This window comes from Globicephala melas, chromosome 12 (genome assembly GCF_963455315.2).
Source record: "Globicephala melas chromosome 12, mGloMel1.2, whole genome shotgun sequence".
NCBI classification, from domain to species: Eukaryota; Metazoa; Chordata; class Mammalia; order Artiodactyla; family Delphinidae; genus Globicephala; species Globicephala melas.
The window spans coordinates 81,966,291-82,069,961 of NC_083325.1; the positions used below are offsets into that span (position 1 = coordinate 81,966,291).

A 103,671-nucleotide genomic window follows, 5' to 3' on the forward strand; every position below is an offset into this window, starting at 1 on the left:
CTCTGCCCCTCAGGAGTCTGAAGGGTTTCACAAAACGCTAGTAGGATGGATGAATCAAGAATAATGTCAGAGGATTTCGCCTCTGCTCTCAGATAAATGTGCTGTCACCCCCTGTCCCCAGAGGAGGGGCTGATGAATGATCACTCTGTCCAGAGAACATCTGCTCTGTCCTTTTAGGCAGCATTCCTCTCGGGGAGACACAGGAGGGGACGGCGATACGGCCACCTTGAAGCCTCCAGATCAGTGGCCCCTGCCCTGCCCTCTGCAAGGAGCTCCTATGGAGATCCTCATGTCTCAAAGGGCTTCCAGCAGAGCAAGGGCCCAGATGGTGCCGGAGAAAACCTCACAGGGGCTGAGATACAAAGGAAGAGGGATAGAGAGGGAGAGGTTGCCTCGTTCATATCTATGTCATTTAAGATAAAGAAGCAACCTATTATCTTCTTGGAAAGTCCCAGGCTTGGAGATGATATGGTCTTCATTCAGTCATTTTTTTCCCTACTTGCCACATTTTCTTCTCATTATCCTTAGACTCTTGAGCTCTTTGAGAGCATGGTCTGTATCCGACTCAATCTCTTGTTACCTCAGCACTGGCCATAATACCAGGCACATTGTACTCTTCAGAGAATACCTAATGGAGGACTGAGTGAGCGAGTGGATTGGTGTATGGGTCAGTGAATGGAAGGATAAATAAGTGGATGGATGGATGGATGGATGGGCAGTTGAATGGATGGCTGTGTGGGTAGGTAGATGGGTACATGGGCGGATGGGTGGATGGGCAGATGGATGGATGTGTGGATAGGTCAGTGAATGGATGGATAAATAAGTGGATGGGTGGATGGATGGATGGATAGATAGACGATGGATGGATGGATGGATGGGTGGACGTGTGAGTGGATGGATGGATGGGTGGGTGGATAAATGGTTGAATGGATGGATGGATGATGGAGAGGCAGATGGATGAACAGGTGAGTGGGTGGGTAGATAGGTGGCTGGCTGGCTGGCTGGATGGGATGAATGGATCGATGGATGGTAGATGGATGGATGGATGGATGGACGGATGGATGGATTGGTAGATGTATGGATGATGAACAAATGGATGGATGGATGGATGGTTGGATGGATGGCTGAGTGGGTAGATGGACAGATTCAACAAGCAGCTTTTAAGTACCTACTCTGTGCCAAGCACAGTGCTAGGCACTGGACTCATAGAGATGGATGGCACCTGCTCTCAACTTCAAAGGAACTCACAACCCAATAGGGCAAAATGCCATATTACTAAATCAATACATGTTAAGTGCTATCACAAAGGGAAGGAGCAATGGTCTCAGCATAGTGATCGGTTGTACAGACTGAGTCTTGAAAGATACACTAGTGTCTTTTGGTCACTGTATTCGGCCCCTGATTTCCCAAAACTTCAGTGGCTTCCTTTGGCAAAACTGAAATCTCCACGAAGAGTTCATTCCGGTTCTTCCCCTCTAACGAGCTCCGTGCAATCAATCAATACCCCTTCCCTTTTCCTTGACAAGTATTTCTGTGGGCCAACCCCCTCCTGGAAAAAGCAGTTAAACAGCACATACATCTGAAGACACAACGCTGACATTTGATAATAGAAATACGGCCGTGGTATGTGAGCAAAGAGGTGGACACCCACGGGACGGGTGTAAGATTTGGAGTCAGAGTCTCCAGCTGGTGAATTATAAGCTCAACAAAGCAGTAGGTAACTTGGGAAAAGAACTTCTTTTCTCTAATTCTCAGGCTTCCCTAATACAAAATAGGTTAACATGGTAACAGCCACACAGTAGGACTGATGAAAGGATTACATGCGACCTGTAGTAGACAAGCCTGGCCCGGTAGGCAGCACACGCACATGTGGCTCTCAGTGTCCACTGCTTATCACCTGCGTCCTGGGATTTGGAGACACCATTCATTTCCCGTCGTCTTTGGTCACATAGATCCAACCCTACACCATCTGGCTCAGGCCCCCGATCAGAAATATTCCTTCCTCCACCCATCCCCACTGACCCGACTGAACCTTCCAGAGTTATTCTCACTCCTGTTCTGTCAGGGTTAGAAGGAGACGTGTCTTCCCCGCTCTAGTCTATGAGCTCCTAAGCATGGAGACCAGAACCCATCCGGCTCTTCAGCCCCCGAGCACAGTTCAGTACCTGACACAGGCTACTAATCAGAAAATACTGGCTGAATGAAACCACAAATGTGCCGCTGCCACCAGTCCTGCCGTAGCCCACATGAGTGCAGCGGGACATACCAAGCCAGAATGCCCGCCAACACGTCACACTCAGTACCAAGAAGAGCCAGGCCTGGGAAGTTACTTCAGATACACCGCTTTATTTCATAAAAGCTAAATAAGTGTGAAGTACTACAGAGAAGCCACTGTTCCTATTTTGGTAAAGCAAGACCAAGAACCCTCAATGAATTGGAATTCTTGGGAAATAGGATGTTCCTATTCATTTAGGTTTCTGGTGAATCCGAACAAAACTCCAACCCAGGGCTACAGAAGTTCAGAAAAGGGAGAAAATTCTATCAGCCACGGGGACCAGGCAAGTGGACCAGACCTGAAGGAAGTGGGCCTTGAAGGGTGACTAAGAGGTTCCCTAGGAACCCAGGTCTGTGCTAGGGACTCAGATAGTCCAATTTGTGGCAGAGATCCTGAATGTTGCTCCCGGAAAATTTAGTCCCAATGGCCAAGCTACCTAAAACTTCCTTCCCTGAGAAGGCCATCCTTCAATTCTGGGACTGAAATCCCTCAAAGGTGACATAGAGGCCCTTACTCTTCTCACACCGGGACCAAGTTAAAGAGACCCAGCACTCTGTCAGGGAGACAAGCTGTGGGTCCCTAATCGAACCCAAGGACGGGGGAAAAAATAGCCTTCCTTGGGAAATTACACAGAAAAAAATATACCTGAAACTAACACTACACTGTAAATCAAATATACTCCAATAAAAATTTAATCCTATATATGAAGCTGTAAATTGCAACCATATAACTTAGCAAAACTTTAGGATATAAGAAATCAAAGAAAAATGACACAAGCATATTTTTTTAAAAAAGATTTGATGAATCTGCAGAGCTTTCTGGAACCATAGCCTGCCTACCTACACAGTCTCATTTATGAAAAACAAACAGGAAAACAATCAGGTCCAATTAAGCCTATTATTTTTAAACTTTTCCTTTCCGCTCAAGAACAGAGAAGTCCTGACTTTATCAAAAAGTCCGTTCCCAGGCAGATGGGGTGATGAAAGGACCCACAGCCATCTTCCCACAGTCCCTGGGTTCCTTTACCCAAGCTGCCCCAGCAACTGAAGGAGGGTCATTTCGACCCGATTATCTTTGTGTATAAAACTTAAATCATATTCGCTCAAGTAAAGCATAAAACTAGCTAAACTGTGCAAACTGTCTGGGGAGTTGCTCGGAAGAAGCATTTCTTTCATTCTGTTCTCGAGAGGACCCTTCAGATCCAACGGCGGGTCACTGATCACATAAGGAAAGAGGTTCAGGGGTAGATACATTGCTCCTATGACAGCTGATGGGACAAACAACCCGACCCAGGTTATTGACTCTCACCTCACTGTGCCTCCCGTCAAAACTAGGGGCTCTTCTATTGGGTTGGCCAAAAAGATCATTCCGGTTTTTCCTCTACTTTCCCCAGTATTTATTTTGGGAAAGAACAAAGAATCGTTTTTTCCATATGCCTATTTACGTATGCCCCCACCGTGATCTCCACGGAGAGGAAAAAGATAAATATCTCCCTCCAGGAACACAAATAAGCATGCCCTGGATAAAGAAGATGCGACGCCTCCCTTCCACCCACCTCACCTCCCCCCTCCTCCCCCCTCCCCCCAGCACACAATGGAATTCTCAACACCACCCCCCAAGAAAAAAGGATTATGCTAAGAGAAATAAGTCTGACAGAAAGACAGACTCCCATATGATATCACTTCTATGTGGAATCTAAAAAATGACAGCAACGTAGTGAATATATACACAACAGAGGACAAGCTAGTGGACTGCCAGCATCTTGCAGAAAAACCTGAACGAACTTTTTGGCCAACCCAATACAATCCTGGGGCCTAGAAGCTCAAGACTAATTTTGTTCTAAAGCCTTAGGAACCCAGCAAATCTCCCCGTGCCCTGGTGTCGCCAAGAAAATCCTGGCAGGAGTCACGTCTGTTTAATGCATCGCTAAATGCCCAGGGCTTAGCCCATAGTAAGCACTCAATAAATATTTGTTGAGTGAATCAATTTGTATTTATAGGGAGAGTTGCTTCTTTCATTTTTTTAAAAAAATTCCACTTCAGCCCCATAAAAAATGATAGTTTCTTTTTTCGAGTTCTACTTATCTGAAGGATGGTTCTAAGAAATGAGCTCTTCCACAGGAGCCAGGAGTCGACGGAGTGCCTCGGTTGGGTTGGGGCGTGGCCTAAAAGCCTTGTAACGTGGACAGAATGTTATTCAAAATGGAGGTCGCAAAGCAAAGGTCGGTCAGCCACCCGAGGTGGAAAAAACAGTGGGTAGAAAAAATATCAAAAATACGAAAGTTTGGGGACTTCCCTGGTAATCTAGTTGCTAAGACTCCGCGCTCCCAAGGCAGGGGGTGCCCGGGTTCGATCCCTGGTCGGGGAATTGGATCCCGCATACGTGCCGCAACTAAAAGATCCCGCGTGCCCCAGCTAAGACCCAGCGCAGCCAAAAAAAATACAAAAGTTTCATTCTGATCCATAGAAATGTAGCATTTGTGTCCCTCCCAAAACTTCTAAAAATGAAAATAAAAGAATTTAAAGACGCTGTTGCTAGAGATGGCAGAGGCAAAGAGCCCTTTTTCAAATGAAGGTACTGAATGCCAGTAAACCCTTCACTTGAAAAAGGGTCCACCTTAAAAAAAAAAAAAAAAGGGTCCACCTTATGTCATATAAAGTTCACCTCAATTTAGAAGAAAAAAAAAAAGCCTTTACACTTCTGACCCTGTTTTCACGTACAACTCCATCGCCTTGTGCCATGGAAATTCCACCAGCTGCAGGCTAGAAATTCCCTGGTGACAGAGAGCGAGGGAGGCTGAAGCAAGATTGTTCTTCTAGGAACACAGGTGCCAAAGTGACGGGCAGGGAGAAAAGCCTCACTGACGGTAACAGAGGCCACGTCTATGGAGGTCCTCACTACGGACCAGTGCTGGGCCACTACCTGAGGTGTATTAGCTCATTTGATCTCCACAACAATCCTAAGAGAAGCGACTATGGTTGTTACCCCAGCTTGGAGCTGAGAATACTTATCTAAGTGACTTGGGGCATCTACGAGGAGAGTCTGCTTCAGGACAGGTGTGGGCTCGCTGTTTAACTAGGAATGGGTCCTGTTCCCAAGAAGCTCAGGAAGCAGAGGAGACAATGGACACGGGGGAGGAAGCACCACAGGGGAGAGTATTAGGTGCACAGGTAAGACTGAGGAGATGCTCACCTGTGTGACCCCCAGCCGCCCCTCCGCCACCCAAGTCGCCTAGAGATTTTGTCTGATCCCTCCTCAGAAAGGCATCCAGGTTCTCCCGAGATCTAGCTGCTCTTGCCATTTCCACTCCACACCCAATGTGCCCCTCTTTTAGCTGGCCTTGCCCTGAATTCACCCTCCTGTCTTTCCCTATCTTTCCCCTGCACCTGGAACACCATCCCCCCACCTGTTCTCATTCCCTCCCTGATTTTCTGGGTTGGAGTCCCAGTTCCACCTTTACTGGCTAGGTCATCTTGGGGAGAACTTCACTTCCATGAGCCTCAGCTCAGATGGGGATGATGGGGTAACGTTAAAAAAGCTTTGACCCCTGGAAAAATGTTTGATGGGAAGAGAGGGTGATCTGCTGCTGCCCCTTCATTGAAATCTCGCTCCCAAGGCCATCCACCAGGGAGAAGCTTTGCTCTCAGAGAGACTGCTGTGGGGAGGTGAGCCCCATACCTGGGCCGTTGGCCAGAGGAGGGCAATTTGAGCACCAGAAAGAATAATTACTTCTCAGAACTGAGCCCACTGAAAATGCTAAAAAGCCAATACCTTCATAACAATAGTAAAATAATACTCATTGGTCGGCTTTGGAGGACGCTAGGGAAACAACTCATTATCCAGAAAACCGGTAGTTGAAGAGCTAAGCACTCCTGCTGCCTTTCCTGTGTGAGCTGTATTTCAGGGTAGCCAAGCAGCTGATGATGAAGAGTCCTTTATAAAAGAATTCCAGCAAATAAATGAAGAAGGAATTCCAAAGTAGCGTATCATCATTTTGCAGTCCCTCATGAACTGGCAGGGACTGTCACTTGTGGCTAAATCCAACGCTCAAAGGCTGATGGGGAATTTATAAATGGGTAGATCAGGCTGGCAATCCCTGAACCCACTGGCCAATCGTAACGTCAGAAAGGGGGACGCTCAGACGCGACGTGCCTCCCAGCGAGACGCGACGTCAGGTACACACCATCACTCGGACACCTCCGGCCAAACGCTGAACCTGAATCTGATCGAGCATCTATATCAAACCACCCATTTACTGATTATACAGGGACAAAGTTACATACTAGACAGCAGCCCAGTGATGCAATCAGCAAAATCCAGAAAGAAGGGAAATGCAAAAAAAGGTCAGTGACCTGCTGCTTTCAACAAATAAATGGCAAGGAAAAAGGAAAAACTGTTATCAACCAAGAGTCCTAAGAGACTTATCAATAAAACGCAACACATGGACCTCATCTGGATCCTGATTCCAACAAACAAATCAACTGCAAGAGCAGGTCAATGAAACATCAGGGGAAACTGAGTACTAACCGGATATTCGGGATAATAGGGAACTACTGTTAATTTTTTATTTCAGTGGGATAACGGTTTCTTGAAAACAGAATACCTTTTGAGATAACACACAAAAATATTTTTGGGTGAAACAGTTTATCTGGGATTTGCGTAAAAATAATCCAGCAGGGAAAAGAAAACTGTTAGTAGGATTGACAAAACAAAACTGTCCATGTGTTGCTAATTTTTTAAGGTGGGAAATGCATACAATTGTCCCTTGGTATGCAGAGGGGATTGGTTCCAGGACCCCTGTCAGATACCAAAATCCACAGATGCTCAGGTCCCTCATATAAAATGGCATAATATGTGCATGTAACCTACGCACACCTCCCAAATACTTTAAGTCATCTCTGGATTACTTACAGTCCTAATACGATGTAAGTACTATGCAAATAGCTGCCGGAGCAACTATGCAAACAGCTGCCGGAGCAGCAAAAGCTAGCTTTGCATTTTGGAGCTTTCTGGAATTTTTTCCCCAAATATTTTCAGTCCACGCTTGGTTGAATCCTAGGAATGTGGAATCTGAGGATACGGAGGCCAGACTGTATGTAGGGGTTCATTATAATATTCTTGTTTCTTTTGTGTATGTTTAAAATTTTCCAGGGCTTCCCTGGTGGCGCAGTGGTTGAGAATCCGCCTGCTAATGCAGGGGACACGGGTTCGAGCCCTGGTCCAGGAAGATCTCACATGCCGTGGAGCAGCTGGGCCCGTGAGCCATGGCTGCTGAGCCTGCGCGTCCGGAGCCTGTGCTCTGCAACGGGAGAGGCCACGACAGTGAGAGGCCCGCGCACCACGATGAAGAGTGGCCCCCGCTCGCCGCAACTAGAGAAAGCCCTCGCACAGAAATGAAGACCCAACACAGCCAAAAATAAAAATAAATAAATTAAAAGAAGGCTCAACATTAAAAAAAAAAAATTCCATAATAAAAGGTGGAAAAGGAGAAAAAGCAGATTTGGCCCTGAAACTTTGGACTTAAGGGAAATGGTCATTTCTGGCAAATCAAAGGGAAAGGGAAAAAGTTTGGATTTGCCTTTCAGGCAGAGAGTCTCTGGGTACAGAAGACAGCCTCAAAGGACATTTTGGGTGGGCAACAGTTAGCAGAAAGATTGACCTGGCAAATGATGGTGTAAAATGGTGTAGATCTAGAAAAGAAATGGGCTTCAACACGTTGAAGCCAAATCTCTATAGTTTATGTTGGCTTTGAAAGGATGTTTTGTTATTTTGTTTTGTTTTCTTCCATTCTAAATACGGGTTTAGTCTACACTGTCCTGGAAAATGACTGTTTGTTCCTGGAAGGATTGTGTGTTCTTGTTCAGGCGCACAAAAGTGGGAGTGGCCATCAAAGATGTTAGGGAGGATGGGAAAACAAGTCTTCCCCAGGCAAGGTGAAGGACAGAGGGGAGACCAGCTCAGAAAGCCTCTTCTGCTGAAGAGCCCGTGGGGTGCTGCTGTTTGCTGGAAAACAAAGACTCTGGGAAACATTCCCATGCAGGGAGTGGGGAGGGGCAGCTGGGGGCAAGGCCAACAACCCTGGTTGTAGGGAGTGGGGTTTTCCCTCCCAAAGGAAAGAGAAATTCCGACCGCCAAGAATCTCTGGAGAAGGAAGATCTAGGGGTGGAAGGTGGACTAGGAGAGCAGGCCTGGGACTTGGGACAATAGGGACAGTGAGGCAGCCTGGGGTAGCCTGCTTGTGGTCATTCTCTCTCTTTATCCCTCTCTCTCCCTCTCTCTCCTCCCCCCTCCACTTGCTGGAGAAGAGGGCAAACCTTCACCACTGGAGAAATGGCCTAGAAGCCGTCCAGGGGTCTCTGAAAACATCTCTCATACATGGTTTTGTGTTTTCCAGACTACAGTGCCCTCCTGGGATAATTTCTTCAATACGTTATTGGAAAGCAATACAGCCCTGGTTTAGATGACTTAATGAAAAGAATTAAAGGGCCAGAGTCCCCACTTAGAAGAATTTCAGAAAGGAGAAAATAGCCTTTTTCCTGCCCACTCCAAGGCCAGCATGATGACGGCGGCAACAAGTCAACAGTTCCGGGGTCTCAGGACCCCGGCCTCAAGTGGAGGCAGCCAAAGGACAGGCTCGGTGTGGACCACTGCTGATGTGGGGCTCGACCCAGCCCTCAGAGAGGGGAGGGACTTGGAGAAGCAGGGCCCCTGCCTGTAGAGCTGGGAGCTCCATGCCCGGGGACTCCTGGATCAGAAATCATGATGCCCATTTCACAGAACAGCAAGTTCTGGGCAACTTCTTTAAAATAGTAAAACACGGTATGTATACTCACCATCATTGTTTCTTAATATCAAATGTAAGGCACCTGATCTAGAACAGAGGAGACAGTCACTTTTGCTGCTATTACTATGGTTTTGTTGTTACTATGGACTCATCAAGAGGAAATGTCGATGCTTGTTATATCACCTACTCAGCAAAACTGGTATAGTATATTTTTAATTTCTTGATTCAATGAATTATTAATTATTGTGTAATTTTGTATCAAAATCAGTATATCTAATTCACACAAGACATATAAAGTGACAAAAATACTTTGCATTTAAGACAATGGCTGGGGGGGATAAATTGGGAGTTTGGGATTAACAGATACACACTACTATATGTAAAATAGATAAGTGACAAGAATCTACTGTATAGCACAGGGAACTGTATTCAATACATTGTAATAATCTATAATGGAAAAGAATGTGAAAAAGAATAGATATATACGTGTGTGTGTGTGTGTGTGTGTGTATATATATATATATATATAACAGGACCACTTTGCTGTATAAACATTGTTAACCAATTATACTTCAAAAATAAACAACAGGGACTTCCCTGGTGGAGCAGTGGTTAAGAATCCGCCTGCCAATGCAGGCGACACGGGTTCGATCCCTGGTCCGGGAAGATCCCATGTGCCGCAGAGCAACTAAGCCTGTGAGTCACAACTACCGAGCCCAAGTGCTGCAAGTACTGAAGCCCACGTGCCTAGAGCCCGTGCTCTGCCACAAGAGAAGCCACCGCGATGAGAAGCCCGCTCACCGCAACGAAGAGCAGCCCCTGCTCGCCACAACTAGAGAAAGCCCACGCACGGCAGTGAAGACCCAACGCAGCCAAAAATAATAAATAAATAACAAAAATAAATAAAAATAAAAAGACTACTGTCTACTGGGGGTGACTCTCTGATCCTTAAAGCTCTGAAAACCAAAGTGTTACATCCCCAGCACATTCCACCACAACGCACGGCCGTGTGTCTGGAATATTGGAACAGTCCACACGCATGCAAAGGATGCAGAGTCAGGAGCCCTGGATTCAGACCGGCTGCACATACTCTGTGTCCTCGAGCCAGTGACTTAACCTCTCCAGGTTTCCCTTACCTCTCCTGGAAAATAGGGCTGATAAAGGCCTGTCTCAAGTTTTTTGTTAGGAATAGAAACAGCGATCGGGAGGTGCTCAGAGCCATGCCTGGCTCACATCGGGAACCAAACACCAGGAGCTGGGAGTGGCAGCGGCAGCAGCAGGGCTAGTCTTCCCCTCCTTGTTCTACCTGCTCTGTCTCAGGACGGACACCTGCTCTGAGATGACACCTTCATCATCTCCAAGTCCAGTCGCCTCCTTTGTATGGAAAATGAGACCACAGAGGACTTCAGCACCGTTAACATTGGCTGTAAACTAAACTGAAGATATTCAGTTAACACGTAATTTTTTTTAAAAAATTGGGCCTCCACCAGGAATGTCCTTTCCCCTTCACATAACCCAAGAGTACATCTCTTTAAAGTATTAACTCAGGTGACCTTTCTCTGCGAAGCTCTTTGAGACATGTTCACCCAAAAGGGCTCCTTCTTACCCCTGCATCTGCACATTACCCTTTATGGTACTTTGCCCCCTTCTCCTACCAGCCAAGCTGCAAGCCCCAGGCCACATTCTTTCTTTCCTCCCAGCACATGTCACAGCATCTAAGCATAACGAACTTTTAATAAATGAATAAAGGAAAGAGAGGGAGAACTATACGATTATTTCTATCTGTTTACTTTGGGGAAAGCCACCACCAATTCCTAATTAATTGCAAAGGCATCTGGTCTACTGGAAAAATAATAAATACACCACACAACGCCCTAACGTCCTCCATTGGCCACAGTAGGTTTCTCATAACCTAATTAACAAAACACCACAGATCTGGGGAGGATGTGCAAAAAGGCCTGCCATCAATCATGGGAAGAGAAGCTTAGATTCATGGGCCGGAGGGGCCGTCATCATTGGCCTTACTGATGAGAAAGTGTGGCTGGTTCCCCTTAGGCCATTAACACAGGCTCAGTCCCCAGGGAAGCCATCTGCACACAGCCCGGCAGTTCCCTCCCTGGCTCAGCCGCTTGTTCACCACCTGCTTACACAGCCGGCTCCCTTCCAAAGGATAGGAAATCCCAGCATCTTCACTCAAGCAAAGACTGAGGGAAGAATGCATCATGGTTAGAAACAACGCTCCCAGGCCACGGGGGATGGTATCGCTGAACGGGACCGACATTACCTCGTCCCATCTCCTAGTTTTCCAGGTGAGGAAATCCCATCCAAAGAGCCTCCCTGGGAAGCCCAAGGAAGTCAGTGACTAAATCTTGCCTAAGGCCTGATTCCCATCCCGGCCACTTTAGGGAAACAAACATATAAGAACATCCACAGCACACATGTTCATGTTATACTTTCAGAAAATAGTTTCTTCCATGTATATGATGTACATGGCACATGTTCATATATACAAGGACATTTCTAAATTTCTTTTTAAACACACCACAGCCATCCCAGGCTCGTGGAGAAAGGAGGGCCCTTATGTGTGGGCAAATACGCCTCTCCTACTTGACCTTTTCAGGATTAAATGAATTTAATCTACCAAGTGACCCCAAAGGTGAGGGCACAGATGTATATCTTCTAATTATCCATCCATCTTGAGATGTCTGTGCCCAGAGATCAAGGCCCTGAAACTCACCAGGGAACAGGATTCAGGAAGTGAATGATGTGAACCCCTGTTCCATTCGCCTCTGCTCATGGGAGGGGGAGCCAGACTGCCCTCTTTCAGAGACTCTACAGATGTCCCCCCACCTCCCCCTACCCATCACACACACACACACGCATACACACACACACGCACACACACAACAGAGGGAAGGAAGAAGACAGGGAGGAAAGAGGCTCCCTCTCTTGTCGAACTGAATGGAAAATCAGAAAATCTGAATCTAGTTGCAGCATCTATGAACGTCAGACCCTCTGATTTGGTCCTTTGACTCATCACAGAAGCTGAAGCCAGGAGACCTGGAGTTGAGGAAAGCAAAGGAAGAAGCAGGTGCTGGCTTCTCTCCAGCTGTGTGTATAACACAACAGACGCTTGCCAGGTGCTTTGGGTCCCAGGTGTGCTGAGCTGGGAAGTGCAGAGTAAATCCTTCCTCCCCTGCCATCAAAGACCTAGGGCTCACTTGTGTTGATGCGGTTACACTTAATGCTACCTTTCCCCCAAATCATCGGGTGGACAATGAGCTTCAAACAGAGTAGAAAAGAGAGATCAGTGAATATCTGCAAACATAGGGGAAGTTTCTTGGAAGCCCGGGACTCTGCTGGACTTTCACACGGGGAGGGTGTGGACAAGCAAGAGGGCATCACCCCGTCAACGGTCCTCAGTGCCTCAAATTCTCGCGACGTTACAGGGCTTGCAATAGAGGAAAGACACGGTGGAAATACCCATCATGGCTACTGTCTGAAAAAGCTCACCGCTGAGTCCCAACCCCTGTGGCTAAGTCTCCACTGGAGGTCCCCTGGAAGACCACCTGGAGGCCAGCTCAGAAAACTGAAGGCTAGACGCCCCCCCAGCCCCTCCAGCTCCATCTGCTGTCACATTCAAAGGCCTCAAAGAAAGCTTCATGGGGAACGTCAAGTTTCCAGAGGCATCTCGCAAAGGACACAGAGTCGGGGACAGCCCACTGACTCGGCCACGGCTCCCCAGGCCCGCCCCAGCCCCTGAAGCCCCGGCAGCAGCTTCCCATCGCTCCATGGTTAAGCTCGCTCATCTTTAACAAACGCCCAAAGGTTTTCTGGGCAGGTCCCCACCTGCCCCCCAGGCTGCACACCTCTGCCCCCCAGACATCCACCCCACTGCCTCCATCGCAGGCACGGGCCGCGGGGGCTGAGCCCTGCGATGTTTGCACTGCTTCCTGGGTCAGGACAGACCTCCTCCAGACCCACCACCACACCCCCTGGTCCTGCAGTTATTGCCAAGTCCTCTTCAGATCAAGTTCCAATCTAGGTCACGTTTCTTTGCTCTCTGCTCTCTGGAACTTTCTTCCTATCTGAGTGCATCCCTCCTCATTCATTCAGGGATCGTGTGATAAAGTCTGTCTCCCCCAGCTCAGCTGAACAGCCATACACACAGGAGCCATGGGCGGGGAGGGGTTGGCTCACCAGTCTGTCCCCGGTGCCTGGCACACGGCGGGCGTTCAATAAATAATCGTTGTAGCAATAAGCAAACGTGGCAGCTTTGATGCCAGCCTGTTACTTCTTCGTCACAGAACTACAAGTAAATTGCTCTGTCTCTCTGCCCCCTTGCAGCACCCCTGAGTGTCTGCCAACACTAAACATCATCATCTCCCCCAATTTCATAGTTATTAGTAGCACATGTTACTACTGCTTTCCTCCCAATGTCTGTTTACAGGTGAGTTCAGCCACTTTCATCATGTGTTATGATTCATCGATTTGTTACTATTGGATTTCCTCAAGGACAAAATCAATATTCTGGTGCCGTGTCTATTATTGATCGTGATCTTGGTGAATGTGTGCCTTTCTCTAAACTCATTATATATAATACAGAGATTTGGAAACGTTTTTGTTACATCACTGCAAAAAGAATACTGTATCAAAATTAAAAGTTGGAAAGAAATATTGTCATTCCACTAAAGTATATCAAGATCTAAAGAGAATTTTAAGATAATAAGTAGCAGCTGCTGCTGCACTAACACGTTCTGGCTGGCTCATGAGTCTGTTTCTACCACATCAGGAATTACTAAGGTTAGGAAGTAGCCCTTTTTTTTTTTTTTTTTTTTAATTATTTTTTCCCCACAGAAGTATCTCACGAGAATTTCTGAGGAAATCAATAAAACAGTAAATGACATCGTCCAACAGCCTTAGAACTACAAGGGTGTCGGCGCTGGGAGGTCATCTCTGACCTCGGGCATGTGTGAAACCTCTATCCAAGCTGGGGGCTGAGATGAGGCCCCTACCACCACAAGGTGGTCCCTTAACCCTCTGGAAAGCTCTTGTATCAGTCAGCGCCACTGCCCCTCCTTTTCCAGCTCTGTCTATGAAGCCTGCGCGCCCCCCGCCCCAGAAACTGACCAAGCTAGTGGCACCAACACAGCCTTGAGGCTGCATAGACTTCAGTTTGAATCCCAGTTGACCCCTTCAAGCTGCATGACCCTGTCCTTGGGGCTTTCTCAGCCTCTAGTCCTCAACTCTGAAGACAATAAAACTTACCTCTGTGGGCTTGCTGGAGCATTAAATCATGCAGCCCTTCTCTAAGCCCTACAGAACCCCCTATAAGCCTTCACTCTGTGAAGTGCTACAGATGAAACGATACATAAAGTAGATGGAGATACAGATGAAGTACCTGATACAATGTTTGTGGCCAGTAAATATGTTCATCCTATTTGTTATTATTGCCTTTATTCAGATTCACTAATAAAGGAGCAAACAGCTGAACTGAGGGAGGCGCCAAGTTGTACTGGTTCTGTAAACTTACAAGGAAATCCAGGCTCTAATGAGTAAAAAAAAAAAAAAAAAAAAATCAGTTCCGCCCAAACATAAATAGAAAGGGAACCCTAAGAGTATGATTCCTGGGAATTCCCTGGCAGTCCAAGGGTTAGAACTCTGCACTCTCACTGCCGAGGGCCCGGGTTTGACCCCTGGTCGGGGACCTAAAATCCCACAAGCCACACAGCATGGCCAAAAAAAAAAATTATGATTCCTGAAAACAAAATAAAGCAAACCTAACAAGAAGCATCTCAAAATTACCTTTTCCTTTGGTAAAGGTATAAGATAAAATAGTATCTAAAACACCTTCCCTTAGTAATGAACTGGGTTACAGTAATTCAGGAAACCTGTCTAAAATTCTTCACATCCCATCACGGAAAGAATCCCATAGTGGAAACAAGATGCCGTCCTCTCAGTCACATTCTTTTGCCTCTCAGCTCCCACCACCACCGTGGCAATATACTCAAAAGAGCTTGGGACCTATGTGAATAACTGCAAAGTCTTAGGGCACACCACTGAATTAAAGGGGTTGAACATGTTCATTGGCCAGGAGGCTGCAGCACTCAGCTGGAGTCCCATGGGTGCCCGAGTGATGGAGCCTGGTTTCCTGCCTTCAAAATCTGGGCAATCCACGCAGGGAAGGTGCAGGCGAACAGGCGATGACATGCAGTGTGGTCAGGACAAAGAGCCTGGCACAGCGCTTGACCGAGGACTCTAAGATGGGACCAAAAACCTGAGCCCGGCGTCACGGCCAAGTCACATCATAGATGAAAATGTGGAGTAAAATGGTATCTCATGATCTGTTACGTTTACATCGCAGGCTAACACCGAAATCAAACTACTTTGCCAGGACTCTCTACACTTTCTCTCTTAATGTTGCTTAGCCAAAAGTTGGCCTAGGAAAATGCACCGGGGACCGATCTGCTGTTCCCCTTGTGAGCCTTTCCCCCACAGAGGTGCCCATGTGTTCAGAAGTCTGACCAGAATCCACTCCCTGCTGTAAAGATGTCAAGCATCCACTATTTGTTCAGCACAACTGAGCCAGTCTCAGTGGTTCCCTTATCCCAAGCGGCCAGAACCATTTGAACTAGCAAAGTAACAAGCTATTACTTGAACATACCTTTACAAAGTTCCTACAGTAAACGAAAGCAGGTAATTGTATACACAATGTTTTAGTTGCTACAATAAGAATTGTTTGCTAAGCAGAAAAGGTAACAATACCATCTTAATATTTTTAAGCCACAATTCTAAAATGTAAAGAAATTATGTAAAAATGATATATGATAGAACTCTGCAGATATCAAAATTTGTGCAGTAGAATGTTTGCAGCAATGACATGGTTGACGAGTCCTAGCACACCTACAGGGAAACTACGTACAGGAGGATAGCATTTTTTTGTAAAATTTCTATTGTATGTGAACATGAAAAAGACAAGAACTTCCTAAAAGGCAAACAATGGTTATTTCTAGGTGGAGGAATTATAGTTTGGGGTTTTGTATTTTTCTGTGTTTTATAACTTTTCTGCAATTAACACACATAACGTAAAGAAATGTAAAGAAAATGCTTTTTAAGCTTTTAATTAGGTAAGTCAACAAATTTTTTCTCAGAACAAAACAGAGAGACAGAGGTACATGGCTAATGCAAATACTACTGATCCGCTCTTACGTGGAATTAATAGTGGGACGGAAGGCAGGGGCTCTGCTCTCCAGGGCTCCCTGTGGGGAGACCCCTTCCACAGTCAGGGCAAAGGATAGGGCCAGATAACAGTGTTTAGACATGTCTTTGATGTCCGCAGCCATGATCCTGGACAGCTGAGCAGCGGAAACAAAAGATCATTCTGGCAGCACTGGTCCCACCGGCTTTGGTACCCCACCTTTGGGTGAAGTTGCATTTGCCAGTGCTGACCTGTGCCCTCACCCACACAGGCCACATCTGCGGCACGCTCCGCAGTGCCAAAACCTCTCTCCAGATGCAGCCAATGAGAGAACAATTTCTTTTTTTCTTTTCTTTTTTTTCCAAACCAGCTTTGTGTCTTGATGGTCCAGCTGGTGAAAGAAATGAGAAAAAAAAAAAAAATCTTCCTTTCAAAATTAATAATTTTGTGTTCACAGGGATTATCTCAGGGTATGGGGATTACAGATAAGTTTTGCTGAACTGTGCTATCTAGTTTTTTCTCTAGTGAACACCTGTGTGTAATAGAAAACATTTAAAAATAATCACAAATTTTTCAGTGCAAACCCACACTCCCAAGATGGCACTGGAGTCCTGCGTGTTCTAGATACAAGTTTTGAAACCGCCAGCTGCTGGAGGCTGCACTGGGGGTCGGGGTTGGGGAAACCTCACAGGAGCTGACAGCTGAGATCACCAGGGATCAGGCAGGGCTGCAGATGACGGGTGAGACGAAGTGGGAACCTAACCCGGTCATGCCCGTGCCTTCCACAAGGTCAAGTCCACCAGCAGGTCAGCGTGCCCCAGGCCGACCCAGAACACCCGGTGTCACCACCCCTGCCTGGAAGAGGAAGTGGCCCAGCTGCCCAGCAGCAGCAAAACTCCGGAGAAGCTCAGCCTCCCATCCAGAGTCCCCGGGGCCCTGACTCTCACTCCTCCACAGCTGCCATCAAGTCCTGACCCCCAGGGTCCCTCAGCTGAAATGCCCTTGTGGATGGCCTGACTATAATTAGCTACACGAGCAACTCAAATTTATTGTACAAACCGTAGGCGCTTATGTGGCCCAGTCTATCTGCCTCGATAAGAAAAAGGCAAATATATCAGTTCTTAAAATCTTAGAAGAAATCATTGCAAATGCAGCTCGATGGAGGAGAAAGAGCTTTTTCAACAAACGGTGCTGGAACAATTGGATACCCGTAGGCAAAGAAATGAATCTTAACCTAAACCTTTGCACCTTATACAAAAATCAACTCAAAATGGATCACAGACTTACATGTAAAACGAAACTATAAAACTTCTAGGAAAAAAAAAACAACCAAGAAGAGTCAAAAATCTTCATGATCTAGGGCTAGGCAAAACGTTTTTAGATTTGACACCAAAAGCACAATCCTTAAAAATTGATAAGTTGACACACTGGATTTCACCAAAATTTAAAAGTTTTGCTCTGCAAAAGACCCTGTTAAGAAAAGACAAGACAAACTACAGAATGGAAGAAGATATTTGCGAACCACATATCCAACAAAAGACTAGCACCTGTAATACTTTTTTAACTCTTAAACTCAACAGTTAAAAAAAATCCAATTAGAAAATGGGCAAGAGACATAAAAGAGACATTTTGCCAAAGAGGATAAACAGAAAGCACGTAAGTCAGGAAAAGATGTTCAGCTTCATTAGCCCAATAGGAAGATACAAATTAAACCCACCGTGAGATATCACTATACATCCATCAGAATGTCTAAAAGAGAAAATAGTGACAATACCAAATGTTGTCAAGAATGCAGAGAAACCGGATCTTCATGCATTGCTGGTAGGAGTGTAAAATGGTACAGATACTCTGGAAAACTGTTTTGCAGGTTCTTATAAAATTAGACATTCAACTACCGTAAGATCCAGCCATTGCACTCCTGGATATTTATACTATAGGAATTAAAACTTATGTTTACACAAAACCCTGTACACAAATGTCAGCACCAGCTTTATTCATAATAGTCAAAAACCAGAAACAATTTTGATATTCTTCAACACGTTAATGGTTACACTGTGGCCCAGCCACAGCTTGGAATACAGCTCAACAATAAAAAGGAGTAAGTTATTTTTTTGAATTTATTTTATTCAAGAATGGTTAATTTACAATGTTAATTTCTGCTGTACAGCAAAGTGATTTAGTTATACATATATATACATTCTTTTTCATATTCTTTTCCATTATGGTTTATCACAGGATATTGAATATAGTTCCCTGTGTTATATAGTAGGACACCTTGTTGTTTATCCATTCTATATATAATAATTTGCATCAACTAATCCCAAACTCCCAGTCCATCCCTCCCCCACCCCCCCTTCCCCTTGGCAATCACAAGTCTGTTCTCTATGTCTGTGAGTCTGTTTCATAGATAGATTCATTTGTGTCATATTTTAGATTCCACATATAAGTAATATCACATGGTATTTGTCTTTCTCTTTCTGACTTACTTCACTTAGTATGATAACCTCTAGGTCCATCCATGCATGTTGATGCAAATGGCATTATTTCATGCTTTTTTATGGCTGAGTAGTATTCCATTGTATATAAGTACCACATCTTCTTTATCCATTCATCTGCTGACAGGCATTTAGGTTGTTCCCATGTTTTGGCTAATGTGAATAGCACTGCTGTGAACATAGAGGTGCATGTATCTTTTTGAATTGTAGCTTTGTCCAGGTATATGCCCAGAAGTGGGATTGCTGGCTCACACGGCAGCTCTATTTTTAGCTTTTCTGAGGACCCTCCATACTGTTTTCCATAGTGATTGCACCAATTTAAAAGAAATGAATTATTAATACTCAAAAGAACTTAGATGAATCTCCAGGGAATTATGCTGGGGCGGGGTGTGGGGAGGGACAATCTCAGGAGATCACATTCTATATAATTCTCTTTATATAACATCCTTGAATCAACAAAATTATAGAACTAGAGGACAGAGCAGTGATTGCCAGGGGGCAGGGATAGGGGATGGCAGGAGTGAAAGGGAAGCAGCCATGTCTCCGCAAAAACAGCATGAGGGATGGTTGTGGTGATGGAACAATTCTGTATCTTGACTGTATCAGTGTTGTGATATCGTACTATAGAGTTTCAAGATGTTACCCTTGGGAGAAACTGAGTAGAAGGCACATGAGAGCTCTGTATTATTTCTTACAACTGCATGTGAATCTATAAATACCTCAAAATTAAAATGTTAATTAAAAATAAATAATCTCTCTCAGCATTTTTCAAAAGATAGTCTTGCTAGCAAGTTGCCATAACACTGCTACCTGAGCAGGAGAAAAAGCTCTTGTCCAGACCACCTGCTTTGTTAGTAAGACATTCGAGTGTGGCCACAGGCTGGAGAAGACGCACTGCTGCTTCTTACCATTGTCTCCACGTGAGAAATCTCTCTGGGAATTTGCAGGCTTTATCCAGTGTTAATGGGGATTAGAAGGGCACGTCCAAGGGCCCCGTCTGATTCTATTCATTTTCACCCGTGTAAATGAACCCAAATCCGTATAAAATCCCAACAAGGCACTTTTGTGCCCTACCATGATGATCCAATCATTTAAAGAAGACCCCATTGGCGACCCGAATCCCAGTCTGAGAGTTAAGAGCAGCGCAGTGGCCAGGGCTGGGTCTCAACAGAGCAAAGAGCAGGAGGTTGAGAAACCGGATTCCTGACAACGGTCGCAGCGGTAATTCCACCACAGGAGGAGTGAAAGGAGAGGGAAGCAGCACCCGGCATAAGGACAGACAGAGCTCTGCAGTCAGACACCAGGAGGCTTGAAATCCAGCTGGTTTTCCTCACCTGTAAAATGGGAGGTGAGGAAAACATCACAAGTCTCCTGCTAAAGTTAGATGAGAGGGTACACAGAGCACCTAACACAGGTTCACAGAGGTGCTCACAGAGGCCCGTGCCCTTCCTGCCCCCACTTGTCCAAAGTCCACAGCAGCAAAAATGCTGCTTACTCGGGAAAAAGCCCCTTACCCCAAGATTCAGGAGGCTTAGCGCCCAGGCTCCGGGCCCAGACTGCTTGTGTCCATGTTGTGTCTCTGCCACCTCTTGGCGTGTGGCCTTGGACAAGCTCCTTAACGTCTCTATGCCTCGGCTCCGCATCTGTAAAACGAGGGTGCCGATAACAGCACCCACCTCGTAAGGCTGTTGTGAGGACTGAGTTACATTGTGAAATGCTTGGAAAAGTGCATGACCACAATTTTTTTAATGTGTCCTTTCAGGTAATATTCTGGTTAGAAGAAATAAGAAAATATCCTTTTTGGCCGAGCCGCATGGCTTGTAGGATCTTAGTTCCCCATCAGGAATTGAACCCGGGCCCTCGGCAGTGAAAGCGCCAAGTCCTAAGCACTGGACCGCCAGGGAACTCCCAGGACCATTTCTTTAGTGTGTGAAAAACATTTATGCGGTATGATGAAAGTATTAGGTTAAACCATTCGAAATGGCCATTATACTATTTCGTTCTACAAAAATAGCAATCTCCTATGGTTCTTCCCAGCAGGTAAACCTCTGGGCGTCAGTTTACACAGCTGTAGAATGTGTATCACAGACTCTACATCCTGAGGCTGTGCCGAGGCTCAGGGACGATGTAAAATGCTGGCACGACGTAGGAGCTTCACACACCACGGCAGCCAGTTGTGCAAAACTACCAACTGCTTCCCAGTTACGACGCTCAAAGAACACCACTCACAGGCAGCAGCGCTAAAGAAAAATAAGTGAGATGAGCAGACGATGGTACAGGCCCAGTTCTCCATCAAATGGATCCGTGTCACATGGGGGGAGCCTAGAGGTCACAGGATGACCCGGCATCATCACCGTAGGAACTGAGCAAGAGGTGTGGACAGCGGTGGGAAGTGAGCACCCCTGTGTTAAGACCCAGAGACAGGATGTGGGTGATAATATCATCATCGTCATCACGATGACGAGGAAGGGGAAGGAGTGGTGGAAGATGGGGAGGAGGAGTAATAGTAGCAGGAGAAGGAGAGGGAGGGGAAGGCGTTTGGGCTCTTTCTATGTAGAAGGCAATATTCTAACACCTGACATGTAACACGCTGAATTCTTGCCACTGCTCTACAAGGTGTTTATTATCACTGACCCCATTTTATAGATGAAGAAACAGACCTAGAGAAGATTAGGTCACTTGCCCAAGTATAGCCGAGTCCACATGTGACCCTGGGTCTGCATGACTCCAGATACCAGCTCTTAAGTACACGCTCATTAGCTTAACCACTCAGGCCACTGCCATGTAAACAGATGCAGGATCATCATCATCTAAAGGCAAGTCTGACTAAGGAAGCTGTGTCAGGACTCCAGCTTTCTAGACCAAAGAGCCCTTCCAATGACCGCTTGCCAGGGCAGTGACAGAGCAGCTCCACAGAGCAGTGCTTCTTACCCTGCAGCACGCATAAGACTCCCTTGGAGGGCTTTTGAAATGCAGATTCATCAAAGATTCTAATTCATAAGGTCTGGTGGGACCCAAGCATCCTGAAGGTATCTTACAACGCTAAAGTCTTCGCAGTCTGTGTGGTAAGAAGTCGGGGGAAGTGGCTTGGTGTTGGCGTGCCCTCAGGCCACACCCCACACACATACACAAGCGCATCTCATCAGCCTGGCTCTGTCCAGGCCTCACTCCCACTTTGCAGTCAGATAGAAATGGACTTTCCACCACTTGTTCCCCATGTAAACTTGAGCAAGTCCACTGGCTTTTCCACACCTCCATGTCCTCATGTCTACAATGGGTCCAACCCTCCACCTCACTGAGTAAGGATTAGTGATATGGCCCATGTAAGATAACCGAGCTTAGGTCAAAGTCTACCTGCTCCTTTCTCCTCTCATCTGCTGTCAATCAGATTCACTTCCTCTCTGTCCACAAACACACCGGCCCAAATACTACTTTTTCTAAACTTGTATCATGTCTGTAGCCATTAGTAAGGATAGCAGCAATACTTCATATGTCTATAGTTTACAAACTACCCCTTGAAGGCAAGGTCCGCACTGCCCCTGGGTGTCCCTTGCCACGCCTAAGGCAATACGATGTACAATGACACAGTGAGCATTTAATATGGAGTTATTGATCAAGCACACTGACTGAATTTGCTCTCAAACTAACATTTTGGGAAGACAATTTAAACTTCAGAGATGTGAGCTCATAGTAGTTCTGGTTTTCTGTTCAACCAAGAATCTCTCTCCTCTACTCGCGTCTACGAGATGCTGTGAACAGCCATGAATGAACAGAAGAAAGATTGTAATTAGAAGATGAAAGTAAAATCAAGCCAGCATCCTGGATACAGTCAGGCAAAGGTATCTCTCTTAGAGCTACAGAAATCATAATGCGTAATTCTCTAGACAAAACCAACAAATATCTTAGCAAAAGAGAGGGCCAAATGAAGATTTTCTTTTAGGCTAACACCCCATAAAAGCCTGTGAAAAAATGCAGGTTCTCAGAAAGAAACAGGGAAGATGATAGAAAGGATAAAGGCAGAATGTTTATCCTGAGATATGGCTGTTACTCTGACCAGCCCTGGGGTCAGGGCTAAGAGAAGGGAGACTGAATGACAGACAAATGAAAAGTACAAGTAGAAATTAATTTGAAACAGATGACAGTTTGGACAGGTGACAGAATGGACAGAGACTTTTTGCGTGGGGCTAAGATTTGGCTTCACAGTTGTATAGCTTTGTGGTCAGACAGATGTGCCTTCACATGTGGTACAGCATCTCACCTCTACATGACCTGGATCAAGTTCCTGAACTTCTCTGGACTTTGGTTTTCCCACATATAAAATGGAAATGATAATAGCTACACCTCATAGGTGCTATCAGTCCAACTCAGAACCTGGCCAGAACAGCCATGAAATGTTAGTTCCCATTGCCTTTACTCCACTTAAAATCATAAGAGAGGAGGAACTGGGTTTTACTTCCATGTATCTAACTGAATAACTGCAAAGTTATATTCCTATCACAACTGAAAAAATTTACACTACTAAAATGAAAACTCTGTGAAACTCTTACAATGTGAAAATACAACCAAACTCAGTGGAGCCCATAATGAAGGTCACTAACTTTGCAGGACCCTGTTATTTAAATGTCTTCGAGTAGTTAAATGGTATTTAATTTTTAAATCTTACTAGATGCGCCAGAATTAGCTACTCAAAGCTGTTCCCAGGTTTCCTCTTTGGGCTTCCATTTTCTTATTTCTAACCCCTGACTCACAGGCTCACCCTTGGGCAGCAAAACTGAAAAAGCAATGCAATAGAATGGCCACCTGCAGAATCACCTTCAGAGTGAATGTGGGTGAAGAGAAAGGCACAGACATGCACACAGATCATCCCTCACTACCTAGGAGATAGAGTTTGAGGATCAGGTCCCACTTTTGCGATTGACCAGTTCTGTGACAGCTTCTCAATCTAAAACATGGGAATGATGGATTCCAAAGAGCAAGGAAGCCCTAGTAAATCCAAGGTCCAGATGGGTCTCGTGATATATTACTCCTAAATTGAGTCACATTCAAGTCTAGCAGAAGACAAGAATGTCAGCAGGAAGCAGAGGCACAGGAAATGAACAGAATCGTTTGTCAAGCCAGAAGCAGAGAGGGCCAAACGGAATCCTTTGTAAAGGGTGGTCTATACGTGTGCCTTCAACATCAAAATAAACCAGGACATTTAAGAAATGTGTGAATAATGGTGGTAGATCTTATTAGCATGGCAGAGAATTCATCTGATGGCTCAAATCCAGAAGAACTTGCCCTCTGAAGGACTTAGCAATTTTTGCGTGCTGTTTCCAGTCCAGAACTGTCTACCAACAACCCACAAACACCTACAGGTAAGTACCCTGTCATGTGTTGCCCTGGGGTTGCACAGGGGTATACACACTCAGTCTCCCTGCCAGGTACAAAAAAGATTACCGACAATAATGGTGTCACCTATGTGTGCTCCAGCCTCACACACTTCAGAAGAAGAGTCTCGTTCCTCCTCTAAACCCCCCAAACCAGTGCTGGGAGCCCCTGTGTGCTCTTGCAAACCAACCCTAAAACTGCAGGCTCCAAAACTGAGAATGCTCACCTAAGGGGGCAATCTTTGGAGTGTGCCATAGACTGAAGACTTGTGTCCCCCCAAAATTCGTATGTTGAAGCCCTAACTCCCAGTGTGTTGTAAGTGAGGTCATAAGGGTGGGGCCCTGATCAACAGAGTTAATGTCCTTATTAGAAGAGACAGTAGAAGGCTCCGTCTCTCTTTCTCTTTCTCTCTCTCTCTCTCTCTCTCTCCCCCTCTCTCCACACTCCTATGGGAGGAGGTGAGGAATGGCCATGTGAGGATACAGCAAGAATGTGGCCACCTGCAAGCCAGGAAGAGAGCTTTTCACCAGAAACCAAATCAACCAGAAACTTGATCTTGAATTTCTAGCCTCCAGAATTGTGAGAAATAAATTTCTGCTGCTTAAGCTGCTTGGTCTATGGTATTTTGTTATGACAGCCCAAGCTAATACAGGGCAGTGCAAGAAGGCAATATTGGATCTTTCTTATTATGCATCTTACTTTAAAAATCATAAATACTTTAAGCCTTGGTAATGGATCGACCCTGGCACTCCCCACCCCCAATGCATGTGTCACATAGGGTAGGAAAGGTATCAGGAGGAAAGAGTGGGCATCTCACAGCTCAGAGGGGTTAGCAGGAATGCCCACACCTGTCTGCTTGGTCGCCATGGATTGTAACATATTACAGCTTATAGATGGCCAGATTGTGATCTTAGGTAACAGAATCTTTACCACATTTTCTATGAAAATGAAAATCACTTACAGCACAGAGGTTCACTGCCGATCTTACCGCTAGAATGTAAGTTCCAGGAGGGCAGGAATTGCCTGATTTGTTCACTGCTGTATCTCCAGCACTTAGACAAGTACTTGGCACATGGTACATACTCAATAGATAGGTATGTATTAAATAAATGATGCTAAAACTCGTGTTACCTTTACAGACCATGATGTCTGCAGATGTTTAAATTTTGGAAACAACTTTCTAACCTCGTTTTTAATTTTTACAAATGAAGGTATCAATGAGCTTTTATTTTGTTAAAATACAAAATTTCAAAATTTACCAATAAGCTCATGTCAGGGAACAGATATTTAGGCGATTCTCATAAAATACTTTTTACGTGGTAGATGCCCAAGGATTGCGGTGGCTCTAATAATTATTATTATTTGGCTAACTCTTATGCCTGAAAGCACTGGAATGCAAGGTAGTTACCAACCAATGAAATAGTCGTATTAGCACGAGCTCCTTGTTTTACTCTTTTCTTGTATTGCCTTCCATACTTCTCCCCAGAGGCCAAGATATTGCTAAGCACATAATAGATACTTTTATGTGACAAATATAAAACTAACTGAACTTTTGGCTCAAATTCTCCTACACTGTAGTCAAGACCTCAAAATAGAACCCTTAATTGTTCTCTAATTGTTTCTACCAGTATTAGGCTTGGCTCTGTCCAGAGTTCTGTAAGTTCCCTAAAGAACAAAGCTCATTCATTCCTCAAATATTTACTAAACACATACTATTGACCAGCCATTGTCCTGGGTGCCGGGGCAGGACGGTGAGCAAAGCAGACTTGACCCTTCACAGCACTTACCATGTGCCACGGGGGAGATAAGACATCAAACAAATAAATATGTAATGACAAATGTGGTGTGTCCCATGAAGTGGTTCTCGACCTTTTCTTTTTTTTGTTTTTAATGAAAATTGCCTACATATACTTCAGTTCAGAAACATTTTATCTAATCATTTCTTTCCCAAATCTTTTTGAGTCAAGAACTGTAACTATCAATCAGAGTTCCTGATCAACAAAAGATCTCACAGTCACTCCACCATTGGTCTCATTCTGCACAAAGGGAAGAACCTGACATTGTACTGACTTATCGAACTCGATGATGGGTAAATGCACAATTTCCGGTAGGATTTCCTTTTTTTTTTAAATTTATTTATTTTTTGGCTGTGTCGGGTCTTATTTGCGGCACGCGGGATCTTCATTGCAGCGTGAGGGCTTCTCTCTAGCTGTGGCGTGTGGGTTTTCTCTCTCTAGTTGTGGCACGCAGGCTCCAGGACGCACGGGATCTACAGTTTGCAGCGCGTGAGCTCAGTACTTGTGGCATGCGGGCTTAGTTGCCCTGCCACACATAGGATCTTAGTTCCCTGACCAGGGATCGAACCGTTGTCCCCTGAATTGTAAGGGGGATTCTTTACCACTGGACCACCAGGGAAGTCCCCTGTTCGTTTTTTTTTTTAAAGAGCTTATAGACCTCTTGTCTACTTTCACAGATTAGTGGTTCTCAAGCTTGACTGTTCATCAGAATCACCTGGAGGGCTTATTAAACCACAAATTATTGGCAAATATACCCCTTCCCAGAGCTTCTGAGTAGGGCTGGGTATGGGGCCTGAGAATCTGCATTCTGTGCAAGGTCCCTGGTGCTGCCGAAGCTGCTGGCCCAGCAACGACAATTTGAGAACTACCACACTAGACTACAAGGCAGACCTGAGCTGGAACAAAGTACAAGTTGGAAGGAAGCTCATGGATTACCTAGGCCCAGCTCCTCAGGTGACAGATAGGTGAGCCAGAGAGCCAACCTGCTCAAGGTCAAAGCAGAACGAGGTAGGCAGGTCACTGGCATGTCTGTTACACAGCTTCCCAGCAAGCCCACCTTCCTGAAAACATGCCCTTTTCGGTGGATTCGGAGGTAAACTCATCATCAAAAATCCAAGGGTATGAAATGCTGTAATGTCTTGGATTTACTTCAGGGTAATCCAGGAGGGTTGCAGGGCGGGGAGGGAGGAGGAAGAAGAGGCAAAATTGATCAAGTGTTCACAGTTGTTGAACTGGATGAGATCACACAGAAGCTCAGTATATGACCTTTCCACTTTTGTAGACGTTTGAAGTTTTCCACTATGAAAGGGTAATGGGAGTCAGTTGGATCAAGATTTGTCATTGCACATCTCTGAGAGGACCTGGGTTCCCACACAGCCCCTGAAATATACTCCCCCCTGCCCACCAAAGGAATATTTTGAACATCTGTGACATGCCAAGTCTTGGCTGGCCACTAGAGGGAGTCAAACAAAATTAAGGCACAAATTGCTGTCCTCAAGAAGCCCATAATTTGGTGGTGTAAAGAAAATGCAAATTATTGTGTTACAGAGACAAATAAATGGCATAAAAGATAATGAAGAAGGGGCTACGAGACTGAGAGGGCTAAGGCAAGGCTGCATCTTTTCCCACTGTATATCCTTGAAGTAAAACTTGTTGTGCCGTTTTCTAAGGGTGGTCAAGTTTCAGAAATGTGTATTACCATCAATCAGTGATGTTTTATCAAAGTGAAAAGAACATCAAAAGCACAAATAAAAGGAAAAGGCCAAGAGTCTGCTAGGGTAATAGTTAAATTATAATTTATCCACACAAGAGAACACAAAATTGTAATTTAAAATGACAATATCGCTTTGCGGTTCCAACACGGAGGAGGTGACGGTGGAGATTCTCGGCTCCAACGGGGCTTTCGACAAGGGATTTATCAAAGACGTTCATGAAGGCTCCCTCACAGTTGTTGTTTTTTTTTTTAAGACGTTGGGGGTAGGAGTTTATTAATTATTTTTTTGCTGTGTTGGGTCTTCGTTTCTGTGCGAGGGCTTTCTCTAGTTGCGGAGAGCGGGGGCCACTCTTCATCGCAGTGCGTGGGCCTCTCACTATTGCGGCCTCTCTTGTTGCGGAGCACAGGCTCCAGACGCGCAGGCTCAGTAGTTGTGGCTCACGGGCCTAGTTGCCCCGCGGCATGTGGGATCCTCCCGGATCAGGACTCGAACCCGTGTCCTCTGCATTAGCGTGCAGATTGTCAACCACTGCGCCACCAGGGAAGCCCTCACAGTTGTTTTCGAGAACAACTGGCAACCGGAACGCCAGGTTCCATTTAATGAAGTTAGATTACCACAACCACCTGATATAAAAAAAAGAAATTATTGAGGTTTCCCTGGTGGCGCAGTGGTTGAGAGTCCACCTGCCGATGCAGGGGACACGGGTTCGTGCCCCGGTCCGGGAAGATCCCACATGCCACGGAGCGGCTGGGCCCGTGAGCCATGGCCGCTGAGCCTGCGTGTCCGGAGCCTGTGCTCCGCACCGGGAGAGGCCACAACAGTGAGAGGCCCGCGTCCGCAAAAAAAATAATAAATAAATAAATTAGTGAAGGAGATGAAGTACAGGTGTATTCAAGAGCAAATGATCAAGAACCATGCGGATGGTGGTTGGCTAAACTTCGAATGATGAAAGGAGAATTTTATGGCATTGAATATGCTGCTTGTGATGCCACTTACAATGAAATGGTCCCATTGGAATGACTTCGGCCTGTCAATCAAAATAAAACTGCCAAAAAAAATACCTTCTTTAAATGCACAGTGGATGTTCCTGAGGATTTGAGAGAGACGTGTGCTAGTGAAAATGCACATAAAGGTTTTAAGAAAGCAGCAGGAGCAGGCAGAATTTTTTACCATCCAGAAACCACACAGCTAATGATACTGTCTGCCAGTGAAGCAACCGTGAAGAGGGTAAACATTCTGAGTGACGTGCATTTGCGAGGTATTCGTACGAAGTTGATGCTTATGTCCAGAAATGAAGAGGCCACTAAGCATTTAGAATGCACAAAACAACTTGCAGCAGCTTTTCATGCGGAATTTGTTGTGAGAGGACGTTGGATGGGCCTGCCAACAGGAACACACAGCAGTAACATACAGCAAGCTAGAAAGGTTCCTGGAGTTACAGCTATTGAGCTAGATGAAGATACTGGAACATTTAAAATCTATGGAGAGAGTGCTGATGCTGTAAAAAGGGCTAGAGGTGTTTTGGAATTTGTGGAAGATTTTATTCAGGTTCCTAGGAATCTTGTTGCAGCGTCAAGGATGGAGTTGCTCCTTGAGCTTCACTGTGCTAACATGAAGGTTGCTTTTATGTGCTGCTGCTACGGCTGCTCAGAGAAGACATACATCATGTGACTTCCCAGTCCTACTCCTCTGCGTTTTTCTTTTTACCTGTTCAGTTGCTGCTGCTTTTAAATTTAGGGTTACTGGGCAAGGAGGTTTGAAAATCCTCTAATAGTGTCTGCTGTATTGACCGGCTTATTGTTGCCATTGTTCCCTTATTTATTCCCCTCCCTCCTTATTTATTCTTCACTGGGAACTGTTCTCTCAAGCATGCAATAGAAGAAACTTACATTTTAACCTCTTTCAACCAAAATTAATTTATTGTGGAAATAGATTGCTGATACAGTATAAAATTTTAATTAACTGAGGATTTGGACTTAACAAATATGATGTTGCTGTTAACTTAGGATACATCTATTCCATATAGCGACAGTTACCTGAACATCTACTTCTGTTACCAGGTAACACGACCCAGTATTGCTTTGTTACTTTATGGGCGTATGTTAGCTTTATAGCAAGTGAGTTCCTAAGGGGAAGAGCATCTTCATGTCCTCCTTTTACTTTCTCCTCTAATTACTGGACGCTCAATAACTGCTATTTGACAGACTCACAAGTTAAGTGTGGACAAGGTAAATAATTTGAATTTTATGTCATTTTACAGTAGTTCATATCTAGGAAGACAGCAAACCATATACATGTTGTATGTAGTTGTACAGTTCTGCAGTACTTTAAAAACTTACAGGTGTAAAATGTAATACTTGTTAAATGTCAACTTTTTATTTCAGTGAAGAGAATATTCATTTTAAAAGAATCTTCAAGTCACAGGTGTCTTTTGAACAAATAGGAACTTGAAAATAAAAGCCAAATTGATGACTTTGTTAGTTGTTTGAATAATAATATATGTAACATGTCATAAATGTAAACAAATTGATGCGATTAATGCCAAAATAAAAGTTTTCTTTTTGCCTTCAAAAAAAAAACAACAAAATAATAAGTATATTCATAATACAACTTTTATATTTAAAAGATACAAAATGACATATATTTTATATATATATAATTTTGGCCAATGTTTAGAAGCATATAGAACTTAATTTTAAGACCAGAACATGCCAAAGTATTAACAGTAATTATATCTGGATCATAGATTTCCAGTTTTCCTTCTTTTTTTTTTTTTAACTCTTCTGCAGGTTTTTAAGTTTTATGTCACAGATATAACTTCTACAACAGTCTTCCTCATTCTGTGTTTTTGTTTTTAAGGGCAATTAGCTTTAAAGTACTATAATTTATCTGTATATTCAGAAACTGAACCAAAAAGACAAGCGTGCCCATTAAGCAGTGTACAAACTGCAGAGATTAACTGGAATCCTTTGAAGGGATTAGAGGTCTACGGACCCTCTGCAATGGCCAGATCAGAGCTCCATGAGCTGCCCTCGGCCAGCCCCAATGGTCAGTTACTCCCACAAAAGCCCTAGAGGCTTCCTAGGGGAAACAGAACAGAACCGCTGAAGCATGCTGGACAGGGAAATGTCGACTATTAAAAGCAAGCTCCCTTTACCCACTTAATGCATGAAGGGTCCATATCACAGCCTTTGTTTAAATGTCCTGGTTCCGCTCATTTCTGAGCACTGTGCTTGGGCATGGCACGGGGTGCAGGGGGTCTGCCTCTCTAAGTTATAGTCTATCTTCTTTTCATTCTGAATGAACCTTTTATTCGCTCTCCTTTGAGATTGCCTCTGAACACTCTGGAATCACTAAGTAATTCAAATGTTGAATCCACAAACTAGACGCGATTTTCTTAAAATGGGGTTTTCTGATGTCAAATAAAATGGCAGTAGTAGCGTGAACATCTGTAATGCCACAGGAGCTCAGTCACTTGCTTTCTAAATGAACCAACTTTACACTAAGCATAGAAATCTTTAGACAGGCTCTACATTATAAACTCTCCTATTAAAAATTACAAGACAAAAATACAGATATTAAAGTGTAGCTTCAAATTACCCACCCACTAAAAGATTACACGTATTGGTGCAAGTGGCTACTTTCACTGATTAAAAACATCTTAAACCACAAATAAGCCATTTGTTAATCAATAACAAGAAAGGCTAGGATGGAATTTCAACTTCAACCTGAACTTACTTCTTATTCTTTAAAGAATACTTGTTCCAGAAAACACTAATTCTAAAAGATACATGCACCCAATGTTCATAGCAGCATTAGTTACAATAGCCAAGACATGGAAGCAACCTAAGTGTCCATCCACAGATGAACAGATAAAGAAGATGTGGTGTACACACACACACACACACACACACAATGGAGTACTACTCATCCGTAAAAAAGAATGAAATTTTGCCATTTGCAGTAACATGGATGGACTTGGAGGGTGTTATGCTAAGTGAAATAAGTCAGACAGAGAAAGACAAATACTGTATGATATCAGTTATATGTGGACTCTAAAAAAAATACAACAAACTAGTGAACATAACAAACAAGAAGCAGACTCACAGATATAGAGAACAAACTAGTGGTTACCAGTGGGGAGAGTCGTGGGGGAAGGGGCACAATAGGGGTAGGGGATTAAGAGATACAAACTATTAGGTATAAAATAAGCTACAAGGATATATTGTACAACTCAGGGAATATACCCAATATTTTATAATAACTATAAATGAAGTATAACCTTTAAAAATTATGAATCAACACATTGTACACCTGTAACTTATATAATATTGTACATCAACTATACTTAAATTAAAAAAAAAAAATTGCTCCAGAATGAACAGCAGACCACCTCATCCACTGCTGTGGGGATGGAAAATGTCACAGATCACAATGCAAACTTTAAATGAACCAGATTTCAGTATGAACAGACTTGTAGAAACATCTCCTCACCTGTGTTTCATTTCATTGTTTCACATTTTTAATCTGATTTTTGTTTCCTAGAAACAAACTTTCCTGAGCAAACCCAAAAACAATACTCTCGAAGCAATGGATTGCATATAAGGAATTCTTCAAATCTGCCCCTAGATTTAAGACATTCTAAGACAGGGGTAGGAGTCTAATTGGCCTTTAAAACTTCCAGGAGTGTTTTCCTACAAAGTGCTGCAAACCCCGTGACATTAAAACAACGCTTTAGGTAAGATGAAGTTAGAACCGTCCCAGACCTCCACCTTTCCCCATGTCTAACACGCAGTGTTAACTGGAAAAATTAAAATGCTCTCGCTAGGAATAAAAGTTTTTATCAAGTTAAAATGCACATATTGTTTAAAAGAGACACTAAAAAAATCTTCCAAGTCCTGAGTAACACTTACCTCTATAATAAAACTTTCTTAAAGAAAAGCTTCAGTATACAGATTAAGTAGTTCCTCTTTTTTTTTTTTTGCTGGTCTTCATGACCAGGGATCAAAAGAGGCTTGACAGCAAAATGGCCCAACAGCCTTCTCCATGAATGGCCATCATCGCCTCCACCCCGCCTGGCGCCCTGGCGGCCACACACACACACACACACACACACACACACACACACGCACCTTCTTGGACTTCAGGGAAGCAGCCTTTGTTCCCAAGACCCAAAACTGGGATCCAGCTACTAAGCCTCCTCCTCCCCCGAACCAGCCTTCCCAAGGGGCGGAGCCCCTCAGAGACAGTCCCAGGGCGGTTCTGGAAAGAAGCCCCATTTTCTCCCGTGTTCCAAGTGCTGGGGAGTTGGGGCCGCCACCACCGGCTCCAGCTTCTCTAAACACACAGACATGGACACGCATGCACGCACGCGTGCACACCCTCAAAACAGTGATTATTACCATCATTGTCATTTTTATTAGCTCTCACCTACGGAGCGCTCACCATGTGCCAAGCGCTCAGCGCGCGCTCTAAGTCCATCTAAATCCAACTCTGCCGGCCCCTCTTTTTCTCTCTCTTTCACACTCACACACACACACTCCCATGCGCGCACGCACACGAGGCAGCGGTACCCACACCCCCACGCGCCCTCGAGGCTGAACCCCGACACTTCCGTAGCCTCCCGGCGGGTCCCGACCAAAAAAGTACCCACGTCCGCCCGTGCGCTCCCCGGGCCGCGCTTCCCCGCGCGCTGCGCTGCGAGGCGTTCCCCCGGCGCGCCGGGCGGCCGCTCCTACCTCGGCCCTTTGTCCTCGCGCCGCCGCGGCCCCGCTCCGGTGCGCTCGCCGCCGTCGGAGGGCCGGCCCAGCCGCCCGCGCGCTCACTCCCCCAGCTCCCGGGCTCGGCCGGCCGGGGGGCGCGCGGCAAAGCCCGGATCTGAGGAGCGCGGAGCGCGGCCCGCGCCCGGGACTGACCCCTGACCCCGGCCGCCCCCTGGAGTCCGCTTCTCCGGGTCTTCCGGCCGACCGCGGAGAAGGTCCGGCGGTGGGCTCGGCCGACCCGGGACCCCGCTGAGGAAGGGTCGCGGCGAGGGCGGCGCCGGGGCCGGACCGGGCGGCGTCGGGCGAGGGGAGGAGGCTCGAGGGCCAGAGCCGAGCCCCGCGCCCGCCCGCCGGCCTGGGTTTTCGCTCCGCGTGCCCGGTCCCCTCTCCCTGCCCCTGCGCCCCCCCTCGCCACAGTCCGACCTCCTCACTCGAAGGGCGTGGCACCGGCCTCGGGGCGCCGCCTGCTCTCGGGAAACGTCGCTGTCTTCTCTGATCTCACCGAGGGATTCCTCCGCCAGCTTCCCCGTCCCACCCCCTGGCACACCTCCCCACCTTCCCGCAGGGCCACGCGGGGAGCCCCTCCAACCAACGGAGACTCAGCGGGGAAGGGAGTCTGGACAGACGTTGGAAGAACCCTCGGAGAACAGAGGTCATTTTGTCGCTTGGGACGCAGACGCCCAGAGGGGACAAGGCAGGTCTGAGAGGCAGCAGGAGCGCAGCCCAGGCTTCCCAAAGGCTCCACGCCAAGGGCCCCGGAACGCCCACCCCTGGACGCACGGGCTGAGCCCTGTGGAGGGCCGCGTCGGCGGGGCGCCCTTCTCCGGCCCCCAGCGGACCGGCTCAAGCAAGAGGGTGATGGGGGGACCCGGGTCCCCAGCAGCTGGGGTCTGCCAGTGTCCCACCAGGGAGCCTGTCTGAGGCCAACAGAGGAGAAAGATTCTGGAACGGTGGGCACCTGCGGGGGGAACCCAGCCAACTCTCCCTGGCCCCAGTGTCGGGAAGAATCCTTGAGGAACGGGAACGAACCAAAGAATCTCCGATAAATCTTTGCAGATCTCGCAGGAGGCTGGTGCACAGGTAGACCGAGCAAGCAATGAGCACAGGGCAGGAGTATTTCTTTCTTTTTTTTTAAGCAAGAGAGGAGCCCCTGTGATTTCAGGAACCTGCGAGGCGCAGAGCTGGAATCGGGCGACCAGCCCGGCGCCCTCACCGCCACTCACCCCCGTGACTCGCCTTGTGGCCTTGGGCCAGTCTGACAGTGTCCTTGAGGATGGGGGAGACAGTCACAGTTCAGTGAGCTGCGCGGTTAAATGAGGAAATGAGGGAATGAGGGTCTGGCCCCCAACAAGTGCCCGCACACAACAGGTCCTGGGTAAAAACGTTGCCTGAATCAATCTCCGTAGATTTCCTGTACTCTGATTGGCAGTACCATCATTTTCCTTTTCTTATAATGAAATATTTCAAACACACACAAGAGAAAGTAACTTCACGAGCCCCTCTCTGTGTGCCCAAGAACCAGCCAATCCTAACCTCTTGCCATACTTACTTCAGATATTCATGTAGGAAATAAATATCGCGATACAGTTAAAGCCCCCGGAAAGCCCTCCCTGATCCCAATTCTTCCCCCACCACCGCCCACCCAACCCCCAGTACTTTCCTAAAACATCCCATCAAGTTTTCATACTATTACTACATATGCATGTGTTCATGTTACTACGTATGCCTGAGTTGAACTATAGCATGTTTTCCAATATTACCACTTTCTGTGTGTTATCATATTCTGCGTTTTGTTCTGTAACCCAGTCATTTGTTTTATGTTGTTTTGCTCAATATGATGTTTGTAAGAGCCATCTCGTCATACATATAGCCCTAGGTTATTCATTTTAACTGCTAAATAGTATTCCATCGTACGAATGGCACAACTTGTACAGACATTCTTCTGTTGATGGACCTTTGAGTTGATCTGTTTTTCATGATTAGAAACAAGACTGCAGTGAACATTCTTGACTGAATTTGTGTTTCTAGGGAATACACAGTTTTTCAACCACTCCAGTAAATACACGTACAGAATAGCTGTGTTGAATTCACGTTTACCAATACGTTGGTTCTATGGTTTAGATTCCTTACTGCAATTGCTAGACCAATAATCACTGTACTTACTTTTTTTTTCCCTTACATTTTGACAGCTTACACTTTATCAAGCAAATAAAATCCTACAGAACAGGGTCAGCAAACTTCTTCTTAAAGGTTTAAAAGAAATATTTTAGGCTTTGCCAGCCAAGAGGCAAAACCACACTATTCGATTATAAAAGTACTTATATAACCATTTAAAGTATAAATGTATAACCATTTATATTAAAGTATAAATATTTTTTAAAATATGAAAACCATTCTTACCTCATGGGCCATAAAAAAGGATACCCCCCTCCAAAAAAAAAAAAAAAAACTAAATAGCTGAACAGATTTGGCCCATGCGCCATAGTTAGCCTGCCTAACCCCCATTATATGAAAGTTATTCCAAAAATTAATTCCTTTCCTTGAAACCCAACATTAAAAAGGAAGTCACTTTTAATAAAGACAAAAATATAATTTGATTCACCAGAAGAATCAAAGTGAATACGTGGTTCCTGCTAGGGAAAAATTCTTAGGAAGCTGTCCCGTGCCTTAGCTCATTGATACAGTGACACTGGGGAAACCATTTAATCCCATTTTTTAATCTATGATAAATTTTAGAAATGCACAGACTCCTATCAATTAAGGATTAATAAAACAAGAAATGAAATTCAGTGAAAAAGTTGTGTATTACTTTCCTGCTGGATGAATCATCTCTCTGCTCCCAGTTCATTGATTTAAACACCAGCACGCAAATACGAATGATTAGCTTTTTTCTTCCTGAACCGAACCTGACCCACTCATTTTATGTCTTTACTGAACTTGAACCAAAACTTGAAAAAGTAATTTCAAGATATTTTCTTAAATGAGGGGAATCAAGCTAGTTTAAAATGTTGTTGACAAACATGGGACTGAACTAAAAAACTGTGGTGGCCAACCTCAGACCTACAAAGGAGCTGTCAATCTCTAAGTTCATTCAGTAAGCAGGGTTCGCAGAGGCCACGGGGTCAGGAAGGCAATTAGACACGGCTTCTGGGCACATTTGCTTCTTTGACCAGCATTATCCTAAAGAATCGCACGCATGTACTTCTCCTCACATGCTTACACACACACATTCTTCTCTCCCCACACACACATCCTCACACATACGTCCCCCCCTTACACGTCTAGGCATGTGCTGCGCACACGTATTCCTTACACACATATCTGCCTCCTTAAATGCACACACACTTCAAACATACATGTGACTCTTCTTCACATACATACACGTTTCCTTCTCACACGTTTCTCTCCACCACCAAACACCGAATGTCTCTCTCTCTCTCTCTCTCTCTCACATACACACACACACACACTCACACACACACCTTGTCACGCAAACATTTCTCCCCTTGGTACATAGATTCTGCTTACACCCATATTTCTCTTTCTTGTAAATCCAACTCTTTTCATACCTTTTTCTTTGTAACATACACACATTTTCACATGACTACACCCAGACACAAACTCATCCTCTCACACACTTTCAGTTTTATGTATATTTGTTTAGCTCATCACACATACCAGTAGATACGCCATCTCCTTCCTTTGTGCCTGAGCAAAACAGCTTCCTCTTTTCACATCCACCACAGCGCCCAATTAAAATGCGGTAGAGTGGAATGGGCTGCAGCCTTTAAAAGCTGCCATTTGTGCGTGTCAAGCAGCGTAGAGTCATTTGTTATCAGCGTACCGCTTGTTTCTATGTGAAGACAATTTCTGAATGGCTTAAGGGTACTTCAAGTTTATTCACTTATAATAAATATCTCTAAACTATAACCCGGTTTCTGTTATTAGCTATCATTTTCTGTGGAGGAAATGTTTCTCTAGCCTAGTAAGTGCTTAAACCCAGCTTACTTAAATTCTCCCAGAATGTGAGTGGGTAGGCATATTGGTTTGCTCAGGCTGCCATAACAAAGGACCGCAGGCTGGTGGGCTTAAACAACAGAAAGGTATCATCCACAGTTCTGGAGGCTAGAAGCCCCAGATCAAGGCGTCAAGGGGTTGGTTCCTTCTGAAGGCTGCAAGGGAAGGATCTGTCTGTCCCAGGCCTTTCTCTTCGACTTGCATGCCTGTCTTCTCCCTGTCTCTTCACATCCTCTTCCCTCTCTGTGTGTCAGTGTCCAAAATTTCCTTTCTTATAAAGACACCAGTCATATTGGATTAGGGCCCATCTCAGCGACCTCATTTTAGTTTGATTGCCTCTGTTAAGACCCTCTCCCCAAATAAGGTCACATTCTGAGGTGCTGGGGGTTGGAACTTCAATGTTTGAATGTGGAAGGAGGCAGGGATGGGGAACACAAATCAACCCCTAACTGTAGGACTTGACTTGTTTCTACAGGTGGTTCAGACCAGAGATACTAAACGTCACCTGGATCACTAATACATCTGAGGACTAGATGTGCCACATCCTCTTTTGAAACCTTAAATTCAACTCCAATTGCATTCCACTCTACTTCATTCCACCTGCATATCACCAGGAATATTGACCACCCCAGATTCAGCGGCCCTACTCAATGCGCTCCCTAAGGTGAGACTGCTCCACCTGGTGGAGAGTCAAGGTGCTACACTTCAGCAAACGGTAAGTCGGCTTACAACCCGGCTGCCAGCATCGCATTGCCTGGGTATCAAATATTAGATAAACAAAGGAAAGAGTGAGAGGGGCAAAACAAATTTGGTGCAACTGAGGTATTTCCTGGGGGTAGTGCGTGGAAGGTGAACATTTAAGTAGGACACATGTAACAAGCAGTAACACATTAGCAAACAAACTAAATTGTGCTTGTATAGAATTCAAGTGGAATAAAATGTAGCAGTTCAAATTTAAAGGCCAAGTGAAAATTGATTTATCATATTTTTCCCACCTTGCTAAAGGGGAGGTAAATTGATTCAACTTCTTTAAAGGATAATTTGACAATATCTATTAAAGTCACCTCTGGCCTCATAATTCACTGCTAGCCACTTATTTTTTAGATATACACATACCTGGGTGAAAGGTAGGCTGAATGAGATTGTTCTATGTTTGGTGTTGTTTATGGTTGCAAAATATTGGAAATAACCCAAGTGTCCAGAGTTGGAGAGGGCATGGGTGATTTATGGTACATACACACCATGCAACACTGTGTAGACATGAAAAAGAGTGAGAAAAACTTTTATTGCACTGTTAGGGAACAATCTGCAAGATATTTTGCTAGGTTAAAAAAAAATCGAGAAATAGTATGATTATTCGTGTGCAAACAAGGCTTGGGGAAATAACATAGAGCACTATTTGTGCATAAAATATCTCTGCAACAATCCATATAAAACCCGTGCAATGTGAGCTTCAGAGAGGACTTTAGACTTCGCTGCTGAGAGACAGGCGTGGGAGGGACATTTTTCACTGTTTACTCTGGTACCTTTTGAATTTTGAGCCATATAAATGAGCCTCTTCAAAAAATTAACAGTTTTCTTGTTTAATTTTCATTGTCCAAAATTTCTCAGAGGTCTAATGATATTTTTGTACTGTTGGTATCAGAAGTCTGAAACCAACGTGGTTATCCTCCAATATTTGGCAACTTTCTTTTCTTTTAGGGGAAGGTATTATCATTTATCTTTTTCATTATAAAAATGATGTGTAACTACCTAACAAAGAAAACAAAAGGTTTCAAGTTTGCTGATTGTGAGTCTTCTTTCCACACAATTAATACAAATGGATTTTATAATAGCACAATTAATAACACAATAACACAATTAATAAAATGGATTTTCTTTTCCCAAAATGAAACTAACGTAAACCTACAATATTTAAGAAATACTAAGAACGTTAGTATCATTCATCATAAAATTCAGTCGGAGGAAAAATAAAAGTTGCTAAACTTAATAATCTGATAATGTTAAATAAAACAAAATCCAGCGTTAAGGTATGCTTCAAAGATTTAAGACAAACTATTACCTCTATAATTTCGGTTGTCATGTTTTGCTTTAGAATTTACATCTTGAAGTCAACATAGTAAAGAGTTTAGTTTTTTTTCAAATGCTATTTATTTATAATGTAATGTGTCTATGGATGGTGAAAGGTTACTGGGGGCATCAGTCCAGGTTGTGGGGCTCATCAGACAACACGTGGGAAGGAGGCTGGGGCGCTAGCCTCATCTGGGGGTTCAGAGAAGCCTTTCTGGGGGGTGGGGAGAATGTGCAAACTAAAGGTGAGGCACTTGCTAGGGGAGGCGTCAAAGGGTTAACGTTCTAGCAAAGAAAACAAGATGTGAGAAGACTCAGCAGTGGGGGGAAAGCTTTTGAGGAATTGAATGAAGATTAATGTGACTGAGAGAAAGTGATGCATCCAATGGCTCTGATAAGGTGGTGGGGGCCCCTGAGTGCCCAGGACCCAGCCCCTGCCCTCCCTCCAAGAGTGTGATGCGGGAGACAGCTAGGCAGGCAAGTGACCAGTGCCCAGGGGAAACCACTAACCTCGAGCATAATACAGACAAAGTACACTGACAGCTTTTAAGCAGAGGAGTGATGAGATCAGACCCACGCTTTAGAAAGATTTCTCCTGCAATGAAAGGTCAACAGCCACCCCCCAAAAGGCAGTTGTTTAATTTGACAGTGATAGTATAGAGTCCCTTGGAAATGGCAGGACAGGCGAATGAATTAGGAAGCAGTTAAAATAGTCCAGGAACAATGACAATGAGGGCAGTCGTGGGGCAGTGGGAATCAGGAGGAGGGAAAGGCTGAAACCCTTTGGGGGGCTGCAACTGACAAGCCCCTGTGCCCATCCTCCCTCCCCTTTGTGGCTTCCTCATTGGAGTTCACCCAGGCGTACAGCAATAGCTCATCTTTCCCACAGCTCTTTTTTGACAGGCTTTCATGGGGATTTGCCCTTGTGGGTGTATTTAACTGCAGGCTTACTTTTTTGTTTCCTTTTCTGAAGCAGGAGGCAAATACTGTTGCTAAGTGGAGAGACTGAATCCGTGCATCTGGACCAATGACAACTTTCGTGGGCTAGCATCTTCTTGGGAGCTCTCTGGAAAGCTTGTCAAACTCTGAACAAAACCTCAGAACAAAGAGTCAGCCGCCCGGCTTTGTTCCATTTGATGTCGTTTTAGAACCATTTTTAGTCACTGGGGTAGGGAGCTTTAAGACTTGGTTAGAAACAGCCCCTGTGAAGCTAGGAAGTTTGTGTTACCACTGAAGATGGATTCAATGCACCAGGGACTTGACGTCCATTGTCTCTAATACAGCAGAATTGGAGGTATGTTTACCCTCAGTTTACAAACAGAGAAACTGAGGATCCTAAGGGTTAAGATGCTTGCCAGTGAGGCTAACAAGGGTGGATGCAGGACTCGCTCCAGTCCAGGTTTGTCTGTTCCTTCCTCCGTGCCACCTCTCCTCTTTCTGCATCCTTCCATCTCTACGACACTCCTTTCCCGCCAAGTGTTTGTCCTCGTGCCTCATCACCTTCCTGAAAAGGGTACTGACCTAGAAAGTAAAAGACAAGAATTTGGATTGCAGCTCTGCTAGAAACCATCTTTTTATTATTATTATCAATGAAAACTGTTTAAATTCTATAGTGCTTTACAATTTTCAAAAGTTTCACACACATGATTTCCTATAGTCCCATAATAACCCTTTTTTTAATCTTCTACCCCTATACTGCCTCCCCTCTCCCCACTGGTGGCCACTAGTTTGTTCTCCGTATCTGAGTCTGCTTCTTGTTTGTTATATTCACTAGTTTGCTGTATTTTTTAGATTCCACATATAACTGATATCATACAGTATTTGTCTTTCTTTCTGACTTACTTCACTTAGTATGATAATCTCGAGGTCCATCTATGTTGCTGCAAATGGCAATATTTCATTATTTTTATGGCTGAGTAGTATTCCATTGTGCATGTGTGTGTGTATATATATATATACATGTACATATCCACAGCACCTTCTTTATCTATTCATCTGTTGATGGACACTTAGGTTGCTTCCATACCTCAGCAACTGTAAATAAAACTGCTCTGAACATTGGGGTGCTTGTACCTTTTTGAATTAGTGTTGTCATTTTTTTCAGATGTACACCCAGGGGTGGAATCGCTGGGTCATATTTACTGAGTGCCTGGTATATCTACCAAATCTCCACTTCTACCGTCTCCCCTGACTCTCAGCAGATGACCTTGGCTTCAGCAGAGCATGAACTCCTTCAACTTCCTGCTAAAAATACCTTATAAGGTTGTCTGCTTCTGTCCTTACACTTTGCTCCCATCACTGTGGAGGTGGAGCCCTCCCCTTGTTTCCAGTTTCCTGGAGCTCTGTGTGGAATCCCTGACAGCATTCTCAGGGTTATCCCCTTTCTCTGTTGCATCTTCAAGCTTTCCCTTTCTACTAGCTCCTTCTCATCAACATGAAAACCTTAGGTCTCTGCTATCTTAAAAAAGTAAAGGGGGGGGTGGAGAGGAAGGAAACAAAGTAGGAAAGAAAGAATAAAAGAGAAAAGAGAAGAAATGAAGGGAGGGAGGAGGGAGGAAGAAGGAAGGAAGGAAGGGAGGGAGGAAAGGAGGGAGGGAGGAAGAAGGAAGGAAGGAAGGGAGGAAGGAAGGGAGGAAGGAAGGGAGGAAGGAAGGAAGGGAGGGAGGGAGGGAGGGAGGGAGGGAGGGAGGGAAGAAAGACAGAAAACATCCCTTCTTTTAACCTCTAAGGCACCCATAGCTTAGATTCACTTTCTATTTCCCTAGCTGCTCCCTCTTAATTACCTTTGCTGTTGGTTAGTTTGAAAACAAAAGCAAAACTGCTCATTGTAAACAATGTGACAGTATCTGCCGGCCCTTTCACACTGGTTGCCCTCTGGCCCTGCCCCATCCTGCCCTCACTCCTGCCCTTGTCAAATCTCACCTGTGCCTGGACTTCAAGTACCCAAAGCGCCACCTCGGGTCCAAGTCTTCCCTCAAACTTCATCAACCCCCAAGCTCTGTTCCTTCTACATCTATCTTCCAGCTCTTGAATCTGTCCTTTGCTCTCCACTTTCACTGGCACTGCCCAGTTCTGCCATCATCAGCTGTCCTTTCAGTGACCGACAGCCTCCTAACCATTCTCCTTGCCTCCCATTCGGCCTCTCCTGTCGTTGAAGATCTGAGAACGCCTATGCCGGCGTGAGAGGTAGATGCAGAAAGCTGTAACGCCTAGCAAATCGTAGGTTAGAGTGGCGACCATTGGATTTGCCCCAAGCCCTCAATCCCATTAGAAAAGTTAACTTGGCTTCAATATAGCTGGTTTATCATCCCTTGGAGAGGGGATGAGGATTGGTCTCCTCACCTGGAAAGGAAGGGGTTGGGCTAGACCAGTGCGTGGCAGAGTACACCCAAGTCCTCGGAGTTTCTGATTCTGTAGGGTTTGGGGTAGACCCAGAAAGTTTGCATTCCTAACAAGCTCGCTGGTGATGGCAATGCTGAGGTCCACAGACCACACGTAGAATCTCACCAGACTAGGTGATACCATATTTTTGTATCTTCACCCGTGCTATCCAATATGGTAGCCACTAGTTCCCTGGCTATTAAAATTCAAGTTAAATTAAAATAAATGAAAGTTCAGTTCCTTGCTAGACACACTTCAAGTGCTCAACAGCTACACGTGGCTAGTGGCTACCATATTGGACAGTGTAAAACATTTCCATTATTCCCTATTGGACGTGGCCATTTCCTCACAGATTTCTGGGGAAGAAATTTTACAATAGAAGGAAGGCAAAATACCCCTTGACAAATAAGGCCTCTCAGCATTCCTCCAGCGCACCTGGGCCTTCGGCCTATATCTCAGCCCCAATTTTAAAGTCTCAAAGCCCACACCCTATTTTGCCCTAGCACCATTTTGCCCCAAGAAAAACACACAAAAACAGGACTGGAAATGGAAATACTAGAATTTCTGTGCTGGGAACTGTGTCTGTGCACCACAGTAGGACTTGATGGACAAAGCTAAGGATTTGGTGGCTGAAGTCCTGCATCTGAGCCACCTGAGGAGGTGGCCTTGAGCAAGTCACTTAACTTCTCTGAGCCTCTGTATCCTCATCTGTAAAGTATTCTAGAAATGTCTACCTCACAGGAAGATGTGTGAAAAAGCACCTGTGATTTACACCAAGTCCAGTTATTTTTTTTTCTTCTTTCTCTGCGCTTCCATAGCATGTTATACACCTTCTAAGTTAGTACTTACGCATTCTGGTTCCGTGGGGGCCACTGGAGCACAAGGTAAGGACCCCTCAGACTTAGTTCTCTCCTCAGCACGTACTCCTGCCAGGCACAGACTCAAAAAATGCGTGAATGATTAAGTCTCAGGGTAAAAAGCCAAATCACAGGTACTGTAAGTGTCTGGAGGGCAGGGTCACGGGCCTGACTCTCTATAGCTGTGTTCATGCTCGGTCTGCAGCCTGCAGCGCCCGCCAACACCACCCCTGCCCCCGGACTCACCCACCTTCACTCCCCCAACCCCACCTCTGGCTCTAGAAAATCTAGTCACCCTTCAAGAATCTTCCCAACGATCCACAATACTAAATCAATCAGCTGTGAGGTCAAATCCTGCCTCTGCCCCTGCCTAGCCAGGACCTCGGATAATTTTTGTAAATCTTGCTAATATTTATTTTCCTGATCTGTAGATTGGGCAGAAAAATACCTATCTTTCAGTTTTGATATAAGATTTACATAAGAAAATGTGTACAGAACATTTAGCAGAATGTTAAACAGACCTCAAATGCTGGGTTATGTCTTTTTTAAAAAAAAAAAACCCAGCCATTTCTGGTCTCCAGAGCTTGCTTTCTCAGGGGACTGTGGTTGGTAAAGGTGTCACTTAACCACTCTGGGAAATTCTCCATTCTGCAACATAATCCAATCTTTTAGAGACTTCTCCTAGATTATCCTTTATTTCAAGTCATTCGTTTAGCAAACACTTATGGGGCACTTAACTATTTGTCAGGAACTGTGCTAGATGCTGGAGATCACAGATTAAAGAATGCCTCTGACCTCAAGAAATTTCTAGTCTAGTGGGAACCCACCTTCCACCTTATGCTGGGTAGAAGCTCTTGGTCTACAGCTCAGTAGCTGCCCTCCACCCTGCACTTATCACATGGTATTACCTTTTTATATCAAACACACACTACTCCCAGTTCTAAGTAGGCTACATTCATTAATTCATTTAATCCTCACAACAATCTTATGAGGTAAGTAGCCATTAGTCCCATTTAACAGATGAGGAAACTGAGGTACAGAGCGATTAAGCAGCTTGCTTCAGGTCTTGTAAACTTCTAAGTAGGGGGAGCCAGGATCTGAAAACACACCATCTGGCTTCAGCTTTATTTTTTATTTTATTTTATTTTATTTATTCGGCATTTAAACTCCCCCTTTTATTACCTGCTTAGCGGATTTTTGGCACATGTAACTTTTGTTGTTGAAACACTCTCTTTTCTTTAACTTAAGTTTAGTTGATTTACGATGTTGTGTTAATTACTGCTGTACAGCAAAGTGGCTCCAGCTTTAAATGTTCCTTTACTTATCTGTCCCCTCCACCGGAATCTGAGATTGTGCCAAATTCAAACGAATATCTCCTCTGCGCACCACGATTTCTGACACCTAGGGAGTCAATAGTTTATTCCTCAAATGACAAGAAGGAAGAAAAGGGAAAGGAGGAAAGATGCATGTAAGTAAACAATTCCACGACGGTTTGGTTACCAACATTTACTAAGCATCAACACTGGGCAAGTGCCTGAGACGTGCGGAGGGAGCTCAAGAGTAAATTAACATCCCTGCGAGCTCAGAACTTTCAGTTATTAGTACCTTTAGTGTCGAGAATTCCGAGGCGACCACTGTGTTGTCCCGGCTGCCTCTTTCCTCTCGCCCCGTTCCCTTCGTCTGGAATTCCTGCTCCATGTCTTCCTTTTCCTTCGCCATCCTTTCCGCGGACTCCGCTCTCCGGGACTTCTCGGGCTCCGGCCTTCGAGAGCGGGTCTGTGTTTGGGAGCGCTCCGGCCGCGCCGGGCATGCGCACTGGGGGCGGCGCACTGCGCATGCGGGAAGATGGCGGGCCTGGCGTCCTGAGAGCCGTGGGTCACCCTGCTCTCCTCCCGCCCGCGTTCCAGCTCCCGGGGTCGTGGGGCAGCTGCGCGCCCGTCCGAGGGCCGGCCTAGCCAGGCGGCGCCTCCGGGCAGGCCAGGAGTCCAGTTCGTGCTTGGCCCCCGGGACCCGGCGGGTCGGGGGCGGTGCCCGACCCGAGCGGGAGAAGGCGGGAGAGCTCGCGGGGTGCGAGGCGAGAGGCGGCCGGCTGGGCAGCATGAGTCAGCAGCGGCCGGCGCGGAAGCTGCCCAGCCTGCTCGTGGACCCGGCGGAGGAGACGGTGCGGCGCCGCTGCCGAGACCCCATCAACGTGGAGGGCCTGCTGGTAAGTGTGTCCCAGCGACGGGGCCGGGGCGCGGGGTGGGGGGTGTCCCAGGCCCGCGGGGAGGCCGGACTGGCCGTCGTCTCGGTCGTGCGCTCCTCGAGGTGGCCCGGGACTGCTCCTCGGTCCCCCCAGCTCTCGCACTGCCCTTCGCGTCCAGTGAAGCAGACAGGTCTTTCGCTTGAGCTCTCGCCGTCTTGTTTGCGTCTGCTCGCAAACGTGTTGTCAGCCTCCTGGACTTTTCCGTCGGCTCCAGAGTAGTGTTGGAGAAAATTGCCCAGCTTTGCCCGAGACAGTTATGCTTTTGCGTCTCCACTGGACTCAGTGGGTCTCTGCAAGCTCTCTCTCGTGTGTTCTTCTCTGCAGCCTCTTCTGCCATTCTCCTTCTTCAGGGCAGCCACTTAAAACCGTGTCCACACCTCACACTTCCCGTTCCGCGGCTTCCCATTCAGCAAATTATCTTTGGTCCTCTTTGACAGAGAAAGTGGGAGATTGACTTCCCTGCCGGAGGTCAGTTTTCTCTTGTTCTGGACTAGATACGATATATTCTCCTGGAGTCTCAGGACCCTCGATGAACACATCGTTTTCCATTCCCTCTGTATTTTCGACTTCTCTGCTGGTTTCTTCCCATTCTTAGTAAATAAACATTTCCTGAGGTCCGTTTGCCCAGACGCCAGGAGGACTCAGTGCTCAAAAATAGTTGATGAGCATCATCTCTTTTAATTCCGCACAGCAGTCCTCAGGGTTTATTTTTCTTGTTGTGCAGTTGCCAAAATAGACGTGGAGCTGTTAAGTGGTTTGCCTGTCGTTAGTGAGTAGACAGGCCTGGGTTTAACCTCGCAGTGTCTGACTCCAGGTGGTAAATTCTCGACTACTTAAAATGCATCCTAAATCCGTTTCCATTGTGAAAGATCCCTCCCTTAAATTCCGTATGCCCTTCCTCCTACTGTATCTCTTCCCCTTCACAGCCATGCTTTCTGAAAAAGTTGTCAGCACTCCTGGGTCTGCTTGCTCACCTGTCATTACCACCTGCTGGGGGACCTCTGCCCTAAGCACAGCTCTGAGACGTTCTAACCAAGGTCGCCAGTCGCGTCCAGCAGATGTCTCACTCCGTACCTTCTGTAGTTTGCACATGATCGACCGCTCACTCATGTTGGACACTCGCCCTTGAACGGCCCGCCGGACACGTACTCTCAGCGCTCCATCTGCTTATATGGCCTCTCCTGTCCTCTTTTGTAAACTCCTCTTCCTTTTCCCATTCCTTCCGTGTCGGTGTTATTCAGATCTTCTGCCTTCTCCACGGTTTCTTCCTGCGGGGTGTCATTCACCACTCTCGTGACTTCTGTTACTATTGGTATCGGTGGTCTTAATCTTTGAGAGCTTGATAAAAGCTCCAAACTCCTACTATGGAAAAACCACTTTATTCTGCATTTAATGTCAGAAGATACACATATATCCCTTGAAGTTGTACGTAGTCTTATTCACTCTGGTAGTTTCAGTTACCATGTCATGACTTCCGAATCTATAAATCTGGCTCAGAGCTTTGCAACTGTCTGCTAGACATTTCTACTTAGATGTCAAACTCACGTATCTAAAGTGGAATTCATTATCTTCTTGCCTAAGCAAGCAGCAACTCGCTGTCTCCTATCGCAGTAAATGGTACCACACCCACCGTACTGCCCAAGCTAGTATCCTAGGCATCATCCTTTCCTTTTCCAAACGGACCCCCTCCATTCTATCTAGTTAAAATTAATCACCAGTACTTGCCACTTCTAGCCATCATCTATATTTTGGATTGTAATCTTCTTAACCAGTTTTCCTGCCTCTCATCTTGCCCTTGATTTTTCTATATATTCTCCACATAGTAACTAACCATGATGGTCTTTTTAAAACATATTTCCGATCACGTCACTTGACTTAAAGAATCTGTCATGGTTCCCTAGTGCTCTCAGGATAGAGGAGAAACTTCTTTATGTAATCAGACCCCTGGATTTATCTTTCCTGAACTGCTTATAGTTGCTAAATTTTCCATATCTCCATATTCTCTTGGACCCCTGTGTATCTGCACTCCCCCTTTTAAAAAAACCTTTAAAGCACACTTTTCCTTGTCACCTCCCATGGTTCTTCAGGTCTAGGTTTATAGGTCACTTGTCGGCAGCCTTCCTGACTTCCCAAGACTCGGTTAAGCGCTCCTTTTGTGTTCCCAGAGCGCCCTGTGCCGCCTCCTCTCTGCACTGTGTGGCTCTTCGGTCCCTGAGCGCAGCGACTCTGTTCATTTCATTGTTACATCCCCAGCACATTTGGTGCTTCTTGCAAAAATATTTGGTAAATAGCTTTTGGATGAATGAAATAGGTACTCCGTAAATGTTTGAATGTATGAGTGTTTATTTTCCTGGCTGTAAAATGCTGATTTAAACACCTATCTCAGCATTTTTTAATTGGCTAATGACTGGCAGTATTTAGTAAACTGTGTATTATTAAACACTGCAAAAAATAGTTATGTGTACGGCTGAGTGTTTGATGTTCCCTGGGCAAATGGCTTGAAAACTGGAATTCTGTGAAGGCAGAACATGGTACTGATTAAAGATGGAACTTAGTCTGCACATTGAAAAACGAGGGAAATTTGAGTGTGTGACAAGAATGCAGTCACCGTGGGAAAAGGTATATGTCCAGAGAGCTCTTAAAGGGATATTACTCCCCCAAACAGGCAATTGGTACAAAGAAGGATCTGTGTAGAGAAATTTTTAACCAATTTAGAGGCAGTGTTTAAGATTTTAGTCCCTAAAACTCGCCTTTTATTCTATTCTTTCTCCTTTGAGGTCACAAGTTGAAAAGTGTAGGTTTTTAGTTGTGGGACTTGGAGCGCTAGTGGAGTAACTGGGAACGTGCTGCCTTGCCCATCAGGAGCTGCTGGTGCCTAGAGAGCTGTGTGCGCTGGAAGCAGCCTCAGTGGTTTCAGTTTGCGGGCTCTGCCTCTTCCCGGCTAAGATACAGACAGGCTAAGAGGCTTGAACAAGTGAGAGAGAGACAGAAGCAGTTTGAGGATTGAACAGGAAAATTTCCTAGGACGTCCAGTCTTGAGGTTTGGCTGTTACTGGGCTGTCCCTTGGCACGTTTTGGGGAAATACCTGAGCGTAGCCCCAGTGTGACTTCCTTAAAGGAACAGAAGTGTTGGCATGCCTCCGCAGGGGTGGGTTGTCAGAACTAAAAGCAGCAGCATCTCTGCTGGCACCTGGGCAGGTTAGTGCCATAGAGGTCTGAGGGAGCATTCCTCTGAGGACGGCCATCCTAAAGATGCTGAGAAGGTCAAACGTAAGTGTCCTGTGCAGGAGCCACTGTGAAAGGCTCCCATTGGCCTAATCTGGGACAGTGTGAGCCTCAAAGTAACAGATTTTGTACTCACAGAATAAGGTAAGAATTCAGGCTCCTTGGATGTAGTTCTTTAAGTACAGCTCCTCAGGTACAGTTTCTCCAGATCTTTAGGCCTGTGAAACTAAAAAGACAAGTTATCTGACCCCTGCCCCCCCAACACACACCCAGCATACATCGTACACTGGTGGGACAGACATGGGATAACTGCTGTAGACAGTCCTGTCCATAAAGGAGAAAAAGAGGGGTCACGGAGGAGCATCTGGTCTGGAGCAGTTCTGAAATGCCACCTGGGAAATGTGGGACGTTTTTTGATTAGGTCTCAAGGTCTGGGAACAATTCTCCATGTTCCCACCTCTCCCTCTGGGCTCCTGGTTCCACCATCTGAGCCTGTCTTTCTTTTTTCATGAAAGGTCATATCTCTTCAGTATTTGTAGCTGAGTACTTTTTTCAGCCTGCTTCCTGTCAGCATAATTTGGGGGTGTCCAGGGGCCTCTTTTCACTTTGAACTGTCTTTATCCCTTTTAGACCAAGCTGGCAGTGATTTTGCCAATGTAATTCTCTCAAAAACTATGTGGATGTCCTGTGACTCTTGTGGTTCACTCAGTAGACAAGCGTCCCACCCACAGATTTCTTTGAAATACACTCTTCTGTACCTTGGGCTCCTGCTGGGGTGGCCGACGGACAGTGCCCTGCAGCTTCCTAGAGGCCCCGTCCTTAGGGTGAGAGGATCTGTGAGGTTCATCCTTAGTCTCCTTCAGGGGCCTTTTGTGTGACTGAATGGCACTCTGAAATACCATCTTTGATCTCTGAGGACTTCACCAAGAATGGTTCAGTCTCGGGCTTCCCTGGTGGCGCAGTGGTTGAGAGTCCGCCTGCCGATGCAGGGGACACGGGTTCGTGCCCCGGTCCGGGAAGATCCCACATGCTGCGGAGTGGCTGGGCCCGTGAGCCACGGCCGCTGAGCCTGCGCGTCCGGAGCCTGTGCTCTGCAGCGGGAGAGGCCACAACAGTGAGAGGCCCGCTTACCGCAGGAAAAAAAAAAAAATTGTTCAGTCTCACCTTCCCCTTTACATTCGGTTTTTCTGGTGGTGCCTTTGATTTGGTCTTTCTCAGAAGTCTTCTCTTAATTTTTAGCTTCTTGAGAGGCTGAGAATTTTTTAAAGCTACCAAGTCATAGCTTCTTTTTCTTTTAACAGTCCTTTCCTCTCTCTGTCTCTCTCTGTCTCTGTCTGTCTCTCCCTCCCTCTCTCCCTTCCCCCCTACCCAATCCCCATTAACACTGTGTGGAAATCTCCTCGGTTAGGTTACCCGGTTCATTACCATCTGCTTTCCATGGATCTGCAGTTGACAGTGTTGCTAAGTGCTCTGTCTTAGCATAACGGGGATCCCCCTTCTTGAAGTTTCTAACAAGTTCCCCTTCCTTTTGAACCCTTACTGGCAAAGTCCAGATTTCTACTGACAAACTTTTTCAAGACTGCTTAGTCTCGAACAGATTTCTTGGTAGTTATACTCTGGTTGTCTAAGAGAATGTCCTTGAGATACACACTGAATTATTTAGGGGTCTGCAGTTTACCCTCAGATGATTCAGAAAAAATAAATTATGTGTGTATAGAAAAAAAAGATAAAGCAAATGTAGTAAAACGTTAGCATTTGAAGGATTTGGGTGAAGGGTATATGGCAATTCTTGGTACTATTTCTGTACCTTTTCTGAAGGCTGAGATTGTTTCAAAACAAAAGGAAAACGGATATCCCTGAAAGGTGCTCAGACGATCAGTCTCTTGTTGGGAAGGGCTCGGTCGTGCCTCACCTTGACCGGGAGCTCTCTGCTCACCTTCTCTCCAGTTTCCTCGTCCCTGCAGGGGTGTCGAGCCTCGCCATTCTCCTCCAGGGCAGGGTGCCCTGCTCTGTTCTGAGGGACCAAGTGCAGGGGTGGCATTTCATTTACATTTTTTTTTAATAGCTCACTAACTTCTGTGTGAGAAAACCTGTATTCTGATTTTAAAGCCATTTAAAAAGAAGAACTCCTATCTAGTCCCATTTCCTCCCAGGAAAGCTCCTAGCTTACCTGTTGGGTGTGGTTCAACAAAGTTAGAGTAATTGGGAAGGCTTGCCAGGATTGTCAGATTGAGTCTCTCCAGATGATAAATTTGTATTAGAAAACAGAAACTGAGGCTTCATAGTCTCGCAGTGGTCCTTATTGATGGTGTACCAAAGAGGGAGTCTTCACCCTGTGTCCCTGTGTCTGTAAATACTCATTGTTGTTTGTCAGTTGAAGTCATCCAGACAAGGTCCTATTTCACTCTTCCGTTCATTAGTTTAACAAATATTTACCAAGTGCCTGAATGTGCCAGGCACTGTTCTGGTTCAAAAAGGAAAACAATAACCATAGTCTCTTCTGCTTTCATAGGATTTTTACAGTTTACAAAATTTGTCATTTCATCTTCACAGTAGCTTGGAAAGTGGGTTATATCCCTACACTGTGTTACAGATAAGGGTGGGATCTCCCAGCATCTAAGAAGTTCTGGTAGTCCTGACCCGATCTTAAGCCAAGAACTATTTTGAGTATAAATGAGATGAATGTGTCATCACTGTGGGCACTTTGGAAATCTCCAGGATTGTGGGTCTGTAGGATTTATACAATCTTTATTTGGGATGTCTGCCCCTGAGGGGCCATGATGCTATTGTGATTCCTCCCAAATAAAGAGAGAGCGCTTTTGTATTCAAAGGGAAAAAAACGAATGGGTGCTGTTAGTGTCTGTTTTCCCACAGATCTCAACAGAGCCAGTATGTGGTTTAGAGCAAAGAATGTAGGGGAAAGCAAGTCATACTTTCTCATGTTACTGACTGAGGTATTATCCCTGTGCCAAGCTGTGAATAGCGGCATTCTAGATAAGGAGACCAGAGGGAGGGGGTACAGAGCAGGAAAGGTGCCCTTGTAGAATGTGTAGAGAGCAGATAGGGAGCCAGCCTGTTTGGAAACCGTTGCGTACCGTGTGCAGGACTCGCCCTGCTGCTCTAAGCTAAGAACAGAAGCCTGTTCGCAGCAAGGCACCTGCTCTGTAGCCCTGTCTGTGCATTCTCAGGATTTGTTCAGACGCTATAGTGATTGAAGTAGTGTGCTGCAGACACGCAAGCAGCAGATCGTGGACTGAATAGAAAACTCATAGACAGACCATAATATTTACAACAACTTAGGGTATTTGTTGATGTGTGTTTCAAATTAGTGTGATGAGGATGGATTTTTTTTCACTTAAGAATCTTGCATCAGTAGTTCAACTCCATCTCATACTGTTTTAGCAGAAGGGTTGAAAGTAAAAATAGCAGTGACAGTTGGTCCTGTTGGTCTGATGTTTGCCTTGAATAGGACTGCCCTTCAGTGTGGCACTGTTGGATACTGTCTTCACAAGTCACTGTTAGCACTGTGCTGAGAGCTAGCGGGGCAGAGTCCCTGCCCCAAGACGGGCTCTCCCGACTGGTTTTGCACCCAGCAGATTTGCGTGTAACAGCTAAGTTAATGTTACAGTGGAATTCTGTTCCAGGGGAATTATTCCATATCGAGTTAGCTTGCTGACAGATGCTGTCACCTTGTCATAGATGGTAAGGGAATCATTGTGCTGAGGATCGTAACACTACCAGCAAAGAGCTTCTTAGCTGCTCACCTCACCTTCAGGTTTCCGCACCTTCAGTCTTTTTGCCGCATTGCCACCACACTTAGATTTCTAAACCATGAGCTGGACGACATCGTATCTTGTTCAGAAATCTGTGGTGATTCAGCACTGGTTACAGCAGAAAGTCCAAACTGTAGCATGACTTTCATGGTCTTCTGTGTCGAGCGTGGTGCTAGCATTCCCGTCCAGCCTTAGTATCAAGTTGGTTTTGCACTGGCCACCCAGGTGGCTTCTCAAAAGGTGCCAGGTGATTTATATTTCCATACCTTTGTTCATTTCACTTCCTGCCCCAGGAATTCTGTCTTTTTCCTCCCTCCTCAACCTCCCATAGGTTCCGTCAAATTCTGGCTTGTCTTCCAAGGCTCAGCTAGGGGTCCCCTTGCCTGTGAATCCTTGTGATCCCCTCGCTGGGTGCATCCAGAGCGCTGTTGTTTCCCTTCTTAGGGCACCTTATGAAATTCACTTATCCCAGTTTTGCTGCGGCCCACTTGGGGGCCAGTTTTTTTCACTTACACAGGAGCTAAACCTGCTCACAGCTTGTCTGGAGACACATGGCATCATTATACATACTTTGTTGTAAGCAAGAGGCCAATATTCTGTTTATTAACCTTAGCTTAGGTTTTATTTATTTTTTTGCAAAAGCAATTTTTAAATATATTGCAAACATTGCTACAAGTTTATATAAACTTTCATAGCCTCCACATAGCTGGTAAAATGGTGAGCATTGATGGTGGAGCTACTGCTGATTTCCTGGTCATCTCAGGAATTTAAAAGAATTTTTTTATGAATCTTAATACCAAAGTCTCTAGTTATGTAGCATGCATTATTTTCCATGATTAGAAATGCTGTTTTTATATTAATTATCATGGGAATGCATGGCTGCCTGTGAAAGTTTGTGAGCACTTTTCTTGGAGCCATTCTCACTTAATTAGCGAGGAGTGAGCATTTGTCACTTTGGACGTCTCTTAGATCTCTACTGCGCTTTCCAGAGTCAGGGACAGTGTCCTGATCCTCTCTATTGCTTTTTATCCTCACTACCTGATACAGTTGATAGGTGAATGTCTATTTAGTAATAAAGTCTCATACTCCCCACTCCCCCCTGCACCATTCCTCCCCCACCGCCGTCTCTTTAACTACTACTTCCATACTTATGGAGGCCTATGCAGTTTCAGAAATTCAAGTCGATGAACATTGTCAGATGTGATTACAGTTAGAGTAGATATAGTTTAGAAGGAAGACTGGTTTTCTCACACCAAAATTATTACCCCAGGGTGAAAAAAAAGACTTTTATATTATCCAGAAAAATGTTGTTCATTTGCATTGCTTCTGCTTTTTTTTTTTTTTACCCTTTTTGGCCCCTTTAATCTGTAAACAAGGCCCCTTATGCAGGCACGTTAGTTCATATAAAGAAGATTAACCACTGTGCCGCTATTAATAAGAGATGGGCAATAATTATTAACAATTCTGCTTTTATTTTTTGCTATTCATTTGCTTGTATTTAAATTACTAAGTTTAAATTTCTGTATCTTCTTTTTTCCAGCCATCAAAAATAAGGATTAATTTAGAAGATAATGTACAATATGTGTCCATGAGAAGTAAGTTGATTCGATTCCTGAATCAGTTTTAGGTTTTGTAGTTTGAACTTCATATGATTTAAGTGATTTATTTTAAATGCACACGAGTTGATGAGTAACTTAAAATGCATTGTTTGTACACTGAAATGTAAAAGCTTGGAATTTCAGCGAAAATTCCTGAGGTTGTGGGCTGTTAACGTGCACCAATGCCAGTTTATTCTCCATTGCTTTGGAAATGTCATTTTTAAAACAGAATGGTCTCTGTCGGGGTATTTTCCCAGAGTTCTGTGAGAGCAGTTGTCACCGCAAGCAGAACTGAAGGCAGTTTGGCAGCAAGCGTGTGGACAGTCTTTGGCCTTCCTGGTTTCCTTTGATTCCCTGTGCCCTTCCCATCTACTTCTGCCGTGGATCAGTGTTCAGAGTCAGTCAGGTAGTTCCCTGTCTTTCTGAAAATTGTTATGACAAATGGCCCCGCCCCCGTTTCTTCTTAATTTGGTGCTAATCTCGGTGGGTAGGTGGTGCATAGGTGCCCACGAGGAACCGTAACCTCAACCTTCATTTCTCCCCGGCCCTGCCACAGTCCCACCCGTATCTGGCCCCCAGGTTTGGCCAGTTTTACTCTGGAAGCGTTTCCTTCGTCTGCCGCATACCACCAGCTTACACTCATGTCTCACATTTACGGAGCTTGTACAGCGCCTGGCCTGTATTAAGCTCTTTGCATGGATTATCACAACAACCTTTCAAAACTCAGGTTTGGATGATTATTCCCATTTGAGTCAACTGATGCCCAGAGATTAAGTAACTTGCTCAGTCAGGATTCAACCCCATGCTCAGACTTGAGCCCACAGTCTTACCCACGGGTCAGGCTGCTGCTTCTCGGGCAGGAAGCAGTGGCCTGGCCATCTAAGTCAGTCACCGGCTCCAGGCTCTTCCACCCCCTCGCCTCTTCCGTTCTACTGCCCGTGTGATCTTTTAATACAGCAATTAGATGATGGTATCACTCAACCTAAACTTCTGCAGTGATGCTCTGTTACATATGGAGAAAACCCTGACTCCTCATTTATTTCTATTAAATTCTATTAAGAAACAAGGCAGAGAACGGACAGACAGATGCACAAGGCCCTTGATGGCCATTTCCCGCTCCACTTGGCAGCCTCATCTCCCAGTACTCTGCACCCTCCCCCCATCGCAAACGCTGTACAGCTGTGGAGTCCCTACAAACGCCATGTTCTCACACGGGGCTCTGCTGTTTCCTGCGCCTCACTCACCCCCGTCGCCCTCCACCTTCCTGTCCATCTTTCTATGCTCTGTTCCCAGCACACGCCCATTAGGAGGCCTCCCCTGTTTCCCACTCCAGTTAAGGTTTTATTTCATCTTATGTAACTTTGAATCCCTCTGGCACACTCATCTCAGGGTTTTGGGTAGAGTTCCTGCTAGACTGTGGAACATGGAACGCCTTTGTTTTGGAGACCATTTTAATCATGTTTATATCCCTTCAGCAGCTGTCACGTTATAGGTGTTCAATTAATATCTGTTCTTTATAAAATGACTGGCATGATAGGAATATACTTATCCTGAACTTATAAGACCATGTCTTGTTAGTAATTTAGTATCATTACAGTTGACCCTTGACTGACAGGGTTTGAACTCTGCAGGTTCACTTAGATGAGAATATTTTTCAGTAGTAAAGACTGCAGTACTAAATGGTCTGGTTGATTGAATCCGCAGATACGGAGGGCCACGATAAATTATACGCAGGTTAACTCCTGCGTTGTTCGAGGGTCAAATGTAAATGTTTTTAAAGCCAGAGTTTCTCATTTGTAATCTTCCAAGATATGTTGTAGAATTGTGACTATCTTCTGCTTCCATTTTTTTAAAAGTTTAATTCCTCTTTAATCCTGTTCAATCTTAAGTATAGGAGTAGTCTCCACATGGAAGACATTTACATTATAAAATATGTACTTTTTTTTCTTGCAGTAACCACCAGTGGTCTTTAAACTGAATATGACATTGTAGAGGTTCTGGATAAGGGCATTTTTGATTGAAGATAGGATGACTGTTTCTTTTGAAGCATACTGTGGTGTGCCATGAAGTAGAAAAAAAGAGTAATCATATACTCCACACCAGAAGGACAACTAAATTATTCATGAAAGTTATTTCCTCTGTACACTAAACCATAAGAACTTTTTTCCTAGTATCAAATTGGGAAAGATGAAAAGAATGATAATATTCAGTTTCCCCCTTCATTTAGTTAAGTTAATACAGGGTAGTGAATATTTTAAAAAATAGTTATGTCACTTTTCCTCAAGGTATAATATCACAATCATCCTAATCGGAAGACTAACTTGAGCTCTTCCTGACCTTCATCAGACAGGGTAACACTATGACGTGTATAGGAACATTTTAAACGTTTTTTATTTTAAAGCCAAGTCTCTAACTTTGCTTTATAAAGAATTTCCTAACTTGAAGACCAAATGAGAAATTTAATTTTAAAACTCATTTCTAATCCTGTTTCAGATAGTGGTGTGGATGCAAGTGCAGACTTAGCACTTCGTGTCTGATATGGTGCCGTGATGCCTTTTAAATTCACGTATTCAGTGGAAACTGGTTGCGTATTTCAAATACTCCTTTAAGTCTAAAGCCTTTGTTTACCTGCAATAGGCTAATACATTTTTGTCCAGTTTGAGAAATCGATTTCCTAAACATTAGCTCTGATTTGGTCAGTGTGTAGAATATCTGTAGGTGTCTGTGCTTACTGACCAAGAATAAATAAGTGGGTTTTTAATGAGTTGAGAAGGAAATGCTGTTTTAAACTTTATGAATTGTGTTTGTTTTGTTTCCCAGAAGCTCTAAAAGTGAAGAGACCTCGTTTTGATGTATCACTGGTTTATTTAACTCGAAAATTTATGGATCTTGTCCGATCTGCTCCTGGGGGTATTCTTGACTTAAACAAGGTTGCAACAAAACTAGGTGTACGAAAACGAAGAGTGTATGACATCACCAATGTTCTGGATGGAATTGATCTGGTTGAAAAGAAATCTAAGAACCATATTCGATGGATGTGAGTTGTTTTCAAACTTTTCTTCTTCTTCTTTTTTTCCCCTTCTTATTACGTGACAACACTGTGCTTAAAACAAACTAGTTACTAGCAATGTCTTTTTCCTACTTGGTACCAATTAAAAGCCATAGACATAGAATATCATTCCAATATTATGGAAAAGTTAAATGGAGTCATGATTAGTTTTAAGAATTTCACTTTTCAAGATAAGGGGACATCTGATTTGCATAGGAATTTAAAAAAAATATTTCTTCAGTTCTAATTGATTATTGACATCAGGGGGAAAGCAGTTAAGGCTGTAAAACGGTGGTTCTTCCACTGTCGTGTCATAAACACTTAGATGCCTCCCTCCCCAGGGGCTGTAATTCAGTTCTGGGAGAAGACAGATACCTACCTTCTCAACAACTACCCCCAAGTGATTATGGTGCATATCATACTTCGAAACACAATGCCCTGAATGTAAAACAAAAAATCAGGAGACTTAATATCTAAAAGTCAATAGCTAAAGACTTAACATATGATTAGGAGGGATCTCATGGAAAGAAGACTTTATGGTATAAATGTAGGGGTGTGTGTGTGTGTGTGTGTGTCCACGCATGCACATGTGCAGGGAACGCGCACAGGAAGAAGGCTGTTATACTCACAATAGGCAAGTATTTTGGATCAGTAATAAACAGTTCCAGCATATAAGTACGTAAAGACCTTTCAGGCAAGTGAAAAATCTACCAACAAAGATCATTAAATGATTCTAAGTAATTAACTTAGCTATTAGAGGAAAGGGATTCATAAAGGACGTTATTTTTTCAATATTATGGAAATGCAAATTGGATTCTAATTTGACCATGTTTGCTAAATGACATTAACATTTTAGGGGTTAATATCAGATTGTGTTCTGAATCACTAATTAGAATCAGATTTGAGAACTAGCAAGTGAAAGAAAGGTAAAGTGGTAACAGCCTTTTCACTTTTTATTTTCTATAAAAATTGAAGAAAAGAATGAATATTGGTTGTTGCTCAGGTCGTGTCATATTGGGGTAAACAGTAATAAAGAAAATATATCTTTAAAAAATGATCATTATATTCAGATAGAACTGGATAGAATACGCACAGTGGGGAAAAAATAAAGACTTATAGAATTTTAGCAGGGGAACTATCATTTGGCCAATATATCTTATTTTTCATATGTAAGAACTAAAGGTTTAAAAGATCATAACTTGTCAAAAGTCACGTGAGAAGTAGAGCTGGGCTGAAACTGGGTGTTACTGACTCAGTTCAGTGCTCATTAAACTTCATTAAGCTTTCCCTACTACTACTAATTTCCACAGGGTTATGATGTTGGTTTTGTTTTTAAAGTCTCTGTGTAAGGGAATAGAAATGGGGACAAAAACCGGGAGAAATAATGGTTGTCTAGAATAATGGGAGGGAAGGACTGGAGTTCAGTGCCTGGTTTGTGTCACTGTGGGAGACACCTGGTGTAAGCGTTTGGAGAAGCTCCAGTAACGTAACTTGTATTTTTTTGTAAAATCTCCTAGATGTTATTGATGGTGATCTTTTTCTTTTAAAGAGGGTCTGATCTGAGCAATTTTGGAGCAGTGCCCCAACAGAAGAAGCTGCAGGAAGAACTTTCTGATTTATCGGCGATGGAGGATGCTCTGGATGAGTTAATTAAGGATTGTGCTCAGCAGCTGTTCAAGTTAACAGACGACAAAGAAAATGAAAGATATCCTTTAACTCTGTGCCTTTAAAAAAATTCTCCTTCCAAAGCAGATTACTTTATATGGTAGGGTCAGCTTGGGGATTAATTAATATATTTAAGATACAAAATAAGACCTTTAGAAGTGAGTGAATTGCCATAGAAATGGTACTTAAACTGCCATTCTAGTCCACAAAGCATAACACGCAGCTGAATGTCGTACTGCTCCTAAGTTCAATGTCTCTGGGACCAGAGGGGGAGATTTGTCTTTGGTACTGATCTCCTCCCGGGTCTCCTAGACTGTTTGGCTGCCCTGTTCCCCACACGGAACGGGTGAACACCTTTTGAGGTGTCGCTGATTCTGAGCTGTTCCGTGCTTCAAGTTTACTTAGACTCTACCCCAGTCAAAACTCCCGTTTCCACAATACAGTTATTAGAAGGAAGGTAAATGCTATTACTACACTCAATCAAAAGATGTGTGGAATAAGGGAAAAAAAAAAGGAATGCTGGGGAAACCCAGTAAATCATGTAACTGGTAAAAATTTCAGGCAACACAATAAAAGGAGATGGGAAAAATTCAGGTAGCGAGATGGAAAATAATTTTGGATGAGGGAAATCCCATGAGTACATCCTAGTCCTGAAAAACTGGTTCTCTAAGTTGTGTCTCCTACTTACCGATTCTTTCCACCTTACATTTTAGGACATTCTCATCAAAACTCTGAATATTTTTTCCCAAAGGTTCTCACAGTAAGATCTCGCAATGCATAGGGAAGGGCGGGGGGAGGTTTGATACCTTCGTGGGTTGTATTTGTTTTAGAGGTCCAGACTTCATTAATATTTTTCTCCAGAAAGTGTCGTCATCACAATAGTATAGTTTAAAGGGATTCTTCAAGTTATAAATATTGTAAAACACTTAATAAAATCTTAAGGATTGTTTATGAAATAATAAGAACTATATATGAAATAATTTTTTCCTGACTGCTTTCCTTAATTGTGAGTTTGTATCCCATAAAAACTAATGATATTCTAAGATTACACTTGGATTCATGTATTATAAGAGATAAATGATCTCCCCACTCTGCTTAGAGACCCTTGACTGATTTTCACACTAGCATATGTGACGTATCAAGATATTCATAGCATTCAAGCCTTCCATGAACAGATTGTAATTGCAGTTAAGGCTCCGGCAGAAACCAGGTTGGATGTTCCAGCGCCCAGAGAAGTAGGTAGCCTTGCATTTTTAAGGTCTTAAAGGGAGGCAGGCCAGTTGCTTAGGCTGTGCTTTATTGCAGTCCCAGCCTTATCACCAGTGTGTGCGTGGTAGCTGCATACCTGATATAGCTTGAGGCACTTTACACATTCTGAGCTGTTTTGCGTAACACAACAAACGCGGTAGCCATGATTATTATCCTTTTAAAGATGAGGAATCTGAAGCACAGAAAGATGAGTTACTTCCTCACCATCCACAGTAAGTGACAGAACCACAGTTCACACCCAGGTAGTTTGGGTTCACAGTCTGTTCTTTTTTTTTTCCCCCGCAGTCTGTTCTTAACCGTTGTGCTCTCATGCCTCTTAGAGGACTCCCCGGGGACTGCCTCAGTGTTACGGTTCACTGTCAGCGGGGGCTCTAGGGAATTAACTCACTAACCAAATTCATAAAAGACTGTGAATAAAAGAGAACACTAAATTACACATTTAAAATGAAAAGTAAAATTGCTTTGTAAATGAAAAGACTGTCCGCTGTCAGCTGCTTGTAGGAAAGTTTGTACTGAAAGATACTTGTCATCAGAAGGTTGCGTGGTAAGGGTGGAATCAGAACGAAGGAGTGTGACCATTCTTAGGACAGATCCAGTGCTTACAGCCTGATAGAACTGTTACTGCTGAAGTCATCACTTCACTGCGATAGGGACTTAACTCCCTCATCGTGAAGAAATCCTCGCCACCCACCTTTCCTTTTATCCCCAGAAGGCCACTGTCCATGTGAGACCCCAGTTGCTACTTGACAGTGTGTTACAGACAGACTAAGGAACAGCTCTCGTTGATTCCAGTCACACTCACGTTGTGACTTCTTGCTGGCGCTTCCTAGTTGTGTTATTTCGATTTAGATACATTCCGAGTCTCCTAAGTAACATTTATCTTTAATATGAATCATTTCACATGTTCGCATTCACACATCATCACTAATCTTTCAATACGTCCTTCCTTGGGGGCACAATAGTCCATTCTGCAGTGGCTGACGGGTTTTTGGTTCTTTCCCTGTGCTGTGAACTGCTTCAGGCTGTAATTGTCAAATCTTGCTGAGCCTTCGATCGTGCCCAAGATGTCTCTTAGATCCCGTTCAAAAGCTGAGGAGCGTGGGCCCTCTTGCCAGCCATTCTCAGCAATGAGGAAAGACAGTGGGACCGATAGACACAGAGTCCGACTCCAGGGAGATCTGGGGATCTAGTCCTGGTGGAGATGGACTGGCCTGTGGGTCAAATCCAGCCTGCTGGCTTTTTGTAGAGAATTGTTTTGGGACACAGCCACGTGCCCGTTCGTTTAGATTTGTCTCTGACTGCTTTCACTCTAGAATGGCAGTTGTGTGGTTGTGAGAAGGATGGCATGGCCCACAAAGTCAACAGTATTACCTCGCGCTGCACAGAGACGTGGGCAGCCCCTGGCTGAGTGGACTATGAGGTCCTCAGCTGCCGCTTCTGGGCAGCTTAGTGGTTTCCCTATTGCTCAGAAGTATCTGTCGAATTGCACAACGTGTACCGTTCAAACAAGACCTGGCCTGCGCGTCTAGGAGCTGAGCAGATGTTCTTCAGCGCACCTGCCTGCTGCCGGGAAGCTGTGGAAGGTGGCCCTTGAGGTTGGGAGCCCCTCTGCTGTGAGATCACAGGGTGGTGTAGAGCAGGGGCACCTGGTACCAAGCCCAGGCCTAACCACAGGAGAGGGGAGAAAATAGCCTTGACTGTTGAACCCACTCGCATCAAAACAACAGAGAATCATCTATAACCGGGACTGTTCCTTACGAGTTTAGCATAATTCTCAGTAGAAGTACCCAATTTCCTGATATCTTTTGGGTTTTAATGTTTTAAATTACAAGAGGTATATTTTGTCTTGATCTCATCCTCTTTTTCAAGTGGATGGAAGAATGGTCCTTTCATTTAGCTCAGTACCTCTTCAGGGGTCTGACATCTTAACACAGCCGTATCATTTGAGTCTGCGGGGTGTTTTAGATTTCTTTGTCGTCAAAATACTGATCTTTGAGTCTCAAGTACAGACTCCTTAAAGGGGTCATGTCTTGAGTAGAGAAAGACGGGCTCCTGAGTGCTGAGGGGGCCCCTCCTGGCTCTGAAACCACTGCTGCACAATCAAGTAACTGTGTTACCTGTGTGAACTGGCCAGTGGCTTCCTGTGACCCAAGCTAACTAATAAATACGTGATTTTCCCAAATATGTGACAGAAAGGAAACTACCTGAATGAGAATTTTCGAAAGTGTCCCTTGAAACTTTTACACTTCTAGTAAGTGAAAAAACATAATTAATGAATTCTCTCATTCATCTAGATGTTTCCTGTGTCTTTGCTAGGACTCTATCACGGTCCATATCAGGAGCACTCAGGGGCCTATCGATGTTTATCTATGTGAAGTGGAGCAGAGCCACCCAAGCAGTAGCGTGTCGGACGGTATCGGCGCCTCTTCATCTGAAAGCAGACATCCAGAGCAGCCCGGCCCTGAGAAAGGTGAGTGACCAATCTTGTCATTAGGAAACTTTTAAGGTTTTAATGATTTTTAAAATAGATAGAGTTTTATAAATGAATATTATGGCCTTATAGGTATTTTTACTCTTCCTAGCTACAAAAACATGAGTTAAAAAATTACAGGGTAATTCTTAACTGTAGTTTAGACTGTTTCTGTGTAGTTTTGATAGCCGTGAAAACTTAGAATTGTAGTTGGTCCCAGAGTGTGGTCTCTGTAGAGAAGGCTGTTTGCATCCTCTGACCCGGCCTCTCAGGCACATGCTTGAGTTCTCGTTTATTCTTGTGAGACTCAAAACATTAGCCTTATGCCGTTAACGTAAGAATATGCTTCTTGACCGAGGTCCTCCTATTTTTTTTTAAGCACTTGAATTGTATGTTCTATTACCTGTCTGCCTTTCATATCTTCACTTAGGAGGGTTTCTCTTGTGCTTGTTATTTTTCAGAAGAAAACCCTCCACAGCAAAGTGAAGAACTGCTTGAAGTGAGCAATTGATGGCATTTGAGGATTCGTGCATTGAGTCTTTTGGGGACATCCTGTGTGGATGAATTATGCATTAGATGTGATTCTCAGAGCAATAAATCATCCCAGACATTTTCTCAGTAGCAGCAGTAAGGCCAGGAGTACCTTCAAGTAGTTCACTACTTAGATTACTGAATAATTACGGTTTCTTCATTTGGAAACAACTCTTTTTATAATTATTCACTGCTTTTTGTCAGTGAAATAGACGTTTTGCCTACTGAAATTACTAAATCACCCAGAGTATCACTGAAACAGACAGGCAGGCTGGATGGACAGTTCTCAGTGGACCTTGCCCTTTGCTGCGTGGATCATGTGTCATTATCACAAAAGAAATTGCCTTACACGGGTTCATGTCTGCAGTGGATGGGTGTACGCACGCATCTGGACATGATGTCTTTGTATATATTTGTATAATGTTTAGATCACTTATGAAGTACGTCGAAGTGAAACTTTTCACCTTTGTACAGCCAAAATGATGTATATATGGAAAGTAACAGACATATTCTCTAATTGCTGTGGTATCTATAACTTATTAGAATCCTCTGGATGAGGGTTAGAGGAGAGTTTTTCCCAAACTTCTACATGTAGAAGTATCATAAATGTGCTATACATTTAAAGTTCATGGATTTAATGAAGGTATTTCAGTATGGTTCCCAGCGCTAAAATTGGACTTTAAGCTCCCTACAGAGTCATTGTGTCTGAACAGACTGGTGGCATGCCCCAAGCTTTAGGGGCGAGTGTACAGATGCCATCAGGTCATGGCTTAATTCCTTGCAAGACATGAATTCAATCATGATGAGAGTTGGCAAGTATTTTAACCTTCCTTGCAAGCAGGGTTTATGTATGTTTCTGTATGCAGCCTTGCTCTTCAATCAAAGGGGATCTTTTACTTACGATGAGTTAGTGGTACCTGCCCTCTCTTCAGCTCCAGTCCCACGTTTCCAAGTACCTAGCTATTTCTACCTCATTGGGTAAGTCATTTACCACTCTGTGCCTCAGTTTACTCAGTAGTTTACCATTAGACTGTGAGCTCCTTGAGGGGCTTTGTCTTAATCATTGTTAAACCCAGCGACTGGCACCACGCCTAGCACATAAAAAGTGCTCAGTAAATGTTTGAACAAATCAGTGAGTGAGTGAGTGAGTGAGTGAGTGAGTGAATGGTCAAATTAGACTAATAATCCTTGGCTTATATAACGTACAAGGGTTTTGTGTCGTTCAAATTCATATTTTAAACTTCTCTTACTTTCAAAGAAAGAATTGAAGCAACGTGAAATTAAGACCATGTGTAAAGAGTTGGCATAGGAATCAACAATCAAAATACTGAAAAATAATGCTGAGCATTGAGGACTGGCACACCTCTGAGCTCCAGCGGCTTTTGCGGCCCTGTCCCTCTGCTGAGCTCCAGCCTCTCCCCTCCTCACAGACCGTGCCGGCTGCCTGTGTCGGCCCGGGACTGCTTGCCGTGCTGCTTCTCCTGGGCGCTTGTGGTGAACCCGAGAGTTCAGCAGAAAGGGCGTGTAGAGATCAGGTGCTCCGTGCAGAGGTCCAGGCTCTGCCTTGTAGATTTGGCAGTTGTCGGTCCTATGTGATGCTAAACATGAGAGTGGATGAGGTCACCTAATGAGAGGGTACAGCAGAAGAGGGGGAGGCCCGTTAACATTTATTTTAAGGGGAAATACAGAAGAAAAGGCTTTTCCTGAGAAGGAATAATGAGAGGAAGGGAAAATAAACAACTAAAGAAGGCGGTGCCCCGAAAACCAACAAAGAAAGCAGGGCCACAGGTGATAGCATCGTTTCTAAGCAGCAGTTCCTTACTTGTGAAATGTGACAAATGTTCTACTTTGCAAATTGCTCCGAGAGTAAAATGAGATCTTGTAAACGAAAGTCCTTTGTGAACTGTAGACGTGTTGCATAAATGAATCTCTCTCCTGTCACTCCAACTGCTGGTGTTGGTTTCTTCTTTCTACAGCTGGTAAGGTACGCATCCCCAGAACTAGCGTCCAGGGTTCTTCCTCCCCCACTCTGCCCTGAACATCACTACCCATCTCTCTGTGCGTACAGGCGTACCTCATTTTATCGTGCTTCGCAGATGCTGTGATTTTTAAAAATTGAAGGTTTGTGGCCGCCCTGTGTCCAGCAAGTCTGTAGGCGCTATTTTCCCAGTAGCGTTTGCTCATTTCATGTCTCTGTGTCACCTTTTGGTAATTCTTGTAATATTTCAAATGTTTTCGTTATTATTATGTTTGTTATAAATATAAAACTTGAACAGATGAGGAGCTGCTTGTTATTGATGAACCAAGAAAGTGGTTTCTTGAGTTGGAATCTAATCCCGGTGAAGATGCTGTGAAGATTGTTGAAATGACAACAGAGGATTGAGAATATGACAGATGTAGTTGAGAAAGCAGCAGCAGGGTTTGAGAGGCTTGATGCCAATTTTGAAAGACGTTCTGCTGTGGGTAAAATGCTAGCAACCAGCGGTGCAGGCTACAGAAAAATCATCCGTGAAAGGAGGGGGCTACTTCATTGTTGTCTGACTCCAGGAAATTGCCACAGCCTCGCCTACTAACCTACAGCCGTGTCTCCAGTCAGCTTTGTTAATAATGGTAGAGATACCTTATTAATATCTGATGTCCGTCTCTCAGACCTCTGTGTCTACCAGTTAATTCTGAAGGTGGAAGGGGAAGAGGGACGTTACTTACTGGGAAAAGAAACCATAACAGACTTTGCACTGGGGCACCCGTATTAGCAAGGATTAAATTCAGATGCAAGTAGCAGAAAAACCCCAAAATAACAGCAGCTTAAGAAAGATACAAGTTCATCTGTCACATACAGGAAGTCTGCAGATAGTCCAGAGTTGGTGTGGCCTCCAAGGGGTCAGGGACCAAGTTTCCTTCCAGGTAGTTCTTCCTTCAGGCTTGGCTTCCATTTCCGAGTTCACTGCAAAGCCCAGGAGAGCTGCTGGAGCCCCAGCCGTTGTGTCTACATACTAGCCAGCAGGCAGGATGAAGAAAGAGAAGAAACGTACGCTTCTCCTTGAGGACACTTCCTGCCGTTCACTTCACTTTACATCCACTGGCCACAATTTAGCCACTTAGCTTTAGAAATGTAATCTTGGGTACGGGGACAGCCACGTGCCCAGCTAACAGCTGGAGCTCTGTTGCTGTTGAAGAAGAGTAGATACAGGGTGTGGTTAGACATTATTAGATCCTATTCTCCCCTCTGGGCAGGAAGATGACCTCTAGTGAGACCACATGACTAGTTCTAGCCAGTTGGCTATGAAAGGAAGTGACGTGTGAAAAGACTACATGCAGTTCTGCAGTAGCTCTTCCCGCCCCAGTGACCAAGAAAGCCACAGGTTCTAGGTGATGCAGCTATAAGATCCTGGAGTCTCCATCAGCCTGGATCCCCAAGAGACTGTGTGGAATTGCCCTGCCCATCTGCATGCAGTGTGAAATGTGCCAAATCATCGGGATTTATTTGGAGCTAATTTGTTGCTGCAACATAACCCAGCCTGTGCTAACTAGTATGTTTGGGGACGACTAGCAATCTCTGCCACAAGTCGGTGAATGAAAGACTCAAAAACAGCCTCACACCAAACCAGTGTCATACCTTCAGCACACTCCCAACTTGTCAGTTGCTTATGATCAATAAAATGGGAGTATTAATACATTTATTGGCCACTAGCCAATAAATGGGAGGCTAACACAAATTTGTGTAATGATTGCCATCTAGTGGAGAGTTCAGAGTTTCCAGATTTCTTCACTTATTTCCAATTAAGCAGATGCTGCTAGAGAATAGCATTGACTTTAAATTTACAGACCCCGTTCTTGTTGATAAAGTGAATTCACACTAGTTCTCACATAGAGGTCACAACTGTTAAGATATCAGCATTATATTCTAGCTGTGTCCACATCTAGATCATGTTCTTGCCGTGATCTAGTCTGCAGAGATCTTGAGTGTCTTCACTCCCCTCAGAACATCGCATTGGCCCATGACTTTGGATCTGTTGAGCAGGAAGTAGTAAATGCCTTAGATGTTTCAGTAAGACGTGCGTGTTCCAAAGACGGTATGACAGACGCTCTTAATACCAAGTGCAGTATCAGGCAGGGTCCAGTAGGAAAGCCATGGTGGGTATCACGTCAGAGGTGAGTTAATACAAAAAGGCTGAGTAGCAAAAAAGGGCCTTGAGGTAACAGATATTAATAAATCAGGAAGCAGCTACCACCCCTAGGATAAAGCAGCGTTCCCGTAACCCGGGAGCCCAGAGGAGAGGTCCTCACATCTCTGGAGGAGATGCCACACCAGTGCTCTGGTGGGGAAGGAGACACCACCTAATGGTTAGTACTCAAACCTCTGATTGGGGTGGGACACAGGCATGCACACCACTAAGGGGGTTACAGCCACTAGTGCTGGCACTCCTGAGGGGGCACCATGGCCGGTGCTGGGGCTACCAAAGGGATCTGGAAAGTGGAGCCGCGCAGTCCTCTGTTGCTGCTGGGACACTGACAGAGCTAGAAAAAGGAAGAAAGTCACTTCTGTCCTCTTCCTGCATTCCATTCTCCCACCACTGCCTGCTTCTCAGCACCCAACTGGCCAGCAGGGGAGGATAGGCCACGGGGTTTGCAGGGCCCAGTCCCAGCGTGACAGAACAGAGCATAGAAGGGTGGGATGGACTGAGAGAAAGGAAACACCCAGCACGTCCTTCCTACCCATAACGGCCGCGTGGTGTAGGCAGCCCAACTCTGCCCTTCGCTAAGTATGACTTTAGAGAAATCACCCTGTTTTCCCACCTGTAGGCTAATTGTAAAATTCCATTATACAGTTGACACGAATAACACGGGTTCGACCTGCACAAGTCCAGTTATATGTGGACTTTTTTTTCAGAAACTACTCTAGGATCACACGATCCCAGGTTGGTGGAACCCACAGACGCGGAACCCGCGGGTACAGAGGAACTGCGAATAGGAGGACGGACTGTAAAATTAAATGTGGATTTTCAGCTGCGCCAGGTGGGCGCCCCTAAGTCCCGCATTGTTCAAGGGGTAACTGTAGTTCTATCGTCTGTGATTCTAAATTGATTCCTGGGTCCAAGATGACCCTCAATCCAAGTGGATGGCTGTGATGTGGGTTGTTTCTTGGAGGTTTGCCTTCTGATGGTACGTGTTGTAATACAGTTTGAACTGCATAAATGCAAACCAACCTCATTGGGAGCTGTCATCTCCCTTCCTCCTTCACCTCCACTCTTCTTTACTGTAGTGAAGACGAGGATTTGCTGCAGTAATTCAGGGCTCTTATTCTCAAGGTTACCTTACATCCTCTCTGGCCTTTTGCCAGTGCACGAGCTGTGGGAAAAGCAGGTACCTAGTTCTCTATGTATAGCCTGAAACTCTGGTGAGAGGAGGTAAAACCTTAGTCTTTTTAAAACCTGGGAGTGGTATCTACAAAGGTGGCCACTTCAGCTGTTTACACTGCTCTGAAGTGTGGGCCCAGGAATGCAGCCCGCAGGTCTGTAAGCTGAGCATATTCCAGCACAGAATCTCTCCACTCATGAATGGAGTGGTTATGCGGTTGGGCTGGAAAGCACTGCCCAGCATTTTTGCAGCATTTCAGTCCTGAAGCATAGGTTGCTGTGTAGGCAGAAAGAAAAGTAAACCACCCTACATCAGATTGGTAACCGAGCTCCTTCGCACATTGCTTCTAGAATTTATTCTAGCTGCCCCAAAGGCAGCTGTTGTAATGGAAAAATAAAGAACATATGTGAAATTGATGGGGGAAAATTATTTTCAGGTTTAACCAGAGTTCTGTGAGGCTTGTTTCCTTTAAGTGTCTTTCGTTTCCCATAGTCAACTTATTTATAAAGAGAGATTCTATTTGAATTCCGAAGTGTAAGTTTTACTAACCTTTGTGTTCTGCTTTATTCCTCCAGAGTCAATCAGCCTCTTTTTGATCACGGTTTCTTTACGCTAAGAAATGTATGGATCTTCTGAAATCTGCCCCGATGGCATTCTTAATTTAAATGGGGTCGCATCAGTGTTGGGAGTAGGGGAAAAAAAGAGCAGATAACATCACCAACGTGTTACGTGGTACCTCATTCAAGACAAATCTAAGAATCACAATGGATGTGAGTTGTATTCAAACTTTTCATTATTTTTAAACTTTAGTTATAGAGGAATTATATTACTGTTAAAAGCTGAATATGGGATTTCCCTGGTGGTCCAGCGGTTAAGACTGCGCTGCCAATGCAGGGGGCCTGGGTTTGATCCCTAGTCAGGAAACTAAGATCACACATACCACAACTAAGCCCGCACGCCACAACTACTGAGCCCGCATGCTCTAGATCCCTTGCACCACAACCAGAGAGCCCGTACGCCGAAACTAGAGAAGCCCATGCACTGCAACAAAGAGCCCGCATGCCACAACGAAGACCTAGCACAGCCGAAACAAATAAATAAAAAATAAATTTTTGTAAAAAGCTGAATATGACAATAATGGGAAATTATAAGGCATATTAAGAAATTGATGTTCAATAAGGATTAACTGCAAGCAAAGGTCTATAAAAGAGTGAACATAGCAGAGTCCTTTCTGAGACAAGCTCTGTTATAGGCGTTGAAAAGATAAAAACAAAGGGGACTTTCCTGGCAGTCCAGTGGTTAAGACTCTGAGCTTCCACTGCAGGGTGTGTGGGTTCGATCTCTGGTCGGGGAGTTAAGAACCCGCATGCTGCACAGTGCAGCCAAAAACTTTTTTTTAATTAAAAAAAAAAAAAAGAAAAACTCAAAACATGACGTGGTCCTTGCCTTTACCCCCAGCAATAGGAGAGACCAGCAAACAAGTAACTACCACCCAGGAAACAGAGGAAGGGATGAGAATTAAATGGCTGAGAATCGAGTGGCTGATGCATTTAAACTGGGACTTGAAGGATAGTTAGAGGTCCCCAGGCAGAGCAAGGGAAGAACATTCCAGATGAAGAAACAATATGTGCAAAGGCAGAGAGAGGTCAAAGGGCAGCGAGGATGACGTTTTAAATGTCCAGCGCATACAGATGTTTCCCAAACAATACTTGCCTCACTCCCTTGCAATACACTCTTCCATGGATTCCATTTCACTTTTTAAAGACTTCATCAGTCACAAGCCACAGTTTGAAAAACATTGTGATAGAGCTTTCAGGGCTCTCCAGTTCCTGTAGGATAAAGGGTTGCCACTCTTTACCAGTCAGTGGTAAGGTCGGATTTGTATTTTAGAAAGACGACTGCACAGTAATCCTAGGGAAAACCACCTAGAGTCAGGAAGATTGGAATGTGTTCCTTCATTCATTCCACAGATGTACATTGTACATTGTGTCAGCGCTGGATGTGCAAAGACAAACAGGCAGGGTCCCCACCTTCAAAGAGGGGGACGAAGGGGGCTTGAATCCTGGATCTTCCACTTAATAGCATAAGCCTGTAAGTCCTTTACTTAACCTCTCTGAGCTCAGGGTGATTACCCATTAAAGCGGTCAGTCTGAGAGAGGGAAGCATGGTATCCAGCTTAAAATAAGTGTTCAGTAAATATCAGGTTTCTCCCTCTCGTGGTGGAGGGGGCTTGAGGAGAGAAGTGACTACTGGCAAGGAAAAAATATTTTTTAAAATTTATTTTATTGAAATATAGTTGATTTACAACATTGTGTTAATTTCTGCTGTACAGCAAAGTGATTCGGTTATACATGTATGTACATTCTTTTTCATATTCTTTTCCATGAGACTTATCACAGGATATTGAATATAGTTCCCTGGGCTATATAGTAGAATATAGTTCCATTCTATATATAATAATTTGCAACTGCTCATTCCAAACTCCTAATCTATCCCTACCCCTGGCAACCACAAGTCTGTTCTCTATGTCTTGTGAGTCTGTTTCTGTTTCATAGATAAGTTCATCTGTATCATATTTTAGATTCCATATATGTGATATCATGTGGTATTTGTCTTTCTCTGTCTGTCTTACTTAATATGACAATCTCTAGGTCCATCCATGTGGCTGCAAATGGTATTATTTCATTCTTTTTTATGACTGAGTAGTATTACATTGTATATATGTACCACATCTTTATCCATTCATCTGTTGATGGACGTTTAGATTGAAACAAGATTATTTTTATTTTCTGCTTCAGCCATTTTAGAAAATGTATAGGTTATATTGAAGTTATAGACTAGGGTGTTTTGCTTTTAATAACTTTGATTAAATTTCCAAAAGTGGCTTGGAATTGCATTGGAACACAGATGTCTGTTTAGTTTGGGTTCCTGGTTTGGTCCTAGTATCCGATGGGAACTGGACTGGGGAGATGAAAAGGAGATATATCTACTACGTATCCAAAAAAGCAATCAAATGCTTAGGGTTGTTATATGAGGATTAAATGAGTTCATGTTTCTAATTACTTACTTTTGAAGTATTTCTAATGTACAGGGCCGGCACACAGTAAATACTATGTAAGTATTTGATAAATTTAAAAAATCTAACAGAAATGAGGCTGATCCGAATTCTGCTTTGAGGCTGTAACTAAACAGATATTTATACTTTGAATTTTCTTCCATCCATCAGAGGGGCTTCTGACACGGTAGCGGGCACATTGCTGCTTCTAACGGACGCTTTTCTGACCCGTGGGCTAGCAGAGTGATGGATCAGGGAATCCAGAACATTCCAGCCTTCCATGATCAGATCGTTGTTGCAACGAAAGGTCCAGCTGCAGCCACATGAGTTCCAACTCCCAGAGGAATAGATGGGGAGTCACAGATTTTATCTTCCATTTAAGAAAGTGAGAAATTATAACACTTGTGCTGTTAATTTCCTAAGGTTGCCACAGTGCTGTTGTCTTCAGGACTAAGTGTCCAAAGGTCCCAGCTGTCCTTACCTGTGTATCAGCTCCGGGAAGCCCAAGAGGTGGAGAGCTTGGAGCCAGTTGTGGTTAACTAATACAGTCGGCTGTGACTGTTCTGTCCCCAAGGGCACGTGTTTGTGCGCTGAGCCTCCCGTGGCTGTCCTTGCAGTCCTGCCATGGAGAGGCAGCAGCTCCACAGTGTGGAGGCTTCTGATCATGCCCAGGGCTTTCTCAGTCCCGTTTGAAGTGTGTGCACGCGGCCCTCCCGGCCAGCCGTTCTCCGGAGCAGGGAAAGCCATGGAGGCAGTGGCACTGTTTCAGATGTCTTGGTCCACAAGGTCTGGGAGGACCTGGCTGGATGCAAAGTCATCAGTGGACTGTCTTCAGAAATCTCCACAGAAAAACGTGCTCCTTTGGGGAAGGAAAACTATTCAGAGTAGACCTAGACCTGTTGTCAAGAAGGTGAGCTGATCGCCGATGTTCTTAGGTCTAAATGGGGAGCCCATGAGTGGAAGGACGAGTAAGGACCTGAGAATGTCATTCTTCATCTCACTGCCAGTGACTCACGAGAGATGGTGGAGTTACGGAGCTGGCAGGATCGTGGGGTCCTGGGTGAAGTCGGGTCTGCCAGCCCGGACGTAAAGCAACAGGGCCGGAGGGCATGGTGGGGTAGGGTTTCATATCCAAGGGCCGCAAGGCTGCTTGGGGCTTATAACACTGTCCTCTTGATAACGATGCAAAGCCAGCCTTTCCACAAAGCTGTTTCCATGCCTGGAATGGAGAATAAGACTGAAAACGTGGGATGGAGTGGTCAAATTTCATGAAGAAAATGATGAAAGGAAACGTCCCATTAAGAAGAGATGGTGCAGGACTTCCCTGGTAGCGCAGTAGGTAAGAATCCGCCTGCCAATGCTGGGGACACAGGTTCAAGCCCTGGTCCGGGAAGATCTCACAGGCTGCGGAGTAACTGAGCCCGTGCACCACAACTACTGAGCCTGTGCTCCTCAGCAAGAGAAGCCACCGCAGTGAGAAGCCTGCGCACCGCAAGGAAGAGTAGCCCCAACTTGCCACAACTAGAGAAAGCCCCGTGCAGCAACGAAGACCCAACGCAGCCATAAATAAATAAATAAATAAATCTATTAAAAAAGAAGAAGAAGGAGAGATGGTGCAACTTTGGGCTCTGGGTAATTCTCAAGAGGAAAACATCCCTTTCTCAGTAATGTAAGGAGAAGACATACTTCATGTTTTTAAAATAATTATTTACAAGGAAATGAACACCTGACACCAGAACACATGAACACTCATCCTAGTGATCATGTTCAGGCCATGTTAAGCTAATAATAACTTACAAATACATGGGAGTTAAAGCAGTATGAATTATACTGACTTGATTGCTTCCTTTTTTTTTTTTTTTTTTTTGCGGTACGCGGGCCTCTCACTGTTCTGGCCTCTCCTGTTGCAGAGCACAGGCTCTGGACGCGCAGGCCCAGCGGCCATGGCTCACGGGCCCAGCCGCTCTGCGGCATGTGGGATCTTCCCGGACCGGGGCACGAACCCGTGTCCTCTGCATCGGCAGACGGACTCTCAACCACTGCGCCACCAGGGAAGCCCTGATCTCTTCCTTTTATATCAGGAAAGGAATCTGTTCTTGGTTGGTCTGATGTGTCCATAAATCACATTAAGATGAAAACAGTCGTCATTTTGGTTCTTTGGTCTCAGCAGACCTCTTGTTTCTCACAAAAGTGATAGAGACAGAATTTCCCAGTTTATACAGGACAAACAGCTGTATGCAGTAGGGGCTGACTTTTATCTTGGTTTGAACCTTACTCTTTAAAACTTCACCATCCAGGGGCTTCCATGGTGGCACAGTGGTTAAGAATCCTCCTGCCAATGCAGGGGACACGGGTTCCAGCCCTGGGCTGGGAACATCCCACATACTGCAGAGCAACTAAGCCCGTGCGCCACAACTACTGAGGCCCGCGTGCCTAGAGCCCGTGCTCTGCAGCAAGAGAAGCCCATGCACCACGACAAAGAGTAGCCCCCACTCACCGCAACTAGAGAAAGCCTGCACACAGCAACGAAGACCCAACGCCGCCAAAAAAAAAAACCTTCACCATCCAAACAGTAGCCGCTGGCCACTTGGGGCTATTTAAATCTAAATTGTGATTAGTTTAAAATCAAATAAAATGGAATCCATTCTTGAGTCACGCCAGCCACATCTCAAGGGCTCAATGGTCAACGTGTGGCTGGTATCTTGCACATTAGGCAGCACAGAGATCATTTCTGTCACACAGAAAGTTCTAGTGAACAACGCTGCTATAAACTTTTATTATAGCACCCCCCAAAAAAGGTTAATAGACTGTAACTAAGCTAAACCAATTTTATTTCTTTATTTAAATTGTTTAATCAAGAAATGTTTTATTGTCAAATATTAATTATAGTCATAATAAGAATAAAGTTATTAAAGCAGTTAAGCTGATTTATCTCGTGGCGTAGTTATCAATAAAGCGTTTTAGCATGAAGTTTATAGTATCAACAAATATGGAATGCATATAAATGAAATATAAACTCAACACCTAGCTTGCATGACGCGCAATTGATAGCAGCTGTGAGGCCTCAGGGTTTTGAGTATTCACAGCCAGGTAAATCCAGCCCAGCACATGTGTCATGACCATTTCACTAAACTCACATTGTTTTTAAAATATTTACTCATTTTTCTTCAAAAAAGAGGGAAAAAGAAATTATAGGATCCCTATGTATTATGAGCTGGAAAGAATGTAGATTAAAACTTTGAGAAACAGAACTTTGCCTATTCCTGTAAGTAAAACAAACCTGGTTAATACTTTCTCTTATCTATAATGGTATCTTCTATCTTTTCCCAGAATGTGTTACAGTCCGTATAAAAGCACCAAAGGGCCAATTAACGTTTGTGTGAGAAGAAACAGGACAAGTGCCACAGTTGAAGACCTTGGGGTCTCTGAAATAAAAACATTTCTCTGACACTTTAACCAAAGTAAATATAAAGGGATTCAACATGATTATTAAAAAAATACATTTTACATGGATGTTATTGCATTATTCTAAGAGCAGTGTATGCTTGCAGCAAAAAAAATTGGAAAATGCAGAGACACGCAAGAATCATCCACATTTCTTCCTAGTTGTATTTCTATCCATCTATCTTTACACATAGTTGAAACAGCCAAAATAAAATTTTCTATCAGAATAATGAACTTTCAAACTCAAGGTTTGAAATGGAAAAAATTTTTATCACTTTAATTATAATCTTATAAGAAAATGTTTTTAAAACTTCATTAAGAAATACTTTTTGAACAAGGCCATAAATATCTTAATTGGCATCAATATCTCATTCTTCCAATATAAGTGGTTGCAGATATCAGACAGGCACCATTATGTGGGACGGTCTAACCTAAGATGATATAAAATTCCATGTATTAAACTTTAGCCCTAGGGAAAAAGTGAGAAGCCACTGTGGGGTAAGTATGAGAATATGGGATCAGTAACTGATGGGAAAGAGGTACAAGGAATGTTGGAAGTTTTTTGTGGTGACAGAAATGTCCTCTATGTTGTATTCGTGGTGACGGTGTATACAATTGCTAAATGTAGCAACTGTATACAACTGCTAAAATTCATTGAACTGCACGTTTAAGATCTGTGCACTTTGTTGTTATTAATAACTTGATTTTTAAAAATTCTTAGCCTTTCTACAATTTATGATTTACTCCAAAGAAAATGAAATACTTGGGTTATACACTTAAAATATGTACAGGATCTGTATGCAGAAAATTACAAAATGCTGATGAAAAAAATCAAAGAAGACCTAAATAAATAAAGCTTCAAATACTCTTCTTATATGGCAGGATTTGCACCTGGATTCTACCCAAGCCCAAGCAGGGGATAAAGGCAGATGAGGCGGCCACAGACCACGTGCGAGGAGAGAAGCCAATCCTGGGAGACAGGTTCATGCTGACATTCACGGAGCTTGGAACCCATGCATTGAACTGCTTTCCCATTTTGTAAGGTAGTTTTACATTTGTCTGTTTCTTAAACAACCTCTGGTTGACTTAGGAGGTAATGTTAAGAGAGTTAAAAATGTATTTGTACTGGTCAGAATGGCCACCATCAAAAAATCTACAAACAACAAATGCTGGAGAGGGTGTGGAGAAAAGGGAACCCTCCTACACTGTTGGTGGGGATGTAAATTGATATATGGATATCGTGGACACCATGGATATATGTATATGTATAACTGATTCACTTTGCTGTACAGCAGAAACGAACACAACATTGTACATCAGCTATACTCCAATAAAAATTAATTTAAAAACATATTCGGGGTGGAAAAAATCAGACTTAGAAGAAAGATGGAAACGTTGCATAGTTAAAAGCCTTTAAAAATTTGTTTCCACTTAAATATATGGCAACTTAGTCAATCATGTAATCTGGTGAACAAGAGACAAGATTGTAACACTGACTTGTTATTTATAACAAGGCAATATAGACTTGTTATTTATAACAAGGCAATATATTGCTTAGGACTTGTCAGCTTTCGAAGTAGCTGAACATCACGTCCAGTACTCTGCAAAATTCTTTCAGATCCTCTAAAGACAGCTTCAGTAGAAACGTCATCACAAGCCTACTCAGTTGTCTATAGACAGGCTCTCATTTCATTTTTCACTTTGAGAATATATTTACAATCCTTGCAAAGAATCATTCTTCTCTGTCGCACTGCAGTATTTAATTTGGTGCAGAAGGAAAATTGGGTTGCTGGTAAAAGTTGAATCTTGTTTGGGCATTGAATTGTAGCAGTTTCAGCTACATCTAGATCTGCTGTGCTTTTATGAATCATTTTACATTTCATGACTGTTCTAATTATGATCTAGGCATAATAATGACTGCTTTTATTGAGCCCTTGTCACGTGCCGGTCACTGGCGTAAGAGATATAAATAGTTGAATCTTCACATTATCTTGTCAGATAGGGATCATTACCCTCATTTTAGAAATGAGGGAGCGGGGGCTTGAGAGGCTAAGGTGCCCAGGGCTACACTGGGCAGGGCTCCTCCCTGCCTAGGGCTGTGCTGCTGGTTAACACGAGAACCAGGAGTTGGACCCGAGACAGCAGGATTCACAGTCCCAGACTCCCTCTAGAGACAGAGGTGACCCCCTTGCTAGGCCATGCGTTTTGAGGCTTCAACATTCTTCTCGTTCATGCTGTAGCCATGAGAAAATGTCTTAATTTTCGGACAGCTCTTTAGAAGTTGGGGCAAATGTTCACTATCATATTGTGACAACCATATTACTACCTGGTTCCATTTCTTCGACTATTGATTAATTCTTTTTTCCCTTGATGAATACATACAGTATAATGATACCAGGTGAAAAGAGGCAATCTGACTAAAGCAGTAGGGCTGGTTTTTGAGTTTGGTGTCATAATTCACTAATAAGGCTATTTTAGCTGGGCAGTGAACCCCTGGAACTGTAGCTGAAAGTTTGTGTTAAAGTCTCATTACATATATATATATATATATGTGTGTGTATATATATATATATATATGTATATACCTATATATGTATACCTATATATATATATATGAGATTTGAAATCAATATATATCTGAATACATATAAATGTGTATGTATTCTGAGGTAACTGCTTAGCTCTTGATTTCAGAAATCTGGAATATTTATTTTATATTCAATTAGGGAATTTGATTTGAGCTATTTTAAGCAGACTCACCTAAAATAATCTGTCACAAGAAATTTATAAAGTTATTAATACTTTGAAATATGACATTTTTACTTATTAGCACCTTACATTGTATTAACGTTCCAACATCTTATAAAAACATGCAATACAGGATTAAAAAAACCAAGAGTTAAGGAAATGGGGGCAAAGGGCAAATAAAGGTAGAAAAAATAAATGAAACCGGGGAGAGGTTAGTACACAGAATGCCTGCTGTAAAGTGTGTGTCATTTAGGGCATCTCATTTTAAAAATAAAACAGTACAGCTCACTTTCCAAAAAATGTGGCTCCTTGATCAGGAATCTCCATCTTTTTTTTTTTTTTTTTTTTTTCAACAGTGGAACTTCCTGTCCTTTTTGATATGTTGTTCTTTCTACCCTGCCTTAGGAGATATTCCACTTGATTTTTGTCTTTTTTTTCTTTTGGTAATAGGCAACCTTCCACAGCAGTTGAACCAATGAAAAAATCACTTGAGCTTTTTTAAACAAGTGGTCATGAGGAGCATTTGAGGATTCATTTGTCAAGTTAGTTGGAACCTCTTATGTGGGCAAAGCTCATGTTTCCAATTTGGGACTCAGAGCAAGCTATCAGCTGTGTAGAATTCTCATAGCCACTTGGCATCAGCCCTGAGACCGTGGTATCTTTAGCAGCTCACTGTGTAGGATGATGCCAACTGGATGAGTCGTCCCCGTGGAAAACAGCTCACTCGGCATATGTTTATGAAGCTGCAATTTGGCAGTAGTATCAAGACCTTTCTTCGAGAAATCGCTATGACCAGTACACACAGTGGAAAGATCTGAAAGAGAGGATTCAATTTTTATCTGGGTTCTGAGACTCTCCCTTTCCTGTGCAGATTATGGGGTATACACTACGTAAAACCATGACTCGCGAAGTGAAAGCATTGATAGCATTCTTTACTCAACATTTTAAGTAGATGAGTTGAAAATGATAAAGTGAAATGTAAACACCTCTATACAGAACTGCAAAACATTTTAGATAAAATGTGAAGTGTGCATTATTTTCACTTTGTGCCATTATAAATATGAAAAGAAATCATCAAATACACAAGGCAGAATTTTGAGGGCACAAATGAATGAATTCTCCCACGTGTCCTACCTCGTATTTGCAGCGCTACCCCTGAAATAGTTTATTATTGCCACAATAATGCTGTGTAACATCTTCCCTACCCACCCACCCCCAATCTCGGTGGCTTAAAATGTTAGTAATTGAGCCGCAAGCTCACAGGTCTGTGTATTGGACAGTGTCGTTTAGGAACCCAGGCTGGAGGGATGGTGCTGGCCACCTGGTACAGGTAGAACCGTGTGATGCCTCTTAAACCCAAGGTTTCTGCCCATATCTATCGGCCAAAGCAGTTCATATGGCCAAACAAGCCCAACATCAATGGGGCAGGAAAATACGTTTCCCCCATAGAGACTGATGGAAAGGGAGTGACTATTTGTTGGACAGCTGTATGAAGAACCACAGAGTAATTTGAAAAAGCAGAGTTTAATATAAAGAATTATTAACTATAACAGGAGGTTGGAGTAACAGAGGATTGGCTAAAAAGAAGTAAAGAAAATGCTAAAGAATACGGGAATAGCAGATCCAAGGAGCAGTTATTCCACCTAGGACTGAGACAAGAGTCCAAGGTACAGACCCCACCCACCCCCAGTGCTGAGATCCAGATCCTACTGGAGGGGTAGGGCCAGCCTTGGCCCACTGGATAGCCCAGAAGTCACTGTGGTGCTGTGGAACTCGCTGGAAATCTGCACTCTGGGATTTGTCAGAAATCACCCTCTTAGTTACGGGGGAAAGCTGTTCACAGGAGGTGTCTCACTAGAGGCTCTCTGCTACAGAACTGCCCAAGAGGGGCTGCCCGGGAAAGCTGCTGGCTACTAGGTGCTGCTGGCCACTGTGCCCTGTAGGAGCCACACTTTGGGGAAGCTGCACATGCTGCAGGAGCCCGCCCGGCACACGCACCAGAACCGGAAAGCAAAACCTGTTTCCTCCTGCAACCTCTCTCTAGCGCCCTCTACTGACAAAGCTTAATATTGTGCCAGCTGGTAAAATATATTTAAATATTTTATTTATTTATTTATGGCTGTGTTGGGTCTTCTTTTCTGCGCGAGGGCCCCCTCCAGTTGTGGCAAGCGGGGCCCACTCTTCATCGCGGTGCGCGGGCCTCTCACCGTCGTGGCCTCTCATGTTGCGGAGCGCAGGCTCCAGACGCGCAGGCTCAGTAATTGTGGCTCACGGGCCCAGCCGAGCGGCATAGCGAGATCTTCCCAGACCAGGGTTCGAACCCGTGTCCCCTGCATTGGCAGGCAGACTCTCAACCACTGCGCCACCAGGGAAGCCCTACTTAAATATTTTTAAAGGGCCCAGAGGAGTTTTCACAGGGCAGGCAAAAAGGATGATTTTGAAGCTCACTCTCTGAACAAAACTGCTTGCTCTGTTGGACCCATGAGTCTCAAAGTGCCCTCCTCTGTTATCCCAGAACCACCCAAGGGGCTTGTTACAGTGCAGACTCCTGGGCTCTCAATGGAACTGACACACTGAATTAGGGTGGAGGAAGGGAGACAGGGATCTGTATTTGAAAATTCTACCCCAGCTGTAGCTTTACATACATAAAGTTTAAGATCCAGGAGCTCCTTGAGGAAGGACACATTTTTGATTCACTGTTGTTTCCTTGGCTCTTAGCTCAGTATCTGCCACTTATTAGGTGTTGCTTTAGACAGGTTGATTCCTGGGTTGGGTGGTTGAGGGAACCGATTCAAACTTGATCAGCTGTGATTGGCCGTAAGCCACACACCCAAACATGCTTTAATGATGTTTGCTTGATAAGTCTGTCCCTTCACTATTGTTGGTGAAACCCAAAGACAACATGTCCTCACTAGAATGGCAGGTAATTTTTTTCCAAAGGTGGCTGCAATAATATCTTCCATCCTATACGTTCTCCTACAATGTGACCTTGCCACCCCTCCATCAAGAGACAGGGTCTATGTCCCCTGCCCTTGAATCTAGGCAGGCTTGTGACTTGCTTGTAACCAACAAGATGTAAAAAAGTGATGATGCATGACTTCTGAGGCTAAATTAAAAAGGCAATGCAGCTTCTTCCTTGTTCTCTGGGAACGTCACTTTTGGAGCAGAGTTTCCATGTAAGAAGTTTCCACGCCGTGAGGAAGCCCAAGTCACATGGAAAGGCCACACGTGGATTCTCCAACCAACAGCCCCATCTGAGGTTCCACCCAACAGCTAGATCGACCACCAGACATGTTAGTGTCCATCCTGTAGCTGCTGAGTCACCTTTCCAGACATCATGAGGCTCCAGAGCCATCCCACTACCTTGTTGAAATGCCTGATCGCAGAATCGGTGAGAGTAGTAAATTGGTTATTTTAACCTTATTTGGGGGATAATGTGTTATGCAGCAACAGTAACTGCAACAAATTGTAGAGTTCTTCTGGATCAGAATCACCTGACTGTCTCATTCTGCAACTCATCCGCACTGAAATGCATGAACTTATATTTAAATCTTCCCTCTTGGGCTTCCCTAGTGGCGCAGTGGTTGAGAGTCCGCCTGCCGATGCAGGGGACACGGGTTCGTGCCTCGGTCCGGGAGGATACCACATGCCGCGGAGCGGCTGGGCCCGTGAGCCATGGCCGCTGAGCCTGTGCGTCCGGAGCCTGTGCTCCGCAACGGGAGAGTCCACAACAGTGAGAGGCCCGCGTACCGCAAAAAAAAAAAAAAAAATCTTCCCTCTTACTATTGCTGTGGTCTTCCCTCCCTTCTGCCGAATATCATTATGGAAGAGAAAGCCCAATACTTCTAGACTTGCTGCACTGCCTAGTGGTTCTATTTGAAGTACTTAAGAAGAAACGATTTCAGAACTGTGTCACAGGTCTTGATACATTAGCAATGTAAGGAAAACTTAATAAAGCAACATGAAAACCTAAACCAAGGTCATTTAAAATTACATTCCAATCTAAAAAGGAAAGCACTAAATAATTGTGCCATGGCAGTATCAGGAATTTGGTCAAGTAATCTTTATCAAGCCTCTCAGTTTGGAAAGTCAAATGGAATAGTGATAAGAGGAAAGATCTGGGGATCTGCAAAGCCTGAGTTCTAAAATAAGTTCATCCCTCTATTGTCTTTGCAGTCTTGAACATGTTACTTAACCTCTCTGACCTTCAGTTTCTTCATCTCTAAAGCAAGATGAGATAATAACCTTCCTAGCCCACAGGACTGTTTTGCTGCTCAAGTGAGGGGGTAAGAGATGTGACAGCACTTTGTAAAGCTGTATGACACTAAGGACTCCTTCAGAAAAATGAGACAAAAATTAAACTGAAATTGAATCCAGGCAATTTAGGACAGTATGGGGGAAAAGTAAAGCAAAAACCCAAACCAGAAATCCTCTTGGCATTTCTTTCTTGAACTGCAGTGCTCCTAGCAGACACAGGTGTCCCCTGGTATTGGTCATGGTGATAAGGGGAGGGGACTCTGATGGCTGCACCACTTCACTGCCCTTCCCCACAGACCCTGTTTATACCGGATGTTTCACTGCTTTGCTTTGAGCAAGTTCACCCTCTGCTGCTGAAGGGTTTCCTTCCCCCACTTTCGCAACAAGCAGCGGCTGCGGTTGCTTAGCAAAGACGCATTTCCAATTCCAATTCCTAAGATAAACTGCCAGTCTTCTGTGGGTCTTAGACCTCTTCTTGGTTTTATGCCCCAACTGCAGCAGCCTAGCCCACGCTGCTCCTCCCTGAATGTAAAGCTAATGTTCTATTTTATACCTGCCTCTCGGAAAGGACCCTTAGAGACCGGCCAAGCCCACCATTTCACAAGTAAGAAAACCGAGACCCAGCAGAGGAGCAAGCTCCCAACCCAGTGTCACGACATCTTGCAGAACGGAGCTCCTCTTTCCAGAAATAGTTTCTCCCAGTTATTCCTGCGTTGAGCATGTGTTCCAGACTCGTGTATCCAGCTGCCACCCCGACATCTCCAGATGGATGACTAAGAAGTTTCTTGAACTTAACTTGTCCAAGCAGAACTCCTGATTCCACGCACTGCCTCCAGTGGGTGCCTCCCCCAGTCTACCAAGCTCAGCTAATTGCCCAGCTGCCCAGACCAAAGCCCCAGGAGTATACTTAATACCTTTCTCTTGCTTCCCACACCCAGTTCACCAGCAAGTCCTAAGGCTCTACCCTCAAAACACATCCAGAATGTATCCACTTCTTCCCACTATGCTGACTAACAGTGAGCCTCCAACACCTTATTAAGCTTCTACGGTGGCCACCTGCCTAGATTCTCTGGCTGCACACGTGTTCTCCTTGAGCCTTTCCTCCACACAGGAGCCAGCGTGAAGTTTTCAAACCATAAATCAGACCACATTGCTCCACTACTCCCAGGGCTCCGATGGCTTCTCATCTCTCAATAAATCCCAACTTCTCACCATAGTCCATAAGATCCTACATTATGAATCCTGCCCACTCCCCTACTTCTTAGACCCCAGCTCCTATCACTGTCCCCTTAACCCCCTCTATTCTAGGCCTTCCCGCTGTTCCTGGCACACACCAAGCTCATTCCTGCCCCTGGGCATTTGTACTTGCTGTTTCCGCCCCTGAAAGGCTCTTCACCCACATCTTGACCCACTTTATCTGGGTTCTGAGTGAACCGAGCTTGACCACTCTCTAGAAAAGAGTAAACCCTGCCAGTCACTCCAACCCTTTATCCTGTTTTATTTTCTTTATAGCACTATCTCCGCATGAAATTATACGTTTGTTCGTGTCCTTGTTTACTGTGTCTTCTACAGTGGTACTTAAGCTCCATGAAGCCAGGACTAGTCAGTCTTGGTCCTCACTTTATCCAGGTGCCTAAAACAAGATCTGTCACATAGCGGTCACATGTAAGGATGCCTGTCGCAATATTTATTGGATGAATGAATGGATCAGCAAACTAGCATTTAAAATTTGGGACAGTCCAAAACTTCTTGAGAAAAAACTTGTGGACTTAACACACCATGGGTACATGGGTCACTTCTTAGCCCAAGGTTCTCACAGAGGCAATTTTAGCCGTGATGAATCTACCAGAGGATCATGGTGCTTACAAAGGAAAGAGATAAGAGAATATTTAAAAACGCATTTTGTGCAGGGAACTCACTACCTGGGCCCTGGAATTCCTGTTTGAGTCCGTGTGCTCCTGTGGCATATATATGTTCTTATAGGCTCAGACCCAGGTGCTTTCCCAGGATGTGCAGCTCCCAGCAGAAAGACGGGTCAATTCCACCCAGTTGAAGTGTTCCATCTGTGACACATGATTGATTCTCTCTCCCGAGTCCGTTTTCACAGCGCACCTCCAGGAATTCCCTGGCAGGAGAGACTCAGACCTGCAGGGGGAGCTAATGGTACTTCTCCATTCTGCAAAGACTTGGAAAACTGAGGTCCAGAAATTAAACGATGAAAGAGGTCATTGAATTTTATAAATATTCAGGACATTCTCTTACTCCTGCCAGAGTCTGAGAAATGGAAAGATTCTTTAGTCTCAAAATATCAGGTGGTCCAACTGGGTTCATACAGCCCATCTAACTCTAGGACCACTTCCTCTTCATGCATAGATTTGGATGCCCCTTACCACCTTGTCCACAAACATGGCCAAGGGGATGCCTCCAAACGATGGTTAAGAACGCCCGACACGCTACTGAAATTCTGCCAGCTCTCTTCATACAGAAACCGTTATGGGTTTGTTGAGAAAACCCCAGAACTTTGCTTCAGGCACCTGGAGAGCAAAACAGTGTGACCTTCCTGTCCGCGATCTAAACTTACTAAACAAAATTGAAATGATTTTATTAATAGTTTATTTATGGTGGTGTCACTGGGTCAGAATTAAGTCTCAGTTGTTGCTTCTGATTTCACAACAGCAAGCTCACTTTCATCAAGCTAGTCCTTTTTGTGGATTATAAAGCCTCTGCTTGTTCTCGGACTACCATCTGTCAGGGCAAACCTTGAAAATGGAAGCCAGTCGTATTCTCTCTCTTCCCCCGCCCCCCAACAGGGACCCTTGTAGTTGGAAAGAAAAGGGGGAGCCGTTAATCGTGGTCTGGAGTTCCGTGTTAGGTCTGGGAGGGGGTTTATCTCTCCTCCACGTGCAGGGGCTACAGGAGATCTTTGCTCTGGAGTGATGGATTATGCCATCTTCCAAAGGCAAGTCTTTGAGTCTTGCCTTCACCATTTCCTTTGCAATTTTGTGAATTCCCGGGCTTCTCACTCAAGGTCTTAAAACCAAAAACACAGTCCATAACAAATGAATTCTTAAAAACTGTTTATCCCTCACTTCCCTATCCATATGTCACTGTATCTGATATGGCCTCAGATCCCAGCAATCTGGGGCTACAAACTAAGGACGTATGTAAACTGTAATGACTCCGTGTCCCCACCCGCCCAAACTACAGAAAATCCGAGCTCCTTCCCTGGACTCCCCTCTTCAGGCTCCATGTTTACCTAATATTTTCTTACATGATTCACAGTTCTGAAAGATGCATCCTACGGCTAACATCAAAAATTAAAAGACAACCCTCGGAGTGTCTCTGGGTCCAGGTCATGACGAGTGGTCTGACGGTCATCGCCTGCCCACGCGCAGGTTGCGTTCTTCCCGGAAGGTGTGTGCTCACCCCGTCTTCCCCACCGTTGAATTCTTTGCGCTGGTGCCATCGTGCATTGCTGAATCTTAAATGCGGATCTCAGTAACTCATCTAAATTTGTCTTCATAATCTTACACTGCACTGCAGCCTTGAGACAAAAATTATTTATATGCCAAAGACTGCCTCTCATATACCAATACGTTAAAATGCCATTGAAATCACCAAATCTCTCAGAATGTATCTTAGATTCTTCTAAGTTAAGCAAGATTAATGCAGTCGGTTCTTAACTAAAAAGTAATTTTTCCTTAGGCTCCGGAACAGCCATTCATGAAAAGCTCCTGGCTGATTTCCAAGAAAATCGGTTTATTTCCAGTAATAGGTAATTCAATTAAGGGGGGGAAAAAAACCCAGTGAAACTAGGAGTTTAACCAAATAGGAAATGCCCATCTAGAACCCCAATAGGCTGGTCAGTTGTGAAGGTGCTCACGAGACCAAGGTTACAAGTTGACGTGTGAAGATCACACGTCACCTGGGTGCTGTGTATGCCTGCCGACAGCAGAAGGGAATTCACAGGAGTTTTCAGGGTCGGGATAAACTTAAATAAAAATTTTAGCTGTTCACTAAAAAAGAAAGTTATGTAATCAGCTGTATGGATAAAAGGATGCTACTCTCCATTAATTTTTCTTAAATTGTGGACATCAGCAAATAGCGGTGCTTTTATCCCCACAAAGCTGTTATCAATCAACAGTACATTTTACAACCTCCAACATCTTAGAATGGGAGAAACACACTCCCAGGCCCCTCCCACTTGCGTTCGCTGGTCCACTGAATCAGTTCTCCTCCTCCCTGAGTTTCTTCTACTTTCCCTGACAGATGAGCAGGGAAACACAGGTGCGGGTGCTGAAGACCACAGTCAACACCTCGCTCGTCACTGCCGCGGGGGGCTCCCTGCCTCTCCCTGCTGTCCCCACTGCCTGGTCTTGGGCCCCCATGCCCATAGCAACTTAACAAGCTCCAGCCTTAACTGTTTTAGTAATGGGCCACTCCTTAAGAATTCATCTGGGGCTTCCCTGGTGGCGCAGTGGTTGAGAGTCCGCCTGCCGATGCAGGGGACACGGGTTCGTGCCCCGGTCCGGGAAGATCCCACATGCCGGGGAGCGGCTGGGCCCGTGAGCCATGGCCGCTGAGCCTGCGCGTCCGGAGCCTGTGCTCCGCAACGGGAGAGGCCACAGCAGTGAGAGGCCCGCGTACGGCAAAAAAAAAAAAAAAAAAAAGAATTCATTTGGATAAAGGCATCCACAGTTAAATTTTTAAGAAACCACTGGACAAATTTATCTCTTATGTCATTTGGGTTCGAATGTTTTCTGACTCACTAACTATATTCTGCTTTTCATTTGAATTGAAATAGTCTTTTTTTTTTTTTTTCTTTATTTCATATGACGGGACTGAATTGGAGAGAGGGTAAAAGGCTCAGCTAGGAATAGAATGGATCTAGCTCTTGTCCAGTGGTTTGAGCTCCATCTCAGGGCAGTTACTTCAGAGTCCCGGAGCAAAGCTCAGCTCAGACATAGGTATTTTTTTAAAAAGCTCTCTAAGTGATTCTAATGTGAATCCAGGCTGAGAACCAGTGATCCAGTGGAAAAAAACATTAGGCTCTGAATCTAGGGACTCAGAGACTGTCAGTCACTTGGGCAAGCCACTTACTTCTCTGGGCCCAATTTTCAAAGCTGCAGAATAAAGGTTATGGAATGGAGAATCATTCAGTCCTTTCAGATCTGACACTCATGCTAATGGCAAGTCTCTGTCGTTGTGCACATCGCTATTTCAGTACAGTGCTGATTAGAATTGCACTTTGGACTAAAATCACCCAAGTCAATCACAACCAAAAAAAGAAACCTCTTGTTGCCAAGTGTACCAAGTTTTCCCAGCCTGCATTCTTTTCCCGAGCTTTGCAGCTTTGATGCCATAGTCCCATCTCCTTGAATTCCTCCTCCCTAAATGCATCCATGACATTGCATTCACTAGAAGGCACAAGCAAATATTTAAGTAAGGAATCAAAGGAATTCCGACCAGAGGTGAGGAAGGGAAATGGAAAGGAGCAGAGGAGTTATCACAGAGGAGAATCTCTTCGCGGTAACTGGAGGTGAGAGGCAAGCAAGGGGGCAGAGTCCTAGCATCTCCCAGATGTTCAGCAGCATCCCTGGATGTATTGTCAGCAGGTGGAACAGGCGTGTAGGGAGGAGAGACAGCTTTGGCTGTGAATGTCATATGCCTAGTATTTTGGGTTTTGGTGGTTGGTTTTGTTTGTTTGTTTCTGTTTTATGTCTGCACCACGCAGCTTGTGGGATCTTAGTTCCCTGCCCAGGGATTGAACCTGGGGCCACGGCAGTGGAAGTGCCGAGTGCTAATAGCTGGACTGCCAGGAAATTCCCAGCACTTAGTATTTTGGATCTGTTGAGTCTGAGGCACCAAAGTTTAAATAACTGCATCTTGAAGGGTGGGTTCTTAAGGACTTGAGAGATTCTTCCAGACCTTTCACTCATGCTAAAGGCAAACTCTGTGATGCTGTTTGCAGATGTCTGATGACAATGGAAAATTAGGCGTGCACTCTGGGAGAGGCCTATCAGGTTGATGGAATCTCCTCTTGCTCTGTTGACCTTCTTGTCAATCCCTTCATCCATGACACACTCACTCACTCATTCATTCATTCATTTATTCATCCCCCTCTCCTCTCAGTTTTCAAAACTCTGTATCTGGAACTGTTTTTTGGCCTTTATGTTTTACTTTGTATTTTGTCACCAATGGATGTTAGGTGAGTGAATGGAATGAGAAAGTATGAGGGAGGCTACTTGTGACAGGTGCCCCCAGCAGGAAGAGACGGGCAGTAAGGACACGACCAGACCACCTCCCCGCTTCAAAAAGAGATCATAAAAAACACAAAACAGACATAAAACTCAGTGAACTCCGTGCTCTTCCAATGAAAATAACAGTCTTTGGGGGTGGTTAATAATAGCTGGCTTTTTGCTGCATCGTTGATAATAATGACACAGGCACATTCTGTTTGTCACATGTGCTACTAAAAGCGCTGTGTGTATTATGTATGTACGTGATCTCTTTTAATCCTCACAACAACCCCAGGAGGTAAGAATTCTTTTCTTTTCTTTTCTTTTGGTGGTGCTACACACCTTGCAGGGTCTTAGTTCTCAGACCAGGGATTGAACCTAGGCCCTCGGCAGTGAAAGCATGGGGTCCTAACCACTGGACTGCCAGGGAATTCCCTATTTTCATTTTATGTTTGAGGAAACTGAGTCTGAGAGGGTAGTTCACTTCTATAAGATCGCATAACTGGGAATTCAAAGTTGGATCAATTTGACTCAAGGCCCAGACTCACCACTGAGCTGTGCTGCCACTGGCAGCATTGCTGTGGACAGTCCAGGAGGGTAGGTGATGCTCCTACTACTGACCCTGATTCATCCTTTCATTTTCTAGCCTCAGGAGGTGCAAAGATGTGTACTACCACTTGGAAAAGGTCCTCCCCAAATGGTCAGAATTTCAGTGTTTTTCAGCTCTCCATTGGTTAATCTTCAGTTACCTGAAAGATTCACTTATATGTAGACCTTATCTCCCATCAGCGAAACAAATGAGGAATTACAGTAGTTTTCTTGAGGTCCAACCGCCAGAAATGCACACAGAATGCCAGGCATGAATGCACTGTCGTTTTGCACAAGAGAAGGATAACATATTCTGGTTTGTTTCCAAAACCCTGAGAAATCCTGTCCCAATTGTTTTAGGCTTCTGAGCCATGAAATCACTTTGGCCTATTGGATTCAGAAAATAACCCATGATGACTCAATCCAAAGTCTGTCTCCTGGGCCCCTGTCAAAACTGAGTCACTAATTTTTTCATATATATGAATTGGATGATGTCCCCTGAAAGGCTTCCCTTTTCACCTGCCCCCTCCACTGTCAGGCCGCTGCTCAGCCCAGCAACAAAATGTCCTGAAAGCATCAGGTTAACCTGCTGTTGATCTATGCCTTTCCAACACTATTCCATTGAAGGCACTTGAAAGTATAAATTGTAAATTCAGAGGTGGAGCTCAGGGTTTCAGATATGCTGTGCAGTGACCTTCTCTTTTTCTCTCTTGACTTGGCCATCAGCATAGAGACAAGAGTCAAGGTAATTCACTAGACTTTCATGCTATCTTTTATTTTCGTCCTTCTGAGTCAAGAAAGCAGTATGAGAGTGGTTCACAGCATCAGTGTGGAATTAGAAGGAGTGTCCTTACATCCCGGCACTGTGCCTTCCACTTAAGGAAGTCACTTTGCTTTTTTGAGCTGAATCTGTACAGGGGGATTGTAAGGTCTCCCTGCCATGTCCTTCCTTCTTTCCTGCTATCTTCCTTCCTTGAAAAGCCTTGCCCTGTCAGATGCCAAGGGGAGTACCTACACTTGAAGAGGAGACTTTTAGTGCAGTGTTTCTTTTTTGGCCGTGATGTGTGGCTTGTGGGATTGTGGGTTCCTGGTTCTCTGACCAGGGATTGAACCCGGGCCTCTGGCAGTGAAAGCACCGGGTCCTAACCACTGGACCACCAGGCAATTCCCTAGTGCAGTACTTCTTAGATTACAAGTTCTCAAGAAATTTTTAAGGTGGGCACAGGGGGCTCACAGGAGAGCTGAGGGCCCAGCAATGCCCACAAAGGCCCCAGTGCTGCCATCAGGAGGGGGCTCATGGTTCAACTGGCATAAGTTGGCTTTGGGTTTTGGTCAGTATAGTGGGTTGACTAGTGTCTCCCCTCAAACTTCATGCCATCTGGACCCTCAGAATGTGATCTTATTTGAAAATAGAGTCTTTGCATATATAATTATTTAGGTATCTCAAGATGAAATTATCCTGGATTTAGAGTGGGCCCTAAATCCAGTGACTGGTGTCCTTTGAGGGAGAGGAGAGGACACAGAGAGATGGAGGGTGGAAAGCCACATGAAGACAGAGGCAGAGGTTACAGTAGTGCTGCCACAACCAAGGGACGCCTGGGGCCCCCGAAGTTGGAAGAGGCAAGGAAGGGTCCTCCCGTAGAGCCTTCTGAGGGAGTGTGACCCTGCTGACACCTTGATTTAGGACTTCCAGCTTCCAGACTGTGTGAGAATTAAATTTTTATTGTTTTAAGCCACCCCAGTTTGTGGTAATTTGTTATGACAGCCCTAGGAAACTAACACAGTCAGTCCCTGCTTTTTCACTGGACATTTTGGCTTTGTCTTCCATTTGCTGTAAAGTTTGACCCATGATGATTTGAACAGCAAATGCTAATGATTAAATGAACCCCTGGTACCTGGGAAGAGCTTTGAGGAAGCAGGGGACAACCTCCTGTGACACCCACACAAACACTGCCTACAAAATTAGGACCAAATTTCTTAGCGTGTCCTTCACTATTTGCATGATCTGACCCAGCCCAATCTTTCCAGGGTCGGTTTAGTAGGAACACGCCTCATCCCACATCAGCGTCATGCAGCTGTTCAAGTACCAGAATCATCCTTGCCCTCTCCCATATCACTGATCCAAATCCCACTCATCCTCAAGTTTTAGGTTATCAGCCACCTCCTCCAGGAAGTACACCTTATTTCATCCTGTATTGGTAAGGATGGATTTTGGTTGCAAGTTCCAAAAAACCCAACTCAAACTGATGTCAGCAAGAAGAGGAATTTATTGTCTCATGTGACTGAAACATCAAAAATAAAAATGGTGTTAGGCAAGGAATATTATGGCGATTCAGGGACTCGTTTATTTCTGTCTCTTCATTCACCCTCTGCCTTCAACCTCATCTGAAGGCTGACTCACCTCATAGGTACTAAATAGCTTTCAGCAGCTCCTGGGGCTTTTTCCTTCACAACCAACAGAAGGAGTCTTCTTTGCAGCATTTCTAGCTGAAAGCTTGATCTTCACTCTGATTGGTCCGGCTTAGAGTACATGGTCACCCCTGAGCCAATCACTGCCCAGGAAAACAGAGTGCACTGATTGGACAAGGCCGTCATGTGTTCAACCTCTGAAGCTGGGCGGGAGCATCTACTTCCCCGGAACCACGTGTCTTCCCAAAGGGAGCAGGAAGAATGGGTGCTGGGAGACAATCCAGTGCCCATTAGGTTCACTCCCTCTTCTGTGTGCCTAATAAATTCGTCAGCAGTTGTGTTAAGGCACTGATCGTCCTTTTCGTGCATTTTATTCCATTATCTGTACCCCCAAGAAAAGTCCTTGGGACCAGAGATTGTGTGTTCCTCATACTTAGGTCTCAAGTTAGCCCGTTCAGATGATTGTTGCCCAATAAAGTTTTGTTGAAGTGAGTTACACGTTTCTAAAAAGTTGTTTTCATACTTTCAGATTCCCGAAGGGTCCTGTTACGTTGTTTTCTGCACATGGATAAATGCTTTCCCAGTAAGTAAGGCTAATCGCAGCCGCATTAATAGCGCTCACGTGCTGTAACCTGATACATTTAGAATATTTTAGTCATTTAAAAACTATTAAGTCGGATGTCCACTGCGTGTTTTGTGTGTGAATGTGTGGACAGTTATAAATAGGCATGGAAAAACACTAGGGCTGTGAAATCAGCTGGCAGGCGCCCTGGATTTGGACCCCCAAATATAGTCTGCTGACAATTTGCCCCAGGCTTTTTTTTTTTTTCCACACAGTTCATCATTTCGAACGTTCTGAGCAACCATCGTGAGTATTTGGTCAACAGTACATTTTTTTCCGCTTTGTCTTTTGGCCAGATATGTGGCTTTTTCTTTCAAAAGGAGTAAGAATCTCAGGCACAGATGAATATATACCCTGGCACTTGGCTATAATACAACTCTTTATAGGCGATCTGTCTTATCTCCATGGGATCGGTTTAAATCTGGAAGCCTCTGGAAGACCTCCATCTCACACTTGTGCTCCCACAGCTTCTCCTGAGGCGAAGTCCCAGAGGGAGTGGGCCACAGACATTGTTTTCCGTTCAACAGAGCCAGACAGAAAAGGGGTGCTAATGAGGAGTCTCTTGACAGAGATGAGCTCTGGGGAGCCTCCCTTCTGAGCTGTCTGGCGACTGCCACAGAATGTCACCATGCGTGCTGCAGCCCCCTGCCTTTTCCCAGCGTTGTCACACTGTTGTGTCACCTGTATTTCTCTCCCTTGCTCTCCCCTTCTCCAAAGCCCACACAGCTTTCCATGGCCAGCCTCACTGCTGGATTTGACATGTCTGACTATAGCTAATTCAGCCATTTCCCAACGTAAGGTTGGTCTATGTCCAAGAGGTGCACTGAATCGCAGCGTTTGAGATCAGAACAGACTTTCCCATGGGTGCCATGTAATTAATGAGGGTTTAGATTCCTAGGCGAGACCGTAGAAACCCACGTAACCCCGCTGTGCTAGTGATATCGTGGGTGAGACTTTGGGGTCAGCTTTGGAAAGGAAACAGACCACTGAGTTACTGTTGTTTTTTCTATAGCTCCAGGGTTATTGACTTCTGATTTCAAACGACGTGGGACAGAGATCTCTGGAGCACACAGAGGCCACTGATTAACCTTGCTAATCCTAGTGTCCCTCCCTTGTCAGCCTGGTGGAGAGAATGTGCTGGAAAAAAGGGACAGTGGAAATACTTGATGGATTAAGAGGCTGGACCGGAGCGGCAAGGAGAAGCCCTCAGAGGCACGCTCCTGTTCTGAATGGGCAGAGAAAACTAACACCGTGCCCAGTAGGGCCACCGTCCTCACTCTCAGCTTGGGGGCAATCCCAGCCCACCTGGCCACACATACTCCGCTAGCTATTTTCTTTCTGCCCGGAGCTTGGAGCAGCCTGAGTCCATACCAGCTCTCGCTGAGTCAGACTCCACCTACCCTCTGCTCCCACGGGAGGGCCTCTGGGGCTCATGTGGCTTCAGCCAGGGCCCTGGGCTCTGCTCTCTGCAAACACAGCCCAGAGGCCGCAAGGGCACGGCAGGGTCTGCCCAGGAGAGGGAGCTCCAAGGGGCTGAAGCCCAGCCTTGGGCCCACTGTGGTCGTCTGTCAAAACGTGGTGGCAGCAGCTCTGAGAATTGTGTATCTCGGTCAGAATTTCATCTTTCAGCAGCACAGGACTTTGCAACAAAGGACACCAGCTTTGCCAAAGAGTGAAGCCTCAGTCACTGCTCCCGTGCTGGAGAGGAGAGGGATCAGAGGAGATCTCTGGGCAGGAACAACTTTATTACTATTATTACCTTTAATAATTCTAATAATAGAGGTACTATTGTACTTTTTATTCCCCAGAATATTTTCACCTATATTGACTCATTTAATTCTTACGATGTCCTTCTGAAGTAGGAAAGGCTGGGGTATTATATTCTCATTTAACAGGTGGAGAAACTGAGGCCGGGAAAGGATTGCTGACTCCGTAGGATCACACGGGAAATCAGACATGTTTCTTAAACTAAAAGGGATAGTAATAACAGCTATATCACCCAGGCTTCCAGCAGGAGACAGATGGCATCCTTCAAAGAGGTGATTCATGGGAGTGTAATAAAGGGGCTATTTACAAAGGTATAAGCAGGGTCAGCGAAACCAGGATGGGAAAGTAAAGCATCCCGGGGCCAGCCAGAGCAGGAAAGCCCCTGCCACCCATGAGCCTGGAGAGGCAAAGAGAGGGAGCCGTTACTGGAATTCAGTGAGAGCTGTGCCGCAGGAGAAGGCCACAAGGCAGGAGCATCGCCAAGCCCGAGAAATGAACACCCTATGGCCCTGTCCTCCCACCCCCTCCCATTTCCTGTAGGTGCCTCCCGTTGGCCAAACCCAACTGGAGGCCAGAGCAGCTATGCCCGAGGATGCAGTTCATGAGGTCAGCCTGCCACAGCTGAGAGCCAGTGTCCAGTGCTTGTGTAGGTACAAAATCAGTGCTCTCGCCTGGAGAGGAAGGAGACAAGCCGTGAGCCGGGGCACGGAAGAGCTTTCCCCACACAGCACGTTCTAATATGGCGCTCCGAGCATTCTGAGAATTCTAAGTTTGAACCTGGCCGTCCAGGTTACCAAGATAAGTTATTTAACACTTTGTTGGCTTTGTTGATAAATTTCAAGTATTTATTTTCAACGTGAGAATGTGGACCTCTATATGTAAGCTTGTCCTGGGCTACATAAATGTTAGGAGTGGGCCTAGAGACACATTTGGTTTGGGTTAGTGGATCTATTAACATGTTTCAAAATCACTCCCATTAAGTTATTGCCAGCCATTCTGGGGGAGGAATGGCCTCTAGGCATCCTCTGAGGACTTGCTGTGTGGACCCACCAAGCATCGTAACAGAAAGTTGCAGGACTAAAAGCCATACTGTGAAATGAACACATGCTGGCTGCAAAAATGTGGCGCTGTGGAGAAGCAGCAAGTCAGAGTAAGTCCAAGGGAAAGTCTTCCCATCATGAATGCATGAGATTGCAAACGGAAAACTTTTTCCTTCTTGACATCTACTCGAAACTATCAATCATAAAAAACAAACTTGGATTAACTGTGCGAGAGAACAGACCGAATCAACTTTATAATCTCTCTATAGAAAATGTTATAAAATCATTGTCCTATAAAGAGGCTACCAGTGTACACAGCCCCAAAAAATGTAGGAAGAAGTATTATAGAAGCATATGTTAATTAATGAAATAGGTTATTTTCCTGGATTTTGTGATGTTTGTAGTATTTGCGGTTTTTCTAAAAACTTGTCATTTGTTGTGACTTTTTTTTCTCCTAAGTAAACACTTCCTGTCATGTTCAATTTCGTATTTGTAAATTTTTATTCTTCTTCTTGAAGAGGCCCCTCCAAACGGAATAAGCTTCAGGCCCCACAAAACCTGGACCCACGCCTGAATTAATATTATGATTATGAGTCCACGCGTTATTTCATCCCGTCTGTAGGGTGGACAAGATTGCCCCTGTTTTACAGCAAAGAAAAATGCAGTCCCAGAGACGAAGTTGCTTTTACTCATTCTGATTCTGAAGGCCTTTCTCTCTGGATTCTGAGCTCTTCAGGGTCCTTGCCTCCGTCTGTTTGTTCTTCCTCCGACTGCTTCTACCACCCAAGTCCCAGTGGGGAGAGGCGGAGGGAGACTAAATTGGAAGATGAGGCCTCTGCAAATCAGCCTCTGCTTGGAGGGCTCTGCACGTCCCTGCAGCAGCCGAGGGCGGGGAGACGGGTTGCGCCTGGGGTGGCAGCTCAGGAACTGGGCCAGACAGCTTTAGCGGAGGACAAAACAGGGGCAGTTAGAGTTTCTGCATCCCAGACCAGGACCCTAGGCCTTCAGTTAACTGCCGGTGTGGCCTAACCCTGACGTCACAGAGTCAGGGAGGAGGCTGGTGAAGGATGGGATCGGGTGTCAGTTCTTCCTCATTTCCTGCAACCGTCAGGCACAGAGACGTCTTTGCTGCTTAGAGCCGGGCCTGCCTCAAGTTTAGGATGGCCACTAAGCGCACCTGATTTGTCACGCATCTTTGGCTCTGGGCCCCTGGGCTGTCCTTTGGCTAATCAAGGCTGTTTGAGAATTAAACGCGTTGCCTCTTAGAGCAAAAGGAACCTAATGTCATGGAATCCAGTGATTCTGGGTTCCACCCTGAGGGAATGGAGAGTCAGTGAGGACAATAGAATGACTTTTTTCCAAAAGCTAAATTTTTTTTTTTGGCCACGTGTCTTGCGGGATCTCAGTTCCCTGACCAGGGCTGGAACCCATGCCCCCTGCAATGGAAGGGCGCAGTCCTAACCACTGAACCAACAAGGAAGTCCCCCCAAAGCTAAATTATACCCAGTTTAAACACTGTCCTTTTGCCTTAGATTGAGTCCTTTTTTTTTTTTCGCTTTATTTGTTGTTAAAATTTCCTGTATGAGATGATGGTGATGGTGATCATATTTGCTAGCACTGCTTGAGTTCTGCCGTTGTGCTGGGCCTTGTGCTGAAAGCTCTGCGCAGTTTGTCTCATTTCGTCACCACAGGGGCTGAAGAGACAGATGCTATTATATATTTTTTTGATTCAATAAACATTTTTATAGAATTTTAAATCATTTTTTACCATTACTAAAAAATATATCGTTAAATAAAGCGTTTCAAAGTATTTTTCCATCCTTTATTCTTCATTGCCCTTGATTTCCTGTGACCAAATCTTTTTTAATTGAAGTAGAGTTGACTTACAATGTTGTGTTAATTTCTGCTGTACAGCAAAGTGATTCAGTTATACGTATGTATACATTTTTTAAAATATTCTTTTTTTTTTTTTTTTTTTTTTTTGCGGTACGCGGGCCTCTCACTGTTGTGGCCTCTCCCGTTGCGGAGCACAGGCTCCGGACGCGCAGGCTCAGCGGCCATGGCTCACGGGCCCAGCCGCTCCGCGGCATGTGGGATCCTCCCGGACCGGGGCACGAACCCGTGTCCCCTGCATCGGCACGTGGACTCTCAACCACTGCACCACCAGGGAAGCCCCCATTTTTAAAAATATTCTTTTCCAGTATGGTTTATCATGGGGTATTGAATACGTTCTCTGTGCTGTACATTAGGACCTTGTTGTTTAATCCATCTATATGTAGTAGCTTACATCTGCTAACCTCAGCTTCCCACTCCATCCCAGCTCCCTCCCCCTTGGCAACCACAAGTCTGTTCCCTATGTCTGTGAGTCTGTTTCTATTACATAAATAAGTTCATTTGTGTCATATTTCAGATTCCACATATAAGTAATATCATATGGTATTTGTCTTTTGCTTTCTGACTTCACTTAGTATGATAATCTCTAAGTCCATCCATGTTGCTGCAAATATCATAATTTCGTTCTTTTTTATGGCTGAGTAGTATTCCATTGTATATATGTACCACATCCTCTTTAACCATTCTTCTGTTGATGGACATTTAGGTTGTTTCCATGTTTTGCCTATTGTAAATAGTGCTGCTATGAACATAGGGGGTGCGTGTATCTTTTTGAATTAGACTTTTGTCTGGATATGTGCCAGAAGTGGGATTGCTGGATCATATGGTAGTTCTATTTTTAGTTTCTGAGGAACCTCCATACTGTTTTCCACAGTGGCTGCACCAACTTACATTCCCACCAACAGTGCAGGAGGGTCCCCTTTTCTCCACATTCTCTCCAGCATTTGTTATTTGTAGAGTTTTTAGTGATGGCCATTCTGACCGGTATGAGGTGATACCTCATTGTAGTTTTGATTTGCATTTCTCTAATAATTAGCAACGTTGAGCAGATAGATGCTATTATTAATCCAATTTTACTTCCAAAGAAACGGAGACATGGAGGTCAAGCTGGCACGCATCCTGAGGGGGGACGTCATGGAGTCAGGACCTCAGCTTGGTGGTCTGGTTTCATTGCACGCACTTCACCATCACACCGTCCTTCCTCTGGAGATAACACAGTTTTTAAATGTTTATGTCCTTAGCTTACAAAATAAAAGTCTGGCAACCTAGGTTGGAGCCTCATGTGTTTTAAAGAACTTGTACTGGCTTGGAAATCTGGATGTCTGAGAGCCACTGAGCTAGCCCATCTGCTTTATTTGATAGGTACCAGGAAGAAATAGTTGAGTTACCCAATGTCACCCAGCAGGCTGGAAGTAAAATTAGACAAAGAGAAGACCTGGCCGGGCAGGTTTTTGGCACTTGTGGGACATGAAAATTTAGGAATTTCCTTTAAACTGGACAATGGTTGACTAAAGGAAAGGCAGCCTCTAGAAATAAATTCAGAAAACAATTCTTGTCACCTGTGTTTCCCCAGGGACATCCTGGCTTTGACATTGTATTTGTACACAGCTCCAGGAATGACTCCACATTCCTCAACAGAGCGGGAATTCCCGGCTCTGGGCTCCTACTGGATATGCTGCCTCACAAACAACACAGAAGTGTCTGCAGGCACGCTCTCCCCTCTCCCTCTGCGGGGCTTTCCTCCCACTCCAAGAGCTGCTTTCCACTTGGCTGTCTCCATGGTGAAAGTGAGAGAAAGAAGGAGCTTAGACGGTTTCCATGGCAACCGCAAGGGAGAGCTCATTTCCTTGGTGATGATGAAGAAGGTGAGGCAGTCAAGCTCAGAGTATCTGCCCCTCCCCAGCTCCCACCCTGCATAGGTCACACCAGGGCTTCCTGGATTAGGGCCTTGCAGGGCAATCATGACAATCTGACAAGTGATAGACTACCCAGGCCAGGCTCTGGGTCCTGGCAGACTTGGTTTGGGGCATATTATTTCATCCTTTGAGCTCTCAGTGGCCGCATCTGTAAAATGGGGCTAATAATAGCATCAACTTCTTAGGGGTGTGAGGAAATAAACGAAAGTGTCAGTAAAATGTAAGCGTTATTGTTGCAGGGTAACTATGATTGCCACACACTAATAACCATGATTATTGCAATGCAGAGGGGGAGGCACGTTGGCTTTAATAAGACCATTTTCAAGATGAGAAAGCTGGAACTCAGGGATGAGGAGTGACTCTGCCTTGTTAGGAGTCAGTACTAGAGTGAAAGCCAGCTATGTGGGCTCGAAATCCAGTGCCATTTCCACTCCCCCACCCTGTCTTGTACAGGCAACACACCGACCCCTGGCTGGGCCTACCCCCCTTCCCTGCCTCAATCAGAGACCCTGGAAGCAAAGCGTCCAGGCCCTCCTCCTTCCCTGTGTCACTGACGGCTTGCACCACACGCCTGGACCAAGTGAACACAGGCGTCTGGAGGATTGTCAAAGCAATTAATAAGCAGAAACCAGGCATAGTGAATTAATTTACTGAAGTCTTCCCATCCCATAAATTACAGGGAATCAGTCTAGACTAAAGTCTGGGCTGCCGATGACTGACAGAATGTTCCAGTGTTTCTTTGAATGGTTTTGGCATCACACAGCCCCTTATGGCATTCCTGAATCATACAATGTATGAATTATTAAGGTTTTACTTGTGTAATCTATTAGTTATTTAGACGATGATACATTGTTCTGGGAAGACTATTGGCTTTAGAACTAACCAGATTTGGAATCAAATCCTAAATTGTATTTTTTAAAAAAAAAAAAAAAAAGAAACTGAAAAGACAAACAAAAAATCTTCAATTCTACTACTTACTACCAATGTGGTTTTGGATGCGTTAATTAACTTCCTGGAGTGTCAGTTTCCCGTTTTCTAAAATGGGCCTATAATACTATCTCCTGACAAATTGGTTGTGAAGTTTAGAGATAATATATATAAAACACCTGGTATATAACAGTCATTCAACCACTGATAGTGTTTCTTATTGAACACAGAGATTCTCACCATCTTTCACAGTTGGTTGTATTTTCACCTCTCCTTAGTCCTCCGTTAGGCTGCGTGCTCATTGAAGGCAAGACTGTACCTTCCAGGGTTCTGCACCAAGGTGAGCTCAGGAAAGGTTTGCGTGGTTGCCTTGGATGCAATGCAGGGGGAGTAGTGGGGTTTAATGACTTTAGCCAGAAGCCTAACCATCATTACCCAGGTCAGAGAGCAAAGTGAGCTGCCTAGCTAAAAGCAGCCACAGCGTGATCTCCAAGGCTGGCTGGGAGCGCCCACTCTTTGGTCTGTCGATCACATCCACAGGGTTGGGTTCCTGCAGCAGGTTTGCACTACATGTTCCTCCCTAGTATCCTTGCCTAATTGCATCAGAAGTTAATGTGTGACCAAAACCTACCAATAACATTGTATTTCCCTGGAATTTAGGATTGGGTCCAAGAGAGTTCAGTTAGAATCTTAGTATCTTGATGTGGTGAAATGTAAGCCCTGCAGTGGACAATCGGCAATTTGCTCTCATGCGGCACCTCATCCAGAATGTGCACACGTTCACATGTGCAGAAGCATGCGTGCATCATACACACGCACACATGCATGCACGTGTGCACACGGATGCACGGATGCAGAATCAGGGACAGAGGTCCCAGATCATGCACCTGAGCCCTTTCTGGGTCCTGGCAGCATTTCTGACCTTAGGTTTGGTGAAACACATTCAAATAAATTTCCCCTTCTGGCTTCGGTTGTTACTGTTGCTAAACTAAGTCATTATTTCTGTTCTTTGCAACCAGAGAATCCTAAATGATGTACTTCCTTTCAGCAGGGAGACACCACATGGAGGGCAGGGCGCATGCAGTGATACCCTGAAGGAATCCAGGTACCCAGGGTCCACGCCTCAGGCTTTTAAAATAATAAAGTCACTCCCACCTGCTGAGCGAAAGGGTCATAAATTTTGTTTGCATCTCGGATCCCATCGAGATTCTGCAAAGGCAGGTAGGCAGCATCTTTTAGGAGCCTCAGCAATTGCATCTACTTAGTTACTGTCTTTCCCAGATGCCTGATAAGCTCGCTCCCCTCTTGGGGCAGAAGAGACTTGGAAAGATGAAATGCAACCCCGTACTACCTGCCAAGATTTTGCCTAACCTACCTGTTAGGTTTTCTAACTAAATTTCGCTCCTGTGGAGGTAGGGAGTGACGCTTCCCTCTGTGCTGGAAGCAGTCCAGTGACAGCCTCCATAGTCAACGAGAAAGTCCCAGTGTTGTGGGCTTGCCCCAGAAAACCAGGCTCCCCACCTGCCCCAGAGAGTGAATTCAGAAGAACCTGAGAGAGTGCCCAAGATAGGGCACACTCAGAAGCCAGGGCCACGCCAAGGTTTGTGTGGTTGTGTAGCTCGGAGAAGAGGAGCCTCCAGGGTGCCGGGCCACTCCTCCAGTCGCTGAAGTTCTGTCCTGTAGAAGAAGGGGGAGGTGGGTGCTGGTACAGGGCGGGTGCCCTGGAAAGCAGACTCAGCAGAGTGTGCACACAGGATGTTCGTTGAGGAGTGTCGTGGAACCATCCCCCGAGGAGGGGAGAGGAAGGAAGCAGGGCTGTGCAGGGGGAGAAGATGCGGCCTGACGGTCGCCTTGTCACCTCCACAGGGAACACGGGAGCCAGGATGACTTTCACATTTGTCTCCCTCGGGACTGAGCTGACCAGGCCTTTTTACTGTCCCCGTTGGATGCAGCCGTCACGGCAAGTGGAAAACCTTGAACTAGCCAGCTCTCCGCCGCTGAAGCAGACCCTGAAGGGGCTGATGGCTGAGGTTTTTTGAAGACAGCACTCCCAGCAGCTGGGGAAGCGAGTCCTCCGGTGCAGGGGGTCTAGGTGACACATCATGGTGTCCACCAAAGGGACCCTCGCTGCAGAGGGCGCACTAGGAACCAATCAGAGCAAGCTACAGGAAACCAGATTCTAGCGCAGTATACTGTGTTGGGGACCCACCCGCTCCGCCTCTGAACCCACATTTATGAAGCACCTACATATGCAGGCCCTGTCCTCACAGAATGTGGTCTAGTAATTCCAGCACAGAAGCGCTATCTTACTGAGTGAGAGACATTAGCCTGCAGAGGCGCAGGAGCTCAGGGTTTAGCTGAACTAAGAAATAAAATTTTAGCAAGTAAAACTGTCATCACAAATTGGCTAGGCAGCATTGAAATAGAGAAACGAGAACAGAATGCTGGCCTGGGAATCAGAAAACCTGGATTCGAACCCAGGCTCTGCTGGCTGTGTGAACTTGGTAAAGTCTCTAAGCCTCTCTGAGGTAAAGCTGAAAACACCTGCTTTGCAGGGCTGACGCAAGGTTAAAAGGCTAACACACATGGCAGGCACCACCGTGACAAAGAGCCAGGACGCAGTGACGTTTGTTTGGCTGGCTTGCTCTGATCACCACTCAGCCACCACGAATATTGTAAAAGTTATTGTTCTCACCAGAAGGGCCATAAACTGTTTTTTATAACCTAACGAAGGCCAGATGCCAGGCAGAGAACCAGAGAGCCAACGTTCAGTTCCGAAACCTCTGGAGCGCACCAGTTGCTCGGTGTCTGATGATTTCCATTACCCACGGTCCAGGGATAGGGGAGATTTATACACGTTATGTGGAGTTCTGGTTCAAATATGGCCGAGCTCTGTTGGGACTTAGTCATCCTGACACTGGCCAGACAGCATCCTTATGAAATCGGATAAGCAATTACTATAAGCAATTCCAACACACACACACACAGAGTCTTACAATAGACAGATTTTCACAGATAACCATCTGTGAAACCAGCAGAGGCTCAGATTTAAAAAAAAAAACCTCATCTTGAGGATGAGACAGAACCATCCACAGCCCAGATAATTAGGAGAACTGAAATCATCTTTGCCACCCAAGTTTGCAGAGTGTGGGAGGCGGCAGAATATTTTTATTCCTGCTGCCCTAAAACGCTGTGCCATAAACAGAACAGCTGGAAAATCCCAAGAATAACAGCCTTATTTTTCCCCCAATTTCTTTTTCTTGCAGTAAAATTTATATAACATAAAATTTACCATCTTAACCATTTTTAAGTGTACGGTTCAGTGGTATCACATACATCTATAATGTTGTGCAATCATCACCGCCATCCATCTCCAGAACTCTTTTCATCTTGTAAAAGTACAACTCTTAAACTCATGGACTTCCCTGGTGGCGCAGTGGTTGAGAGTCCGCCTGCCGATGCAGGGGACGCGGGTTCGTGCCCCGGTCCGGGAAGATCCCACATGCCGCGGAACGGCTGGGCCCGTGAGCCATGGCCGCTGAGCCTGCGCGTCCGAAGCCTGTGCTCTGCAACGCAACGGGAGAGGCCACAACAGTGAGGGGCCCGCGTACCGCAAAAAAAAAAAAAAAAAAAAAAAAAAAGTCTGCCTGCCAATGCAGGGGACATGGGTTCCAGCCCTGGTCGGGGAGGATCCCACATGCCTCAGCGCAACTAAGCCCGTGCGCCACAACTACTGAAGCCCGCGTGCCTGGAGCCCGTGCTCCGCAACAAGAGAAGCCACCGCCATGAGAAGCCTGCGCACAGCAACAAAGAGTAGCCCCCGCTCGCCGCAACTAGAGAAAGCCCGTGCACAGCAACGAAGG

General features: G+C 44.9%; 3 protein-coding genes across 20 annotated transcripts; 2 read left to right on the plus strand and 1 right to left on the minus strand.

The window, feature by feature from the left end:
- The first annotated feature begins 27,751 nt into the window (after positions 1-27,751).
- Positions 27,752-33,648, plus strand: LOC115846093 (RNA-binding protein FXR1-like). Its single transcript, XM_070046843.1, is given in 4 exon segments — positions 27,752-27,865; positions 28,151-28,261; positions 28,483-29,250; positions 33,253-33,648. Coding segments are annotated over 4 exon segments (1,389 nt in total).
- Positions 33,649-38,739: 5,091 nt separating this feature from the next.
- On the minus strand, positions 38,740-51,508 carry LOC115846124 (uncharacterized). Of its 8 annotated transcripts, none has more exons than XR_009566187.1 (4): positions 51,361-51,508; positions 49,327-49,416; positions 43,713-43,803; positions 38,740-41,003 (listed from the first exon to the last, which is right to left on the minus strand). XR_009566187.1 is itself a non-coding variant. In XM_060309480.1 (4 exons), exons 1-2 carry the CDS (start codon positions 45,818-45,820, stop codon positions 45,038-45,040), a joined length of 579 nt encoding a protein of 192 aa, XP_060165463.1. In that variant the 5' UTR covers positions 45,821-49,312; the 3' UTR covers positions 38,740-41,003; positions 43,713-43,789; positions 44,903-45,037. The 8 variants fall into 8 exon arrangements, 6 of the variants coding, with proteins under 6 accessions (XP_060165463.1, XP_060165462.1, XP_060165464.1 ...); XR_009566186.1 differs by having other exon boundaries at positions 43,713-45,121; XM_060309480.1 differs by lacking the exons at positions 49,327-49,416; positions 51,361-51,508 and adding exons at positions 44,903-45,121; positions 45,326-49,312 and having other exon boundaries at positions 43,713-43,789.
- E2F6 (E2F transcription factor 6) lies at positions 45,533-96,539 on the plus strand. Of its 11 annotated transcripts, none has more exons than XR_011377892.1 (13): positions 45,533-45,926; positions 54,504-54,558; positions 57,382-57,598; positions 59,160-59,315; positions 60,396-60,510; positions 62,861-63,014; positions 63,476-63,513; positions 64,412-64,523; positions 68,437-68,561; positions 69,479-69,673; positions 72,130-72,343; positions 76,285-76,445; positions 93,278-96,539. XR_011377892.1 is itself a non-coding variant. In XM_030844599.2 (8 exons), the coding sequence occupies exons 1-8, from the start codon at positions 45,819-45,821 to the stop codon at positions 64,454-64,456; spliced, it is 888 nt and encodes a 295-aa protein (XP_030700459.1). In that variant the 5' UTR covers positions 45,533-45,818; the 3' UTR covers positions 64,457-68,422. The 11 variants fall into 11 exon arrangements, 2 of the variants coding, with proteins under 2 accessions (XP_030700459.1, XP_030700461.1); XR_011377894.1 differs by lacking the exon at positions 93,278-96,539 and adding an exon at positions 85,690-85,775; XR_011377895.1 differs by lacking the exon at positions 93,278-96,539 and adding an exon at positions 79,704-80,262.
- The last annotated feature ends 7,132 nt before the right edge of the window (positions 96,540-103,671 follow it).

Coding starts and splice junctions, on each gene's coding strand:
- E2F6 (XM_030844599.2), top strand. CDS start 45,819: ATGAGTCAGCAGCGGCCGGCGCGGAAGCTGCCCAGCCTGCTCGTGGAC. Junction 63,015..63,475: donor GCAGCCCGGCCCTGAGAAAG/GTGAGTGACCAA, acceptor GTTATTTTTCAG/AAGAAAACCCTCCACAGCAA. Junction 63,514..64,411: donor AAAGTGAAGAACTGCTTGAA/GTGAGCAATTGA, acceptor TTCTGTATGCAG/CCTTGCTCTTCAATCAAAGG.
- LOC115846124 (XM_060309477.1), bottom strand. CDS start 45,820: ATGCTGCCCAGCCGGCCGCCTCTCGCCTCGCACCCCGCGAGCTCTCCC. Junction 41,004..45,325: donor CGGAATTCTCGACACTAAAG/GTACTAATAACT, acceptor TTTACTTTCTAG/GTCAGTACCCTTTTCAGGAA.